The sequence below is a fragment of the Lagenorhynchus albirostris genome, unplaced genomic scaffold, assembly GCF_949774975.1.
Source record: "Lagenorhynchus albirostris unplaced genomic scaffold, mLagAlb1.1 scaffold_257, whole genome shotgun sequence".
Taxonomy (NCBI): domain Eukaryota; kingdom Metazoa; phylum Chordata; class Mammalia; order Artiodactyla; family Delphinidae; genus Lagenorhynchus; species Lagenorhynchus albirostris.
The window spans coordinates 62,667-206,845 of NW_026783405.1; the positions used below are offsets into that span (position 1 = coordinate 62,667).

General features: G+C 41.0%; 4 protein-coding genes, 1 long non-coding RNA gene and 1 pseudogene across 10 annotated transcripts; 2 read left to right on the forward strand and 4 right to left on the reverse strand.

Annotated features, from left to right (window-relative positions):
• The first annotated feature begins 380 nt into the window (after window positions 1–380).
• Window positions 381–32,270, forward strand: LOC132514329 (gamma-aminobutyric acid receptor subunit rho-1). The gene is made up of 9 exons (XM_060138942.1): window positions 381–502; window positions 16,631–16,737; window positions 18,205–18,272; window positions 19,336–19,559; window positions 23,525–23,607; window positions 25,839–25,979; window positions 27,956–28,108; window positions 30,641–30,837; window positions 31,977–32,270. The coding sequence occupies exons 1-9, from the start codon at window positions 381–383 to the stop codon at window positions 32,268–32,270; spliced, it is 1,389 nt and encodes a 462-aa protein (XP_059994925.1).
• A 12,671-nt stretch (window positions 32,271–44,941) lies between these two features.
• Window positions 44,942–65,831, reverse strand: PM20D2 (peptidase M20 domain containing 2). The gene is made up of 7 exons (XM_060138935.1): window positions 65,299–65,831; window positions 63,061–63,209; window positions 59,350–59,492; window positions 57,849–58,003; window positions 48,037–48,172; window positions 46,887–46,994; window positions 44,942–46,652 (listed from the first exon to the last, which is right to left on the reverse strand). The coding sequence occupies exons 1-7, from the start codon at window positions 65,752–65,754 to the stop codon at window positions 46,498–46,500; spliced, it is 1,302 nt and encodes a 433-aa protein (XP_059994918.1). The 5' UTR covers window positions 65,755–65,831; the 3' UTR covers window positions 44,942–46,497.
• A 1,546-nt stretch (window positions 65,832–67,377) lies between these two features.
• On the forward strand, window positions 67,378–104,986 carry SRSF12 (serine and arginine rich splicing factor 12). 5 transcript variants are annotated; one of them, XM_060138939.1, is made up of 5 exons: window positions 67,378–67,483; window positions 96,928–97,274; window positions 98,092–98,215; window positions 98,391–98,532; window positions 104,528–104,986. In XM_060138939.1, exons 4-5 carry the CDS (start codon window positions 98,402–98,404, stop codon window positions 104,895–104,897), a joined length of 501 nt encoding a protein of 166 aa, XP_059994922.1. In that variant the 5' UTR covers window positions 67,378–67,483; window positions 96,928–97,274; window positions 98,092–98,215; window positions 98,391–98,401; the 3' UTR covers window positions 104,898–104,986. The 5 variants fall into 5 exon arrangements, with proteins under 5 accessions (XP_059994922.1, XP_059994923.1, XP_059994924.1 ...); XM_060138940.1 differs by having other exon boundaries at window positions 98,104–98,215; XM_060138937.1 differs by lacking the exons at window positions 67,378–67,483; window positions 96,928–97,274 and adding exons at window positions 88,233–88,409; window positions 96,697–96,801 and having other exon boundaries at window positions 98,112–98,215.
• Window positions 68,591–75,860, reverse strand: LOC132514332 (uncharacterized). Of its 2 annotated transcripts, none has more exons than XR_009538750.1 (4): window positions 75,706–75,860; window positions 73,560–73,622; window positions 72,552–72,670; window positions 68,591–68,766 (listed from the first exon to the last, which is right to left on the reverse strand). It is a non-coding gene; the product is annotated as an uncharacterized LOC132514332 (long non-coding RNA). The 2 variants fall into 2 exon arrangements; XR_009538751.1 differs by lacking the exon at window positions 68,591–68,766 and adding an exon at window positions 72,324–72,411.
• Window positions 84,805–87,904, reverse strand: LOC132514331 (high mobility group protein B3-like; annotated as a pseudogene).
• A 13,208-nt stretch (window positions 104,987–118,194) lies between the features above and the next one.
• On the reverse strand, window positions 118,195–122,313 carry PNRC1 (proline rich nuclear receptor coactivator 1). The gene is made up of 2 exons (XM_060138934.1): window positions 121,616–122,313; window positions 118,195–119,506 (listed from the first exon to the last, which is right to left on the reverse strand). Exons 1-2 carry the CDS (start codon window positions 122,159–122,161, stop codon window positions 119,063–119,065), a joined length of 990 nt encoding a protein of 329 aa, XP_059994917.1. The 5' UTR covers window positions 122,162–122,313; the 3' UTR covers window positions 118,195–119,062.
• Between the last annotated feature and the right edge of the window lie 21,866 nt (window positions 122,314–144,179).

The window sequence follows — 144,179 nt, forward strand, 5'->3', positions numbered from 1 at the left end:
GTTTCAGAAATTGCTTTGGTTTGTTTTTACTTCCTTCTATTCTGTTGGAACAGAAGATACAGACCTTTTACGAACGTATTCACCACGTCTGACGATGAACTCATTTAGACCAGCCAAAATAATTGTCCGACAGGGACACAGGACTTCAACCTCAGTTCAGAAAATCCCTGACATCTGACGTAGGAGGATTTATAGGTTTAGTGGAAATTGCTTTTTCTCCTGCGCTCCAGATTACAGACTGTGGGTTGATTTTTTTTTTTTTTTTGCATGAGTAAACATCTTTCTAATAATGAACAGAACAATAATGTGTTAAGAGAGAAAAAGAACATCCTTTTCCTTTTTTGCTGTTTCTTGAGAGAACTGTTTGGATTTGGAAACGCATGCTGGCTGTCCAGAACATGAAAGTTGGCCTTTTCCTTTTGTGGTGGCCATGGGCTTTGGCTACTGAAAGCAGAGTGCACTGGCGAAAAAGAGACGTACAGGAGATGTCGAAGAAAGGCAGGTGAGTGGACTTCCCCTGATGGAGAATTTAGGGGAAGAGGGTATGTAAAGCAAGCTTCTGGTTTTGTTGTGGAATCGTTTACAATATATGGTGTTTCCCGTGGATGCCTTTTGCCTTTTTACTCCTTTTCCCTTTGTTTTCCTGCTTCCGCCTACTCCCCCTTTTAGGAAGTTAGAATTATGTTTTCTTTTTAAATGATGCTAGATTTGATACAGTGCTATCATTGCATATTCTTCAATCTCTTAGGAATTGTCCTGGGTAAAAGTAGATACTGGATAAAAGAATATATGCACATTAAAAGAAAATAAGGGCAATTATTTGATGTGTGCATCCTAGGTTGGAGCAAATCTGGGAATTCTCAAATAACCCATGGGACCTCTAATTAGTGAGAATGATTCTGTGAGTTCTAATTATTGCTGCTAGATGTGTAAGTCCCTTTTAACATCTTTTAAAAGAGAAGAAAGCAGCTGTCTTCAAGCTGTGTGGCTAGGAGGATCGTTAGGTTGTCCCCACCAGTAGTGAATCGGGAGGAGGCAGGGATGGACCTGCCTGAGGACCAGCCGCTGCTGGTTACCAGTGCGGTACGCGTCACCCTGGCCATACCAGCCTGCGGAGGGAGCTTAGACAGAGCCAGACTGATCCTTCAGCATCGGTCTCACCTGGGCAGCTCTGTGACAGAGCTGGTAATGGAATACCTGCATACCTTCTTGTCCGATATGCATCAATAAAATAGTACATTTGGAGATCCCCCAATCCAACTCTCTCTCTCTCACTGAGGAAGAGATGGAGGCAGGAAGGGCACTGATTCTTGGTTCTTTATCAGCCTGAGTCCAAATTGAGCTTCAGCTTTCTTCATCTCTGAACGTAACGTGAATAGAGGTCATAAAAAAGCAATTAGTATGGAAGGAAGTCCAGCTTTCTGGAGTTTGGGGCTAGTGGTTGGGCTGGGTGTCTTGTTCCTCAGCGCCCAGCTCTGTGTTTGAGAGAGCCCTCCACACATGGGATCCGGAACAGCCAGCTCTGGCTCACAGCGCTTGTTTCAAGCTGTTTTAGCAACATCACAAAGCTAGGAGCTGAAATATCCAGTGGTCATGGTGAGCCCGGGACGCAGACAGAGACCGCTGTGCACAAGCCATATGTCCTGTTACAGTCAAGAGTCAGAAGCTGCTGGGCAAACGGTGGAATCAGTGGAGCGGTGCTGCCATAGAGATGCTCTGAACCAAATGTGCCCTCGAGGATTAAAAACAACGACAGCAACAAATCCTATGGGTTGTCGTCAAAAACTTCTCAGCCTCTCTCCCAAGCCAGAGCTAGAGGGGGAGCTATTAGTAAATACCACTGAGGAAGAGAAGTCTAGAGAGTGAAATAGATTTTCTTTTAAAAATTACTTAAAAGAACTTTCACTTTTTTTAAATTATGAAAGCCATATATGACCATTATTTTAAAAAGCATAGGAACAAAAATTTTTTCAACACACAGAAATCACCCATAATCCCCAAACCTAGAAGTAAGCTTGTTAACATTTTGTGTATTTTCTTCCAGTCTTTTTTTTCTCTAAGCATATATTGAGTATTTACTAGCCTGGGATTATTCTATGCATATAATTTTGTAACCTCATTGTACTTAATACAATGATTTTGTTTACTTATTTGAAGTCTATAGAATTATCATTTGAATGCGCACACTATAATGCATAATAGTGTATAATTACCACCATTTAAGCATCTTCCTCTATTTGTGGACATTTAATTGCTTCCTCTTTGTTATTATAAATATTCTGTATGAATATCTTTGTACATAGGGTAGTTGCCTACATACACGATTATTTAATTAGGATAGACTCCTGGAAGTGTACTGGGTCAAATGGCAGAAGAACATTTAAAGCTCCAATATAACTGGCAGAATTGCTTTCCAGAATGGTGAACCCAGCCAGGTTTTTGTTTTTATGTAGCCTCAACTTTTAAAGGCTCACTTAATTTCAGCCAGACTCTAAACTCATAAGCTGCTGGTAATTTGTATCCAGGCTTCGTTTCATGGGTCATAATAATAACATAGGAAGCAAGGTGAACTCATGCACACAATGGGGGTGAGGCAAGTAAGGTGGCTACGATGCAAACTTAAAGGAGGCCCTTGCACGACCTGAGAGGGAGTGCCTCCTTACATTTTGTGCCTTACTTGACTCTCGGTAAAGATCAGAATGCCAGGGCGATGTTTCTAGAATGAATCAATACTTATGGTCTCTCCCTCCTCCCTGGAAGAATGAAGATCTAGGGACTTCCCTGGGGGTCCAGTGGTTAAGACTCCGTGCTCCCAATGTTGGCGGGCACGGGTTTGATCCCTGGTTGGGGAACTAAGATCCTGCAGGCCACACTGTGTGGCCAGAAAAAGAAAAAGAATAAAGATCTAGCCTGTCTATACCACAGGCCCCTGGACAAATGCTGGCTCAAGCTCTAGGAGGGTAAACTGATAACATCAGAAACAAAGTACCATTATCATATTGCTTTGTCTTGCTAAAGAATTCAAATTTACTCTGAAGGTAGAGAGGATCTAATAGTTTCAGCTGATTTCCATTTTGGAGAGATGACACTGGTGGCAGGATGGCAGGTGGATGGGAAAAGTGCTACAGGGGGGACAGAGAAAGTCATCCAGTGTGTCTGCTTTAGACCAGATGAGAGATGGTGAGAGCCGGAACCAGGATATGAGTAGGATGAAATGAACAGGGATGGGGAAGATGGATGAGAGCTTTAAGGAGGTAGAATTGTCAGAATTAGACTGGGTGAAAGTCTAGCAGGTATTTGGATGGTATAACTGGGTAGAGGGTGGTACCAGAGAAGGGAGAGCAGGAAGAGAAGCATGTTTGGGGGAAAAGATGATGATTTTAGTATGAGCATGTGGACCTGGATGTGCCTGCAAGATACCAGGAGATGGTTGTCCAGTTGACAGGAAGGCCTACAGGTCCGCAGCTCGGGAGGGAATTCGGGCCTGGAGATGTAGTTGTAAAGAGAGTCCTCCTAGGGCTTCCCTGGTGGCGCAGTGGTTGAGAGTCCGCCTTCCAATGCAGGGGACACGGGTTCGTGCCCCGGTCCGGGAGGATCCCACATGCCGCGGAGCGGCTGGGCCCGTGAGCCATGGCCACTGAGCCTGCGTGTCCGGAGCCTGTGCTCCGCAACGGGAGAGGCCACAACAGTGGCCCACGTACCGCAAAAAAAAAAAAAAGTCCTCCTAGGTGGTGGTGGATGAGGTGACCCAAAGACAGTGTGTAGCATAAAATAAGAGCAGGACAAAGGACAGAGCCTTGGGGACGGACAACATTTAAGGAGAGGTTGGAGGAAGAGGACTCGGTGAAGGAAGCTGAAAACGAGGGACCAGAGAAGTAGATGTAGCACTGGAATCGAGAGGTATCAAGGAGGCGAAGGGAGCACCTTTGGGACAGTTATCAGTTGCTTGTTACAGGGCAGGCACTGCCCTGGGCAACGGGTGCCTCGCCAATGACTGAATCAGATACAGTCTCTGCCTGCAAGAGGCTGACAGACCAGAGAAGTGTTCCAGTGCTGTGTCAAGGGTTTCCAGAAGGAGGGAGCGATCAACAGGGTCAGATCCCACCAGAGTAAAAATCAGTTAGGCAGAGGGCCAAGATGTGAGTGGGCCAAGAGATACGGTATGAAGAGCCATTAACAACCTCAGCAAGAAGAGACAGGTGGTGGTGTGTTAAGAAGAGAAAACGGAGTGAATGTGGTTCACTCTTAACAAGACACCTGGCTGTGAACTGGGAGACTGAGACTAGAGAAGGTGAGAGGGAGAGACAGGCAAGAGCTTCCAGGCAAGGGGAGACGAGCGGGTTCAGGTGATGAAGGGCAGAGGCCGGGAGGGAGGCAGTGATCACGCACGAGGCACTGCTGTCACATCCTGTCCTGCCAAAGCGCAAGCCTCTGGCTTATGGACAGCACCTCTCTGATTGCCCTAAACACCATGGAATGTGATTTCCTCTTAAGTTACTAGTGTTCTCTCTGCATCTCATCCCTTCATTCTCCAGAGAGTTTGCTGGAACTTTGAGAGTCCACTTTGTGCTTCTCTCTCATCTGGTATGAGCTGCCCCTCATACTGATGGCTTCCTGAGCCTCTGCTGGGCTGCTCCCATGCTTATGACACCCGTCTCTTCCCACTTCCTCTGGCTCAAGTCTTTTCCTCCTCTAATATTTAGCACAGATGTCACCTTCTCTGAGGAGCCTTCCTTGGCCCTCCCCTACCCCTGCCTCTCACGTCTCAGGTAACTTTCTTCGGAAATTCCACGGCCCCTGATCGGTCCTATCTCAGAGGAATAATCATTCAGCATTATCACTTTTCTTCATCTGTCTCAGCTTCTAGACTGTGAGCCCCTTGCGGGCTGTCTGCTCAGGCAGCCATAACCAAACACCACAGCCTGGGTGGCTTAAACAACAGACATTTATTTTCTCATAGTCCTGGAGGCTAGAAGGCCATGACCAAGGTGCTGGCAAATTCGATTTCTGGTAGGGATTCTCTTCCTGCCTTGTAGATGCCACCTTCTCACATGGCCTTTCCTTTGTGCTCGTCAATGCGGAGTGGGGTAGTGGGGGAGGATCCAGGTGTCTTTTCCTCTCCTTATGAGGACACCAGTCCTACTGGGTCTGGGGCCCTCCCTCATGATCTCATTTAACCTTAAGTACCTCCCTAAAGGCCCTATCTCCAAATACAGTCACACAAAGAGTTAGGGGACTATATGAATTGGGGAGGGGCACAATTCAGTTCAGAACAAGGGCTCAACCAGCACATTTATTCTTGTCTCCCCAGGTTCAAGTACAATATCTGGTAGATAGTAGATGCTCAAGAAATGTTGGGCATGAATAAATGAGTGACTCCTAACCCTTGCTATTCCTGTACTTCACTCACTCATTCCTTCAGTCATTCATTCATTCAACAAATATGTGTTGACCACACTGCCCCAGGCACTGGAGGCAACGGAGAGGAACGTGGACCTCACTCCTTCCCGTGTCGTGCTGACAGTTTAGTGGGGGTGACAGACCTTAATCCAATAATTTTTACAGAATGTCAGAATATCAAAGACTTTAGAAAGCCCCTCCTTTCAAAGATGAGGAGAGAAAGGCCCAGAAAGGTATGGAACTCATGCCACCCCGCGTACCCTCAGAGTTCCGCGTCCCGTTTCTCTACTTCCTGTGCCCTACTATGACCACCATAAAATGAGAACAGGAAGTTCTATTCATGGATGTGAAAGTCAGGTTGAACCATATGAGAATGTTTTGATACTTCAAAAACAGTGGAATATCAGCCATTTCCCGTGGTTCTAGCTAACATTTTCTTGTTTAATTCTTACAGTGACCCCCTAAGGTTAGTATTATTCCCCCATTTTATGGGAAACTGGGAAACAGAAAGATCAAGGAACCCACCCAAGGTTAACAGCTAGTTGGTGGCCACCCTAGGATTCAAACTGAAGTCTGAATGGTGCCAAATCAGTGACCCTTCCAATACCACGAGCAGCCTCGTTAAAGAAATCTAACTTCCAACAAGTGATTGTAACTTGTGATTTCTGTGACATTGGGATCTGTGACCCCCTGTTCTAGGCCTGGTCTCCTCCCCATTCCTTGGGTGAGAGGGCGGGAGGTCACTAGGCTGAGAAGTCACCCAGCAACTTCTCATTCCCAAACGCATCACAGGCTCCTTGATGTACATACGCTTTGTTTTGTTTTGTTTAACAGCTGGTGTATTTAATTAGTGATGGGAATTCCACTCATAAGACATTTATTGCAAGTCTAAAATGTTCAAAGCCATATAGGTACATTGTGAATAGGATATGATCACTAAACAAAGGTTGCTCATAAAGCAGGTGGTGTTGGTATTAGGGACAGATATTGATCTACAAGTTAGAAAGTAGAATGTTCTATAACGTAGGGGAAAAATACAACCTGAGAATTCTGATAAAGAGAATAGGTGGGGAAAATTCAGAGCTTTAAACTAAAAAAAAAAAAGTAATGCAGTGTCTTCGAATGGGAAGGCATAGAGAATTTATGTTCAGACATACGAACAAGGAAAAAGGGATGATCTAGGTCGAGATTTTACCTGAAAAGCAGGTGGACAAACATGCTCCTACTGTGCCCTCTTGTCTCCCTGGGAGGGCCACAGCAGGCCAGGTCTGCGAGTTGAGGACCCATCAGCTTGGTGGGAACCTGGGTCTGTCATGGTGGCGAGAAGAAGGCTTGATCAGAGGAACCCAAGATAACACAGAAGCCACATCCAAGCTGGGCTGGTCCCACCCACACCAGACACAGCCTTCTGGGTCCAGGTGACTCGGGTCTGCCACGGGTATGCAGACTTCAGGTGTCAAGGAGTATTCACACTCTGGATTAGTCAGGGTTCTCCAGAGAAGTAGAACCAATAGGATATATATAATACCTATTTCTCTCTCTCTCTCTATCTTACCCACACATATGTGTATTGTGTAACATATATGTAGTGTAATATGTGTGTGTGTGTGTGTGTGTGTGTGTGTGTGTGTGTGTGGTGTGTGTATAGAGAGATAGGGGGAGGAGGATTTATTTAAAGAATTGGTTCACATGATTGTGTGGGCCACCAAGTCTGAAATTTATGGGGCAGGCAGGCTGGAAATTCCAGAGGGAATTGATGTTACAGCTCTAATCTGAAGGTAGTCTGGGCTTCCCTGGTGGCGCAGTGGTTGAGAGTCCGCCTGCCACTGCAGGGGACATGGGTTCGTGCCCCGGTCTGGGAAAATCCCACATGCCGCGGAGCGGCTGGGCCTGTGAGCCATGGCCGCTGAGCCTGCGCGTCCGGAGCCTGTGCTCCGCAACAGGAGAGGCCACAGCAGTGAGAGGCCCGCGTACCACCAAAAAAAAAAAAAAAAAAAAAAAAAAAAAAAAATTAAGGTAGTCTGCAGGGAGAATTCCCTCTTCCTCAGAGGACCTTAGGAGAAAAGACTGAGTTGATTAGGTGAGACCTACCCACATTACGAAGGGTAGTCTGCTTTATTAAAGGCTACTGATTTAAATGTTAATTACATCTTAAGAATAGCTTCACAGCTACATCTTAAGAATAGCTTCACAGCAACATCTAGGCTGGCATTTAACTAAAAACTGGTACCATAGCCTAACCAAGTTGACACCGAAAATTACCTATCACACCTTCTTAGAGGCAGTGGTTTGAAAAAGAGATTGTTGGTTACCCCAAAATCCGCTTAGTGAGGAATCAAAGGAAATAAACTATTTATACTTGAGGGAAAATACACAATACTGACTCATGATGTGGACGAATGCACAGCCTCTATAGCAATTCAAGAAGTGCAATGTAAATAACATTATGATAACATAAATAAATACAATAAATACAAATTAAATGCACACACACACACCCCATGCTGGCGGGTCCAGGGGAACACAAAACCGTCTTTGTGGGGCCCTGACAGTGGACTGACCCTTTCCACATCACCATCTGCCAACAGGACTAGAGCTGTAAAGTACGTCTGAGGGATGATGCTTCTGGAACAGACTTGAAAGGTCTCAAAGCTGCCCTGTGGCCCAATCCCTTATTTCATGGCAGAGGAAACAGACTTGGAGAGAGGAGGAACGTGCCGTGTTCCCTCATCAGTCAGAAAAGCCGGGGCTCCCGGCAGTGTGCCAACCCCCTAACTGCCCAGTGCCCTCCGTGCCACGACAGGTCACTGCCTCAAAGACCTGTGCAGAAGAGCAGGGTGTGCAAACGTCACAGCAGCGTCACTTGGGTGGAAAACCAAGACACTAGCCCATGTTCAACCCTAGCTCAGTGGCAGAGGGAGCGCAGCTGGTCTGGCATGGGTCTCCTCTCCCTTCTGCTGTCCAACCAGCTTGGCCACACCGAGCAAGTCCCATCTCATGGCCTTTGTCCCTGCTGTGCCTCTGCCTGGACCACTCTTTTCCAGAATCGGCAGGTCGTTCACTCACCTCCCTCAGGCCTCTGCTAGGTTGTCACCCTCTCAGGGATGTGTTCCCTGGCCACCGATATAAAACACCCCCCCCAGCGGCCCATTCCCTAACCCCTAACCCTGCTTACCATCACAGCCCCGAATTTTGTTCCCATAAGGTAAGATGGAGCCCTGGATGTGTGTCCGTGAGGATTTCCTTCGAAGTTTTGGCTTGGGCACGAACAGTTACGGGCAACCCCAAGAATCCGTCACCAAAGCTCCCAAGCCAGAGGGACCAAGTCAGGCTCAAACTGAAAGAGTGCCTGGCTTTGGGACCTGCCACTGCCACGTTCTCACACCGTGACTTTGGACAAATTGCTGGATATCTTCAAGTCTGCCCCTTCCATAGAGCGGAGTCAATTATGTCTGTCACCTCAGGGTTACTGTAAGGATCGTGTGGGCCAATGCATGTCAAAGAACTTTGACTGTAAAGCTCGAAAACCCATAAAGATGCTGGGCCTCATTTATGCAGTCCTATGGCGGACACAGATCAGAAAGGCCAGTGCAGACCCTCATCCACCAGGAGTCCCGTAGAGGTGCCTTTGCTTTGAGGACAGTTATACTCCACACATCACCCAGTGATACTCCCTGATTTGCCAACATGGGGGTCCTGCCCAGGGGAAGGAGACCACTTCAGGGTGTCCTGCCCTGTCTGAACTCACACTGAACTCACATGCTATTGACATGATGGGACCCAATAAAGTTCCTAAGTCGTCTGTGTAATCAAAGTTCTAGGACATGGCCAGGAATCAACCTGGAGCTTAACCTCAGCAGTTGCCACGATACTCTTTTCTTCTTCTTTGTGAATCTCAAGAAAGCGGCTTTCCATCTCCAGTTTTCTGGCTTCTCTCCTAGTTTCCAGGTTTTCTCTGCTGCAGGATCCTTAAGTTTCTTGAGCTTAAGAAACTTAACGTAAACTTAAACGTAATTCATCTGGGTCTGCAGGCTTGAGTTCCATTTAAAAAGCTAGAGCAGTTGTTCTCTCTGTTGGCTGAGGAGGTCTGAAAGCTGTTGATAGCTGGGTCCCACCCTTGGTCTGGGGTGTGGCCTGGGAGTTTTTAAGTCTCTCAAGTGAACCCAATGTGTGATCAAGGCTGAGAAACACTGAGTGAGATTATGTCAGGTTATCATTTTCACCACGCTGTTCAGCCGCTAATTCTTTTCACTCTTCCCTTCCCGATTTGAAGACCATTCTCTTTGATGGAGAGTAGCAAAGTAAAATTGGATTCTGTTAGCAGAATTACTGTCTTATTGTAATTGTTCACATTGCTCCATCTTTTCCAAGCAGTACTTCCTTCTACTGACTGTCCTGGTTCAGAATCCAACTTTAAAGAATTCTGCTTGTCTTTAGCACCTTTTTTGAGCCTTGCCTCGTTTACACCTTGGTCTTCTTGCCATATTGCTTATGGACCCATTCATCTCTTTGGAATACACCTGTGGGTTTGTGTTTCTCCTTCCATATTTTGTATATATCTTAGTAAAGTCTGAGCTCTGCAAACCGTTAGGAGCTGGGGCCACAGAGATGTATGAGATAGAGTCCCTCCGACATAGAGTGCACAGGGAAGTGGGTGGGCTGATCAGAAAGCCCCCGCTGTGCAGGATGGAGCACGTTCTGATGAAGGTATTGACTTCAGTGGGAAGGAGGGAAACCCAGGAATTCTTCCCGGAGGAGGTGATATTGATCTGGGTGTGCAAGGCATCGTCTGGGTAAGAAAGTGTACAAAGACTAGTGGAAAGGACCTTCCAGATAGATGGGACAGCAGGAGCAAAGGCATGGGGCATGGGGGGTATAACTGGCAGCTGCAAGAAGAGGGGGGCAGAGAGGGAGCTGCGGCTGGGGAGGTGGGCAGGAGGCTTAGTATAGGCCTTGTATGCCTAAGTTGTATAGATTTCACTTTGAGGGTGAAGGGTTTTAAGAGGGGAAGTGGCATGACTGTGATTCCCATACCATGCTGTTGGTGTGATGGTTGGATTAGAGTAGGGTGAGACCAGAGGCGAGGAAGTCTTCTGCCTCCCATGGGAGAGATGATGGGCAGAGGGGGTGGGAAAGGAGAGGCCAGGATATGGAGAGAGGCCATGAGGGGGAAGCTCATCCAGGACTGGCTGAGCGCCTGGGGTGGGCAAGGCTGGCCGAGCCAGGAGGGCAGCCCTATGAACAGATACACCTCCAAGCAGTGCAGCTAGGGCTGCACATGCCCCACTGCTCTCCACGGCCCTGGATGGGGGTGTGAAGGAGGATGACATCCAGGTGGTTTGGACCCCACATTCAGGGTTTCTCTCCTTGGCTATTCATATGCCAAGAAAGCAAGAACATTTCAGTAGCAGGTTCTTTCTTTCTTCTTTTTTTTTGTTTGGATTTTTAAAAAAATTGAAGTGTAGTTGAGGTACAATATTACATAAGTTACAGGTGTACAGTATAGTGGTTCACAATTTTTAAAGGTTATACCCAATTTATAGTTATTATAAAATATTGGCTATAGTCCCTGTGTTATACAATATATCCTTGTAGCTTATTTATTTTATACGTAGTAGTTTGTACATCTTAATCCCCTACCCCTATCTTTCCCCTCCTCCCTTCCCTCTCCCCTCTGGTAACCACTAGTTTGTTCTCTATATCTGTGAGTCTGTTTCTTTTTTGTTATATTTAGTAGTTTTATTTTTTAGATTCCACATATAAGTGATATACAGTATTTTTCTTTCTCTGTCTGACTTATTTTACTAAGTATAATGCCCTCCAAGTCCATCTATGTCACTGCAAATGGCCTTATTTCATTCTTTCTTTATGGCTGAGTAATACTCTGTTGTATATATAGACCACATCTTCTTTATCCATTCATCTGTTGATAGACACTTAGGTTGCTTCCATATCTTGGCAACTGTAAATAATGCTGCTATGAACAATGGGGTGCCCGTATCTTTTTGAATTAATGTTTTTTGTTTTTTTGGATCTATGCCCAGGGGTGGAATTGCTGGGTCATATGGTTCATTAGCTAGTTCTTGCTTTCTTGTCAAAATTAAGTTCTCTACCTTCAGAGGTGAAATAATCAGCAAAGTGAAGTATAACTTATCAAGTGCTCTGCTATTGGCTGAATGAGACTTCCGGCAGATCCCTTGTTTCTCACACTCCCCCATCCCTGTTTTATCTAACCTCTGGGAGATGTTCTGAGAAAACATCATCCACTTACAAACTGATGAGGACAGCACAGCAAGGAAACATCAAGAAGAAGAACCATAGGTCAGAACTTTTCCTTTCCTCCAAGAGGATAGAAAAAAGATATCAATAGATGTTCAAAAAACGTACACCCGCTGTTCATTCTAAAAAGCTGTCTCAAATGTCATCCTGTATCATCATAACTTGGGACATGTCAGTTCCTTCTTCATAACTTTCCAGGGACTCATTCAATAAATGCACTCGTTTAATCACTGAGTGGCCACCAGTTTTCTGCAAGGTCCATGCTGGCTTCTCTGTGAGGGGAAAGGTAAGGTTGGATGTTCCGCATGTAACCCACATTCCAGGCAATGGGAGCCAGGTCTTCCATCGAGACACTGTGGCCAACCTAGCCTCTCACCCTTGGAACCAGAGCCTCTGGATTTGCCTCCTGGCTCCTTCACTTTTACAAGTTATTCAAACCCTCTGTGTCTTAGTTTCCTCGTGTATAAAATGGGGACAGTGGCAAAGCATACCTCACAGGGTTGTTCTGAACACTAACCCAAGTTAATACATGTAATATAGGTAGCATGACAACTGGCAGAGCGCTCAGGCAGTGTTAGTTATTCCTATTATCTGATGTGTGTCACACTTCATTTCAAGGTTAATAATCATACCTCGGCTGGTAAAAAGATGCTGATGACAGGAAAAATATTTGAAGATGTATTGTAACTTGAGTTAAAAGCAATATTTGAAGATATATTATAACTTGAGTTAAAAGCACGTTACAGTATTTCTCTCTCAGGAGTGTAAGGATATACTCAGGATGGCACAGGTTATTTCTTAGTGGTTTTCAGCCTCTCCTTTATGTTTAAATCTATTTTTCAAAAAGTTTTAACATGGGCATGTAAACAGAAAAAAAGTTATTTTAAAACATTAAACGACAACAATTAAAAAAAAGACTTTAAGGGAGTTCCCTGGAGGTCAAGTGGTTAGGACTTGGGACTTTCACTGCTGTGGCCCGGGGTTCAATCCCTGGTCCGGGAACTAAGATCCTGCAAGCCGTGTGGTGAGGCCAAAAAAAAAAAAAGACTTTAAGTATCCTATTTATCAGTTTTTTCTAGGCTAGAATCTAAGCTTCATGACGGCAAAGGCAGTGACATCTCAGAATTTGACAAACCTCCCTTTAGTCAGTGCCCAGTTCTGTTTCAGCCTGGCCCAAAGCCACAGTAAGACCAGGGCCAAACCTGATTTTCATTCCCGCCCCCTCTTTTGGTCCCTCCTGGCTCTCTTTCCTGGTGCCTGTCCAAGGCGCTGATCCCTTCCTTCATTCACGAACATGTGCTGGGAGTCCACAGGGGCCCAGCACTGTGCAAAGTGCTGACGATGAAGAGGACTCTGCCCTTGGTGGCCTGTGATCTCATCCTGCCCCTCCTGACCACCTGCCTGTTGCCCAACAGGCCGCCCTCCCTGTAATCTTAGCCCTTCCCACCCCCTGGGACCTGCCCCCACACACCTGTCCCTGCTCCACTTTGCCACGGATGACATAATCCCTATGCATCAGCCCTGACGTGTCCCTGGGCATCAGTCTGGTCCTGACCGAAAACAGCGCCGCACTCAAAAGGGCTTAAGCAATAATTGAACAAAGGGACTGCTCGCAGAGCTGTGCAGAGGGTTCAGGGAAGCACCCAGGCAGGTGGATGCCCCCCAAGCACTAGGAACAGAAGGAAGCCATGATGACCCACAGGCCTGAAGGGTAAATTGTGTTATTGGAGCTTATCGACGATACTGATTACCTGTAATCACAGAGCAACACAGACATTGCTAGTCCCTGGCATCAAAGCAGAGAGAGAAGGAGGAATAAACACTCTGTGTTTCATCTCCTGCCAGTGCCCATTTGGCCGAATCCGTAAGCCCGGGGGCAAGGACGCCCAAGTGAACAGTCCACCTGGCAGTGTGTTCCTCTCCGTACTGACAGCTTCATGGTAGATCCAGGTTAAGAATGCCATCGATTTCAGTGGGGGAGATAGTTTAGGTCAGACCTTTTCAAATGAGGCCTACTGAGTAATTAATCCTCCAATTCCTCTTCCTGTGGGTCCTGCGAAAATGCTCATCAAAAAGCTAAATTAGGGCTTCCCTGGTGGCGCAGTCGTTGAGAGTCCGCCTGCCGATGCAGGGGACACGGGTTTGTGCCCCGGTCCGGGAGGATCCCACATGCCGTGGAGTGGCTGGGCCCGTGAGCCATGGCCGCTGAGCCTGCGCGTCCGGAGCCTGTGCTCCGCAACGGGAGAGGCCACAACAGTGAGAGGCCCGCGTACCACAAAAAAAAAAAAAAAAAAAGCTAAATTAATGCATTGCAGCTTCATAGTTGTTTTTTTTTTTTTCTTTCACATTTTATTCTGGTTAGATTTGAACCAAATCTGGAGGATGAGGGATGCTTTGTTGATTTGAGTACCTAGACTCTCTAGAACACTTTTATTTTTAATTTTCATGGTAAGCCTCAAAGACAGAGACCAGGAGCACACAAAGATGCCCTCACTGGCCAGAGGTACACACACACCATCCTAAGGGGGTCTCTTCCCCACACCTCGGCTGCAGTGATTTTCAGCAGCACCCCAACCCCTGGCCAAGGGGCGGGAAGCAGAGGGTGGGACAAGAGGAAGGGGGAGCTGGAAAGGAGGAGAAGGGAGGTGGCTCCCGGCTCCAGTGGGAGAGAGAGAGGAGGTGGGCGGCCATGGGGACCCCAGCTTCCTCCATTCCATCCACCAGCAGTGTAGCTCTGCCTGATTCCCTAGTCCCAGTTCTTCCCCTGGGCCGCTGCCTTTGCTGCCAGCACAATGATTTCCTTCCTTTAGGAGGAATCTTCCTTATTGGCTCAGAAACGACAATGGCTCCTCCCATTTGCGTTTCCACCTTAGAGTTTGAAAAGCACACGCACGATCTCATTGGCCCCTCACACCCCTGGTCAGGTCACAGAGCTTCACCTTTAATCAGGCGAGAAAACCCAGTCTCAGGGAAATAAGATGCCCATAGGCACAGAGTAGGCAGGTCAGTGGAGGGCAGAGCTCTGTTTCTCTGTCTCCCAGACATATATTCCCCCCCACCCCAAAGGATAAAGAATTTCTTCAGGAAAGCAGATAGCAAAGGACTTTAAAGGTGGACGGAGCCAGTTATAAGGAAGGAAACTGTGTGTTGAGGATGAAGGCATCAGGGCCGTGGTTCTCAAAGTACTGTCTGCTGACCACCGGTAGAAGCAGCAACTGGGAACTCATTAGAGATGCAGATTCTTAGACCTCAGCACAGACCTACTAAATCAGAAGCTATGGGGCAAAGAGAGGTTCAGGAACCTAGGTTTGAACCAGCCCTCTAGGAGATGCTGATGCAGGCCAAAGTGTGGGAAATGTGCATTGAAAGGAAGAAGTGTGTGTGTGTGTTACCCGGGAGAGCACACACACTGGTGTTGGAACAAGGAGGAACTAGGAGAGCAGTTCATTGTTTCTGTGGGTTTTAGAGATGGTGATGATGGGTAAATGAAGGCCGTGCACTGATTGAAACAGCAAAAGACTGGCAGCAACTCACATGTCCACCAATAGAGGACTGAGTGTGTGAGCGACGGTGCATCCGTGCAATGGAACACTGTGCAGTGTGAAACAGAATATGAGGCTTAGGACATTTTGCTATGGGAAAAAAATCCAAGTCATATATAAAGAAAGAAAGAAAGAAAAAGTATAAGAGTTTATATAATATGTAAACTTTGTGTATAAAAATAGGAGACCCTTTGTGACAACGTGGATGAAAAATACTGTGTGATCTCACTTCTATGTGGGGTCTGAAAAAACGAACTTGTAGACACAAGAGAACAGACAGGTGGTTGCCACAGGTGGGGATAGGGTGTGGGTGAAATGGGTGAAGGGGATCAAAAGGTACGAGCTTCCAGTTATAAGATAAATAAGTCCTGAGGAGGTAATGTACAGCATGGTGACATAGTCAGCAATACTGTATTGTATATTTGAAAGCTGCTAAGAGAGTAGCTCAAAGTTTCTCATCACAAGGAAAAAACAAATCTGTGACTATGTAAGGTGATGATGTTAACTAGATTTATTGCAGTGATAATTTTACCGCAAAATATGCATGTATCAAATCATCATGTTGTACACCTAAAACTAAGACAATGTTATGTGTTAATTATATTTCAGTGAAACTGGAAAAAAGTAGGAGATCTAAGAATATATATTTGTATTTACTTGTACCTACAAGATACTCTGGACAGATAGACCAGAAACCAATAAGAGAGGTACCAGAGGATGGGGGAATGGGATGGGTGGAGGCACAGGTAAGAGGCCAACTTTTCACTGTATTTCTGTTTTAAAAAATTGTCAAACCCTGCAAATATAATGCCTATTTAGAAAAAGTGAAAATAAATTAAAATGGCCCTAGATGCTATTCAGAAGCAGAAGCACAAGAAACTGCCTCCCAGGGAGCCAGGATGATTGGCATTTGACCCAAGGGCAAGTCCATGCTCCCTCCACAGGATGGGCCAGCAGAGGCCAAGGGAGCTGGGCTCAGCCCACACCCGCCGCCTCTCTCCTCTAGCTCCAACCTGCCCAAAATGGCCGAGGAACTTCGGGTGAGTTAGACTTATTAGTAAGCCCAGGACCAGCAGTTCTCAGCCTTGGTTACACATTAAAATCATCTGGGAAGCTTTTAAAAACACCAATGTCCAGGCCCCATTCCCAGACCACCCAAATCAGCACCTCTAAGATGGGGCCTGGATGTTGGTATTTTTAAAGTCCCTCATTCACACTCCTAAACCCCTGTTTTGGACCTTCTGGGTCAGTTCATTTATCCAGAAAGCTGGAGGAAGAGAGGATTTCCATCAGCTTTAAAGAAGAAATAACACATCCCATCAAACTTGTCAAGATCAAGTCTGAATGCAAATGGGTTTTATCTGGCTTAATTAGGTTATGTGATCAACCTGTTTTCTCCCCCTCTGCAGCCCAGTTCTTAAACGCAGCCCTGATATTACCAAATCGCCACTGACAAAGTCAGAACAGCTCCTGAGGATAGATGACCACGATTTCAGCATGAGGCCTGGCTTTGGAGGTATGAAACACGCATGTGGGGGCTTGTCTTCTTTCTACAGGTCCTTCTGTCTGTCTGTGGGCAGAAATCAAGCCAAGGGTCCACTCAATGTCGCTCCCTGCATTCAAGTCTGCCTTGGTTGTGCTTGGTGAACAAGGCCCCTGAGCCCCCAGCATCATCTGAGTACCTCCCCGGCCGGCCTGCCCTGGGCTCTGCTGAACGCATTCTTGGGAGGTGGCTGCTGGTTGGTGGCCAGGCCAGCCCAGCCGAGCTGTGCTCGGGCCACTGCTGACAGGGATGGCTCAGCATCGGGGAGCCCAGCAGCTGGCTGTGAGGACGGCAATGGGAAGACAGGGCAGCTGCATCCCAAAGCTGCCTCTTGAAAATGCTCGGAAAGAACGATCTTGGACTAAATTTGTTCTCGTCTGGGAGCTGGCAGACGGAACTCTGGGTCGACATCCAAGGGCAGAGTGTGGTCTGCTGGGTTTAATTAAATGAAAATAGTTGGAGAAAATAATGATTTAGTGCTGAGGGATGCCAAAGCCCTCTGAAGCTTAGCCTGCAACTGCCAGGTTTCAGCTTTCTCAGTGTCAAATAGGGTTTTCATCCTTATGGGTTTTTTCCCTGGAAAAAAAAAATATTTATTTCAGAAATCATTCTCATGCCTTTTATTTCTTCCAGTCACCTTTGCCTAAAGAATAAACAGGTTCTGGAAGGGAGTCTCTGTCCAGTCCATAATCAGCTGCTGTTGGATCCAAACCCACCTTTTTACTCTGTGATGATCTAAGTGTGTTCCATGCCTGCCCTACACGCCTGAAAGCAGGGAGGAAAAGAGGCAACAATTTACTTCCCTTATAATACTTTCTTTCTCTTTATGAATATTGTGTTTATGGCCTAGAAACACCCCCCCCCCAAAATCTAATGTTTTCATATCCATCCCAGTGTATCACATCCCCCACGGAAGCTACTCCATCATGTAGCAAAGAAGCAGATCTGTGGGCTTGGCTAATGTTTTGAATATGACTTTGGGCACTGATTTACCAAGCAATGCCTTTCTTATGGCCAGAGACATTGGCTTCCAAGATGAAAGAGGGTACAAAACCAGGAGGTAAATATAAAAATATAAAATGTGTGACCTCATGCTGAGGAGTAACTCCTTAGATGGGACCTGACTTTGATCTAGGTCTTCATCGTCCCCTTAGATGAGCATGTGTAACCAAAGACAGATGCTTTATATTAATCTAATTGTTTCAGAATCACCTGGATGATTCAGACCAAAAACATTTCTTTTCACCTTAGTTGGAATATTCTAGGGAGCCAGCCCATGACTCCACCCTTTTATCTCTGGTTATCCTGGCATGTGGGACACCAAACCTTCAAATCTGACAAGACATGGAGGTTCCAGGGGAAATGCTCCTTACGCCTGTCTCATTCACAGTCAGAGTTCAAGTGAAAAGAATAAATGCTCTTGCTGTGCCCTGTCCCCAGGCCCGGCCATTCCTGTTGGCGTGGATGTGCAGGTGGAGAGCTTGGACAGCATCTCAGAGGTCGACATGGTAAGTGCTGCTCTAACCAGAGCTGCAGACAGGGAGATTCCCACAGGGCCTATGCCGGGCCAGGAGCTCCACACACCAGAATTCACCAGGCTCATAACTCCCCAGGTGGTGGGAATTCCCACACTCGTTTTACAGTTCAGGGAGGTTGAGACACTTGCTCAAAGCTACACAATTGGTATGAAACAGAGCCAGATGACAAACATGATCTTCCCTGCCCCAGTGTCCAGGGTCTTGCCACTGGGATTGTTCTCCGGGCAAAGGCTCTCCAACACAAACAGCAGGGTCCAAGGATCCAGATATATGCTACTGCTGTGGATTCTGTGTCTGGCTGTGAAAATGCAGACAAAGCAAAAGTTTGCTTTGTTTTTCCTTTTTAGTGGGCTTAGATAAAAGATAGAACATTCCACAGCTCCTTGACTTACAGGACTTTGTAGGGCCTTATCTTAGTTTCGGTTCCCCAAGAAGCAGACCTGAGACAAGCATTCCAGCACAAGCAGTTTATTGCAGGCGATCCCGGGAAACACAAGAAGAGGCTGGGGACAGGGGAAGGGAAGGAAGCAGAAAGGGCCATGCCATCCAACCAGATCTACGTGAGACTCGGTCCCTCGGGGGTACTCCGAGTCAGCAAAGAACTCACCTCAGCGTTGTCGCAGCTGAGAGGCCGGGAGCTGGGTTACTTATCCATCTCCCAGCCCTTCCCCCAGCTCCACTCCCTGGCTGAGGGCTGCTTCCAGAGGCTTGAACTGTCTGGCATTTTGGGCTGGTCCTGTGCGTGGGCTGGGAGCCCTCAGGCTGCGGGTCTCATTGCCGGCGGTAGCAGCCTTTGCCCAGCAGAGGCGAGTGTCAGAGGATGGAGTGGGGCTCAGGTCCCCCCTCTGTAGAGCCTCTTGCTGAGTCCCCCCGCCCCAAGCAGGGTTCGAGAGCCTCCTGAGGCAGCAAACCCCAGGGACTAGAAGCAAGGCCTTCCCGGGCTCAGTTCCCTCCCCAGCCTGGGGTACAGAGGGTCCTGCCATCACCCAGCTGTTCAGTGGGTGGGGTCTCCCTCTCTGCCCTCGCCCCCCAGGACTTCACGATGACCCTCTACCTGCGGCACTACTGGAAGGACGAGAGGCTGTCCTTCCCGAGCACCAAAAACCTCAGCATGACGTTTGACGGCCGGCTGGTGAAGAAGATCTGGGTCCCCGACATGTTTTTCGTGCACTCCAAGCGCTCCTTCATCCACGACACCACCACGGACAACGTGATGCTGCGGGTCCAGCCCGACGGCAAAGTGCTCTACAGCCTCAGGTGAGCCCTTTCTGGCCTCCCTCTTTCCCTCGGAGTCCTCTTACTCCTGAAGCTGGGAGGAAGGGAAAACTTTTGTCAACCAAGAACATCACTGGTCCCACCACAGCAGTTTTGCTTTTACCTTTTTTTCTGGCCACGCCGCGTGGCTTGTGGGATTTTAGTTCCCGAGCAGGGATGGAACTGGTGCCCCCTGCAGTCGAAGCGGAGTCCTAACCATGGACCGCCAGGGAATTCTGCTTTTTGGCTTTGAACAGCTTAGCTTCTAACTTTCCAGGAGCTGCCGACTTTTCAACATCAAGAAAACCTAACTCTACACACGAGTAAACATTTATTTATTTATTTATTTATTTATTTATCTATCTTTGGCTGCGTTGGGTCTTCGTTGCTGCACGTGGGCTCTCTCTAGCAGTGGCGAAGGGGGGCTACTCTTCATTGGGCTCAGTAGTTGTAGCACGCAGGCTCAGTAATCGTGGCGCATGGGCTTAGTTGCTCCGCAGCATGTGGGATCTTCCTGGACCAGGGCGCGAACCCGTGTCCCCTGCATTGGCAGGCGGATTCTTAACCACTGTGCCACCAGGGAAGCCCCAGAGTAAACATTTTAAAGAATTATTTCGTCTTGCAAATACACTTGGGGAAATTTCGCAGGCTGGTGCTTATGATTTATGCCCTATTCAAGTTCAATTTCAAACGTTTAATGAAAGTTTTATTTCTCTAGTAGGGGTCAGAGAAGTAGCTAACGTATTCTTCTCAAAGACCTGCCTCCTTCAACTCCTCCGATTCCCAATTTCCGATTTGAAATTTTGGTTTAGAAAAAAATTGTTTACCTCGCCTGGCCAGCTCAGGCTTGTTTTTTGTCCCTTCTCCCTGGTGTTCTCCTTGAGAAACTACGGGGACCCTGGGCCGCTTGATGATTTTAAATGCTATTTTGAGCATCACTTTGAAAACATAAAGAATAAGATCTTCTCACAAGCTTAGATACCTTGGAAATGTTTCTTTCTTTCATTTATTTATTAAAGTATAGCTGATTTACAATATTACATTAGTTTCAGGTGTACAACATAGTGGTTCAATATTTTTATAGTCTATACTCCATTTACAGTTATTAGAAAATATGGGCTCTATTCCCTGTGCTGTGCAGTAGCCTTAGAAATGTTTAATTGCTCATCAAGCACTGACGTGGGGAAGCTTTCCTTAAGCACAGGCATGCAGTGGGGCTTTCCCTGTGCGCCCAATTTAGAAACTTGTGGTGCTCGCCTCCCCCTGGGAGGGCGTGTGGAGATGAGCTCAGGCCTTCACAGAGAAGCGACTCAGCTGCTGCCTGAGATTGACTCCTTCTGTGCTGTGCTGATGGTACATTTCAGTTTTACAGACTTGGTTTCGGTAAAGCTGCATCCGCACACCAGTGTCTACGTAGGGGGTGTCTGCGTGGATGCAGTGTATCTTTAGAGTCAGAGATGGCAGTGTCGAAGCTGAATTTCCGCCCCCATCTCCCAAAGGAATATTTATAATAATCCTTCATTCCTCATGCTGGCTTGGAATCTAAGCAGTTAGATACCAGACTCAGAGCAGGGTCATGGGGTATTCCTCTGCAGGGCCTGAAATACCTCCTCTCACAGGAGTACCCAGGTGGCTCAAGGGGGTGCAACCCCTTCCCCAAGCCATGTTGGGTTGATTCTCCCAGGAGTCCTCACATCTGAGGCAGCTGCCAAGACATCTTCAGCTCAACAACCACCAACAAAATAACCCGATCGAATAACACCAGGGATTCAGAGGACTAGACCAAAACACGAGGTAGCTTGAAAAACCAATCCCATGGCTCTTGAGTTCCCAGTCAGCTTCAAGATATGAGAGTCAGTGATTGTGGGAGGAAGAGATGTTTTGGGGGAGAGCTGGGGGCACTGCATGAGCGGGCCTGCAGTGGGACCACGGGGACCACTTGGAGAGCTTGGAGCATGTGTGCCTACAGTTGGGAGACACTGCAGTTAGTGGGCGAGAGAAGAGCTACCTAACCATCTAGGGGCAGAGCCAGGTGGGCTCGGTCTGCACTACCAGGGTTGTTGGGAGTAGTTCAGTGTGTGTGGGATGGACAGTGGGTGAGCCAAGAGCTGGCATGGGAGATGCGGCTGAAGGATGCAGGTGTCCAGCGGTGGGAATGAAGGACACAGGAAAGAAAGTCTCCGCTTCAACTGCATAGCAGGCCCAGAGAGCTTGAAGCCACCCTCACCAGAGAACTGTCCTGCCCCCCCCCACCGCCCTCACTTCCGCCCACGTAGGTAGGAGGCGACCAGAGATGGGCAGACACTGACTACTCAAATGTCAGCTCTGCTTAGCTGGGGACGGGGAGAAGAAGTCTCAATGTGAATGAAATTTGAAGTGTTGATTAATATCTCGGACCAAAATTCTTTTAATTTCGGAAGCGAGATGTGTTTTGTTACTTCTGAGGGTTTTGACTGCCTGTCACATGAGAGTAAGCAGGAAAATCCCAGGACCTGGCAAGTTTTCATCCAAGACAGGGGACGATCCTCCCACTGGAACAGTTTAAAGGGACTTGTGGGAAGCATAATAATAAACACGGGTGAGATCACACCACACACTGTGCTTGTTCAGTGTGTGGGCTACAAGTGGAAAAGCATCAAGTCAGGGTGCCAAGAACCAGTCTGATGATGTCTGTGGTTCTAAAAACATCTGTTCCTGTACCTACTGATACAGAGAGTAGAGCTATTTAATCCTTTTGTTCACATCAAAAACTGCCTGCATTTGACATTCCATGTCCCCAAAGTGTGCCACAAGTGTCTCCAAGCTTAGTTCCTAGTTTCTTTCTTGCTGGTGATGCTATCAGGTGTGGTTATCTGGTGATGTGCCCGGAGAAATGGGAGGCTGGCTACCCACTAGGTGTTCAAGTCAGGGGCCAGCCTGACAACCCCCCAAAAACATCCTGTATATCAGTATTTCTAGGGGAGATGAGATGACCCAGCTGTTAACAATACAGAAACCCTCCCAGAACACGACCATTCCAACACTCAAATGGAACGAGGAAAATAAGGTGAATATATGGATAATTAATTTCTTCAAGAAAGCTCTTTTCCTTGAAATTTCCATTTACAAGTGAATTTTTTTCCTTTTTGGCCGTGAATTATCCAGATAATTTTTACAACTTACACATAACCAATTTTCTGTGGTTGAAGGAAAAATAGTATGTTCACTAGCCAATGACTGTTAATCATAACCCGCCATGGGATTCCACACTGGGCGGGAGGTCTTTCTTCCATGACTGACAATCTGTATTTGCTTCTTCTCTGATGCAGAATCTTACTTTCCCGTGTAAACTCTGAAGCAAAACCGTTAGATGCCAACAAGTGCTTGCATGTTGATACCGTAAGATCTTTCAGTGTTTTTCCATTACTGTGATCTCCATGGAATTACCCATTAAAAACACCTGCGTCCACTAGTAGACGTTATTATCAATATAGAAATATCAACACTGTAAAAAAAAAAAGTGCCGATTTGGCAACTGGCGTAAGTACTTCATGAATATTATCTCTAAGACACTGGACACAAATATTGAATATCAATAAAATCAGTAAAAGAAGAATTTGAATGATCTGAAACAGGAGGGCCATAAATGCTCCTATGGTTTAAGGAACCATATCAGATGAGTTGTGATTTCACATTGTTTTGTCGAATGAGACCATTGCTTTACTACAGTGCTTGCATGTGATAGGAGTTTAGTGCAATCATTGTTTTCCCCACACTGGCCCTGGGGTTAAACATAAACACCCAAGAGTACTCCAATGTGGGTATCACACATAAGATGCTTGCTTCTCTAAATCCTGGCACACTGCTTATGAATTACAAGAAGGAGGCAGTTGTACTGGGAGGAAGCAGAGGGCTTTCTGCTTGTTTTATCATTTTGCACTTGTACTTTGCCGCCTCTGCACACTTGGATTTTGTCTTTTTGTTTCTAGGGTTACAGTGACCGCCATGTGCAACATGGACTTCAGCCGGTTTCCCCTGGACACACAAACGTGCTCGCTCGAAATTGAGAGCTGTGAGTAGACTTGTGCCCGGATATCCACACACACATCTGAAGTTACTCTAAACACCTCTGACCCTCAACAGGAGCAGGACGTGTTCCTAATCGTGCCTATGCTTTTAAAATGACTTTTTAGATAGAAGCGAAGTCTGGGGTAAGTTTGAAAATCGGAAACAAATTTGGGACTCAAACCTTCTATTCCCATAACTGACCCTTTTAATGCCCATGGCAATGGCTTTGAACTTTGGTGCACACATACACACACACATACACACACACACACATACACACACATACACATACACACACATGCACACACACACACGCTCTGGAAAGTTAAACACCAGCCCCAGGAAGAGCAAGGCTGCGGCAGCATCCAGGACTAGCCGCTGGCATCTCTAGCTCTCTGCGAACCTGCCCCCGTGCTCCAATCTCTGCCAAAACGTTTCCTCTTATGGGCACAGTCTGGACCCTCCCATGACTCCCATTCCTATACTTCTCCCGAACCAACACACACCCACTGCCACGTCTCAGCCTGTGTCAAAGTCCCATAAGGAGTCATGTTGGCCCAGGGCACCTTGGTAAGCCTCCCCGGGCGGTGGTGGTGCAGCAGGGGTCCCCTGGCTCCAGTCAACCAGGGCCAAGGAGCGCAGGGACGTGGACCCCCATGTAGCAGGGGCCGCATGGACAGCTCTGCAGGACGCTTAGTGTGGGACCAGGGGGAATAAACCCCAGGACCAAGGGGGTGACTGCTTCCTGCACCACGGCTTTCCACCTGCTCTGTCCTTTAATCCTCCCAAGCTCCCTGTGATCTCCATTACACAGAGGAGGGGCGTAACACAGTGAAGGACTAATTGTTGGCTCCAGACCTTGCTTTCCCCACAATACCCAGGCAGCAGCATCTGTCAGGGTTCCACCAGAGAAGCAGAACCATAGGAGGTACACAGGGAGAGAGTTAGTACAGGGGACCGGAGCGTAGGGCTCGGTGATCACCTGCAAGGCAGGCCGTGGGGAAGGGCAGGCTGGGGACTCTCGGGCAGGAGCCCACCCTGTTGCCCACAGGTGGAATGTCTTCTTCTCTGGGAAACCTCAGGTCCGCTCTTAAGGCCTTTCAACTGATTGGATCAGGCCCACCCAGATTAATCTGGGTCATCGCCTTTACTTCACATGAACTGGTTGTGGATGTCACAACTACAAAGCATCTTCCCAGCAGCACCTGGAGTAGTGTCGAATTGAATCACTGGGTTCTTACTATAGCCTGGCCAAGGGGACACGTGAAAGCAGCCGTCACACAGGTCAAGGGTTAGAGGCAGAATAAAAGAGGAATAAAATAGAGCCTCAGGGAGCCCCAGAGAGAACTGTTTACACATGAGCAGACTGGACCGGCAACCCCTTAGGGTGTTATCCCAGTTCTGCCCACGCAGCAGGTAGGTCTGCTTGGCTGGGGTAGGTGGTGTGCTCAGCCAGGTGGGCAGGGCAGGGAAGTGTAGCGCCAGAGGGAAGTGGGCAGGGTGGGGAAGTGTAGCGCCAGAGGGAAGTGGGCAGGGTGGGGAAGTGTAGCGCCAGAGGGGAAGCAATCCTCAGGGGAATCGCTCTGATTCTACCCTGGGCAGGAGCAACCGGAAGCCTGCAGAGAAGGGACTTGTTCTGCTGCATCTCTTTATGGGTCCTTTCTTGCTGGAATGCAGCCCTTATTACCTGAGAGAGTGTTTAAAGGTATTTGCCGGGCTTCCCTGGTGGCGCAGTGGCTGAGAGTCCGCCTGCCGATGCAGGGGATGCGGGTTCGTGCCCTGGTCCGGGCAGATCCCACATGCCGCTAAAAACAAGAAAAGAACAACAAAGGTATTTGCCATCAATAATGCATCGTCACCCTTTGAAAGAAGAAAGGTGTAAATCACCCATGGTTTAGAAAGCTGAACCATATGAAATGTTGCCGCTATTTAACCTGCAAACAAATTTTTTAAAAGAGCAAATTGTAGTTTCTGGTCTACAAGTATAGCAATTTCATCTGGTTTGAGGCTGAATTGAGGGGTGAGCGCTTTTGCAGCGATGATGATCATTTAGGCCTGAGGCCTTTGCCCTGATGACTTTTGGAAGGCCGAGGAGAATTAGATTTGTCTTTTTGGATTTACTTTTGCTTCATTTAGACTGCGGTTTGTTTATTCAGACCATCTTATCCCAGTCCCCACAGAGCCTCACAGGCTCGTCGTCTTTCCTGGCGTCTGACGCTGTCTCTGTCTTTCCAGATGCCTACACGGAAGACGACCTCATGCTATACTGGAAGAAAGGCAATGACTCTTTAAAGACAGATGAGCGGATCTCACTCTCCCAGTTCCTCATCCAGGAGTTCCACACCACCACCAAACTGGCCTTCTACAGCAGCACAGGTGGGGGCGGGGCTAAGAGAGGGGCGGGGCTAAGAGAGGGGCGGGGCATCCTCCATCTCAGAAAGCCTGTGAATTTGTGGTCAAGTGAGCAGAGCCTGTGCCACTTGGATTTGAAACCAAGGATCTGGACTTCTAGATCAGGTCTAGAGGGTGGTGAGCATTGGGTGGGGGTGATTTTTTGATACTTCCAAAACATCAGAAGTGATAACCTAGAAAATGCTGGTAAGGGCTCCAACATAAACCCCATGGGGAGGTCTGTTTGAGACGACAGCATCGCCAGTTTAGCAGCAGGAATCTCACCCTGATATAACTCCCAGAGCGCCCTCTCCTATGGGCAAGAAATAGTCCAATTTCAGGTTTATTGTTTTCCGTTCACGTTCTCTTGGCTTCAGCCCCTTTGAGTGCTTCTCTCTTAACCAATCCCCTCCTACCATACGACTTGCACGACCCTCTTGGTGAGCCACGGTGCAGGAACTACTCGTCATTGGTCATTCTCTGTGGGCAATGTTGTTGCTTTCTGAACCAAGGGCCTGGGCAAGCTTGCCAACCCTCCCCCCCATCCCACCCCCCACCGCCCGACGTTGCCTGAGGGCAGGCGCTGTGGTATTCCTCTTGGCCGCTGAGGTTACAGCTGAGCTTCACTCTCTCCAACCCTTGCCTCTTTCTTGACCAATTACCTTTCAGGCTGATTTTGCTCTAATCTTTATGCAGTTTCTGTTGCTAAAACATCGCATGGTTGACTACCCAGAGAAGTACCACCGTTTGAGTCTCTCTGATCTGTAACAGAGGGCACTGCTCCCTTCCAACACGTGGCGATCCCGCGTCTCTTAGCTTTTGCATACATCACCCACCAGTCTTGGTCCTTTGGGGGATCCCCCATTCCTTTGACTCTTAGCATTTTGACCTTCCTCCTTGCGTGAGTCCATTTCAGGCTGCTATAACAAAGTACCATAGACTGGGAAGCTTCCAAACAACAGAAATTTATTTCGCACAGTTCTGGAGGCTAGGAAGTCCAAAATCAAGGTCCTGGCAGATTCAGTGTCTATGAGAGCCCGCTCCCTAGTTCAGAGACTCACTGTGTCCTCACATGGGGGAAGAGGCGACGGAGCTCTCCGAGACACATGTTATAAGGGCAGCAATCCCGTTCATGATGTAATCACCTCCCAAAGGCCCCACCTCCAAATACCATCACATAGAGGATTAGGTTTCAACACACGAATTTGAGAAGGACACAGGCAGTCCGGAAGCACCTCCACAGTCACTTTTTGGAGCTGTTATAATTATAACCGTTGCACTAAAATTGTCCTGGATGCGAAGTTTTCTAGTTAATGTTGCCAAGTCCCCATTTTATTTTCAGCCCTCATCATGTCAAATTTATCCTGCCTTTTCCTCTCCTTCCACCATTCTCCTGTTCCTTTCGACTCCTCCCTGTAAGTTTTCCTTGTAAAGAACAACAGGGTGGAGCTAAAGCATAGCCTAAATGCATTGTTGTAGTTAGCTTGGTATTTTAACTTCAAACATATTTTCCCCCCCGTAAGAAATCCAACGGGCGTTGTTAAATCCATACATCTCAAGCTTTAACGTGTACAGGAATCATGTGGAGAGGAGTGTTAAAAGGAGGTTCTGAGTCAGTAGGATCTGGGGCGGGGCCCGAGAGTCTGCAGTTCCAACAAGCAACCAAGTGATGGCGGTACTGCTGGGCCCTGTGCTGTAGTTTGAGTAACAAGAGTCTTCAATGGCCTGGTTCCCTTTACGTACAGAACGAGGGCCAAAATTCCTTGAGATGGACTCACCCATGCGGTATGAGTTATCGTATAATCACTCTGTTCCATGTTTTTTCTCACTTCCCCTTTATAAAGGTAGGGTAAGTTTCCAGGGAAGCATCTAAGGCATTTATGATTCTCTGAATAAAGTTTGTCCTATGAAGGAGCTGAGTGGCTCTGCTGTGTGTTCTCTTTTCTTCCTGTGTCCCCCAGGCTGGTACAACCGTCTCTACATTAACTTCACGTTGCGTCGCCACATCTTCTTCTTCTTGCTGCAAACCTACTTTCCCGCCACCCTGATGGTCATGCTGTCCTGGGTGTCCTTCTGGATCGACCGCAGAGCTGTGCCCGCCAGAGTCCCTTTAGGTAAGAAACCTCTCAAGTGCACATTCCAGATATCTGAAAATACAAGTAATTCCTTCCAGATAAAACCATTCTTTCCAAATTGGCCCTGAACCCCTGTTGGTATTATAACTTGGAAAAACTTTGTTATTCATTCACAGGTAAAATGCCACTATTAAGAATCTATGTAGCAGGAATTCCCTGGTGGTCCAATGGCTAGGACTCTGTGCTTTCATGGCTGAGGGCCCGGCTTCCATCCCTGGTCTGGGCACTAAGATCCCAAAAGCATAGAGGCCAAAAAAGAAAAAAAGAAAAAAAAATCTGTGCAGCAAAGCTGTTTCTAGGTCCCCATAGGTTCCCATGTAAACAACTCATCTTTAATCTTGTTAGAGCTGAGTTCTGGGGTGGGTGGTCCTGGTCTGTGGTGCTTTCTCTGCCCACCTGCCTAAGAAAGTCACATTCTGTAATGGGGTTTCTCCAAAGGTGGCCCAAGGGATCTTTGTGACAGTCTTTGGGGGAAATTGTTTAAAATGAAGAATCCGGGGTCCCATCTACATGTACAGGATCAGACGCTCTGAGAGAGGACCAGGAATTTGCATTTGGAACAAGCTCCCCCAGTAATTTTTTTTTCTGTAAATGTTTTATATTTTGATTTGTATGGTAGTTATAGAAATATATAAATTCATTGAGCTCAATATTTAGGATTTATGCACTTTATTGTAAGCAAATTATTCTTCAATTTATCTCTCCGTTTTTAAAAATTTATTTATTTTCTTTTGGCTGCATTGAGTCTTCACTGCTGCGCACGGCTTTCTCTAGTTGCGGCGAGTGGGGGCTACTCTTCGTTGTGGTGCGCGGGCTTCCCATCGCGGTGGCTTCTCTTGTTGCGGAGCTTGGGCTCTAGGCGCGTGGGCTCAGTAGTTGTGGCTCGCAGGCTCCAGAGCGCAGGCTCAGTAGTTGTGGCGCACGGGCCTAGTTGCTCCGCGACATGTGGGATCTTCCCGGACCAGGGCTCGAACCCATGTCCCCTGCATTGGCAGGCAGTTTCTTAACCACTGCGCCACCAGGGAAGTCCCACATTCTTCAAGTTAAAGTAAGAAAACTAACCAGGTTTTAGGAAGTCTCGCTTTTTTAAATTGCTTGTCCAAATTTTTTTTTATTGTTATTTTTCCACTTTCTTGCGCATCTATTACCTTTTCCTGTCTTGACTGGTTTCCTCTTCTTACTCATTGATCTGTTGATCAAGTCTTTGTGATCTTTTGCCTTAGTTCACAAAGATAAAAACACCTTATCATTGGTGTCTGTCACTGCTTTCAATCCATAAGGTAACATAGTAACAGCTAATACTAATTGTGAAGTATTGGGCTGTTTTACATATATTTTCCCACTTAATTCGCATAAAAAAAGCTCACGAACTAGCTATTATTATCATTGTTTTACTGACCACCCCCCCTACCCCGCCCCCATAATTCCTATACATACTCAAGTCTGAGAATCCCTACTCTACAAGCCTTCCATCAACAGCTATTTGCTATCAACTCTCTTCCCCGCTTTAAATATCGCACCCACTCCGCACACGGCACCATTGCTAATACGTCCAGGAGCTTCAAGGGAGAGATGACCCACCAGGTTTTAGTGGAATAGGATTGGCGCTGGCCCTTAAGATGACCCCAATCCGCTGTGATTTGGTGTTTGCCAAGCAAATGTTCTGAGCTTAATTTGAAATCTTGGGGAAATTTCCACTGACAGATGCCCTGGCCTTTAACGGTTGTTCTGTAGCTTGAACAGTTACTGTGCTCAATAAATAAACATTCTAGTTTAAAAAATCTGTTTCCCATAAATGAGGTTAACATCATTCTTGGTAAAATTGACTGAGTCCTCAAGTCAACATGGCAGAATGCGCAGCCAGGTGCAGCATAGTGGGATGGGGCTCTGCCAGAAGTGCCCTGACAGCTGGTAATATAGGCCCAGGACTGCTACACCAGCAACAAGGGCACAAAGATTAAAATAAAACTTGTGTACCTTTTTTCCCTTTTTTGGAGAAGGAGTTATAAGAAATATACATACCTGCTCATATATGCAATCTTTGTTTTTTTATTCATTTATTTTTATTTTATTTATTTATTTTTTGGCCGTGCCCCGCGACTTGCGGGATCTCAGTTCCCCGACCAGGGATTGAATCCGGGTCAGGGCAGTGATAGCCCAGAATCCTTACCGTTAGGCCACCAGGGAAGTCCCCGGCAATCTTTGTTTTGAGCAATTGAATGGGAAGACCCTGCCAACCTGTCAGGGGCTCTCTGCCAAAGAACAGAGTGATGCAAAGGCTGTGATGAAGATGCAGGGACACAGCTGGGAGAGGGTGAGCACGGGGGATGGAGAAACAGGAGAAGCTTCATAAAAGCTAAAACTGGAAAGGTGAGCAGGTGTTTGCTAGACAGAGGGGGCAGGGATGGAGACATTCTAGGCTAGAGGAGCAGCTGGGAGAAAGAACAGAGGCACGAAGCCATCCAGTGGGTTTGGTGAAAGACAAACCCATGCTTCTTTCTGTATCTGCAGGGATCACCACGGTGCTGACCATGTCCACCATCATCACGGGTGTGAACGCCTCCATGCCCCGCGTGTCCTACATCAAGGCCGTGGACATCTACCTCTGGGTCAGCTTCGTGTTCGTGTTCCTCTCGGTGCTGGAGTACGCGGCCGTCAACTACCTGACCACCGTGCAGGAGAGGAAAGAGCGGAAGCCGCAGGAGAAGGTGACTTTACCATGAGCTGGAGTGTCTGCCCTGGAATGGGCGCCTGGACTAGCTCTGGACCCTGGCCAGGTCCAACCTCCTCTGTAAAATGGGACAATGACACCCTCTCCTCCACCTACTTCATGGGTTGGTGTGAAGAGCAAACAAAAACGGTGTGAAATTTACTCTGGGCAACTTCTTTCATTCATTCAAATATTTATTTGGCACCTACCATATACCAGGAGCTGGTAAGCCAAGTTAACTAAGACGTGGTCCCTTTAATCTTGGTGGTGTTGGTAGTTTAGTGATAGAAATAAATGGCAGTTCAACACAGTGGAACAAATGATTTATGAACATAGAGGTATCATAAAAGAAGCTTCCAGGAATTTCTTTTTCCAAGACATTCTTTTTAATAGTGGTATAATAATAAGTGCCTTGGATGTAACATGATTTATTCCCCTATTAATGGGCAGTATATTGTTTCCATTTTTTGCCACTATAATAAATGCTTCAATAAACATTAATATATAAATATATATACATATATATTTATATATATACACATATATATTATACATATTTATATATATATAAAAGCTTCCAGGGAAACATATCCTCCATTCTAGGAAATTTTCCTCCACATGTGACCTCATACATCTCCCATCACTTCCCAGATCATCTTCCCTCCTACCTGGTTTCCCTTTCATCCTCCTGTCTGCAATTCAATGGTTATCTCCTCCAGAAAACTCTAGCTACATAGGAGGAACTATCCCCACAATGCCACACCTTTCAAATTCCCCCCCATCCCTCCCCCCCCAACCCCGCCACGCTCTCTCTCTCTCTCTCTCACTCTCACACACACACACGCAATAATTGTAAACATTTTTATGAGGGCTCATATCAGTTTATGATCTCATGGAGAACATGCCGATTATCTGATCATGAACCTTCTTGTGCGTCTCTGATATGACGTGATGTTTCCTAACAGTTGACGGGTTACCTGCTGTTTTAGAATGTTTACTGTGCCACCACCGTTATTCCCCCAACCCCATAATAAAAACTAGAAAAAGGCAATGCTCTCCACTAGGCAGCTTCTTTGGAAGGGCTTCTGAGAGAGGATGCTGAGCTCACATCCCAACGTGCGTTTGCTGTGTCCGCAGCTTCCCTGCACCTGCGGGTTGCCTCAGCCACACGCGGTCCTGCTGGACGGCAGCTACAGTGATGGGGAGGTGAATGACCTGGGCAACTACACGCCCGAGAACGGAGACAAGCCAGACAGGATGATGGTGCAGCTGACGCTGGCCTCGGACAGGAGCTCCCCACAGAGGAAAAGCCAGAGGAGCAGCTACGTGAGCATGAAGATTGACACTCATGCCATTGATAAATACTCCAGAATCATTTTTCCAGCTGCATACATCTTATTCAATTTAATATACTGGTCGATTTTCTCATAAATGCCTGTAATTCTATAAATTTCACATTTTTCTATCTGTACTACAGAAATACCTGAATGATGAAAAATAACTTAAGGTTATGATGAAAAGAAAGTTCACAGCACCCACCCTTCTCCATCTTTCCAAAACTACTGACAAGACACTTACTGGTTTAATTTGCACTTACTGACCACCTATTGTGTACACAGCATTATACTCAGTGCTGCAGGTATAAACACCCATAGCAACTGATGATAGTTGTTACCGAGATCCCCTAGAAAAGCACGCTGCTAGTGAGGTGGGCACACTGTGGTTCAACCTCTTTTAGACCCTAAATGCTTATTCATACGAACCATGTCCCTTACGTGAGTGTCATTCTATTCTCTGGACCAGGTGGAACTGGGAAGCACCTAAAGTTCATTTACATAGAACATACATGCACCTAAACCCCACTTCGATCAAAATTCATACTTCAGTTTATAGCCTCTTACCTATTTTATATGCATCTCCTCATGTTGATTTCAATACAAGGCAATAATAATATTCCTCCTTTTATTTACCTCTTGTGGTTCCTGAGGTTTTACCTCTTCACCAGAAAAGCTCTTTTGACTGGGTGCAATGGCTTGGGTAGGAAATTTCCCTGGTAGGGAAACTTTGAAGAAGAGGGTATATGCATGCATTTTGTCCGTTTTGACATAGAGGTAACTAGCCTAGAAAACGTGTGTGTAAGTGTTCCCTGTTTAATAGTTGCTGCTTCATGGATCTCCACCTTGGAGCATGTCCAAGTTCAAAGTGAAGTCAGTAATGTGATATCTTCACTGAGGAACTTGGGAATAGACTGATTTTTTTTTCTGCATAAACTTTTCAAGGAAATGCATAATTTGGGACTACCTGTAACTCTTTAGGATGAGAAATACACGGTTTCTGAATTTTGAAAAAAGAAACGGGAGCACATCACTGGTCATCTCCATTTATACTCAGTGAATACCAGCATTTTCTGTGAACCAGAAAACAATGGCCACTGATGTAAGAGCATAAAGGAGAGTGTTCTATTATTTAAAAAACAAATAGCTATTCATACCATATATCTACAGGATCAACCCCTATCAAACTTATCCCAACAGCATTTGTTTGAAACTCAACTAAATTCTGTACACAGTAATGCCATTTTTATTCCAAAGTTAATTTGATCCCTATACTAAATAATATCATGCTATTTCTTAATGAGGGCTATACTTTAATCTTTAAAAAGACCCAAATTAAAAAAAAAAAAAAAAGACCCAAATTTGCAGAAATCCTAATTACAAGGCAATCTCCCATTTCTTCCAATAAAAGCTCATCAAAAAAAAAAAAAAGATTTTTTAGCAAACTCTAGTAGAAAAATGTAAAAGAATATAGATGAAATAGTTGAACGTCAACTTTTAGTATTAAAAAATATTTTTAGAACATTACCTTTTTCATGCTTATTTTATGAAACAATTTCAATCAAACTTCACAAACATCTTTGCCACTTGCTTTGTCCTCATGAGCAAGGCCACTTTAAACCATCTGGCAGGTTTCTGGGGCACATAATCTGAACTTCCATCTACCCCATTTGGGAAACTCCACCATTTGAATCAACATATAGGATGCTGTATTAGTCTGCTCAGGCCGCCAGAGCAAAGTACCGTTGACTGGGCAGCTTAAACAACAGAAATTTATTTTCTTTCAGTTCTGGAGGCTGGAAGTCCGAGATCAAGGTGTTAGCAGGTTTGGTTTCTCCTGAGGCCTCTTACCTTGGCTGGCAGACGGCCGCCTTCTTGCTGTGTCTTCACATGGCTTTTTTCTCTGAATACATGCATCCCTGGTGTCGCTTCCTTTTCTTTTAGGGACAGTAGTCATGCTGGATTAGAGCCCAGCCCTTATGATCTCATTTAACCTAAATTACCTCTTTAAAGGCCCTATCTTTTAATAAGTTGCACTGTGGGGTGAGGGCTTCAACATACGAATTTGGGGAGGACACAATTCAGCCCATAACAGATGCCCATGGGAATTATTCAGCTGCATAATAGTGATATCCAGTGCATCTTATAGGTATTTACACTTGATCTTTGCAACATAATCATATACAGTATTGTTTTTTAAACTTATCTTTAAAAGGCTTGTTTACATTGATATCTATACTAGTGATTATGAAGAATAAGTTATTAAATTCATGTTGTTTCTTTGCTATCTTTTCTAGCAATTCTCTCAGGTGACCTCTACAAGCATTTAAAAGTAGCATCGACTGAGGTGATTTCCATGGTAATGTTTTCCCAAGACAGTACTTTGCTCTCAAAGCTATGTAACTCAGAGAGAACTCTGTAATTTGACTTTGTAAAGACCCAAATACAAAGCAACTCTCTTTTCTGATAATTTTGGAGAAAACCTCACCTTATATGTGGGCATCTATAGTACTTAATCAACTTTTGCTGGCATGACTGGAGAATAGGAAGATTTGGTTAATAATATTGTCTGGTTAATATGCAGGTACCATATGGCCATATTGAATAATTAATTTTTAAAGAGTTAAAATACTGTAAAGTACACTTGACTAAAACTATATCAAAAATAATTTATTCTCTGTTGGATAGTTCAAAAGGCACTCCAGGAGTCTGAGGGATTCTTATTATTGTTGTGATACAATGTGGACATCACAAAGATGTGCAGAGTGTTAGCCAAGAGAGCACTGGGGCTAGTCAGACCAGCTTTTATTTCACGGCAACATTCTCTTCCTGAGTTTTATGTTCCTAACCAATATTCTTTAGTTTTTTCATAATTCATATTTCATAGAGAAGTGTAGTGATGCTAGGTTTTAGAGAGAATAAAAAAATGGAAACAGCCTAAGTGTCCATTGACAGATGAATGGATAAAGATGTGGTATATGTATTACACAATGGAATACTACTCAGCCATAAAAAATAACAAAGTCTTGCCATTTGCAACAACATGGGTGGGCCTAGAGGGAATTATGCTAATCAAAATAAGTCAGACAGGGAAAGACAAATACCATATGATCTCACATATATGTGGAATCTAAAAACAAGACAAGACAAAAACACACAAAAAAATGAACAAGCAAAATAAAACAGAACCAAACTGATAGATACAGAGATCAGATTAGTGGTTACCAGAGGGGAAGGGGTTGGGAGGGTGGGAGAAATGGGTGAAGGGGTTCAACCATACGGTGATGGGTGGTAACTAGACTTGTGGCAGTGATCACTTTACAGTGTATACTGATGTTGAAGTATAATGCTGTACACCTGAAACTTATACTTAAAGAAAAAAAAAAAGGTTTGTTAATAACAATGAAACCTCACATTTGTAAAACCCAGTTTTATAAAAAAGGAAAAAGTACTTTCACATTCGCTGTTTCATTTGAAGCTGAATGAGGAAATTTTAAAGGCAGAGAAGGACTGACTGGCATGTATTGATAACATGGCTAACAGGTAGAAGACTCCTAACTCAGTTCTCATTCACCTTATTACAGATAATGGATGAATACTGAACAAGTAAACAAACTGTCACACACAATACATAAACATTAGTATGAGGGGGCTTCCCTGGTGGTGCAGTGGTTGAGAATCTGCCTGCTAATGCAGGGGACACGGGTTCGAGCCCTGGTCTGGGAGGATCCCACATGCCGCGGAGCAACTAGGCCCGTGAGCCACAACTACTGAGCCTGCGTGTCTGGAGCCTGTGCTCTGCAACAAGAGAGGCTGCGATAGTGAGAGGCCCTCACACCGCGATGAAGAGTGGCCCCCGCGCACCACAACTAGAGAAAGCCCTCACACAGAAATGAAGACCCAACACAGCCATAAATAAATAAATAAATAAAAAGCCAAGCATTTGAAGCCCTTTTTAAAACAACAGAAACAAAACATTAGTATGAGGAAATTTTTTTTACCAGTGGCACCTTTTTATCTATTCCTTCATTCAGCAAGTAATTCTGAGCACCTACTATGTAGCACGCAATGTTCAAGACCAGTACTTCTCAAACCATCTGTGGTGAAGGACCAGTTTAATTATTTTATATTTCCAATCCAGTGGAGAATTCCTCACAATCCCAGGTCTGAGCCTGCATTCCACCCTTTAGGAACACGGACTTGTGGGTTTGACCATGGTGCTCAAAACCGTGTGTGGATGTGAGTCACAACGATCACAATAAAGTATGTGGAGAAAGAACAATTTCATTTTGATGTTATTAAGAACAACTGTTACAACTGAGTTTCTGTGTATGGGAAATTCCCATATCTGCAGTAATAAGGAAGCACATTATCCAGTGAGCACACCAGTAACGTTAGAATAACACCATTTAGTTAGGTTCAGTATTATCACAATTCTCAAAATAATGGGACGTTTTAACTTTTCAATTTCATATTCTGAATTTAATTTTAATCTATTTTCTTTCAATCATTTTTTAGTATTAGTTCCTTTGTGTGGAAGGAGACATCTTTGATTTTTCTTGACATCAGAGTATTTTATAAACTGTTTATTTCAAAAACAATTTACCTATTGGTGAGTTTAGTGGGTTTCAAGTAGCTCTTTTTTAAAAAAATAAATTTATTTACTTACTCATTTATTTTTGGTTGCATTGGGTCTTTGCTGCTGCACGAGGGCTTTCTCTAGTTGCGGTGAGCAGGGTCTAACTCTTCATTGCGGTGCGTGGGCTTCTCATTATGGTGGCTTCTCTTGTGGCAGAGCACGGGCTTCAGCAGCTGCAGCAAGTGGGCTCAGTAGTTGCAGCATGCAGGCCCCAGGGTGCGTGGGTTTCAGTAGTTGCGATGCATGGGCTCAGTAGTTGCAGCACACAGGCTCTAGAGTGCAGGCTCAGTAGTTGTGGTGCATGGGCTTAGTTGCTCCACGGCATGTGGGATCTTCCCGGACCAGGGCTTGAACCCGTGTCCCCTGCATTGGCAGGCGGATTCTTAACCACTGCGCCACCAGGGAAGTCTCCAAGTGAGGGTTAAACACAACCCTAGTGACTGTGAGATAAAATTCAATGCCTTTTGGGTCTATACAATGTCTGACAGTTTGACTAGTCTGATCAATTGAACAGTAGCTTTGGCATTTTGTAGACTGAACCCTCCTTACTTATCTGAATTTTGATTCTCCAATTTATAAACATTGTGATTCCCCGGTGGCTGGGGAAAAGACATTGGAGCAAGAAAACTGGTGTTGGCAACAAATAAAATGTGAATTTTTTGTTGTTGTTGCAATGTAGAACCTAGATAAATGTAATTCCAGAACGTTGTCCCTAAAAATGATGGATTCCAAGGAAAAAGAAATTTTTGCAGAGGTCAACGTAATTGTTTGATAAGGATTAAATAAAGAGTCACGGAAGTTGCTTTAGGAAAATTTCCTGGCTACTACAGCAAGATTTCCTTTGAGCAAAGGCCAAGTTTTAAATCTCACTCAGGCATGTTTTAACAGGATTCCACTTGTAATTTTCCAGTAGGTTTCTTTCTCTTAGAGCTATTGGAAAGCAACCAACTTTAGTATTGCCCAACTTAATGATACACCCAGAAAAATAGTTCAAGTATGAAAAAATGATAACTTAAAAAATTATCTGAAAATGATAATCTGAAAATTTCTCAGTCTTCACCCCAAATTGGCACCGTTTTCTCATGTTGTGCATCTGAATATAACTATCCTTATTTAAAAATCAATTTTAATGTTCTGGCTTTTCCCAAATATACCATGACTACAACTTAATATGAACTTAGTTAACATAGTTACTGGCTTTGCCGTTACAAATAGTTAACAATCTTTGCACAATGGTATTTAGTTATGAAATACGGCATGACTGTACTCCAATATATCTGGGAGCTAAAATCCAAGGATTTAAGCTACAGTATTACAACTATTTTCCCATTTTGTAATACTGTTCCATAATAAGATTTAATTACCATGGAATTCCTCAAGTTGGAGTTCCATTTTGGGGTAATCACTGCACCTCTTTTTAACTGGGACAAATGCAATTCCCAGAACAGTGCTGGCATTACCTAGGAACACGTTAGGAAAGCAGAATCTCAAGCTCCACCCCACACCCAGTTAGAACTTTTATTTTAACAAGTTCCCTAGGTGAGTCTTATGTGCATTCAAGTGAGCAAAGCACTGAACTAGCGTTCGCCTAACCATATGCCTTTGCGTATCATTCACAAAAAGTGATATGAGAGCTGCATTTATACATTAATCAACTCAATATTGCGGGCTTACTGTATGTGATAAGCACTGTGTTCCGAGCTGTAGCTGCTTTGTTGATCTCATTCAGGTTGGTAAAGAACCCTCCTAAAGTCTACAGCCCTCAAGCACCAAACCCACATTAAAGAAACACAAATGCCTCTACAAAATAGGAAGAAATGTTTTTCCAGGAATATGTTAAAAATATTCCTCTACCACAAAGCTCAATTGAGTTAAAAAATTTTTTTAATTCTAAGGGAGTATGAATCTGAGTTACCAGAAATTTAAGTACAGATTTGGGAGGTGTATTTCCTTTCTTTTCCACCTTTATTTTGGTGGAGCAGGGGTAATTTGTAAAGTTCAAGTTATAAAAAGCAGGAAAAAACCCATTCATAATCCTATCAGCCATGGGCAAGTATTACTTCTCATCTTTTTTTCTATATAGTTTTATATAGTTGCCATCATATTTTAGATACAAATTGATATAGGTTCTTTTCCATGACATAGTATGACCATTTTTCCTACTAAAAAACTCCCTGTATTTTGCAGCCAATAAAATCACTCCATACTATGGATGTACAAGGCAATCTTTTCTTTAACACGGGATAAAAAATAATGTGATGAATATTCTTAAGCATATATTCTTGTCACACTCTAGACTACTTCCTCATATTAACAACGAATGTATAGAATGCATGCTGATTTGAGACCAATACTCTGTTACGTTGAACAAACTGTGTGTAGTATAGTTTCAGGTCCTTAGCTTTTTAAGACTTTAAAAATCACAAAAGGTATTACACTATACCTTAGTGGTATCTGATTCTGTGGAATAGTAACCCACTCAAACTAGCTTAAGAAGAAGAACACAGGAATTGCACAGACATGAAGTAAATAGAGAGAGGCAGAGCTGTGCCTGATGAGAACTGCAAAGATTTCAGACAGCTTCTCTTTCTCGGCAGTTACCTTTACATTTTTCTGGTTGATTGCTTTATTTGCTATGAAGAATGTCCTCTGCCCACACATGACATTCAGCCTCCAGATTTGTTGACCTTAAAATTCCAGGGCTCATCATCATCTAAATGGCCGCACTTCAACTCTAAATTTCCAGGAGAGCTAATTCAAGAGTCTCTCCACCCTTATCAGAATTCCATTTCAGTTTGTACAGGCCTTCTAGAGAGCTGAAAGAGGGTGAGCTGGCCCTTCAGGAGATGTGAAAGGAATTAGTAACCAGAGCTGGAATTAGATTTTTTTCTACTCAAACTACCCTGAGCTCAATGATGGCTGTCTGCAAATGAGGCCAGAATAAGGATCCTTCACACTGTTAAAAACAAATAAACAAACCCTCCAAATAACCAAAACATCAACAACTGGTTCAACATGAAGAACATGCTTCTGAATATGCAGAAAATATATTTCTTTGGCAGTGGGAATGGATAGATCAGGCCATATATTAATAGGTAATAAATGTGGTTATGACATATTGGAGGACAGAAAACAAGTTTTATTAGTCAAATTATCTGTTATCATCTTAGAATAAGAAATTTGTGCTTTGTGCGTTAATTTCTAAGCCTTTGTAGCTTCTTCCCCTTGATTTTCTAAATTCACTTTTGTCCAACCTTGGATCAACGGAATAAATATTTAGGCCAGAACTTAAAAAGTGGCAGAGAGTGGGTGGGGTAATAGCAACATCAGAAGCTGGAGAACACGGGCTAAAATCTGATTGGAGACACCTACTTTATCTATTGGAGAGATAAAAATCCAAAATAACCATGGTTGCAATCTCTCTCTGGCTGGGATTTTCTATCACAAACTCTTCTTATATACATATTGTTTTACAAGGAAGTTTCTCTTAAGAAACACACAACCCACCTAAGTGGGTTTTGTGACTTGGGATAAATGGGCAGAAGCTAAAAGCTTTCTAAAGACAATGGGAGGACTTCCCTGGTGGCGCAGTGGTTAAGAATCCGCCTGCCAACACAGGGTACACAGGTTCAAGCCCCGGTCCGGGAGGATCCCACATGCCGTGGAGCAACTAAGCCCGTGTGCCACAACTACTGAGCCTGCACTCTAGAGCCCGTGAGCCCCAACTACTGAGCCCACATGCTGCAACTACTGAAGCCCGTGCGCCTAGAGCCCATGCTCCACAACAAGAGAAGCCACCGCAACGAGAAGCCGGTGCACCACAACGAAGAGTAGCCCCCACTCGCCACAACCAGAGAAAGCCTATGCGCAGCAACAAAGACCTAACACAGCCAAAATAAATAAATAAATTTATAAAAAAATAAAAATAAAGACAATGGGAGGTATACCAAACAGTTACTATGGGTAACCGCTCCATCTCTAAAGAAACATTAGGCTGAACGATAACTTAGTACCCATTACCACTTTCAGCGATTAATGGGGCTTGGACAATAGTTTAAAACTTTAGGCTTCAACTGCATCTAAGTCTACTTCTTCAAAGGTGGCATCCTACCCCTCTATCAAGCTATAAGCAAACTTGAACTCTTTACTCACAATCAAGGGGTACTTAGGTTCACATCAAACTCTTTAAGGTCCTCATACACAACACATGATCCTCCTACAGGGAATGACTCAGATCAGATGACAAGGCATGAAGTGGTTGTGAATCCTGAATCCGTATCATTTACAGGCAGCAACAATGCTTGGACCTAGAAGGTTTGGTATTCTTTGAATAAATTAAGCTCAAGTGGGAAAACATGAAGTTTTTGAACTGCTTTCCATTGTCTTGAGCCAAACAAAATATGGTCAGGCATTAGTGACACAACAAATAGATAAAAGTTCAAACTCTCTCAAATGCAATTTATTGTTTACCCAGTGGGGCAATGTCTACTTAGTCTTTGACCTAAATGAGATTCTTGTCTATTTAAGACCTTGACCTGATATTCTTTTGTATTTCTGAGGTTTATATTTTAAGGTGATTGGACGCTTTTATCCACTAAACCAACCAAAGCTAATCTTACATTTTAATCACTGGAAAAAAAGAACAGACTTGAACTCTATTTTGAAAGCAAGTTTCAACCAAAAAACACAGACACCTGTAATTTGTCTTACGTGAGGCACTTATTCTTTAACCATTGTTAAGAATCTAAAAACCTGCTCTACTGCATTTGAGTTATTACATGAAATTACTTTGTATTGAAGTTGAAAAATAATTTTTAAAGAAAATTCAATACTGTAATTATGTACCTACCTCTTACCATGTAAAACTTGCATTGGCATTTTTCAGCATCCGAGACTAGTAAAACATTTATTTTTACACAAAGAACTTAATTGTTCTTTTAAAATTCTCATATAAATAATACGACATTTAAAGTTTAAAAGCAAATCAACATCTGTAATACTGATGCATAAGAGAATATATCACATTGTATTTGGGTAACTGTGCTTTATCTTCATATATTTTTAAAACTCCTTAATTATGTTGAAAAAAACCCCAAGACCATTGCTATTTGATAAACATATTTATTAACATTTTAGATTTTTTCATACATACTTTAATATGTATGTATTAAAATATTTTAAAAATGACTATGATCTGATGGTAGTAGAGACTGATTGCTTACTTGAAAAAATTATTTTATACATGTCAAAATGCACTATCCTCAACTATTTAATTGGTTTGTAAAATGCTTGAAGTATGTAAAAAAAATAAAGATGTAATTTTTCATACCTTACAGACTTATAAAGAGTTGCTAGCTGGCATAAAGACAATTAATTTATTTTACAATGAAAATTTACTTTGATAGTTTGAAGGCTAGCACTATGTAGGACATTTTCCAGAAGACTAGAGATGCTTCAGATAAAAAGAAATGTATAAAACACAGCTATCGGAAATGTTTTTTTAAAAAGAATATACTATAAAATAAGACAATCATTTTTTAAGAAAAGACTTTTCATATCGATTTCTTTTATTCAAACAGACTGACATGACTCAGGTATTTTTAAGTGTTTTAGAAACACTTCCTCAAAAATTTCCAAGACAGCAGCCTTCAGATGTTCCCTCAATCCCAGTGTGCTCAGATGAAGCAAATCTTATGAGAACTTACCACCAACCACAAGTTTTTTTGGGGCATGGACCATATCTTACTCTTTGTCTTCCCCCCAGTGCTTAGAAGTAGGCTCTCCTCGACAAACGTTCACTGAACTCCATTGCTGAAATTGTAACAGCAAAAATATCAACACAACTCATCAACAAATAAACAGTCCTTTGGAGGATTGTGGGAAATCAAAACACTTTCAGTTTATACAAGTATTCATAAAACACATGAAAATGTTCTAGTTTATCCTAAATGCCCCAGCCCTTATGAGTACTACACGAAGAAGCAATTAAAAGGGAAAATCTTCCTGAGTAGTTCATAAACTATGGGTAGTTTTTAAAACTGAATAGCAGTCTGATAATTTTAAGAGGCAAGCTAAATATTAGCTATACTCAGTCTAATATAATTGTTCAGTATAATTGTTTTATACAGGTCCCATATTAAGTCAGGCCTGCTTTTAAAATTAAGTCACAAAAGAGAAAACATTTTCAATCTGTAATTAAATTTAAACCATTAATTTGAATTATACCTTTAAAGTCTATTAATTTAACAAAGATAGCCAAAAGTTGCTATTTGAGGAAAAGGCCTTTCGTTCGGCCTGTGAACAGTGAAAGTTAAAAAAAAAAAAAAAAAAAAAAAAAAGGCATGTAATAAAAGCATTTTCCATAAAAACAAAGATACCTCAAGCAGGTCCACCTATATCTCTAGTTGAGGTCAGAAACTAATTCCATATTTAAAAAATTATATTATTTTAAACTTTACATGAACTCAGCTTGGCCTGTTTTTTTCCAGATGAGTCAGGTTTTAGTGTACTTGAAGGAAATTAAGCATATTGAGAAGACAATGGCTTCAAAGAACATACAATCTAGTGGAGGAATAACACACAATCACCGAATCCAAGTGACAGTAAAGTGTCATCCTTCAAATTAATTCTGGGAGAAAAACTTAGTTGCCCCCTTCCTCAAAATCAAGACACAAAATTTTGAAAAAGTCCTATTCATGTGTCAAAGAGCTATATATAACCCTTTTTATCTAGAAGTGACACTGTTCTCCTGTAATCGAGTGCTTCCCCATTTATCTTCCAAAATCTTTGGAGACTTAATCCAAAGTATGAGGACAAATCAATAATGATAATTTAAGCTAAGTATTAATGTTTATGAAAATTTAGCACATTCCAAACATGCCATTGAAGTATGAGGATAAAGAAAGAACTTAGTTCCAAAAGGAAAAACTACCATTACAAATGAAGTAGTCTCCCAAATTCAAATGGCAGAGTGAAGATTAGCTACAATTGTTCCTCTGGACAGATTTTTTGACTCAGCATTTATTTATGTTATTTATTTACACTTTTCAGTGTAATATGGCTCAGTTATTTCACTGATATATAAAAAGGGATTTAAAAAGTCTGAATTATATTAAATAACTTAAAGTAAAATAATGTAAAATGTCAAGGTGAGATCTGGGGAAAAAAATATATACTTCTAGATAGACTCTGGAGCATTTCAACCTCTTTTCTGACATGATAAATCCAGGACATATTTCAATGGGTAATCCCATATTTTGACCAAGTTTTTTAAATGTTGAAAGGAAAAAAAAATCTTACAGAAACTCCGAAGGGACAGAAATCTTAGCAGTATTGTCAACATTACCTCCTCTGACTGGGCTGTGGCAGATAGCACTGGTACAGACTGTACCTCTCCCCTGCACATCAGCAGCAACTCGACACCTTGCTCTCTCATGCAGGATGCTTATCAGAACACAAGTGAATCGGCAACAACAAAATGCTAACCTGACATTTTCTCTAATTCGTTTTTAAAAAGTAAATTCATCACAAATACTTTGTATGAGTAACAATAAACTTGTGACAGTTCACAAGAGACAGGAGAATATCAGTGTGTCAGGACACCAGTTAACAATCACTGTTCTAGAATTTTAGGGAGGCTTTAGAAAATAAAACCACATTCCTTAGAGTGCAGGATTTATATAAGGAATTTGAAGCTTGTAGTTGAGAAATGTATTAAATTGATAATTAGGAAACTAATTCTGTTTTTATAAACCAGAGGTCTTGGACATATCCTATTCTCAGCGTGAAGCCTTTGTTGATCCCTCTTCTGTTTGTAAAATACATACCAACCATGCCTGTTTGAGGTTATAAATAATCAGAGTGTCATGGAGGATCATGTTCTAAAAGCTGATGTGAAGGGTTAGAAGAGCAGCTTGCATAGAGGACAGCCTTAAGGCAGCAGGGTAGCTGTATCCCAGAACAAAGTAAATGCTAAAAAAAAGCGAACTTCGAAAGAGCCAGAACCCTCAATGAGGAGAAACCACTGATGCATTATAATGGTCAACACAGAGCACTGCTGTCTAAATCCCTTTCTTAATGTTTTCAATTCAGAGGCTTCAAGTTTTCTTCTAGGAGATCTGATTATAAGATGTAGTCAAAGAGAAACAGTTTTTATTTTACTGTTACATAGGATGGGCTGGCAAACTTTATCTTACAAAGGGCCAGATTGTAAATATTTTAGGTTTCGCAGGTCACACGATCTGGTCTCTGACACTTTATTTTTTTCTACAACCCTTTAAAAATGTACAGGCCATTTCCAGCATGCTAGCCATACAGAATCAGGCTGCTTGCCAAATCAGGCCGCAGTCTGCAGACCTCTGATACAGAAGAAAAGCAATTCTCAACTACTAACTCTCCACCCAAATTCCCTTCTCCTTGTTTCAACTTTAAATAATTTCAGGTAGAATAGGAATTAGAGGTTTAAAGGACTGTAAGGATGAGGGATCTAATCTAACTTTCCAAATGAGGAGCTGAAGGCACAGAGCACCCAAGTGACTTGCTTACAGCAGAGGCCAAATGCTCACTTTTCCCTCCTTCCCCTTCCATTTCTGGAATGCTTACACTCAAACTTGAGGACTCCCTTTAAAATAAAGTCTACTGGACCTTTACTATATTCACAGTGTAAAATATTCGTTTTACCGGATACTTGTTTCACATTCTCTTATCGTGTTCAAGAAAGTCACATCAGGAAAAACTTACAATACTTTTTAGTTTATATTGAACTGGCATGGGGCTTAAGGAGGCTTAGAATTCTGTCCCCTAAATTTAATAAACTGCTGAGTTTACTCAAGCTGGACAGGCTAGCTTCTGAGAAGAAACCTGAATAGGCCTGCTAGGTGGAGGGGATCAGTTATATGGCATTAACATTCAAGATAAGCAGACATCACTCCTCTAATTAAATTCCTCTGGAACACATGGGGCTACCAAGCAAACACCTTACAGGAAGAGTCTAATCCTATCCATTTACCATTTTTTCTATTACTGAAATATGGAATGAGGAATAGCACTTTAATGCCACCTCTCAGAGTAAAGTATATATAAAAAAGAACATTTTCATTTTCCTTCAACTGGTAAAACAAAAGCTTATTCTTTGTACCTGAGTTTCTAGTTGTTTCCCCACAGCATTTCTGATAAAAAGCATACTTTTATTGTCAATGAAGAAATTCTCTAAACCAAAACAGATATAGTCAGATATTCCAAATGAACCTTCCCTAAATTTAGAACTTGAATTTTAAAGCAACTTTATAGAACAATGTTACCACCCTATATCAAAAAAAAATCTTTCATGTGGCAATTCTGGATATAAGGCTTGAAATCTCTTGGATCTTTCAAAATACACTCACACAACATATGGATTGATAAAATGTTATCACTGATAAACCATGTGTCATCCAGGTTCTTTATGAAATGCCATTACATACCAGCCCTGAAATGTCACAATTCCATCATATACAGATTTGTGAAATTTTCACTCTAGATATGAGGTAATGTGTTTTCTCCACATCGTGTCCTCACTTTTCAGGTAAGGGGAATATGACTCCCTTAAGACTGAAAAACAAGCCATGCCCTCCTCCCTCATTAAAAAAGATTAAAGAAGAAAATCATCACTTCTTCATGATCCGTGAGTGGCTCCTAAATCTTCCTTTTATTCTACTGTATTTAAAAACTCTTCTTCTTGAAGTTTCAATTTAAAATCCTCTCTGATTCTTTCTAGCAGCTCTGGTTTAAAAATAACATCCAATGCAGTCATTGCCAGAGCTTTGGCCGTTCTCAAAGTGTAGAACTGAGCTTCTTGTGATCCTAAAAGGTAGATAAAATGAATAAAGATAACCTCATACGTATTACAATTACTTTATTAGTTTTCTGGTTAGCTTTCAATATCTAAATTGCCTCTCCAACTGCCCACCACAATATAGTATTTCCTGAGGTGTTGTTAGGTAAAGAAGTAATAACAGGCTAACCTAAACAGTTAGAGAGGCAACTACTACTACGAAAAGAGTATATGCCAAAACATTCACTTGTAATAACACTTACCTGCAGCTTCAGTATATTGTTCTGTATGATTCAAGGCATTAGAGCCAATGTAAAAATATGGATGAATCCCAGGAACCACAAAAGTAACATTTCCAAAATCAGTAGATCCTTGGAAAGGTAAGACAAACCATGAATTTCTAATTGCTAGTCCAATGGACGCTAAAGCACACTTATCTTAATCTCTATAGCACCTGACATGATTTACTGCTCCTTCCTTTCTAGAAACTCTCTACTCTTTTGGTTTCCATGACTCCACTCTCCTGACTGTCTGGCTTCCTCTGTCTCCCTCTCTGGTCACTTTCCTTCACCTGTCACCTGAGTACTGGTGATCCCTAGGGTTTCATCTCTGGGCTACTCCTCCTCCTGTGTACTTGGGCAACCTCATCCACATTGAAACTTATGTTTTCAATCACCTCTCGTGTATTGACAACCCCTCAAGTCTCCACCCAAACAACTTTTGGAACAGGCTACTGGACAGCTTTCCTTAGAAGTCCTGTGAACACCTCAAATTTAACAAACTAATAATTAATACCAACCCACCATACTCCAGCCTGCTCTTTCTCTTGAACTCTTTATCTCACTGAATGACATCAACACCCTGTTTTTATCTCCAAGCCCCTCTGAGTCTATTTCATCAACATTTATTATTATATTTTAAGAGAGGTTTTCTAACATGCAAACGTAATAATGCTCTTAAAAGGAAAAAAACCTAAAATAACCTGATATGCTTATGATTATTTAAATTCTAATAACTGTTTGTTACTCCTCAGAAACTGAAAATGCCCCCATATAACTAAGTCCTTAGTAACCTGTGTACTGATGACTGGAGATGAATTAAAATTCTATTTCCCCTTTAAGTAGCTTACTTAAAAATTAGAACTAAGCAAATTTAAACACTAGAAATATTTAGAATATAAAGCAAAGAGTATGTTGGCTATTTCTAAAAACAAATCTGTTCACTTGACATTCTACATTCACTGAGGGGTGCATTAGTGTCTTTCCCCTACCCATTAAGTTTGTGAAAAAACTCATTAAAAATCAGGAGCAATACCTCCCCCAACCTCGAAAGCTGTTAAACAAAACCATTTAACCATGGGTGGTACTTCCCTTCCTCAAATAGCATATGATATGTTTGAAAGAACTTAATCACCTGAAGGGCCATTCAACATTGCATCTTCTGAAATGAAGTCTATTCCCAGCTTTTTTCCATTTTCAATATAAGCTTTCCACAGGCTCTTATTGGGAAGAACATTGTAATAATCATGTGCTCCACCTTCAATTTCTACCTAATAAAAAAATTATAAAACAAATTTTGAATTAAGAAACTCAAATTCACTATCTAATTTTCAAACCAGCAATAGTTCTCTAACAGAAAGAGGTTTAAGAGGAGGCACCTCCCCTTCAGGATATAAACTCAAATCTTTTACCTTAAAAAAGTATGCTTTTCTATAATGGGAGTTCCTAGGACCCTCTCTCCTTTACATTATATATGCACCAAAGCACATGAGGTCACCTAGTCAGTGAGTATCAACTGCAGTCCCTAAACAGGGTGTGGGAGAGGCCAGGAGTCTCCATTTTAGCCAGCACCCCCAAGTAATTTTGATGCATGTGGTCCCAAAATCACATACTTAAGAAATACTGCCATAGGCTATAGCCTCTAAAAGAAAGAAATCAAGATTTACCAATTTTCAATATACAAACTGACACTGACACCACTGCCAGGTCTGAAAGGTATAACATATCCTGAGCAAGACAGAAGATTCACAATGCAGAAGGGTTGACTATGGTCCTCATTTATTAATTTCGGTGCATGAAAATACAGAAGCAGTTTATATGTGCCCAGTTAAGAGGATTTACAGATTTAGATTTGACTAAATCAAAAATGGGCAATACTCCCACAAACTAAAGATAATCCCAATAGCATTAGCAGAAACCAATTATAAAATGGCAGAGATAATATTCTACTTTTAGCAACATCTAAGTTAGAAACAATGACAACCTAAGTAGATACTACAAGTCAGCCAAAACATAAAAAATTATTAAAAGACTATTTAAAATATAGGAAAAGAGGAGATAAGCAATCGATCTGATAAGATGTTTAAGGTAACAATCATAAAGATGCTCAAAAAACTCAGAAGAATGGATGAACAGAGTGAGGAGTCAGAAGTTTTTCACAAAGAGTTAGAAAACATAAAAAAGAATCAGAGCTAAAGAATACAATAACTGAAATATGAAATACACTAGAAGGAATCAATAGTAGATTAGACGATATAGACGAATGGACCAGCAAACTGGAAGACAGAGTAGTGAAAATCACTCAAGCTGAAGAGAAAAAAGAAAAATCAATTTTTAAAAATGAAGACAGTTTAAGAGTCCTCTGGGACAACATCAAGAGTACTAACATTCATATTATCAGGGTCCCAGAAGGAGAAGAGAGAGAAAAAGGAGCAGAGAACATATTTGAAGACATAATAACTGAAAACTTCCCTAACCTGGGAAAGGAAACAGACATCTAGTCCAGGAAACACAGAGAATCCCAAATAGGATCAACCCAAAGAGGATCATGCTGTCCTTAAACGGCAAAAATTAAAGATAAAGAGAGAGGGGCTTCCCTGGTGGCAGTGGTTAAGAATCCACCTGCCAAGGCAGAGGACATGGGTTCGAACCCTTGTCTGGGAAGATCCCACATTCCACAGAGCAACTAAGCCCATGCGCCACAACTACTGAGCCTGCGCTCTAGAGCCTGCAAGCCACAACTACTGAGCCTTTGCACCACAACTACTGAAGACCACATGCCTAGAGCCAGTGCTCCGCAACAAGAGAAACCACCGCAATGAGAAGCCTGCACACCTCAATGAAGAGTAGCCCCCGCTCGCTACAACTAGAGAAAGCCCGTGCACAGCAACGAAGACCCAACACAGCCAAAAATAAATAAATAAAATAAATAAATTTTAAAAAAATTTAAAAGATGAAGAGAGAATATAAAAAGCAGAAAGAAGAAAGCAACAAGTTCCGTACAAAGGAGTTCCCATAAGGTTATCAGCTGACTTTTCAGCAGAAGCTCTGCAGGCCAGAAGGGAATAGCACAATATATCAATCCTTAAAGTGATGGAAGGGAAAAACCTACAACCAAGAATACTCCACCTGACAACACTTTCATTCATTTGAAGGAGAGATCAAAAGTTTTACAGACAAGCAAAAGTTAAGAGTTCAGCATCACAAAATCAGTTTTACGAGAAACGTTAAAAGGACTTCTCGCCACACAGCATCTATATCCGCCACACAGCATCTATATCAGCATCTATATCTGATAATACTATAATAAGGAGTTTAGGGATACACAGAAGAAAAGGGTGTGTAAAATATGATATCAAAAACAGTAAAGGTGAGGTGAAGGAATAAAAACACAGGGTTGTTAAAATGCATTCAAACTTAAGAGATCAGTAACTTAAAATAACCACAAATGTATATAGATTGCTATTTATAAACCTCATGGAAACCACAAACCAAAAGTCCATAATAGATACATATACAAAAAAAAGAGAGAAGAATCCAAATATGGGGAATTCCCTGGTGGTCCAGTGGTTAGGACTCATTGCTTTCACTGCTGGGACCCAGGGTCAATCCCTGGTCAGGGAACTAAGATCCTGCAAGCCACATGGCGTGGCTGAAAAAAAAAAAAGGACACAGAGTGGTTGAATGGATACAAAAACAAGACCCATATATATGCTGCCTACAAGAGACTCATTTCAGATCTAAAGACACAGACAGACTGAAAGTGAAGGGATGGAAAAAGGCATTTCCATGCAAATGGAAATGAAAAGAAAGCCAGGATAGCAATACTGGCAATACAGGATAGCAATACTGAGCAATACTCAGACTAAACAGACTTTAAAACAAGACTGTAACAAGAGACAAAGAAGGACATTACACAATGATCAAGAGGTCAATCCAACAAGAAGATATAATATTTATAAATATACATGCACCCAACATGTGGAACACCAAAATACATAAAGCAAATATTAGCTAACATATAGGGAGAAACTGACTGTAACACACTAACACCCTACTTACATCAAGGAATAGATCATCCAAACAGAAAACCAATAAGGAAACAGTAGGCTTAGATGACACATTAAGGCCAGATGGACTTAACAGATATATATAGAACATTCCATCCAAAAGCAGCAGAATACACATTCTTTTCAAGGATACATACAACATTCTCCAGGACAGGTAACATGCTAGACCACATAACAAGTCTCAGTAAATTTAAGAAGACTGAAATCATATGAAGCATCTTTTCTGACCACACATATGAGACTAGAAATCAACTACAAGAAAAAAACTGCAAAAATCACAAATGTGTGGAAGCTAAACAATGCTCCTAAACAACCAATGGGTCACTAAATAAGTCAAAGAGGAAATAAAAATACCTGGAGACAAATGAAAATGGAAACACAACAATGCAAAATCCATGAGATGCAGCAAAAGCTGTTCTGAGAGAGAAGTTTATAGCAATACAAGCTTAGCTCAGGAAACAAGAAAAATCTCAAATAAACAATCTAACCTTACACCTAAAGGAACTAGAAAAGAACAAACAAAACCTGAAGTTAGTAGAAGGAAAGAAATCATAAAGATCAGAGAAGAAATAAATGAAATAGAGCCTAAAAAACAACAGAAAATATAGAAACTAAGAGCTGGTTCTTTGAAAAGATAAATAAAATTGACAAATCTTTAGCCAGACTCATCAAGGAAAAAAGAGAGGGCCCAAATCACTAAAATCAGAAATGAAAAAGGAAAAGTTACAAATGACACCACAGAAAAACAAAAGGATCCCAAGAGATTACTATGAACAATTATATGCCAGTAAAGTGGACAACCCAGAAGAAATAATCAGATTCCTAGAAATGTACCATCTCCCAAGACTGAAACAGGAAGAAACAGAAAATACGAACAGTCCAATTACCAGTAATGAAATTCATGAAATGAATCACTAATGAAAAGAACTTCTAATAAACAGAAGTCCAGGATCATGTGACTTCACAAGTGAATTCTACCAAACAATTTAGAAAAGAGTCAATACCTATCCTCAAACTATTCCAAAAAGTTGCAGGGAAGGTACACTTCCAAACTCATTCTATAAAGCCAGTATCGCTTTGACACCAAAACAAGACAAAGATGTCACAAAAAATGAAATTATGGGACAGTATCACTGATAACATAGATGCAAAAATCCTCAGCAAAATATCAGCAAACTGAATTCAACAGTACATTAAAAGGATTATATACTACAATCAAGTGCAATTTATCCCAGGGATGCAACAAGAATGGTTCAATATCCACAAATTAATCAATGTGATACACCACATTAATAAATTGAAGAATAAAAATCATATGATCATTTCAGTAGATGCAGAAAAAGCTTTTGACAAAATTCAACATCCCTTTATGATAAAAACTCTCAGGGACTTTCCTGGTGGCGCAGTGGTTAGGAATCCACCTGCCAATGCAGGGGACATGGGTTCAAGCCCTGGTCCGGGAAGATCCCACCTGCCACGGAGCAACTAAGCCCGTGCACCACAACTACTGAGCCTGTGCTCTAGAGCCTGCGAGCCACAACTACTGAGCCCATGTGCCACAAATACTGAGCCCGCGTACCTAGAGCCCGTGCTCCGCAATGACAGAAGCCACTGCAATGAGAAGCCCACACACCATGGCAAAGAGTGGCTCCCGCTCACCGCAACTGGAGAAAGCCTGCACGCAGTAATGAAGAATCAACACAGCCAAGAATAAAATAAATAAATTAATTAAAACAAACAAACAAAAACCTCTCCATAAAGGAGGTGTAGAGGGAACGTACCTCAATAACAAAAGTCAAACAGAAATATAGATCAATGAACAGGATAGAGAGCCCAGAGATAAACCCACACACCTAATTATGGTCACCTAATCTATGAGAGAGGAAGCAAAAATATACAATGGAGAAAAGACAGTCTTTCAATAAATGGTGCTGGGAAACTGAACAGCTACACATAAAAGAATAAACAAACTCAAAATGGATTAAAGACCTAAATGTAAGGCCAGACACTCTTAGAGGAAAACATAGGCAGAACACTCTTTGACATAAATTGCAGCAAAGTCTTTTTTGACCTAACTCCTACAGTAACAAAAATAAAACCAAAAATAAACAAATGGGACCTAATTAAACTTAAAAGCTTTTGCAAAGCAAAGGAAACCATAAACAAAACGAAAAGACAACACTCAGACTGGGAGAAAATATTTGCAAATGAAACAACCGACAAGAGATTAATCTCCAAAATATACAAACAGTTCATGCAGCTCAATATCAAAAAAAAAAAAATCAAAACATGGGTGGAAGACCTAAATAGACATTTCTCCAAAGAAGACATATAGATGGCCAACAAATATATGAAAACATGCTCAACATCACTAATTATTAGAGAAATGCATATCAAAACTACAATGAGGTATCACCTCACACCAGTCAGAATGGCCATCATCAAAATATCTACAAACAATAAATGCTGGAGAGAGTGTGGAGAGAAGGGAACCCTCCTACACTGTTGGTGGGAATGTAAACTGGTACAGCCACTGTGGAGAACAGTATGGAGGTCCCTCAAAATGCTAAAAACAGAACTACCATATGACCCAGTAACCCCACTCCTGGGCATATACCTAGAGAAAACTGTAACTCAAAAATACACCTGCACCCCAATGTTCACTGAAGCACAATTTACAGCAGCCAGGATGTGAAAGCCACCTAAATGTCCATCAACAGAGGAATGGATAAAGAAGATGTGGCACATATATAAAATGGAATATTACTCAGCCATAAAAAGAAATGAAATTGTGCCATTTGCAGAGACATAGATGGACCTAAAGACTGTCATACAGAGTGAAGTAAGTCAGAAAGAGAAAAACAAATATCGTGTAATATTGTTTATATGTGGAATCTAGAAAAATGATACAGATGAACTTATTTGCCAAGCAGAAATAGAGACACACAAGTAGAGAACAAACGTATGGATACCAAGGGGGGAAGTGGGGGGTGGGATGAACTGGGAGATTGGGATTGACTTACATACACTACTATATATAAAATAGGTAACTAATGAGAACCTACTGTATAGCACAAGGAACTCTACTCAATGCTCTGTCGTGACCTAAATGGGAAGGAACTCTAAAAAAGAGGAGATATATGTATACGTATAACTGATTCACTTTGCTGTACAGCAGAAACTAACATAACATTGTAAAGCAACTATACTCCAATAAAAATTAATAATTAAAAAAAAGTCATATACGACAAGCCCACAGCCAACATCTTAATCAACAGTAAAAAGCTGAAAGCATTTCCTCTAAGATCAGGAACAAGACAGGGATGCCCACTCTGCCCACTTCTATTCAACTTAGTATTGGAAGTCCTAGCCACAGCAATCAGATAAAAAATAGAAATAAAAGGCATCCAAATTGGAAAGGAAGAAGTAAAACTGTCAACTGTTTGCAGATGACATGATGCTATACATAGAAAACCCTAAAGATACCACCAAAAAACTACTAGAACTCATCAGCGAATATCGTAAAGTTGCAGGATACAAAATTAATATAGAGAAATCTGTTGCATTTCTATACACTAGCAATAAACTATCAGAAAGAGAAATTAAGAAAACAATCCCATTCATGATCTCATCAAAAAGAATAAGATACCTAGGAATAAATCTAACTAATGAAGTAAAAGACCTGTACTTGGAAAACTATAAGACACTGATGAAACCAAATGAAGATGAGACAAACAGATGAAAAGATATACCATGTTCAAGGTTTGGAAGAATTAATATTGTTAAAATGACCATACTACCCAAGGAAATCTACAGATTCACTGCAATCCCTATAAAAATACCAACGGCATTTTTCACAGAACTAGAACAAATAATTCTAAAACTTGTAAAGAAACACAAAAGACCCTGAATAGCCAAAACAATCTTAAGAAAGAAAAACAAAAGGAGGTATCATGCTCCCTGATTTCAAACTATACTACAAAGCTATGGTAATCAAAACAGTATGGTACTGGCACAAAAACAGATACATAGAGCAATGGAACAGAACAGACAGCCCAGAAATAAACCCATGCACCTCTGCTCAATTAATCTACAAAAAAGGAAGCAAGAATATACAATGAAGAAAAGACAGTCTTTCCATAAGTGGCGTTTGGAAAACTGAACAGCCACATGCAAAAGAGTTAAACTGGACTACTTTCTCACACCATATACAAAAATAAACTCAAAATGGATTAAAGATTTAAATGTAAGACCCAAAACCATAAAACTCCTAGAAGAAAACATAGGCAGTTCGCTCTTTGACATCAGACTTAGCAATTTTTTTTTTGAATATGTCTCTTCAGGCAAGGGAAAAAAAAGTAAAAATAAATGAATGGGACTACATCAAACTAAAAGGCTTTTGAACAGTGAAGGTTACCATCAATAAAATAAGAAGGCCACAACTGAATGGGAGAAGATGTTTGCAAACAATAGATCCAACAAGGGGTTAATATCCAATCTATACAAAGAACTCATACAACTCAATAGCAGAAAACCAAACAGCTTCATTAAAAAATGGGCAGAGAACCTGAATAGACATTTTTCTACAGAAGACATACAGACAGGAACAGGCACATGAAAAGATGCTCGACATCACTAATCATTAGGGAAATGCAAGTCAAAACCACAATGAAATAGCACCTCACATCTGTCAGAATGGCTATTATCAAAAAAGACAACAAATATGTGTTGGTGAGGATGTGGAGAGAAGGGAACCCTTGTGCACTACTGGTGGGAATCTACATTGGTACAACCACTATGGAAAACACTATGGAGATTCCTCAAAAAATTAAAAATAGAACTACCATACTCTCTAGCTATTCCACTTCTGGGTGTGTGAAGAAAATAAAAACGCTAATTCTAAAAGATATATGCACCCCTATGTTCACTACAGCGTTATCTACAATAGCCAAGATATGGAAGCAGTCTACGTGTCCATCAACAGATGGAACGTAAAAACAATAGCTAAAGGTATACATATATACAATGGAATATTAACCAGCTGTATAAAAAGAATGAAACATTGCCGTTTGCAACAACATGGATGGACCTACAGGGTATTATGTTAAGTGAAATAAGTCAGACAAAGAAAGACAAATACTGTATGATTTCACTTACATGTGGAATCTAAAAAACAAAACAAATGGACAACTATAACTAAACAGAAAACAGGGTCATAAGGAGAACAAACAAGTTGTTGCCAGAGGGAAGGGGGTTTGGGAAAAAAGAGTAGTAGGTGAGGGAGATTACAAACATTCAGTACAAAATAAATGAGTCACAGGTATGAAATGTACAGTGTGGAGAATACAGTCAATAATTCTGTAATATCTTTGTATGGTGACAGATGACAACTAGACTTATCATGGTGGTCATTTTGAAATGAATAGAACTATGAAATCATTATGTTGTATAACAGGAGCTAACATAGTGTTGTAGGTCAATTATACTTCAAAAACAAGCAAACTCACAGAAAAATAGATCAGATTTACGGCTTCCAGAGTCAGGTGCTGGCGGGAGGGGGAATTAGGCAAAAGGTACAAGCTGCCAGTTATAAGGTAAGTAAGTACTAGGGATGTAAGTACAACATGATAAAGATAATTAACACTGCTGTGCATTATCCATGAAAGTTAGGGTAAGTTCTAAGAGTTCTCATCATAAAGGAAAAAAATTTCTTTTCCATTTCTTTAATGTTGTACCTATGTGACATGGTGGATGTTCACTAAACTTATTGTGATAATCTATTTCATGATGTATGTAAGTCAGAGCATTATGTTGTATACCTTAAACCTATACAGTGCTGTATGTCAATTTTATCTCAGTTCTATATAGACTCAAATCTAATAACAATGAACATTATTATAAGGCAATATTATACCTTGGGGTATTAGCTAGTAATAATAGTTCATGTTTTATGTTATAAATATTTTAAATATCTATAATTATAAATGAATAAGGGATGAATGCTTAAATTATTACTCTTTGGACACTTAACATATACTGTCTTAGAATCACTCTTACTATCTGAATAAATCATATATCTCCAGTCTACTGAGGGCAGAAAAAAATAAGGTATGAGGTGTTGGCCCTAACTCTTCACAAACATTATGCCATTTAATTCTCATAAGAACCCTAAGATAGATTATATCATTATCTCCATTTTTCAAGAAAAAATGGAGGCCCAGAGATATTAAATAACATTTCCAAAAGTTACAGAATCAGTGAGGCTGAGAGGCACAAATCCAGATCTTATCTCTCTCCAACCAGACTACAGGCTTGCCCCAGGGCAAGATTTATGCAGTGCTGGAGCTTCTCATCCCACTGTAGGCCCTATATGATTAGTACATAAACGTTGCCGACTTTATGAGTCAAATAAACAAAACCTCTTGACTACTGTGTCTATTTTAACTTTCATTCCAGCAAGCCATAAGTATTTATATCACTATTACACACACCTGTGACTTCACCAAAAATAGGTTTGGCTGATTTTGCCATAAAGTTCCCTTTACAGGAACTATATACAGCATTTCCAAAAGCATAACTGCCAGTAAGGAAAAATATAACTTGCAAAAAGGCAGGGAGCCTAGCTCAGCAATATCAGTTATTCTAAGTCCTGTGTAATAAGACGACTGCAGTCTTCCCTATGCAGACACTGAGTAAAATAAATAAGAATGAAAGATTTTCACATCAACTATTCAGTCAACTGGTTTTGCATATTCAAGGCACTGATTGCCAAATAAAAGGGAGACAAATTAGGTTCTAAATGTAACTTAATATAAACAACCCCAGCCCACATATATACTTCTGATTATAACTTAGATTAACTCTTAAAAGTTCTTACTGTGCACCCAGTAGCCAAAGCTGCAGCTCTGAAGCAATCTTCTGCCTTTTTGGTCAAAACTGGAAGTTCTTTCATTGAGGGTGCACGGAAGTAATAGATTAGTTCAGAATAAGAGGGAATGATATTGGGTTTTACACCACCATTTTTTATTATACCTATAAAAAGAACCAAATTACTGGAATTGAGCTTGGAGCTTGGAGATCATTTCTTTAAGCTTAAATACACCCATAAAGTTTTTCAGCCAATATATACATAAAGAAAAATAATTTAAACTTATTAGCGTCACATATATGCCAACCAAAGATTTTGATGTTATACAACAAGTTTCTATGCACAGTGTGACACTTTCTTGCTAATAGGAAAAAAAATAACTGTCTATATGTACTTTAGTCTGAGGAATTTATACGATGTTAAGAAATTATGATTCCTGACTATAAAGAAACTGCTACAAATTTTTACAACTATCTTAAGCCTTCTGGGAGAGACTTTTATTTCAGTGTGTTTTGTTACAGTTGTACATTTTGATAAACTTTTGACATAAGGAAAAAAACCAATGGTATGAGCCTCTGTAATTACCCTCATACCTCAGGAATCCCATTTTAAATAGCATTTGGCTCTGGGAGAATAATTTTCATGCCAACAAGAAACCAATGCAAGTCAAAGATGACAAAATATACTACCACTGTCAAAACAAGTGCATTTATTTGGAACTAGACTGAGAAGGAAGATGTATCCATTCAAAATAATAATGAAAATAAGTATGCAAAACCTATTTTATATGACCTGTTTTAAAAAATATATTTTTTACATATTCCTGTTTATTCTTTTTAAAGAAACTAACGTAGAAAATTGGTAAAAGTGCAGTTACAAACTAATTTCAGACTATAGCAAAATCAGGCAAAGAACAGACCTTAAAGTATAATAATTTCTTAAATCATAAGGAAATAAACTAAAAAATAAATCTGTACCTTCAAGACAATACTTATTACTGTATATATATTAAGGTGATACACATAATTTAAAAAGATGTTACTTAGGATTAATAGCACTTGGGTACATAAAACCAGTAACCACCACTTTTTTTAAATGAGAAAATGATGAAATTTTGTTATTAAGAGACAGTGAAGATAACTGAAAAAATCACGTTCTAACTTTCAAATACCCACAGAATATTAAGAGACAGTGAGGATAACTGAAAAATCAAGTTCTAACTTTCAAATATCCACAGAAAGAACATAGATCCTTACATAAAAACATTATTTCTAATATTCAAAATGACCATTCTATTTATGTACAAATAATCTTAACTATCTTCTTACCCACACATAAATGAACATCTAGTATCCTGTCCCAGGAATTTCTGAAAATGTTAAAAATTTTTGGAATATTCATAAAGTACATAAAATGTTCCCAAATGTTTTTTTAATCAAATATTAAGGAATAATATTGCACTGAAATATATTAAGCGCCATCTATTACCCAAAGTATTTGACATTCGTACCATGAACTCTCCAGGTAGGTTTCATTTGTTGTCTTAACACAGACAGATTGCTGTAGGCAAGGACAGCAGCATCTAATGCATTTAGTCCTTCCCAGGGATAAGCAGCAGCATGAGATGCTTTTCCATAGTACTTCACAGTCACACTAGGAAATAAAACATCATTCGGAATTACTTTTTTCAATATCACCAAAGTAAGAAAATCCAAGTAATTAGAACTACCCAACTATTATTCAAAATTAATTCACACTGCTGAATTAATTTGTAGCAATAATATAGCAATTTACATACCTTAGTTTTAGTTTATTATTATGTAATACAGTGACTAACACAAAGAAGGCATTCCAAAAAAACAGAGAAAAAGAACTTTGCTCAATCGAGCTCCTGTACAAATTAAATCTGTACACAATTCAATTTAAACGAACAATGCAATACTGTATTAAGTGCTGGAATTACAAAAGAGATGGCTCCTGTCTCCTTCTACACTGTACTGTGATAGCTCTATATCAAAGGTCTACAAAAACTCAAATAATTCTTTCTGTCTTAAAGGTGGGGAAAGGTCAAGGAAAGACGGAAAGAAGGTGACATTTGAAATGGGTTAAGACAACCTCTAAAAATCAGATTATATTCACAGTATTATAAAATATTCTAGCGTTAAGTCAGTTGTTCCTGGCCAATATTTTATTAATGTTCCAGAATACCTGTATCACTAATACCTTAAAAGTTTTTTAAAAATTAATTAATTAATTATATTTCTGTTTGGGTTGGGTCTTCGTTGCTGCACGTGTGCTTCTCTAGTTGCGGTGAGTGGGCGCTACTCTTTGTTGCGGTGCGCGGGCTTCTCATTGTGGTGGTTTCTCTTATTGCGGAGCATGGGCTCTAGGCGTGCGGGCTTCAGTAGTTGTGGCACTCAGGTTCAGTAGTTGTGGCTCATGGGCTCTAGAGTGCAGGCTCAGTAGTTGTGGCACACGGGCTTAGTTGCTCCGTGGCATGTGGGATCTTCCCAGACCAGGGCTCGAACCCATGTCCCCTGCACTGGCAGGAGGATTCTTAACCACTGCGCCACCAGGGACATCTCCCTTAAAATTTTATAAATTGTTTTTCTACTTCCCAATAGTTCTCATACCAGTCTACTCAGATACAATAAAAAACAATAAGGTTTAGAGAAAGGATTGTATATTAAATAGTTATTTATAAAGATGACTTGCCTCCATTTGTTTTTTTAACTCTTTGAACACATGACTCATGGCCTTGTCTGATAACTCCAAAAGAAAAAAAATTAATAATGGTGACTTGTTTCGATAACACTTTTTAAGCCTGATTAATAGTACCCACATTTAAATTATTAAAGTCACTCTAGGGCTTCCCTGATGGCGCAGTGGTTGAGAGTCCGCCTGCCGATGCAGGGGGACACAGGTTCGTGCCCCGGTCCGGGAAGATCCCACGTGCCGTGGAGCGGCTAGGCCCGTGAGCCATGGACGCTGAGCCTGCGCGTCTGGAGCCTGTGCTCCGCAACGGGAGAGGCCACAACAGTGAGAGGCCCAAGTACCGCAAAAAAAAAAAAAAAAAAAAAAAAAAAGTCACTCTAGACTTTTTTTTTTTTTAATGAGCTAGATTCAGGAGGCTCATGGCATTTCTTTACTGATTCCAAACATTCTATTTAAAAAACAAAATCCAAATATATATTTTAAATTTTAAGATACTTGTTATTTCCTCAATCTATATCTATCACCATCACTCAGAAACTGGAATTTTAACAAAACTGGTGATAAATATTATAAAATGGAAAAAGATGTCCTTTATGAAAATGGCTCTAGCACCATTTCTTCTAGGGTTCAAATCTATGTACAATTAAAGCACAATAAACTACAGGAAAAGAAATGTTAATGCCTGTTTTATATCAGCATTAGTATTTTAGGCTTAAAAAGCACATTTAAGGGCTTCCCTGGTGGTGCAGTGGTTGAGAATCAGGCTGCCAATGCAGGGGACACAGGTTCGAGCCCTGGTCTGGGAAGATCCCACATGCCGCGGAGCAACTGGGCCCGTGAGCCACAACTGCGGAGCCTGCGCATCTGGACCCTGTGCTCCACAACAAGAGAGGCCGCGATAGTGAGAGGCCTGCGATGAAGAGGGGCCCCCGCTCGCTGCAACTAGAGAAAGCCCTCGCACAGAAACGAAGACCCAACACAGCCAAAAATAAATAAATAAATTTATTTTTTAAAAAAAGAACATTTAAAAAAAACTGATATGGAATGATATTCAAGACACATTGTTTAATTTTAAAAAGCAAGAGCCAGATCAACAATATATTTAGCAGACTATTTCAGAGGGGGGAAAATCCTCCTTTAAGATTTAATTTATACATGTACCTATTTTATGTCTATAAATATACCCCCAAAGTCCTGGGAGAATATATATCTCTAGAAAAGGGACTGGATGTGAAAAAAGGTGATTAATAGGGACATAGTGCTTTATCTTATTTATTGTTACAGATTTTTAACATGAATAGATGAGTAATTTTTTAAATTAAATTTTTGTTCTTGCTCTCTTTTCCATCTTAAAAGTTGGCAAATGAAAAATCTAAGAAGCCAGATATTAAGAAAAGGCCTGAGGCCCAATGGACTGACTTCAGAATCAAGGCCAAGAAGCCTACCTAAACCTAAATCCTAGAAGGCTAATGGACTGGGAAGCCTGCCTGCAGCCACTGGTCCCTTCTAGCCAGAGGCATTGGCAGAGGTTTCTAACCTCTAAGGTTTTCCAGAGGTGTACTACTGTACAGCATCCCTGAAACGGAAGTTGAAAGATTCTTCCTACTGTCACAATACCAATTCCTGGTGATAAGACCAAAAATACCAGAACAGTTAAAATAGTCACCCTCTGAAAACAAGGCATGCAGAGAAATGCAGGATAACTGAACACACAATCTAGAAGCACTGCTGGAGTGGTTCTGCGATTACTCCCAGGCTACTGTAGAGGAGAACATGGGGTTTTCCTCAAGCAGCTGAGCCATGGCTCCTTGGGACCAGACCCCTAACTGGACCATTAAATATTATGGTTGAAATTTCTGATGTAAAAAATTTAAACCACTTAAATGATGCATGCTCCTAGGTACCAAAAAAAGTGAGCTTTTCAACATAGAGAAAGATAAAAAAGAAAAAAAAAGTTTCAGCACCAGACGAATCAGAAGAGGATATATTGGCAAATTCCAATCAAATCCACAGCTAGTCAGTTTCTGTATTTTTTCGTCAGGAACATAATTTATCCTTTTTGCAAAGAGCTCAAAATAAGTAAACTAGAGAAGTGTGTTTTCTTCCCAAGACTAACAAAGCTGTCTCTTGCAGATCTATTCAGCTGCAAATGCAACTCCATATCAAAGGACAGACATTGTCCAGAAACCAGATTCCTCTCAATTCAAAATAGAACATACATGTCAACATATTGTTTGCTATTCTTACGCTTTTTAGGCAGTATTTTAACAGTTCAATTATGAACACCATATTAAATCTCAATTAGAAGGGGCCTACCAAATGTCGTTCAATGGAAATCAAATATCACATCATTATCTTTCAATTTACTGTTTTTTTTCAATTTACTGTTTTTTTTCAATTTACTTTTTAAATGCAGAAGTACGGAGTTTTAGCCTCCAGTTAAGTCACTAAAGTATTCTAATAGCCTGTTTTCCACTACGAAGTTTATTTCAACTTGATTACTCACTCATGTTCAGCCACATCAGGTAGATAAGCAGCATTCTCTTGAGATGGATGGGCCATAAAAACAACATCAAGATTTTTAAAAGCCCCTGCTTCGATTAAATCAATTTTGCCACCACCATCTTCTTCTGCAGGGGTTCCCAGAACAATTACCTAGAAAGAAATACCTGTGTCAGAGCAACAAAAAATCCTAGCAGGCAATATCAGTCAGGTTCCCTTGCATATGTATTCACAATCTAAATCAAACTATGAAGAGAGGTTTTGTTCTCTGACTCAAATAAGGCAGTGGGCATAAGTCTACCGAGCTAAATTCACCACAACTTGCAATTGACATTATTATACCAATTTGGCTCAAAGTATGTACTAAAGCCTCTATAGGAAACTTTTCCCAATCTTATAACACAATTTTATAGAACTAATGTCAAAGATGAAAAGAGATAAGTACTATATACTAAGTTCCTCAAAATTATTTAGGACTTACTTCTTAAAGCTTATTTTTGACTGTCTTTTAGTATATGTGTATATAATTATTCATAAGCCTTTTACTGGTAAGGAACTTTCTAGTTACTTATTAGTTATCCTCACAACAACCCTGTGAGGTAGGTGAGCGATCTGTATCATCATTTTAGGAAGGGTGGTTTTGAGGCATGGAGTGAAATGTCTTGCCCCAGATCACAGAGCAAGGCTTAAAGCAGAGCTGGGATTAGATACCCTGACCTTCAGGCCTGAACTCTGTTTCCTTACCAAACTACCTCTTTAGAAGGTCTTAACGCATTCATCCTTTATGAAAAGCATTGAATAAATCTTAATACCACGGTTAGAAACGGCCAACTATTACACAAACTTACTAATTCGATTCCACCAGCTCAACCAGGCAGATTTATTGGTCACCAAACACCTAATTAAACAAAAGAGAACTTTACAGAATAAACATTTTACTTTGATATTTAAACTTAACTTCTTCAAACAATTTTTAAAAGCAAAGAAAAATTATAAACAACTAATATACTTTCAAGGTCACGTATAAGAACACAATGAAACAAGTTGGAAAAGTTCTTGGCTTGCAAAGAGAATCAACATAAATTCCATTTTCAGATAAGACAGATAACCTTACTAAAACTGAGTATTACCATTCAAAATCAGAAGTGTGTGTATTTCCCAAAGTCTTGCTTTAGTCAGAAGTTATAAAGCACCCAAACTCTTAAACTGCTTTTTACTCTTAACCCTTGACTCATGAAATCTGATGACTTTTCAGGTTAAATCTTGTTGACTTCTCTGAACCTTTCATAAACCTGGTTAAAGCTAAATCTCTCCAGTGCTTCATGCAATGGCAAAGGACATCTCCTCCCCCAAACAAAACAAAAACCTAGCCAGATGAAAAACAAGGCCCAGAGGCAGAAAAGAGAAGGCAGCTAAAGAGAAAAAGCCACAAAAGATGGAACTGTAAGGATAAAAGAGAAAGGTTACTGACACTGGAAAAAATGGGCTAAAGAATATTAAAATATAACATTAGTCTTCCCCTTAACCTGAGCAGTGGTGATTCAATCTTAGCCCACAGAAAGAATATACCACTTGGAAAAACAGAGTAACACAAGGTTAAACTTGCCCTGTGGCTAACATAAACACTTCCCCGTTTAAAGGATCGAGCTGTATCTTAAAATCGCGAAATAAACCTTAAGACTTAAGGATCATGTAGTTAATGTTCACTCTCTTCCCATTTTTTGTATACTTCTAGAGGTTTTGTAGTTCTAACGACTGAACATTTCCTATCCAAATTCCAATGATTCTAATCACAACAGCTCCTAGGACTGCCACAAACAAAAGATTTTTTGGAGGCTAACGAAGAGGGTCTACAGGTATCCCTATAATAACTACCTCCCAGAGATTGCACAACCTTGTCAGCAAATTGCGATTGCCCGTTACCAAAAACAAGCCATCACGAAAACCAGGCTTGGTTCTAAGTTCTTTCCTAAGGGAGAGAGTTCACTCAATTGTTTACAACTACGCAGGAGAGAAAAAGCAAAAATCTGCAAAATGTCGCTAGGTCGGCAACTTATGCACTACTGACTTTGATCCAGGGGTTCTGCCTACTAGAAAAAGCCAGGACGTCGACTGCTGTCCCCTACACCTGCCCCGGGGTGGGAAGAGACGGAGGCGCACGGGAAGCGCCGGCTCCCGCCCTTCTCGGGTCGGTCCCGGCCTGGGCTGGCGATGGGAATCCCAAGCCCGGGCCCCACCTCACCTTCACTGGCAGAGGCGGCCCAGGGAGGCTCTCCAGGGCCCCCTTGACGCCCAGCGCGGCCGCCGCCCCGACCTCGGCGATCAGGTTGTGGCCGCAGGCGTGCCCGATGCCTGGCAGCGCGTCGTACTCGCAGAGGAAGCCCAGGTGCAGCGGGCTCGGCGCCGCCCAGCCCCGCGGCGGCCCCCACTCGGCACGGAAGGCCGTGACCAGCTGGTAGTGCGGCTGCACCACCCACGACGCGGCCGGGCGCTCGCTCTGGAAGAAGCGCGTCAGCACGTCGTGGGCATGGTGCTCCTCGTAGGCCAGCTCGGGCTCGCTCCAGATCGCGCGGCTCAGGGCCCCCAGGCGCTCGGCCGCCTCGTCGATGCACTCCGCCGCGCGCAGCTTCAGCAGCTCCACCTCGAAGACGGCGGCGCAGGCGCCCCCCTCCACCGGCCTCTCCTCTCCGGGTCTCATCGTGCTCACAGCCGGTGACCGGTCAGCGCTCTTCCCGACCGCCCGCTAGGTCGCTCCCTCCCGGCGGCCGACTGAGTCTGCGCACATGCCCGGCGTTCCCTGCGCAGGTTGTCTCCGCAGCTCCCGGGAGACCCACCCCCGAGCCCCCGCGCCCCGCCTCCAGCGCCTCGCCGGAAACGTGCTCCGCCCCTTCTGCCGCCGGTCGCTGGGAGGAACCCGAGTCTTGGCGCTAATCGTCTCTCCTTCGTCCCCTTGGCTGTCCTGACAACTTATTTATGGTCTAAGGTCATTACTCCTTTTCGTTGTTGCTTATGTCCCAGAGCAGCAGAATAGAACGGTTTTATTGGTTAATAGGCCTCAGAGACAGACCAAGTGGAATACAGTCCCCTGAAAAACGGCACTCTCCTTTCTAGAATAGTAATACAATTTTCTTTTTTTTAGAATAGTAATACAAATTTATACAAGGGTTTTAGTTCCTAAAACTGGGTGTCGATATAAATGTTTTACAAAGAACACTGGTCTATAGACTACGTAGTTAAGTTTTCGGAACGCCCTCACTTTCTTCTCCCTGAGGTTACTGTGTTACATAAAAGCTGGAACTGCTGTATATGGCTTTCTTATTAGAATCAGAACTTACTAGTAACTCGAACAGCAGCTGGAATGTAAATAGTAAGCACTAGATATGTATTCGCTATTATAGTCTACTTGAGTAGAGTAGAATTAGAATTAAGTATTTAAAATGAGGTTTTTTAAAAAGCCCAAAACAGTTAATAAAAACATTTATGGTCATATATATTCATACTGTTTTGTTGATTTGAATATGTTTTGTTAAATAGTAACAGCTTTGAGAGAGAGCATATTTACTATTTTCGTTTACAACTTTGATGCTGAACTCAAGTAACATGTGTGCAGTTGGTGTCCACATTATAACTCGGTTTTAAATTACCCAGTGAAGAAATTCAAGATGCCGTACTCTTTTCTCCAGAGTGAAGCACAAAGTCTGAAAAAATGTTGTTGATGACATAACTATTAATAGCACTGTAGAAATTTATATTCTAAGGTGTTCCACATAGTAAAAGCTTCCATCAACATTTCATACTCTATCACCTCTTTCCTTCATTTGTTACAATTTGGTTAAATGGGACACAATATATTCATATAATAAGACAAATGTATTTTTTCAAAATAAGTCTAAAGGAAGCTAACATACATGAACACTATCTACTACTATTTTTAACTACTACACGTATTAACAATATCAGAGTAAATGTCACATTCTAAATCAGAAAATACTGTCATTCTCAGGCAACACCCTAACTGAAACGCAGCTCTAAAGACAACAAATGTATTAAATTCCTGACCCCCTTGTCTATGCTTAATAAACCTTACTGAGATACACTTCCGCAAAAATCCCCTCTGCGACTATGAGATTCAGTATTATTGTGTTCAGATAGTTGGCTAAAAAATGGCCTTGTTTGAGCAAATACAGTAGGTGACATTTGTAGAGCACTTACTCTGTGGCAGGAGCTTAACATGTGCTAAGTGCTTTACGAGCATTAACTCATTTAATTCTCATAATAACCAATGAGGTTGTTAATGTGATTATTTATCTTCACTTTACAGATGCACTGTCTGAGATTACACAGCTATTAAGTAGTGGATCCAGTATGGAACAGAGGCCAGTCTGGCTCCAGTGGGCTACTTTCAGCCACCGTGCTCTATTGTTTATGTAAGTAGACATCCAAATTCTTAAATGCATCTACAGCTTGTCTATTTGCATGAGAACCCATAAATATCACTCAGTTTGAATAAATTTACTGCAGCAACCCTGCCTGTTGCCATCAGTAGTACCCGTGTTTGCTTGCTCTTATCAGGCAGCTATAAACAACAGAAAAGGGGTACATATAAATTCTATATAGAAGCTGCTATTTATATTGTGTGTTATGAATTAATAAAGCTGTCACTTGAGGTAGAGAAAAGATAGATTCATTTCAAACTCTGTTCTGTGTGTATGCACATGCATGCATGTATGTGTTGGTTTTCCATTGTTGGCAGCCTATATTTCTTACTTATTGTATCCTTAAATTAATTTATTTAATAAATTGTGATAATTTGTTCAATATGTATCTTCCCCTCCAGTCTTTAAACTCCTTTGCTTTCTCACTGTATTCCCCAACACCTAACATGGTGTGGTGGTGATACAGCCCTTCCTCGTCAATAAATGTTTGTTGATTGATTATTCTTGAATCTAATAAGCTAATTGAGTAATGGTAGCAGTTAACCACTCAACTATGCCGACTGCCTGCAGATACTGTGTGTATCGATGTGATGCTTCTCCCCAGACTTCTCAGTCCTTTACCTCTGGGAGTTGAGAGGCAGGAAGAATGGCTTCTGGAAGTTGATAGAGTAGGACATATGGCCTTCTCGAATCTGATCAACTCAGTAATTCTTACTATCACTTTCATTTATATCCATAATGTTCATACAACTGTCTACCTCTATGTGCTGCTACTAAGGAGCCTGTAATTCTTTTTACCAGAAACATTAAAAAAATGGAGAATACTTCTCTTCCTTTAGTAGGTGCTATATCTGAAAAAAAGAATACAATACCCAGAGTTCAGTATTAAGGTGTTAATTTTGACCTTTGCTTTGGAGGGAAGGTGGGTAGAAAGAGTTCTCATCAAAGAACTGGTTTTTAAAGTAGAAAGATACCTCCTCTCTCACTGCTCAGAAAACTAGCCGCCATGACACGCAACTCCATAACTTTAAGGACAGCAAATTCATGACAAATGAGTGCTTTGGTGGGGATAGTAGATCAAATATTTCCTTTACCTTGGGAAAGCAACGTTGTCCATGGCTGAAATACTAGCCAAATTGTACAAGACTAGACTGGATATTATTCTGGACTTCAGATTCAGAACGCTTTTTGGCAAGACAACAGACTTGGATATGGTTGATATTATTTTAATTAGAATAAAATAAAATCCTCAACATAGTCTTGCAAAGCATGACCTAAATGAGAAGACAAAAATATGTTGAGAACCCAGAAAAAGAAATGGAATGAAAAACTAGATAGCACATTAAGAAACCACTTCTGGGACTTCCTTGGTGGCGCAGTGCTAAGAATCTGCCTGCCAGTGCAGGGGACACAGGTTCGGGCCCTGGTCCGGGAAGATCCCACATGCTGCGGAGCAGCGAAGCCCATGTGCCACAACTACAGAGCCTACTCTGTAGAGTCCGCGAGCCACAACTACTGAAGCCCACATGCCTAGAGCCCGTGTTCTGCAACAGGAGAAGCCACCGCAATGAGAAGCCCTCGCACCACAACGAAGAGTAGCCCCTGCTCGCCGCAACTAGAGAAAGCCCACGCGCAGCAATGAAGACCCAATGCAGCCATAAATAAATAAATAAAATTTATTTAAAAAAAGAAAAAAAAAGAAACCACTTCTGGGGACTTTCCTGGTGGTCCAGTGGTTAAGACTCCATGTTCCCAATGCAGGGTACCCAGGTTTAATCCCTGGTCAGGGAACTAGATCCCGCATGCCACAACTAAAAGATCCCACATGCCGCAAGGAAGATCCCACGTGTTGCAACTGAGATCCGATGCAGCCAAATAAATAAATATTTAAAAAAGAAAAAAAAATAAACCACTTCTGGGCTAAGGTGTTGGGAAAGCTGGCTGTCATTTGGCAGAAAGCAGTGAACCAAGAGAACAGGTAGGGAGAAAGGTGAATTTTGATGGGGTGGGGAAGGGACATAGAGGAATTCTGTATACATTGTTAAAGAGATAAAACTCTATCCAGACAGTGGATAACTATCGAATGTTATTAAGCAGGAGAAAAGTAAAACCAGATTTTTGTTCCAGAAGAGTAATTGATGACAATGTGGAAGATAAATGGAAACAGAGAGACTTTGAGCTGAGACAAGCTAAAAGCTTCCTGCAAAGTCCCTGGAATCCAGAAACATTCCACAGACAGAAGTGGCCAAACCTGATGTCTGATGGAATGTGTTTGGAGGAAGGGGACATGATGGAGAAAAGGAGGCAGGATGACTGAGTTTTCTAGTGTGAACGGCTGGGTGGATGGTAAAATCATTCAACCACATAGGGGCAATGGGAGTGTAGGGGGCCAGTGGATGGATGTGTGTTAGAGGAGGTGGATGCCACCATCCACCTTTCCTTAGCAGTGGCGCTAAGGAAAGTGGAGGAGCTAAGGAAAAGTGCATGTCCATGTATCTACTATGCATAATGGTTATACCCAGAAGAGAATTAAACCATCCAGGGAGTGAGTGAGTAGGCAGGAAATAACTTAAGGTGAGGAAGAAACTCTGGAAAATAAAAGCAAAGGAAATGAGCAAAAATGTCTGGCGGGACCTTGCTTCTGTTGGGTAAGGTTCTATTACAGCTTGTTTTCAAATTCTATATAGATTTCTTCAAATGGCCCATGAGGTAAAGGCAGCTATTTTAAAGCCTGGAATGTCCTGGTACTAAGTTACTTGAGGCTCTCTTTGACTTCCCTCCCTCTTGGCAATGAGATTAGCTGCTCTGCTGAACATAACCGTTACTGAAATGAGGACAGTGAGGTTCTCTCAGAGGAATGGCTTCTCCTCTGCCTGATTCCCTGAGGCTGGTAGACTACAACACTGTGAAGACACAGCCCGGCTTGCTGGATGAGAACATTTCTCTCCTAAGGTTATGGTTTGGGAAAATGGAGAGAACTTTTTTGGCTCCCCTGCCCTTCTTGATACAACATTTAGAACTTGGACCCAATGCAGTGCTTGAGGGTCCTTCAAGAGAGTCCTCTCTTAAGCAATGTGTACACTTTCACCATGTGCGTATCTACTAAGGATTCATCTCTCAAACTTCTCAGTTATTTTGGTGTTACTTATTTTACATTGCTAGCAGGAATGGATTACGTGGATGGTCACAGGGTACTTAAAATACTCAAGATGTTTTATAAAAGATGTGGTAATGAAGAGCCATAAGTAAAGTTTAAAATGTGTGGTCTAAAAATTAGGAAACATCTAACAATTAGAGGTATGATGGAACATGAAATAGGAAGCAAACTGGAAATATCCAATAAAACTGATTAGGAAAAATGCAATTACAGTGTTCCCAAAGGTCTTCTACATAAAGTGCTTCCTCTTCTGTTTTGCTACAAAGTGTGAGACCAAAATAAGGAAAGAGGAGACACTGGTGGAAACTTGTAGCAGACCAGAAAAGATACAAAAGCCAAGTTAAGTCTTTTTACTAGATAACATTTAAAATATTTACTGTTTGTTAATATGACACAAAATAAGCTTCTGGCACTTGGTTAAATTGAAACGGGAGCAAAGCTAGAGGGTTCAGTGGCTGGAGAGAAGTGGTCAAAGGGTACAAAGTTTCAGTTATGCAAGATGAAAAAGTCCTTTTCTATTGAACAGCATAGTGCCTGTGTTGACAATATTAAGAATTGGCTAAGAGAGTAGATCTTATGTTAAGTGTCATTATCACAAAAATTAATAATAATAAAGAAGGCAGGAGGAAACTTTTGAAGGTGACGGATATGTTTATGGCATAGATTGTGGTGATGGTTTCACTGGTATATACTTATATCCAAAATCATCAAGTCATATACATGAAATATGTATAGCTCTTTGTATGTCATTCATACCCCAGTAAAGTGGCTTATTGAAAAAGAAGTGCCTGCGAGAACCTCAAAGCCTTTCCAAGTGCTGTAGGTATTTCTCCCATAGCATGGTGATTTCCAAGTTAAAAGGTTTCAGGGGACTCTGCTCAACTCTAGGGATAGGTCCTAGCTTAGCTTAAGAAGTAGCTGAGAACATTTGAATATCAGTGGTTATGGTAACATTATAGTTGAGTTCGCATTTTTAAATTTATTTCTTTTTTGGCTGTGTTGGGTCTTCGTTTCTGTGCGAGGACTTTCTCCAGTTGTGGCGAGCGGGGCCCACTCTTCATCGCGGTGCTCAGGCCCTCACTGTCGCGGCCTCTCCTGTTGCGGAGCACGGGCTCCAGATGCGCAGGCTTAGTAGTTGTGGCTCACGGGCTTAGTTGCTCCGCGGCATGTGGGATCTTCCCAGACCAGGGCTCGAACCCGTGTCCCCTGCATTGGCAGGCAGATTCTTTACCACTGCACCACTAGGGAAGTCCCTCTGATCTTTAAATGTAATACATCGTAAACATTTCCTCATCTGTAAAATGGAAGTAATGGTCCCTATATAGCAATCTCACAGGTAGGTTGTTATCTGAATTAAACAAAGTCAGTTTATGTAACAGGGCCTGCCATGTATAATCATGTAAGCACTCAAAAATGTTAATTATAAGAGTATCAAGCCCTTGCCTTGCATCTCTCCATTTGCAAAAGTCCAGGCATCCAAAGTGCTTTGAAAGAAAATAATAGAATTTCTACAGTAATCGAAATATCAACAACAATAGAAATTGCAAGTCCCCAGTCTCTTCTGCAGTTCTTGAAATACTGTTAGCATCTGTAATTTAGTGGCCAGCTGAATGAAGTCGATGCATCACCACCATCAAATTACTTATGTTGTAATGTTTTAACTGGAAATATCGCCTCTGTTCGAAAGTGGTATTTTGATGCTTTCCAGGGTGCATCTGGTGCTGCCATCTCCACACTGTGCATCACATCAGACCTTGCCAATCTGCAGATTCAGAATTTTATAAAATGTACAGCCCTTTTATGTCTGTACTGTGCCTTTATCTACTATATTAGTCTGCCCAGGCTGCCATAACAAAATACCAGAGCCTAGGTAGCTTGAACAACAGAAATTTATTTACTCACCGCTCTGGAGGCTAGAAGTCCAAGATCAAGTTGCTGTCAGGATTGGTATTTGGTGAGGCCTCTCTTCCTGGCTTGCAGACAGCCATTTTCTCACTTTGTCCTCAAATGACCTTCCATCTCTGCTGGGGAGGAAGACAGGGAGTAGGGTGGAGAAAGAGAAAAAGAGATGTATCTGGTGTCTTTTCCTCTACTTGTAAGGACACCAATCCTATTAGATAAGAAGTCCATCCTTATGACCTCATTTAACCTTTATTACTTCCCTAAAGGTCCTATCTCCAAAGACAATCACACTGGGGGTCAGGGCTTAAACCTATGAATTTGGGGGAACACAGTTCAGTCCATAACACATACCAAACACCAGCAGTCCAAGCTAACTACATATCAGTAAAGCAGATGATTTATTCTGATATTTCATTATAGGCTATAATAATAAGTATTTCTAAAAAGAGACACGTATGGTAAACACCTAACAGAATTAGATAAATTTTTCATAAGGGCTTCCCGAGTATTTTTCTTGAGAAATTAAAAATTCTTAATATACATTTATGATAACATTAGAATTGAAAATGTTCATTTCCTTTCAAGAGATCATTCCTTGAAATTTCATGTTTTTTCATAGTGATAAATATGAATCAGATTAAAGTGTTCCTCAAAAGCTGCATTTCACAGTCCTATTTGCTCTAATACATTTTATGTCAACTAACAAAATTTAATTATTGTTATTATTATAAGCTACTCAGCTTCACTAAAACTAGCTTCATTTGTTATAAATTAATATGGCTTAGGAGAAAAATTTAGTCAAGCTGAATTATGAGAGAAGAGATATTTCATTCAATATTTTAATTTTTTCAGGCAAATATGATAGCTGGCCAATTTTTAAAAATCTAGAATGTCACTTCTATTTTCATTTCACAAAAACAAATATTTTATCATTGCCTAATTCATAACAAATGGCAGCAATTGATGCTCTTGTTTTTTTTCTTGTCCAAAATTAGTTTATAATTTTACCGAAGAGTTGTTGTTGCCAAGAGGTCAGTTTCTTTCTCCAGGAACACTTGACCATGCCGAGATCTGCAATCATGAGGACATGTAATATGGATCTATCATGTTGCTTTGAAAGCTTTGAAGCCCAGATTTGAACGTAACATTTAGTACCAGAGTTTAGCACAGAACAAAGTTAATCGTGGAACAGTGTATACCACTGAATGGAAGTGAACCAAAATTATATTTGAAGTGGGAATAAAAGGCCTGAAGTCAAAGTTACTACACTGAAATGTCCAAGGTTTATATTCATCATTAAAAGAGACAGATCTTATACCACATAATTTTAGAATACTAAAGAAACTATTAAGAGAAACAATGCAATGTGTATGAAGGGGAGACAGAGAAAAAGAGGGGGAATAAGGAGACATTTTGCAGCTGTGAAATGTTACTACTGCTGTAGTCTTATTTAAATAGCTTTATTTTTTAAATTAAAATTTATTGCATTTAAAATTAAATGCAATAAATACAATGAAACACACAAACAAATATGCATGTTTTTAACCCAGGAATGCACAATGAAGGTGAAGTTGAAGAAAACAAACTAGGCTAAATTAAATAAATAAAAGGCCAAAATTGCCAATCCGTGACCAGCCTATTTGTCTATTTTCAATTAATGGCTAAATGAGTTTTATGTGAGATCATATTGAACCTGAGTGTCTACATTGCACAATAGGATGATGCATCGTAGCTGCTAAGCCAAGCACTGTGCAATAAACAAACTCCTCAAACCATAACCTAGAATCTAGTTTCAAATTCCTAAATTCTCTCTATAAAGTGCTTCTTATGTCCCTTTTGGACAGTACTAATATTTCCGTTAGCTTTATTGTATATTTTTAAATCAATATAGAATCTCAGCAAGTGTTTGTTAACTTTGGTTGACTTGTTTTCTGAAACAGCAATTATTAGCAGTTATTCTCTACAGAGAATCAGCTAAACCAACCCACGATTCTGATAGTACAGCAAGCCTGTGGAGGTTGAAAAACCTAAAAAGCTGGCAGAACAATCCGGAGGAAAAATCTTATGAAAAATATCGACCGCTCTGTAAGGTGAAAGTACTGTAGTAATGGTTCTACTTTTAGCCTCTGCTACTCATACCAGAGAAATTATCCACCGTCCCATTGCTACACTGCCATTTTCTTTAACTTATAATGAAGTGTAGAATTGATCAAAAGAAGAATATATTCTGAGGAAATTTATAAAATTAATAAGTATATAAAACATGGAACTTTTCTGAGTATAAAATTTTGCATGATATATCTGGATAGAAGTTATATAAAGGATTAAAGCATCATGTGGATATATGTGTTTGAAAACTACTTTGTGTATTAAGAAGTTAGAAATAAATTGTACTGAATTAGCAGGTTTAGGTAAACATGATTCATTTGCTAAGAATGTGTCTTGGTCAGCAAGATACTTGGAAATAGGTCCAACAAAGAGGATGAGACCTCACAGTTTGAAGTTCCTGCAACCACAAAAAAAAAAGAAGGAAAACAGAAGTGAAATATGGGAGGAATTTATGCAGAAGCCAGTGATTAAGACCACAGAGAAGTGTGGGGTCTGTGAATAAAAGAATGTCCCCAAGTCCCATTCAACACAAGAAATTTTGGGCATAGTGACTGTTGTTTCTCCTGATACTGTGGTTGCCACAGCATAAATAAACTAAGTGTTCCTGTTTGTTAAATGTTATTCCACCTGTCCTACCCAAGGCAAATATACTGTGAAGCTAATGGAGCTTAAGCTTCAGGGTCCCTCACTTACACAGACTCCTTCCAAGCCCATTAAGGGCCTAGAAATGATCTCATGTGGTTATATGTTTGAGTAAAATTCGCCGAAGATATTTCCATCACGATCAGTTAAGACCTCTATTTCCTTCCATTCTGATGTTCCTTCTGATAGACTTCCCTTAGTCATGTCACATTGGAATGGCCACAGTGTGGCCAGTTAATGGGATCCAGTTAATGGGAAGTTGAACTGAGCATACATTGGTTTGGGTTTCGTGGAATGTGATTATGTGTGGTGCAGTATTTCTGTGTAGAGGTAAGTATTGCTAGCCATCCAGGAATAGAAATGGCTCCCAGGAATATTCCTACTGCCCTCTGTGCCAACTCACCTGGGATCCTGTCATGTAAAGGTGCAGGGCCAGAGGTTACACTGCAATGTGACTTCATCCTGCAGTGGATGGCACCATATATACAAAGACTAAAAGGAAAGGAGGTATGAGTCAGTCTATTGGAAATTCTTCCAATCACTAGATATGTAAAATTGTTAGGGAGAGAGAAGTCTATTTTTATCCTCCTGGTCAGAAAGGAAGTTCTGTTCTGTCGGCAACATACTCAGTAATGCAATGTACACAATTATCAATGTATCATAGTCTTTCCCCCTCTTTTGAAGGAAATTGTACATGATAGAATTTATCAGAATTACTGTTAGTATAAAAGAAGTCCGCCGTTAGTCTGGGGTAACTCCACAGCCACCAGGTACCAAGGCTCCTATATTTCTGCTCTGTCATCCTCAGTATGTGGCTTCCTTCCTCAAGGTTCCCTCATGAGTTCAGGATAATTGCTGGCGTTCTAGCTATCATGTCCACATTCCAGGCAGTAGGAGGAAGGGAGAAGAGAAGGATAAAAGGATGTGCTCCACAGCCGAATCAAATCCCGTTAAGGGGCCATTCCTGATGTTTCTCATAGCATTTCCCCTTTGGCCAGAACTATATGCAAAGGAGGCTGAGATAGGTAGTCTTTTCAGATAAGTGATTTGCTACTAGAATACAACTTGGAAAATGGCAAGCAGGTGGACAAGTGGAAACTTAAAAAAGCAGAGAAAGCTGAAATTTAAGCATCTGCACTCGGAAAAGCCATAAAGCAAGACAAGAACGGCTGCAGAATTGGAGGCACCTGTCACTTTGAATGGGGTGTGGATTAAAAACAAGATTAGTTGAAAGTCTAATAAAAAGCAGCTAGCTCTCTAGATGCCAGCCCTAACATTGCATAGCCAGGCACCTAAACCTTTCCCACCCCAACAGAGGAAGACATTCCAGGTATTCTCACTGGAAAAATCGAAACAGAGCTCTATCCTCAGGAATATTTCAGGGAATAAGACAAAAGGTAAAATAGGGAGGTAAAGTTAAATTTTACATACTGAGTTGTGAGAACTTTAGTCCCCTGCCCTTACTCAGCCCCTAGAATAATAGCAGCCAGGCTTACACCCTCTCCTGAAATACAGAACAATAACAACAGTACAAACAAACAGAAGACTAGCCCAAGAGAAAAAAACCCTACAGACGCTAACATTTGGGCATCTACAAAGTAAGGCCTGAGTACAGATCTACAGTAAACTGTACAGTGAAGCCACTAGTTAACATCCTGGCCAAGTTTCCAAGCCATTTTTGGTGTTTCTCTCTTAAATAAGAACAGAGAGCCAAAAATCACTAGACTTTTAAGAATGTCTCTACAAGATCGCCTTTATTGGCAATCTAAAGGCCTGTGAGCATAAGTCCCAGAGATGCTTGCAACTAACATTTATGCTACTTCCGAAGCTCTCAGTTCAGAGAAGCATAAGTTGGCCTGAAAGGCTACAGGTGATTAAAAAGAAAAAAAAAAGACAGTGTTCATGCTTGGTATTCTATGCTGTACTCTGCTCGGTCTTGTTTATCGCACCACAAGATTGATGGGGTGCAATAAATGCTCTAATGAGATGGTCTCTGACGTATATCAGGATTGGCTTAAGGATTGAGGCTCTTGGCCCCTAAAATTACCCAATGTAGCTGCTTGCTACTTCTCTACTGAAAACGAATTACTAGCCTGGCAGACACTGGTTGAGACGGCACCACAGTTGAGGGACAGCTAAGACCAAAGGTTCCAGTAATTTCCTGGGTGATGTCAGAGAAACAGTGGAATAAGGAAGGAGCAGCTCAGTTAGTCTCATTGATTTAATGTGACCGATACATTCAGGAATGTGTGGAAGGGGGCAGGATGGGAGGGGTCTAGAGAATTCATGGACCGGAGGCATCCACTGCCTGGAGATGACACTGTCCCCATTACATGCTGTCTTTCTAACAACGGGGACTGCAGTTCAGAAAGATGTGACCAAGCTTCATTTATTGATGACAGTGTCCACACCCCTCATAGTAGAAGGCAAGGGAAAGTCAGCCCGAAGGGCCTAGTTATATATTGTGTGGCTGGCTGTACATTCCAATGTCTGTCTTAGCTTAGTTTCCCCTGAAAGCAGAGCCGGATACATACTCTCAGGTGCATGTAACTTATTTGGAAGGTAATCCCAGAAAATGGAGAGTGATACAGGCAAGGAGAGAAAGCCAATAAAATGTGTGTCATTGAATGGTTATCACCCTGTACAGCTCAGGCTCAATCCTGCTTGGGACCCTCTAAAGAACTATAGAATCTTCTTGGAATTGTATGCTATTGATAAACTGCACGTATAATTAAAGAAAACATCATATTTATATTATATATAGAGAAAAATTAAGTAAAAATAATTTAATTATAACATTTATATAAAAATAATTTTACAAACCCTATTCTGAGAACTAAAGTTCTATTGATTGTTATTATGAGCACAAGTATGGCCCTTTAAGTTTTTGTTTTTGTTTTTTATTTTTGCGGTACGGGGGCCTCTCACTGTTGTGGCCCCTCCCTTGTGGAGCACAGGCTCAGCGGCCATGGCTCACGGGCCCAGCTGCTCCGCAGCATGTGGGATCTTCCCGGACCGGAGCACGAACCCGTGTCCCCTGCATCAGCAGGTGGACTCTCAACCACTGAGCCACCAGGGAAGCCTCCCCCTTTAAGTTTTTTAAATGCTAACAAATGAGATTAAAATTCATTTTGAAGAGACCCGATTTTAAATCTCTAGTTTCTTGATGTTGGTTCCAATGGTTCATTTGAAGTTTGGACTAACTTCAAAGGAACTCACTTTTGTTTTTAGGATTTGAGGGTAGAGGAGAAACTCCAGCCCAAGAAGGGGGCTCTATAAGCTCTTCCCAGAGGAGGATGAGAAGGAAAAGGAGGTCTCTACAGGAACTGCTTGCATCTGGAGTGACGATAACATATGAGAGGGAGGTGGGTGAATGTGGCCTGGCAGCACAGGAGGCCTCTGCTTTCAGACCAAGGCCACCATCTGGAGGGACAACAGGGAGTTATTGTTTGGAAAATTTATTGTGATGTGGTGACTCCTAGTTCAGTGACCAGATCATTCTTGCAACTTCAGCCATCAGCTCCTTTTTTCTTGAGTGTCTGGATCTTTCATCTATTTCTTTTATTAGGGAAGTATTATTTTATTATTTCCTCCTTCAGGATAGAGTTGGTACTCGTCAGCATTCCATAGGTGTCCGCCAGGCTCTGAATTTTTGTTGACTCTTTCTCTAGGCTAATATCCTCCAAAGATGACTCAGTTGCTACAGTCCCCCTTTGAACAGTGCCATCCTTGCCAAGGAGTTGACACTTCTCTTGAATTTGTTATGCCAATGTTTGTGAAATTTCAGCCAGCATTGTGAAAGCAGCATTTCCCATTTCACATGACGCCAGCTTCCAGACAACTAGACAAGTCTAAACAAATATGAGACCCACTAAAAAGCCGATGACGGGCGCACACACCATGGACTTGGCTGGAGGCTGCAGAGGGCAGGGCCCGGATTCCCATCATCCAGCCATGGCTCTACCACCACTGCTTGTGGCTTTCCAAGGATGCCTGAAGCCAAGCTCTGTGGTGGCTTGAAGCCCTTCCGTGGCACTGAAGCCCACCACAGAGCTCTATGGAGTAACCACACCTCTCCCAGCTCACGAAAACTTCTGAGATCCCTCTACTTAACCCCCGCAACATCCCACACTGGCAGCCTAAGCAGGCCACCAGTGGAGCTGGCCCAGAGAATGGAGAGATCAACTTTAAAAAGTTTCTCAAAATTACTGCCCACTACCCCTCTTCTCTTCTTAATTAAGAAAAAATTATGAAACTTTTTATTTCTCAGCTGCATTGCACAGCATGCGAGATCTTAATTCCCTGACGAGGGATGGAACCCATGCCCCCTGCAGTGGAAGCTCAGATTCTTAACCACTGGACCACCAGGGAAGTCCTGAAACATTTTTATTAAGGTAAAATAGAGGGGACTTCCCTGGTGGCACAGTGGTTGAGAATCTGCCTGCCAAGCCAGGGGACATGGGTTGGATCCCTGGTCCGGGAGGATTCCACATGCCGCAGAGTGGCTAAGTCCGAGCGCCACAACTACTGAGCCTGTGCTCTAGAGCCCGCGAGCCACAACTACTGAAGCCCACGTGCCTAGAGCCTGTGCTCCGCAACAAGAGAAGCCACCGCAATGAGAAGCCTGTGCACCGCAATGAAGAGTAGCTCCCGCTCGCCGCAACTAGAGAAAGCCTGCGCGCAGCAATGAAGACCCAATGCAGCCAAAAAATAAATTAAAATTAAAAAAAAAAAAGTATATATATATATATACATACACACACACACTCTGTGATGTATTCATATCGTAAATGTATACGCTTTGATGACTTTTGACAACTATATACACCTGTATAACCAATATGCCAATGTAGATATAGAACACTTTCATCACCTTCAGAAAGTTCCCTCATTCCCCCTTCCAGGAGACCCTACTCCCTAAAGGCAATCATCTCTTTGATTTTTATCGACATATATTAATTTGGACTCTTTCTGAACTTCATACAAATGGCATCATGCAGAATGTATTCTTTTGTATCTGGATTCTTTTGCTCAACGTCATGTGTTTGGGGTTCACCCATGGTGGTCACCCCTTCTTTCGTTCTGAGTCGAATGCCATTGTACAGGCACACATGATTGGACATCAGCCCACCCCTCTTGCTCCCCATTCACTCCACCTCCTCCCAGCCCCCTCCTTTATTTTACTGACTGAAATACTTTGGGAAAGAAAACTTCCCTCATCAACCAGTTGGGTTTCCCTGAGGTATAAATTTGTACAGAAAAGTTAGGCTTAAAAGGTGATCAATTAGACTTGCTTTTTAGTGTACATATGACCCTGCACTCTTACAGATATTTGATATGTTTTAATTCGTTGCAGTTACTATTATTATCAATACTCAAATTATCCCTTCTTTAGCTAGTATTGTCTCTTGAATCCTTTTGACAGGACCCCAGAAGCCTTTGATGGCTTCTTTCCTTCTGATGTGACAAGTTATTCCGGGTTTATCTTGTACATTTCCTGCCCCAGACCTGACATTAGCCACTCATTCAAAGTCATGGCTCCTTTGAGGAGAAAATGATATTTAGAGACCATAGTCTGTGCTCGGGGTGCTGAGTGCTACTGACTGGTCATTGTTTCTAAGCCTTTTCAGTGAACAAAGCTAAGAAATATTATTTAAGTTGAGATATATTTGATATATAACACTATTAGTTTTAGGCATATAACACAATGATTTGATATATGTATATATTGTGAAATGATTACCACTAAAAGTATAGTTAACATGCATTACCACACATAGATACAAATTTTTGTTTTCTTATAATGAGAACTTTTAAGATCTACTCTTCTAGCAACTTTCAAATATATAATACAGTATTGTGAACTATAGTCACCATGCTGCACATTACATCCCCAGGATTTATTTTCTTATAACCGGAGATTTGTACCTTTTGATCACCTTCACTCATTTTGTTGAGTGAAAATGGTAACCACCAATCTGTTCTCCGAATCTGTGAGCTCCATTTTTTAAGAACCCATATGTAAGTGAGATCATATACTATTTGTCTTTCTCTATCTGACTTAAGAAATATATATTTTTTTAAAGAGAAAACATATCAGGGACTTCCCTGGTGGTGCAGTGGTTAAGAATCCGCCTGCCAATGCAGAGGACATGGGTTTGATCCCTGGTCCAGGAAGATCCCACATGCCACGGAGCAACTAAGCCCATGCGCCACAACTACTGAGCCTGCGCTCTAGAGCCCATGAGCCACAACTACTGAGCCCATGTGCCACAACCACTGAAGACCACATGCCTAAAGCCCAAGCTCTTCAACAAGAGAAACCACTGCAATGAGAAGCCCACGCACCACAACAAAGAGTAGCCCCCCTCGATGCAACTAGAGAAAGACTGTGTGCAGCAACAAAGACCCAACACAAATAAATAAAGAAAGAAAGAAAAGAATGTACTCCCAGACATATGAAAAAAAGAAAAGAGAGAGAGAAAACTTATCACATGCAAGAACCTTTTAACTGATCTGCTTATACCAGTTTCTACTTCACTACTCCTTCCAACTCATGCTCTGCATTTCTGTCAGAATCATCCTTATGAAACACAGATCTGATCTTCATAATCCCCTGCTTAAAAACTTGTGATGGAGTCCCATTGCCAAAAGGATTAAGCCAAAGCTCCTTGGCATGGTATACATACAGATCCTCTAAAAATTTGTCTCCTGGTTTCCATTCCAACCTCTTTAACATTCATTCTTCCCTCTCCCATAGTTCAGCACACCATACTGCTCCCGCCACACTGTGCCTTTTCTCATCTGGTTCACTTTCTCTGAAACGCCCTGATTTTTCTATTTCTTGGTAAATTTGTATTCATCCTTCAATAAATATCTCAAACATCAATTTTCTCTAAAATAAATTGCAGTCTCCTTTCCCTACAGAGGACTAATCTGTTTCCATCATATCCTACACAGTATTCCAAATGTCTTTACATAGCACTAATGAAACTATATAATAATGATTTGTTTACATGCATCTCTCTCTAGCTAGAGTGTCCCCCAAAATGTTGGACACTTACCATTAGTGGTACTGTAGATGGTTTTACGTGTTACACTGATATGACGTTAAATATTGAATTGCATAGTGTGAGAGTTATCCCCTTTTTAATACTTTAGGGAGAAAGTTTTAGTTTTGTGCTTATGGCTTTAACATCTCTCTATTATTGTGTGATTAATTTCCCTTTTTTAAGAGAGAGCAGGCCTCAGGCTTAAAACTTTGTAGATAACAATAATTGGCTAGAATTTATATATTTCTTCATGATATTTTCTGATGATTATTTTCTGTCTATGAAACTTTAAAAATGAATATTGATGAGTGACTTCCCTGGTGGTCCAGTGGGTAAGACTCTGTGCTCCCAATGCAGGGGGCCTGGGTTCATTCCCTGGTTGGGGAACTAGATCCCACATGCATGCTGCAACTAAGAAGTCCACATGCCACAACTAAGAAGCCTGCATGCCGCAACTAAAAGATCCCGCGTGCCACAACGAAGACCTGGCGCAGCCAAAATAAATAAATAAAATATTTTTTAAAAGATAACATGGTCAACACATAAAATCAATTGTATTTCTAGGAAAAATTAATATTGATGATAGATTTTTCTTTTAAAATGAAAGTGAGATAAAGAAAAATAGTAAGCATATAATGGTAACAAAGTGCATCATTATGGCAAAATTCTCGTAGGATATGTGAAAATGACTTAACTCTGGGAAACATTGGGCTAGGTCCTTCAGAAGCAGGAGGCATAACTTCTATTTTTATCCCCAGTTCCTAGTACTATGTTTAATATACAGTAGATCGTCACTAAATATTTGTCAAATTAAGTTAGGAAGAAACACTCACCTCCAACATTTTCAAGATTCAATGTCATTTGGGGGGATATATACCTAAAGTGAAAGGCCTTCTGTAACTGACTTTTCTGAAAAAGTTAAATAATATCCATTGTTATCATATAAATGACCTTTAAAATGATTTCCTATAGCTACCATGGAAGAAATCAAATTCACAAGAGGATACGACCATAGATTCTCCAACTGGGTTGTGTGGAATGAGGTCTTAAAAGCCAAAGTTCAGGGGCAATAGAAGAAGGTTAACAATACATTCTATTACAATCATCACATCAGTTTTCACCATCAAGGTCACGGTACATTTTAAGGGAGGGTAGACCAGAAGAGCTCTCACTAGAGGTGAGCTAGCACCATCTGTTGGGGAGTGAGTTCACAGCATAAGATGATATTAGCTGACTTCGTTACTCCGGAATTTATTTCTCCAAAGTACTTTCTTTCCATCATACAAATTTCAAGACACTCATGCATACCCAAGTACAATTTAATTTTCAGTCAGGTCTACTATGATAGTCAAAAACAAAACTCTTTAATTAATCTGATTATAGTGTACTAGTTTTTCATGATTTGACTCTTTAATTACAGACCTGATAATTAGACTACTTTGACCCATTTAAGAAATGGAAAAAAGGTTAGTAACATTATACAGCCACGTGGATTATAGGTTTGCTGTAGAATAACAAATATGTGTTGCACAAAACAAAAACAAACTCATAGATACAGAGAACAAGTGGGTGGCTGCCATAGGGTGGTAGAGGGGTGGGCAAAATAGGTGAAGGAGGTTAAGAGGTACAGACCTCCAGTTATAAAATAAATAAACAACGGGGATGTAATATACAGCATAAGGATATGGTCAATAATACTGTAATAACTTTGTGTGGGGACAGATGATTATTAGACTTATTGTGGTGATCATTTCATAATGTATGTAAATGTGAAATCACTATGTAGTACACCTGAAACTAACATAATGTTGTACATCGACAAAACTTTAAATAAATATAAAGCAAAAAACAAAAGTACATTGTTTGTTCTTATAAACCAGCCTTGATTATCTGTGGTTATTAGAAATAGAGGTAGCCTTAAATTTTAAACTTTACAAATAAGCTAGAGACAGTCATTTTCTCCTTTCATACTCCTTCCCAAAAAATCTATAGGTGAAATTGAGAGGGTAGTGTTTCTCTTGTTTACCATTTGGAATAGATGCTCCAGAGTGACAAAAAGGGAAGAGATAGCCAGCTGAGTGTGTGAAGGTAGGTGGAAAATGAGGGGGAAATCATAAGCGCTTGGATTCTAAATGACAACAAGTGTGTTACCAGCAGTTTCCCCAGAGACAGGGCTTAGGAGTAAAGTTTCAAACATTAGAAATAAATTCGTATGTGCCTCTATTTTAATTTTTTTATTTTTTTATTTTTTGCGGTACGCGGGCCTCTCACTGTTGTGGCCTCTCCCGTTGCGGAGCACAGGCTCCGGACGCGCAGGCTCAGCGGCCACAGCTCACGGGCCCAGCCGCTCCGCGGCATGTGGGATCCTTCCCGGACCGGGGCACGAACCCGCGTCCCCTGCATCGGCAGGCGGACTCTCAACCACTGCGCCACCAGGGAAGCCCCTTTTTTTATTCATCTTCCTCCTCCTCCTCTTCGTCCTCGTCTTCCACCATTTTTCCGGGCAACTTTAGCAGGACCCTTGGCGCCATCAAACTTCCCTTTAGACTTATAGTCTGAGACATCCTTCTCGTATTTCTCCTTCAGCTTCGCTGCCTTTTTGATATATGGCTGCTTCTCGCTGTCACTTAAGTTATTCCATATCTCGCCCAGCTTCTTTGCCACATCTCCAATAGAGATGCCAAGGTTTGTAGATTTGACCTTGGGGCGGAATTCGGAACAGAACAGGAAAAATCCAGACGGTGGCCTCTTGGGGGCATTCGAGTCCTTCTTCTTCTTGCCTCCCTTAGCTAGTCCGTAATCCTTCATTTCCCGATCATAGAGCACTTTATCTGCCTTTGCCATTTCATTAAATTTAGACTTCTCTTTCCAGGACATTGTCTTCTACCACTCAGAGCACTTCTTGGAAAATTCTGCAAAATTGTCAGGGACCTCGGGGTTTTTCTTCTTATGTTCCTCTCTGCACATCTGCACAAAGAAGGCATAAGCAGACATCTTGCCCTTTGGTTTCTTGGGTCACCTTTAGCCATCTTGACTGTATTGTTCGCTAGTCTGGGCAGCGCAGGGCATGACGCGTGGCTCAGCGCTCCACAGCTGTGTGCTCCATAACTTATTTTAAATCAATTCCAGCTACCTTTAAAGTTCAAGTTTCTAATTGAACCTCCTTCCACAGTTTGTTCCTTTCCTCAAATACTTCTATCAATAGGAACAGGAAAAAAACCTCCTACCTAGTCACTAAGTCTTTTCAGATATCCCAATAAAAGCTTTTTTCAAACTGTAAAGAGCTTTGTAGGGTTTTTCCAATTATAAAAAGTATTTAAAAATAATATGACAGGGGCTTCCCTGGTGGCACAGTGGTTAAGAATCCGCCTGCCAATGCAGGGGTTCGATCCCTGGTCAGGGAAGATCCCACATGCCATGGAGCAACTAAGCCCACACGCCACAACTACTGAACCTGCTCTCTAGAGCCTGTGAGCCACAGCTACTGAGCCCTCGCACCTAGAGCCCGTGCTCCACAACAAGAGAAACCACTGCAATGAGAAGCCCGCGCACCGCAACGAAGAGTAAACCCTGCTCACCGCAACTAGAGAAAGCCCGAATGCAGCAATGAAAACCCAATGCAGCCAAAAATAAATAATTAAAATAAATTAATCTGACAGTACCAAAGGTAAGAAGTGAAAACCAGAGTGTAATGCCTCCACCTAGAAACAATTCTATTTATAAATGAACATACCAATACACATATTTTTAACTAAATAGGTTCATGGTTTACACAGAGTCTACTGAACTTTTACTCCACTTAATATGTCAGGGGGGAGGTTTATTAATAACTCTCACCTCCTCCCAAGTCTCTTTTCTCTGCAAGGTCAGTGTAGTGGGTTGAATGGTGGCCCCAGAAAAGACATAACCAAGTCCTGATCTTATTTAGAAAAAGGGTCTTTTCAGATACAATTAAGGATCTTGAGATGAGATCATCTTGGATTACCTGGGTGGGCCCTAAATCCAATGATAAGTGTCCTGGGACTTCCCTGGCAGTCCAGTGGTTAAGACTCCACACTACCACTTCAGGGGGCTCGGGTTTGAGCCGTGGTGGGGGAACTAAGATCCCGCATGCCACGTGGCACAGCCAAAAAAAACCAAAAAAATTACAAGTGTCCTCATAAGACAAAGAGGAGAAAGCCGCATGAAGACAGAAGCAAGAGATCGGAGGCACCAGGGACCAGAAGAAGCAAGGAAGGATCCCCCCGAGTGCCTTTGGAGAGAGTGTGACCCTGCCAACACCTGGACTTCAGACTTCTGGCCCCCTGAACTGTGAGAGAATACGTTTCTATCAGCTTAAACTACTGAGTTTGTGGTAATTTGTTCCAAGAGCCCTAGCAAACCCATATGGTCAGCATTCCAAACGTCCCTATCATACACTCAGCCTGCTCCCCAGCCTCATTTTCCTGTTCTTCTCCAGCCTGACGCTCCTGTTTGCCTCCTTTCATTTCCTGTATTGCCTCAAAGCCTTTGCACATGCTATTCCAGTGCATGGATTGCTCCTCTTCATTCTTCAAATATTTCTCCAACACTCCTCAGGGAAAAGTTCAGTGACCCTCTAGGCCTGCTCACCAAGCCCCATAAGGTACCCTTCTAGCAGCATGTAGCTCTTTTCATAGCCCTTAGCCTAGTTTGTGTGTTTATTAGTACCATAATTCGAGTCTGCCTCCTCTGCCAAACTGTAAGCTTCCTGAGAATGGGGGGCCCTCACCCACCCCTTATATTCATTCCCAGGCCAGGCCTGAGCTTGCTTTGCCATAGCAATCACTTTTTGAATGAATGGCCACTATTCCAGAAGCATTTGCCGACTTTGGTAAACTCTCACAGCCTTTGAGACCGCTGTGGGCTAGGTAGGGTGACCATATTATTTACCCTCCAAAAGCGACCACTTCTGAAAAGGGGTGCTACTAACAATTACAAGTCACCTGGCTACAGTCCTGGTAACAGGCTGTACTGACCACAGGAGCAAATGTGAAGGCAGGAGGATAACCAGAAGAGGATGGATATGACATTTTGGAGAGACGTGAAGAGGATAATTTAAATTTGCTTAATTGCCTCTGCATTTTCATTGATTCCCTCTACACCATGTATGCATTTGTTCATTCTTTTATTGTCTGGTCTTCACTCATCGATGTGATGTAAGCTCTCTGAGGACTGGGACTTGGCCTCTTTTGTTCGTTGCTCTAAAACGCACCTAAAATAGTTCCTGGTGCATAGCAGGTGCTCAATAAACACTTGAATGAACGTACTCAGAGCTGAACGGCGTACCCTCAATGAATAATGGATGAAGAATCAAAACACAGAGAAAAAAATCCTCCCAGTTTGAAAGCCTAAAGAGTCTCAACACTAAAGGGGACAGGAGGCGGAACAATTGCCCCGCCTTGGGCTGAGGATGCAAGAATGAAGGCCCCAGCGTCCAAGCGGCAGTTGCGCGGTGGAACTCAGCCTTCACCCCGCCCACTCCCCCCTCGTGACACCCTCTCTCCGGAAGCTCTCTAGCCCCCGGCTCATCCGCTTCGGCCCCTACAACCGCTCTGGTTCCTGCCCTCCTGTTACACCCTGACCCCAGTCGTCTCCTCCCCGAATCCCATTTGACTCCGGGACCCCTGCGCGACCCCCTCTCCTGATCCCCTCAACCCCTGGCCTCCTGCACCGCCCCCTTTTCAGACGCCCTGGAATCCTGGCACGCCGCGTCGCCCCCTCCCCGCACCCCGCTGGGCGTCGGCGTCGGCGCCGCCCCCGCCCCCGCCCCCGCGAGGTCCGCACAGACTGACTCGCGCCGCACAGCGCTTCCCCCGCGCCCGCCTCTGCGGCTGCGCGCTGGCGGGGCCGAGGCGGAGGGGAGGGGGTCGCGCCGGGGGCCGGCGGAGCTGCTTTGGCTGCGGCGGCAGCAGGAGACGGAGCGAGCCCGGCGGCCACGGGCAGACCCGGAGGGAACGGAGGAAGCGGTCATGTCTCGCTACACGAGGCCCCCCAACACCTCCCTGTTCGTCAGGAACGTCGCGGACGCCACCAGGTGAGCGGCGGTGCCGCCTCAGGTTGGGGCGCGGGGGAGGGGCGGGTAACGGCCGCGGGGCGGAGCCCGGCGGCGGCCCGCGGGTCTGCCTAGCACCTCCCCGCCGGCTGGGCCGGGGCGCTTCGCGAGGAGCCCTTCCCGGGACCGGCGGGAGCCCTCGGGCTACTCGGGGCCTGGGCGGGACTCGCGCCTCCGCCCTCCCGGCCGGCGTTCCGCCCCGCTGCGGCCCCGCTTCCGGGCCCCGTAGCGCTTGACCGCCCCCGGCACCTGGGCGGCGGGCCGGTACCCATCCCCACCGCGAGAACCGGCCGAGCGCCGGCTGACTCTTGCCCGGGAGCCGGTCCCTCCCCGCCTCTGGCCCTCAGTGTTCCTCGGGTGGGTGCCTGGGTCTCGCCCCTTTGTCGCTGTACCGGGATAAAGCCGCGCATCTTGCCTCCTAAATGGGAAGGAATTGGGGATGGTGAGAACGCGTTACGGAATAATGCGTACCTTGGGCCTTACGATTCCCTTTGCTTGTAGTCGGTAGTCTGGTCTACTTACAGGTGGTGCTGGTTAAATTTTATTCGTTGCACAGTTTTATACTATATACAAAGGATAACTTCAGTGGATGAGATTTCTGTGTTTTTCTTTAAAGTTCTGAGTGCAATATAAACACCCATCATAACGGTTTGGATAGACTTCCCTGGTCGGTTCTGATGCACTCAAACCACCCGCCCCTCTTTGGAGAATTCTGTCTACATAGTACCTGAACATAGATGTTAAGGAATGACTTCTTATAACAGTGTCTTTCTCTCTTAATAGGGGCCAGAAGGAATGCCGGGGCGGGTGGACATTTTGATAAATGTCTAAAATAATAGACATTTTCGTATCACTGGGCTTGCTTAATTTACTCTCCAGCACCATCCCAAACTTTATAGGTATGCAGGATTATCTTATTGTACATAAGGGAAAGCTGCAAGTCAGCGTGTTAATGACTTACCTGGGGCTTCACAGCTGGAAACATATTGGAGCGCTTGACTCCAGAGCCATCAGGAGTAATCATCATAATTTACCTTTGAGAAGTAAATGTTATGTCTTTTTAAAAAATTTGATCCCTGCTATTATATATATATGTCAGAACTGTAAACTGTGAGTTAATATACTTTAACATCCTAAAGATGCCTGTGTTTACATTTCTTCTCTCAACCTGTTTAATCAATATATTACATAGAAAACAAGCAAAATTTATAACTTGGGTAAGATTAAAACAATTCCCACAGTTAAACAGACCACTTGAATACTGAATAAGATCAAGCCTCTCCAGTGTGCCTACAAAAAAATGAAACGTTTCCAATTCTAATGGCCACAGGGGCCAGCCAGGGTAATATGAATGAGTGAAGATGTCACGTTAAGGGACAGTAGGATGGTATGGACCCTGGCAAATGAAAAAGAACATGTGCCATCTCAGCGGGACAGTGACTGCTACCAAGCTTCAGCTGATAACTGCTGTATAGACATTTGGACTTGTTTTAAATGTTTAAACATTGTGTAGGCCAAACAAAACATATACACATGTGACACATGACCTCTGATCTAGATAATCAAGACTGATAATTGAGATTTATTGATTTCCTTTTCCATTTTTTTCACAACTTTCTATCACTGCCACTGGGGGACAGTCAAAATCTAGGAGGTTTGTATTAATGAAATTATAATAATCGCTAACATTTGTTGAGTACTCACTGTATACCAGGCACTGTACTAAAAACTGTACTATGTTATCTTATTAAATTTTCAGTAACCTTATATAACAGATAAGAATCTGAGATTTAGAGACATTAAGTATCTTTCCTAAAACTGCACAGCTGTTGAGTAATGTTATGAAAGTAGAATAATCACATGTAACCTTAATTAATAGTTTTTTTTGTACAAGGTGGCATATAGTCTAAGTTAACTAGCAATATGACACCTAGACACATTTTATTTATTTATTTATAATTGATTAATTTTATTTTTGGCTGTGTTGGGTCTTTGTTGCTGCGCGTGGGCTTTCTCTAGTTGAGGCGAACAGGAGCTACTCTTTGTTGCGGTGCGTGGGCCTCACTCATTGCAGTGGCTTCTCTTGTTGCAGAGCACAGGCTCTAGGCACATGGGCTTCAGTAGTTGTGGCACGTGCTCACAGGCTCTAGAGCGCAGGATCAGTAGTTGTGGTGCACGGGCTTAGTTGCTCCGTGGCATGTGGGATCTTCCCGGACCAGGGTTCGAACCCGTGTCCCCTGTATTGTCAGGCGGATTCTTAACCACTGCGCCACCAGGGAAGCCCCCTAGACACGTTTTAAATTAGCTTTAGCATTTGGTATGCTTATAAAGAAAATCATTGGGATATATGTTAAAACAAACAGGGTATAAAATTATAAATACAGTTTGAATTCAATTACATAAAAAAAATGAAGGGAAAATCTATATATATATTATAGAAAATGATCCTGGAAAGAAATCCCTTTGAGTGGTTTTCTTTATCTTTTTTTTTGTTTGTTTTTTTTTGCGGTACGCGGGCCTCTCACTGCTGTGGCCTCTCCCTTGCGGAGCACAGGCTCCGGACGCGCAGGCTCAGTGGCCATGGCTCACGGGCCCAGCCGCTCTGCGGCATGTGGGATCTTCCTGGACCGGGGCACAAACCCGCGTCCCCTGCATCGGCAGGCGGACTCCCAACCACTGCGCCACCAGGGAAGCCTGAGTGGTTTTCTTTATCTTGTTTTCATATTTTATTTAATGTTAGTTTTATAACAAAGCCAAATTTTATTTTAAATGTTTCTTTGAAGTGGCCATTTTAATACATATGATAAAGCACAAGACATTAAAACACATTATAGGTTAGCATTAAATTTGTTAGGAATGAAATTGAGCACAGGAACTAAAGAAAGATTTTAAAATTTTATAATTTGTGTTATGTTTCTCTTCACTGGTGAAGTAAGATGTGGACCAGGAAGAATATTAATTTTAAATCTTGGCATTTTGTGTACAGTAATCTTTTTAATGTCAGATATAGTTTTCTGTTGGAACAAAGTAATGTCGAAATCTCAAAACATTCCCACTTTGATGCTTACCATTATGTTAGGTTGGGGAGTACCCATTAAGTACTTCTCTTGGATATACTTAATAGCATTCTTTGGTTACAGTGTGTATGAGGCTACATTAATATTGATATCAGTGGTCATGTAGAAAAAGCATTAAACAAAATCCAGCGAGATTCATGATAAGAAGTCTCAGCAAACTAGGAAGAGAAGGGAACTTCCTCAGCTTAATAAAGGACATCTGTGAAAAACCTATAGCCAATAACATACTTAATGATGAAACTGAATGCTTTCCTCTTATAAGACAAGGATGTCCACTCTCACAACCTCTATTTAGCATTTTATTGCAAGTCCTAACCAATGCAACAAGGCAAGAAAAAAAAGACATAAAAATTATAAAGGTAAAAGTAAAACCTGTCCCTATTCTTAGGTGACATGTTTGTTTACATAAAGCTATAGTAACTAGTAATGAGTTTCAGTGAGTTACTAGGATATGAGGTAAACTTAGTGAAAATTCTATTTCTGTATACTAACAGCAAACAAATAATGAAAAAAAAATTTAATTCCATTTATCTTAGTATTAAAAACATACTTAGGTGGGACTTCCCTGGTGGCGCAGTGGTTGGGAGTCTGCCTGCCAGTGCAGGGGACACGGGTTTGATCCCACGTCTGGGGGGATCCCACATGCCGCGGAGCAACTGGGCCCCTGCACCACAACTGCTGAGCCTGCGCTCTAGAGCCCACGAGCTCTGGTTGCTGAGCCCACGTGCCACAACTACTGAAGCCCGTGCGCCTAGAGCAATGACAAGCCACTGCGATGAGAGGCCCGCGCACCGCAGCGAGGAGTGGCCCCCACTTGCCGCAACTAGAGGGCCTGCACGCAGCAACGAAGACCCAATGATGAAGACCCAATGCAGCTATAAATAAATAAATTTATTTAAAAAAAACAAACATAAAAACATAGGAATAAGTTTCACAAAAAAACACGTAAAAACCTTTGCATTGAAGGAGACTATAACACGTTGCCAAGAGAGATCAAAGACCAACATAAATTGATAGATATACTTTGTTCTTAGATTGAAAGATGAAATTTTATTAAGTTATCAATTCAGTCCCAATTGATTATAGATTCAAGGCACTCCTGATCAAATGCTTTTTAAAAAATAGAGACTAACAAGTTAATTCTAAAATATATTAATATACAAAGGATCTAGAATAGCCAAAATAATTTTGAAAAAGGTCATTGAAGTTGGAAGATTTATACTATCTGACTTAAAGATTTACTAAAAAGTTACAGTACTCAAAACAGTTTGATATTGGCCTAAGGATAGACAAATATATCAGTAGAACAGAATAGAGGGTCCATAAATAATCCATACATATAGAGTCATTTGATTTTTGACAAAGGCACTAAAGCCATTAGAGAAAGGAAAGTCTTTTCAACAAATGGTGTTGTAACAACTGGATGTATGTACTAATTTTATGAAAAAAATGTGCTGCAGCCTCTACTTCACGTAATTTGAACTGGATCATCAATTGAAATGGAAAAGATGAAACTGTAAAGCTTGTAGAAGAAAGCATGGGAGAATATCTTCATGACTTGGGGATAGGCAGAGATTTCTTATAGAACAAACACAGTAATTACCATAAAAGAAAAAGGAATATTGATAGATTTCTCCAAAATGAAAATTTCCGTTCATTAAAAAATAGCATTAAGAAAGTAAATAGGCAAGCCAAAGACTGGGAGAAAATATTCACAAAACATGTATCTCACAAAGGACTTTTTCTCAGAATAATAATGCACTTTTACAACTCAATAATAAAAAGACAGATGTTATTATTAAAAATGGGCCAAAAACTCACACTTTCAAGAGAAAAATATCCGAATGTCCATTTAGCACATGAAAAAGTGCTCAGCATCATTTGTTGTTGCAGAAATGCAAATTAAAACCACAGTGAGATTCCACTTAACACCCACTTGAATGGCTAAAATTAAAAAGACTGACAATACCAAGTGCTGACAAAGATTGGCACAACTGAAACTTACATGTTGGTGGTGGCAGTATAAAATGGTGCAACCACTTTGCAGAACTGTTTGGCTCTTTCATAGAAATTAAATATATACATCCTCTCTAAAAACCCAGAAATTCTGCCCCTGGAATAAATGACCCATAAGCATGTAAAGATGTTGCACCTCACTGGTGTTTAGGTAAATTAAAATTCAAATAATGAGATACACATTCACTTTATATCCTTCAGAATGGCAAGGAGTAAAAGATGTTAGTGAGGAGTTGGATCCTTAGAAATTCTGATGCATGTCTTGAGGAGTTTAAGTGGATTTGGCTACTTTGGAGAGCATGTAATGAAGCTGAAGATATTTGTACTCTCCAACCCATCAGTTGCATAGCTAGTGGTACATCCCAGAGAACTCTGAAGAGCTCTAGGAAGCACACACATCATAATGTGCGCTCTAGCACAGTTTGCAGTTTAAAAAAGAAGCATTTTAAAATGTTCATCCACAGAAAGATGTATGAATAAATTGTGGTTTATTCATAACCATACCAATACAGAGTTAAAATGAGTGAACTAGAGCTACATGGAGAAATCTCAAGGGAGGAGAAGGAAAGGTAGAGAATTTTACAGATAGTTTGATACCATTTATGTGCATTTGCAGTAGAAATACAAAGTTATGCAGAGGAATGAGGAACACCAACGGTTGTTTCTAAGGTAGGAGGATGTAATACTTCTTAAAAAATACTAAAAATTACAGCAAATAGGGCAAGTATTAAGATATAATAAATCTTGTTGGTAGATACATGGGTGTTTATTATCTCTATACATTTCTGAATGTCAAAATAGATCACACCAAAAATGCAAAAATAAATGAAAACAAAACAACAGCTCACAGGTGAGGGAGTGGAGACAATGAAAGAGAACCAGCTCTTTTGAGATTTGTTCCTTCAGACTTCTGGGATTCTAAGCCTCTGTGACACACACACTGCTCCAGCCTCTTTTATATTATCTAGGATCCTCTTCTGTCAGCCACTCACATTTGGTTAATGGAATTGGTTGCCTCCTAAGACATTTATTTGAATACTAGCTTTGCTACTGGCTGTGTGTACCTCTGGGCAAGGTGACTGCTCTCACTCTGTCTCCTTGACTATTAAATGGTAACAATGTGTTCTTTGCTCATTAATACAGCAGATGCATACTGAGCGCCTACTGTGTGCCAAGCAACTATGCTAGGTACTGAGATACCCTAGTGAAGACACCTGCTTTAGAAGCGATTCTCAATCCTGAGCCTCAGAATTGCCTATGAAACCTTTAAAACTTTAAACATAACTGGGGCTCACCATGGGAAGCACGAATTAGGTCAAAGATTAATGCATCAGGCTGGAATGCCTGTTTCTATAATATCTCCTTCACAGATGATTGCAATATTCAGGAATGGTTGAGAATCTTTACCCTGTAGTGTATGTTTTATGGGAGCAGGAATTGTGTTTTTCTTGTTCTCTATCATATTCCTAGAGCCTGGCCCATAGTACATATTCAATAAGTATTTGTTGAATGAATAAACAGAAGAAAAAAGACATTATCACTGTCCTCTAAATCTAAAGTTAATAGTCTCTCAGGGAAGGCAGACAATTAAACATGTTATATTGAGTATTAAATGAAATAAATATAATAAATAGTAAAAATATAATAAAGTTTGTCATAATATTGCCGGCACTGCCTCGTATATAGTGGCTACTTAGTCAGTGTTAGTTGAATCTTTATGTAATAACTCCTAAATCCAATCTCTAGCATTAATCACTGACTTCTAGTCTTGAAAAGAAAATAACTAATATAACTAATATAATTCGTATAGTCACCGTTTTCAGTTGCTTACAGAATTCTTACAGATATTCCACCATCACCTCAGATTTGGCATTTCTAACCCTGAAAGTTTCTTCTTTTGCCTCTCCTCCCTCTTATATTGAACTGTCTTTTCCAGCTATCTAATTTTTATCATGGACACCATCTTTCTTCCATTTGCCCAAGGTAGAAGCTTTGCAGTCATCTTAGGGTCTTTTTTCTACACAATATGTTTTGAAATACTCTTATATCTTCTGAGCCGTGTTTTGTGCTCATAGCTTGATTTTGAATCTCTAAGATCTCCACGAGGCAGCAGGGTAGAGTGGTTACAAACCCAGATTAGTGTCAGACTGTGGGAGTTTGCTTCCAGCTCTGTTGCTTGCTGGCTTCATGACCTTAGGTGAGTTCACTTGTCTGTGGCCTCATCTGTAAACATCTGTTGTTATGGGAATTTATAAATGCATTATAACTGTCAGCTATTAATGCTAAGTATTTTATCTCTTCAGTTAAATTGTAGCTCCATGAAGACAAATATTATGCCATGTATTTCTTTGGTGTCCCCTCTTTAGTACCTATCACAGTAGAAAGCATATAAGTGACTCAAAAATACTTGTCAAATTTGAGATTATGGTAGTTATTTTTGCTTTATGTTTACTAGTAAAGCAACCATTTTTCTTTAAAGCCTGAGAAATAATTTTAGGACTTCTTTAGAATCTAATTCTTGCTATCTGAAAACAATGAACATAAAATGTGAAATTATAGTGAGATGAATGTGTTCTTAATGAGTTAATAGAACTCTCTGTATATTGACAATTGAAAAGTCTTGTAATAGGAGTAACTTTCAGAAGTGGATATGCTATATATAAAATAGGTAACCAACAAGGACCTATATTGTATAGTACAGGGAACTGTACTCAATATTTTGTAATAACCTATAAGGGAAAAGAATCTGAAAAGGAATGTATATATATACACGCACACACATACATATATACACACTCTGCATCACTGTGCTATACACCTGAAACTAACACAGTATTGTAAATCAACTATACTTCAATTAAAAAAAGCAAAAAAAAAGTGGATGTCCTCGGTTAGTGTTTCCTCAACCTGACTAAGCATAAAAGCCCACTGCTTGTAAAAGTACAGATTTCCAGATGTCATGAATCAGAATCTCCAAAAATGAGACCTGAGAATTTGTTGTTTTCTTTATTTTTTCCTTCTTTGCTAAATCCTGGGTGATTCCTGTGAGAGACAATTTTAGATAATGCTAGTCCAGATAATATACTTTCTTTTGAAGGTTTCAACTGGATTTCTGTAGGCAAAATATTTTAATCCAGCTATTCATATTTCTTTACCTTATTTCTAAAACACTTCAGGCCTGAGGACTTGCGCCGTGAGTTTGGTCGATATGGCCCTATAGTAGACGTTTACATTCCACTTGACTTCTACACTCGCCGCCCGAGAGGATTTGCTTATGTTCAATATCCTTTATTTTACTGTGTGCATGTGAATAGACTACATACATTTGCATATACATATATGTACTCAGGAGTATATTTTATGAGATTAATACTGCCTAATTAAATGTGTTTATTTCTTTATCTCAGAAAATCTAAAGCAGTCCACAGTAGCTGGCAAGCGCCCCTCAGTTTGAACCAACCTGTTAGCTAGAATCCAAGCATAAACCGAGCAGGCGAGACAAAAGGCACCTAAAGTTCAAGCATCAAGGAGTAAAGAGGGAGGGTGGACACAGATATAAAGACCTGGAAGAGGGGAAGTCTTTATCAAGCAAAAGACAAAGCCAACACCAGGTTGAGACTTCGGCTTTCCTACATTTACTCAGAGTTCCAGAATCAAAGCCAAGTCTGATGTTGTTGGTTCTGCGTCTCTTATAAAGTCCATCTTGCAAGCCCTAAAGAATAAAGGTCAAGGTTCAAGATCAAGTGACATTGAGGTAATTGCCAAAGTCTCATTTTGTATTGCATTACTTGAGCTTTTTCTGTTTTCTATTTTTAAAAAAGTTAATCCAGCAACAACCTCCTGAAATACAACTATTTAGTCGTTTTATATAATTTGTTTCCATTTATTTAGGTTTAATATATAATTTATATATATAAGGGAGTTTAGTGGGGTATTAGGAATCAATATATGTAATTCCAGATGTTTGCAGATTGTTTATATCTTTTATAATCATATCCCAAATAATAAAAACATAAAGGTATTTTAAAGCAGTAGGTTCAAAGTTAAATATCATTTTTAAAGAACCAAATCAGTTTTGAATATATGTTTTAGCTCACTTATATGTGTGCACTTTTGTTCATAAGTAATTTCTCCTAAATTAATTTAAAAAGCCTTTTAATGAAAGTAATTTTAATTTCAGAATAAAGATTTCTGCATGCTGATTTTTTTTCAGTGACAAACCTGATAAATCTTTTACCTAACAGAAGGGAGTGAGTCCTAAACAGTTTATTTGATAATACTAGCCAATGTTGGACTTATCTTTTTCTCATAACATGTTTCTAATTATACATGCATACTACAGCTACACTGATGTATACATTAAAAATATAGAGATTTGTTTCTGTTTTTAGATTCACTCTTCTGAATCATAATGGGGCATTTGTTTTGATAATAAGTGACTTTTTTCTGATTATTCATATTATATTAGAGATGTGAGCTTAATAACTTGAGCTTGTTTTCCTAATAATTTCATGTCACATGTAAATAATTCTTTAAAAATAATATTTTTATTTGATATCTGATGTTCAAAGTGTCCTTAACAGCTAGTCATATTTGAAGATGTTCGTGATGCAGAAGATGCTCTTTATAACCTCAATAGAAAGTGGGTATGTGGCCGTCAGATTGAAATACAGTTTGCACAAGGTGATCGCAAAAGTAAGTGTGACTAAATAGTGGATCTTGTTTATTTAGCAGAATGAATTTCAGCAATGACAGATTTTTTTAATTTAAAATTCTTTCCGAAAATACTATTCGAGTAGTTTATTTATTGAGTGGTTATTTATTGAGGTTTTCAGGTAATGAATTATAAATCTTGAACTTCATATTCTAGCACCAGGCCAAATGAAATCAAAAGAACGTCACCCTTGTTCTCCAAGTGATCACAGGAGATCAAGAAGCCCCAGCCAAAGGAGAACTCGAAGTAGGAGTTCTTCATGGGGAAGAAATAGGCGGCGGTCTGATAGCCTTAAAGAGTGAGTACAAAATTAAAGAGTTTTCAAAAACAGGCCACCAGAATCATTTTATTTAATATACATAAAAGAAACAACTTTTGTAGAAGGATATGCTCTTCTCTGTTTGTCATGTATTGTTATTTTAACTTGGGTTTATTAGATACCTTCCAGTGTTTTCATTTCATGACAGACTTAACTTTAACCTTTTTAGTAGAAAGATAACATATACTGAGGAAAAAACGAAAAATTAAAAAGTGTATACTTGGGCTTCCCTGGTGGCGCAGTGGTTGGGAGTCCGCCTGCCGATGCAGCGGACACGGGTTCATGTCCCGGTCCGGGAAGATCCCACATGCCACGGAGCGGCTGGGCCCGTGAGCCATGGCTGCTGGGCCTGCGCGTCCGGAGCCTGTGCTCCGCGGCGGGAGAGGCCACAACAGTGAAAGGCCCGCGTACCGCAAAAAAAAAAAAAAAAAAAAAAAAGTATACTTGACAAATAAAATGAGGATTTAAAAAAAATAAAATTTTCCTAAATGAACCCCCAGATTAAGAATCTTGAAGTCTTATGATTAAAAACTCATAAGAAATACAGTGTAATCACTGTGAAAGGAAGTTGACTAAAGTTAATGTAAATCAATATATTTATAAAAGGCAAATTATTTTCAAGAATATATTCCAAGTATGGTAGTATTGTAGGAAGAAGACATAAAAGTGGTAGATTTTTCCGAAAAAGATATTTGCAAGTTATCTATTTTGCCTGCTAGGAGTTTGTTTCTGTTAGAATAATAGTAAATCACAATGGAAATTAATTACTTGGTGAAGCTATTTAAGTAATAACTGAAATTGTACTAGCATGCCTAAATTCCTAAACACTTAGGCACTATTTATCTTGAGTTTTAATGCTGTGATTTTTTTCATAGGCATGTAGAATTTTAAGGTGAATTCTGTCCTTGAAGAATGATCAGCGTTTACACTAGTATCCTCTTTCTATGAGTAATAAGAGTTGGCTTTCCTGGGGACTTCCCTGGTGGTCCAGTGGTTAAGACTCTGTGCTTCCACTGCAGGGGGCGAGGATTTGATCCCTGGTTGGGGAACTAAGATCCCACATGCTGAGCTGTGCAGCCAAAAAAAAAAAAAGAAAGAAAGAAAAAGAGTTGGCTTTCCTGGGCCATATGTTGTACCCCTACGCTGTCCCCTGACGACATAGCCTCAAATAAAAAATGATCTGCAGAACTGCTCACTTTCACTCCAGTCCTTCCATTCCTCAACTCCAAGAGCCTAGACAAGGAAAAACCCAACATAGGATATATGTACCAGAGCTAGACAGAGAGTCCTTGCCCCAAGTCCCTAGTTCTAAAAACAAGACTGTGAAGTGGCCTGGCTCCAGTCCCTCCAGCCAAGTGGAAAGAAAAGATAGGAACAGAGAAATATCCAAGAATCTTGATTACTAGAAGATGTGGCCTCTTCAGAGCCCTAGAATCTTACGTGTCAGCTCGGTCCCTCTCCTTGGGTATTGAATCAAATGCTTTGATTTTGGCTTATTCTGAGGGAGGCATGCAAGTAGAAGGAAGCCTTAAGCTCCTTTTTTTTTTTTTTTGTGGTACGCGGGCCTCTCACCGCTGCGGCCTCTCCCGCCGCGGAGCAACAGGCTCCGGAGGCCCAGCGGCCACGGCCCACGGGCACAGCCACTCCGCGGCACGTGGGATCCCCCCGGACCGGGGCATGAACCCGCGTCCCCTGCATCAGCAGGCGGACTCCCAACCATTGCACCACCAGGGAAGCCCAAGCTCCTTTTATAAGCCAGAAGAACCCAGGTCAGGATTGAGCCATCACCAAGATTGGTAAAGAAATATTTAGGAACAGTCATACTGTGTTCTGGAATTTGATTCTTTTTATCATACTTTGATAGTATAAGAATATAAACCTCCCTTGTGTCTGTGGAGAATAATCCATTTTGTTCCATGGCTAAGGGATAACCATTTTCCTACTGATTATTTGAGATTTTGACACTGATACACTCAAATACAAGTTACATTTATAGAACGTAAAATGTGGGAACAAATTAAGAAATTTTACATGCCATGTGTATAGGAAAGTCACACCAGTACCAATGGTACTGCTTCTGGCTTCATGAAGGACATGAGTAGTAAGAAAGTGATGTTCAACAGTTCACATTACTATAACTTAATGAATGGTTAATAAACCAAAAATCAAAGTAGATGTAATATTGTATCTAAAGCAGCACTGCCCTAATTTATTGAATAATATCTACTGGCCTTGGTGAAAAAGACTTAGTTTTAAAAGAAAAGGAAAAAATTGCCCATCTGATTCATTAAGAATATAAGCAGTTTCCAAATGTGTTAGAGCCTTGATTAACCAGAACATTCACAGCATTTTCTGCCTTCTAGTGGCAGTATACTACTTGGCTGGAGAAAAAACAAAAAAGAAGTCTGTCAGTTATCCCAGTCATCATGGCGTATCAGGAATAGAAAGAACGGGGACTCCCTGGTGGTACAGTGGTTAAGACTCCGCACTTCCCCTGCAGGGGGCCTTGGGTTTGATCCTTGGTCGGGGAACTAAGATCCTGCATGCAGAGCGTCCAAAAAAAGAAAAAAGAAAAAACCACATTTTCTTGTAAGACAATGTTGTTCTGCTCTGTTCTAGTTATAAGACCGTTGCTTAACCTCTCTGACCTCAGTGTTTTTTATTTGTAAAGTTGTATTATAGAGAATGCAAATCTTACCCAGCTTTTAAGTTTCATAAGGATCAGATTGTATGTATGTGTATGGGTCAGCATATAGATAAGTCTAACATGTACTATAAATATATTCAATGTATGTGTTGTATTACCTTAGATAAAAAGAGGTCACTGCTTTTGCCTTTAGTGGATGTGGGAAAAAACTAGTTTGCTGCTATCATTAGACTGTGAACTCTTTGTGGAGCAAGGACTTTTGTCTTAACGCTTAATATCCCTAGCATTTATCAGTAGTCCCTTACTCAGATATTCCATAAATCTTTGTTAAATTTGTGTCAGTGAATGTGTATATACTCCTAAATATTCCTGAAGAATGTTAAAATGGCCCCTAGTCCAAATATAGCATCCTTTTTTTTTTAAGTTCTATTGAAGTGTAGTTGATTTACAGTGTTCTGTTAGTTTCAGATGTACAGCACAGTGATTCATTTATATATATATATTCTTTTTCAGATTCTTTTCCCTTATAGGTTATTACAAAATATTGAGTGTAGTTCCCTGTGCTATACAGTAGGTCCTTGTTGGTTATCTGTTTTATACGTAGTAGTGTTTATATGCATCCTTTTTCTTTCTTACGTTAGAATTTTTTTTCCCCAAGGACAATTTTCCCATTTTGTTTTCTACAACTATCTACAATAGGAATGAAACAATTTCTAAAAAACTGTGCTTTTAAAAAAATTAAAATAAAAGACTGTGCTTTTATTCTAAAATATATTCTACATCAATATGTTTATACTTTCCAGTGTTCTTTGTTCCTTCCTGTAGTTCCATGCTTCTACCTGGGATTATTTTCCTTCATTTTGAAGCATTTTTACCATTTCTTAGAGTATAAGTCTAATGGCAGTGAATTCACTCAGTTTGTCTGAAAACATCTTTATATTCATTTTTGAAAGATATTTTTGCTGAAGATAGTGTTATAAGTTGGCAGGAAGTTTTTTTCTTTCTTTAATAATGTCATTCCATTGTTCTGATATCCACAGTCAGTCTTAATGTTGCTCCTTTGAAGGTAATGTGTCTACTGTTCTCTAGCAGATTTTCAGATTTTTCTCTGACTTTGGTTTTCAGCAATTTCACTGTGACATGCCCAGCATAGGTTTCTTTGTATTTATTCTACCTGAGGTTTACTGAGTTCCTTGAAATTGTGAGTTATTATGCCTTTCATTAGTTTTGGAAAATTCTAGGCCATCATCTCTTCAAACATTGCTTGTACCTTATTCAATTTTTCCCTTAGGCCACGTGAGTATGTACCAAATAACTCTTATGCTCTGTTCTGGATTTCTTAAAACTTCTTTTCTCATTGTGTTTCACTATAATATTTTTCTAATAACCAGTTTGCTATTTCTTACTTCTGCTGTATCTAGACTGCTATTAAATCCATCTAATGACTTTTTTAAGTTCGAATATCATGTTGTTGGTTCTAAAATGTCCATTTGATTCTTTTTATAGATTCCAGTATTGTTTAAATTCCCCATCTTTTTTATTTATTTGTCTTTTCCTCTTCTTTTCTTTTTTTTTGTATTTTTTGGGCTGTGCCGTGTGGCTTGTGGGATCTTAGTTCCTTGACCAGGGATCAAACCTGGGCCCCCTGAAGTGGAAGCTCAGGGTACTACCACTGGAATGCCAGGGAATTCCCTTATTTTCTTGAACATATTAATCATAGTAATTTAAAAAATTATTTTCTGAATAATGCCAATATCCAAATTATTTTGGGTCTCTTTCGTTTTATTTTCCTTAGCTTTTAGTCATTTTTTTCTGTTTTTCACATACCTCATAATTTATTTATTTATTTTTTTTGTGGTACGCGGGCCCCTTTCACTGTTGTGGCCTCTCCCGTTGTACACGCTCCGTTCGTGCAGGCTCAGCGGCCATGGCTCACGGGCCCAGCCACTCCGCGGCATGTGGGATCCTCCCGGACCAGGGCACAAACCAGTGTCCCCTGCATCGGCAGGCAGACTCTCAACCACTGCGCCACCAGGGAAGCCCTACCTCATAATTTTTTATTGGATGTTGGACATTACTGTTGAAAGATTATAGAGGTTTTGGATGATATGATTCTCCAAAGAAAGCTGTTTTCTTCTAGCAGGCAGAGCATTGGCAGATCACCTTGATCCTGTCAAGGCTTGGTTTGAGGCACTGTTAAGGCTGATCCATTTCAGCTTTACACTTACTCCTAGGGCATGACCCTTAACCTGGAGGATGAGGCCCTTCTGACTTCTTAACTGAAAGCCTGCGTTGTCACTCAAGGCTCCTTGACCTTTTGGGGGGCTTGAATTCCAGCCCTCTCACCAGCAACTCTGTATCTGAGAAAATTTCAGCTAAGTTCTTTTTTTTTTTTTAACATCTTTATTGGAGTATAATTGCTTTACAATGGTGTGTTTCTGCTTTATAACAAAGTGAATCAGCTATACATATATCCCCATATCCCCTCCCTCTTGCTCAGCTAAGTTCTTAAATCTTCCAGCTGCTGTTTTCTGCTGACCTCTTAGAGTCTCATCCTGTGCATGTGCAACTTGGAAGATGGCCAGCAACCTGAGGAGAACTTGTAGGCAGATCTTAGGGGATGGGGCTTGCATGCGGTGTCCTCACCTCTGGGATTTTCGTGTCTCCAGTCCTAGCCATTTTCGTGGCCCTGAATTCTAACTTCTGTCTCTGCAGCTTAGTCCAATAGATGTTTTCTAGTTGGGCTCAAGTCTGCCATGCTGGCATTTGGAAAATGGTCTTAGGAAAAGAGCCATGGCTTATAACCCCTCGAGTTCTGCTTGTGTGGGTAATTCTCCAGTGCCTTTTAACAGTTGTTTTATAAATGTTGTCTACCTTTTTTATATAGCTCTTTTCTATGGGAAGATTAGTCTAGAACAAGCTGCTCTGTCATGGCAAGATTCAGAAGTCCTCCATCTAGGTTTATGTCTTTATAAACATTTGATAAGCTTTAAATATTTTCTTTCTTTCTTTTTTTTCCCTTCAGATTTTCTAACCTCTTAGGATTATGTAACCCAGACTAAATATGCAAAATAAATATATTTTTCAGAACTGGCTCATAAGATACATTGATATCTAGCAAAGTCAAAATCTTTTGGTCAGATATTACAAACTTGTACTTATGTTTGAACCAGAAGCATGCATGATAAAATTAGAGTTTCTTTTAGCTTATCCAATAAAAACATAACTAATGTTATGTAAAGTATATAAGTTCCTGAAAGTGTTGTTTCCTAACCTATTATGTATTTTTGTGTGAAATATATACTCTGATATTATGGATGTTTGCAGGTCCCGACACAGGCGATTTTCTTACAGCCAGTCTAAATCTCGCTCCAAATCACTACCAAGGCGATCTACCTCAGCAAGGCAGTCAAGAACCCCAAGAAGGAATTCTGGTTCTAGAGGACGGTCACGGTCCAAGTCCTTGCAAAAAAGGTCCAAGTCGATAGGAAAATCACAATCAAGCTCACCTCAAAAGCAGACTAGCTCAGGAACAAAATCAAGATCACATGGAAGACATTCTGACTCCATAGCAAGATCCCCATGTAAATCTCCCAAAGGGTATACCAATTCTGAAACTAAAGCACAAACAGCAAAACACTCTCATTTTCGATCGCATTCCAGATCTCGGAGTTACCGTCATAAAAACAGTTGGTGAACAGCGACAGAAGAGTGCTACGTAGTATTTAATATGTTATTAAACCTCTCGTTATGTTAAATAAAAATTCTTCAAGGCTTACAGAAAAAGTGAGTTGATATTAGTTATTTTGGGCATGTGCAAGAGATAAAATCTCTCTATCTTGGGTTAAGATTTGGTCTCGATTTAAGGGCCCATACCACAAATTATGATGTGAGTAATGTCCCATTTTATGGACCATTTTTTGTTTACATTGTGGCAGAAGGGTACTTTTCAAAGGAAATGGAACTAATTTGGAAAATTAGACTTGGATGTTAAGAATAATACTAATAACTTTTACGAAAGTATTTTTTACTTTAAAGCACTTTTCTTTCATGTAAAAAGTAATTATGACTGTATAATCGCATAGGGCAAACTTAAGACTATTTGACATCTTACGTCTCCTTTTTGTTTTCTCTTTAAACTTGGGCCAATTCCTGATGGATATTAGTTCATATTACAAAATTCTGACATTTCTAAAAGTAGAGTTTATAGAGAGATCAAGTGTTCAAAAGATACATTCTTTCCTGAGCTCAAAAAAGGTTTTATTTTTACTGGGTGGAACAGTATAGATAAGTTGACATTAAATTGCATTCTATACCGTATTTATTCACTTCAGAAATTTCAAAACGTTATAAAAATTCTGAATTTTGAATGGTTTGAGACTAAAAATGATGTGCAACACTCATAGTCCAAAAATTCATATCAAGCCTTACACATTTGAAGAGTGGTACATTTTGTATAAAAATCATACTTTATACTGTTAATTCTGCATACCTACTTTTCATCTACTGCTTAATTTTTCTTTTTAGAGCTCTAGCTGATGACTTTAAACTGTATAGAATAACTCTTATTTATTTTTGGAAATGTTTAGTACCTTGTATTAAGAAACTCAAGACTGCCTCCTCAAAAAACAACTTTGCAGTATTGGGATTTACATTACACTGCCCTTCATTTTTTTAAGCCAAATAGCTTTATTGATATTCATTGCTTTTGTAGTTGTTAAAACTAAGAATTTCTTTAAAAATGTGTTTGTAGATTATGTTTTTCAGAGGGTTTTGGTAGTATTTGTGATAAAATGGTTTTGCATATGGTTATTATAGGGGATATATTTATAGAGCTCTACTTGTGTACCTTGTTGAATTACATTGAAATTAAAAGTTCTCAGCCCATACAGTTAATATTTGTATCTAGAGTGCTTTAGAAAAAAAATATGTCTTATATTTTTAGCATATAGGAGCCAATATTGCTTCTATTTGTTCTGAATACAAATTCCATCTTTTTTTTGCATTTTACATCCTGTGTGTAAGAAATAACTTTACAAAATAATTTATATGCTGGTAATATTTGGACAGGTACCGTAAATTCATGTATATTGTACTTTCTGAGTAGATTTTCTCTAATCATAGCAAAATTTATTTCAAAATTATAGCTCTTTGAAGTGTTCAAATGTAATAAAAATTTAGTTATAAAATTATGTGGCAGTATTGAAAATTGAGAGAACAGTCTGAAGAAAGAGCAAGACAAATACTGATTTTTTTGTATCTTCTAAGTAAATGTTTGGGTTTACATACACATATATGTAGTTATTCCAAATACTAATTAGGAGTTGATTATAGTGTCTTTACATTTAATCATTATATCTTAGTAAAAAGTTAATAAGGCAGTGTTTCTGAACATGCTTAATCCTTCGATTTATCTCTGATTTGGTTTTCCACTGTAATCCCTGGGCTGCTTAGGGAGGGTACTGTTTGGTTTGATGGAAAAACTGGAATGATAATAGTTTAAACTTTCTGATCATTTACTATGTGCTTGGCACTGCTCTGTAAGTTTTACATTACTCGCTCATCACAACAGCTTTATGAGGTCAGTACCACTGCAGATAAGGTAAGTGAGACGCAGAGAGGTTAAATGACATGCACAAGGTCACACAACCATTACACTTTGGAGCTGGGTGGTGGCTGGGCTCCATACAGCCCTCCCTGATCACCATGCTTGTCTTTTTGGAAGAAAAAAGTCTTTGGCAGATATATGCTAAACTAAGATAATATTGAGAGGAAAAGGAGAGAATAGAATTTGGAAAGGAAATGATTATAGGGTTCAGTGAAAATGGGTTCTGTGACTGAGTGGAAATTGATTGGCAGTTGTGCTGATACCCTGGAAAATTGTCCTCTGGGTACATCTATTCTAGGGTTCACTTCTGCTGTAGAATTGTTTCTTGGACCTTTTAAGAGAGGATACTTAGAGTAAGATTGTTAAATAAAGCAAATGTATCACACATCTGTGATCATTTCCTGTAAAGATAATATATTTACTCAGGTACTTCCTATGTTTGGTGTAGGGGCACTACCTACCTCCATTTGTTCAAGATTCATAGAGGATAAGTTAATGTCAAAGAAGATAAAGGTGGCCACCATGACTGCTTGGTTTCTTTCTCCCCATGAATAATTCACATTTCTGTGTAGCAGCTGGTATTTTGTAGCTGCAAACGTAATGGGGGAATATGCCAAATTTTTTATCTGTAGTCTGCGGTTTAATCTTGTGCCTCTGGGCTGTTTATTTTTAAATGTAAAATATTAACTAATTTCAGGACTTTATATGTTATCTGAGATAACGACTATTCTAAGACATGCTGTTGTATTACAAATAAATAAGAATTTCTGCCTTTATTCCAATTCCATTGCATGAAGCAAAATTAGTCGAAGTTTAAAGGAAGAAGCGTTTAGAAATACTTTTATAATTCTTCTATACTACATTAAAATTGTAATTTCTTATTTAGAGTTAAAAATTAAATTTGTTTTCCAGACAGGATGGTAGAATATTTGGGGTATCTGTATAAATAAATACATGCTACTTACGCAGGAGATCTTAATCTGGTATCATGAAACCGAAGCTTCAGATCTAGGTCCTCTAGATATTCAAACAAGTCCGTGACTCTTGGTATTTTAAGGACCAGTGGTTCAGTGAGACATACGGATATTACTCTCAAAACTCATATATTTGATTAGAAAAATTTAAGTATTAAATGAAGATTATGAACTTAGCATCTAAATTACTCCCTTGATGAAACTAGGGTATTTAGGATCATAACATTAGCTCTGGCATTGATCGAACCATGTCAGTTTAGGCCCTCTGGAAATTTTATATCATGTACCTTTAAAAAGATGCTCTTAAAATTAAGCAAATTAACCACAGCTTTGTGCATCCCAGACAAGGCCCCATTGCCTCACACAGACAGCCTTGGGGGAGTAAGCACTTCATTCCTGACTGGGCTAGGGCCTGGCCCCCACTGCTTAGAGAATGCCCCTAATGCACTGATCCCATCCCAGGAACACAATAGAGCTGGGACAGCCCACAGAGAAGGTGAATGGACTGTAATTGATGGATTGACTGATTATAGAATTAAATTGGGTACATCTTTTGAAAAGAAGCAAATTAAGTGTAGAGATACTATAGTCAAAAACCTATTTAGAAATATAATATTCCCTTATAGAAGTGTTAGATATTCCAGGTTGATTGAACTTCATTCAAGTTAAAACAGTACTTCACAATAATGACAAATACCATTTTTTATTTAAAGGAATCATGTGAGGAAAGACTGAATTTAAAAATATACATAGGATACTATACCACATCAGTAGTATTTTCAAAAAAAAAGGTATAATGTTTTTATTTTGGGGAAAGGGTTATATGATTAGTCTTTCTTGAATCTTATGTTCTAGGAATGTACCACAATTTTGAATTTATGAAAAGAAATAGTATCAACTTGTGGAGATAGATGGATGCTCAGTGGGTTAATGGTTACTGTTTTTTAAATGTATTATGTGATTTAAAGCATATGTTTGGTTCACATGTTTCAAAACACCATATTCAACCTACCTGTAAGTTTATGAACTAGTAACGTTACAAATTAAAATCAGGAATATCTTAGGGTATGTCAGGTTTCAGGTTCTTTCAGAATGCAGATAGAAAATTTAAAGGGTCAGTCTCTCCAGATGAGACTATCTAGCCAGTAATCAGTGCTTTGTGCTAGAAATGGATTGATTGCATGTTTATTACTGTTTGATCTTATGTATTGCAGCTTGTGTAGGATGAGCAGTTTCTCAGAAAAAGTGTAATTGAAACAAGAAGCAAAATTACCACTTTTCTAATTTAGGAGTATAATTCTGTGAACTAAATGCCTAAGAACTATATGCTTTTTAGAAATGGGTCCATAGAAATTGAGGAAAACCACATTCTAGTTTTCTTGGCTTACTCCTTATAGTATAGACTTAAAATGCTGTTAAATTGACTAATTTCAACAAAAATCTCAATATAAAATAGTCTTCCAGGCTCAAGTGATAGCCTTTTTTTTTTTTTTTCAATACTAAGAAAAATTCAGTGGATTTCTTTGTGGGGGAAGTTAAGAGCCATTCCTATGACATTTGTGAGGTGGTGTCTGCTTTGTGGGAATACTACTTTACACCTTGAGAAAAAGTACTCTGTTGAAGACCTTTTTTCAAAATCGACATAAGCTGTATAACTGGTCTGACTCTTCAGGGCATTCTTACATTTTAAAAATGAGATGGAATGTTACTTAAACTTATTTTAACAGTAAAATATTTATATAATTTCATAAGAACCTTAAGGAAAAGCATTAACATTCACATTGTCGGTAAACCTTAAGATTTGGGCCTTAAAATGTTAAATGTAACTGAATTAGCAAAACTAATGCTCTAGTTTTGTTAGAATATTCATTATAATTTTTAATGTGTATACAGAGTCTAACCATTTTTGGTGTTATTTTATACTTTATAATTCCCTACTCTTGCCATATAATCTATGTGGGATTTTTTTAAAAATACCACTTAAAAACATGGATAAAAAATTTTGTAGTGAGGTGTCATATAGAGTCTGTCATACAGAGTGAAGTATATCAGAAAGAAAAACAAATACTGTATTCTAACGCATATATATGGAATCAAAAAAAAATGGTACTGATGAACCTAGTTGCAGGGCAGGAATAAAGATGTAGACATGGAGAATGGACTTGAGGACACGGGGTGGGAGTGGGAAGCTGGGGCGAAGTGAGAGTAGCATTGACACGTATACACTACCAAGTGTAAAACAGATAGCTAGTGGGAAGCAGCCACACAGCACAGGGAGATCAGCTCGGTGCTCTGTGACCACCTAGAGGGGTGGGATAGGGAGGGTGGGAGGGAGGGAGACGCAAGAGGGAGGGGATATGGGGACATATGTATGCATATGGCTGATTCACTTCGGTGTACAACAGAAACTAACACAGTACTGTGAAGCAATTATAGTCAAAGATCTATTAAAATATACATGAAAAGCACTTGTATGAGGTGCTCTTAGCTGCCTGTCCGTAGTCAAATATAACTGATACTGTAAGAGGTTTTGGTGACTGCACTTTTGTCCACCTTTTATCTACCTTGACTAGAAGGTGGTGTTTTTACATGAATATCTATCATGGAAAGTGGAACTACACTTAAGGAATAATTTTAAATGCTTTTAACTTTCCATTAACTCCACTGATATTAATTCAACATTAAAGGCTTTAAAGAGTAGGCGCCAACCAAGTGTTAAGAGTTGCACCCTGCTTTGCCCTTCTACCTCCTGGTCACTCAGTGCTCACCAGCCCTTCGGCCATCCCCTTTCTTCTTTGGGAATCTCAGACAGACACACTTCCTTACGCTACTTGAAGTTCAAGTTATTCCATGTTAGATAATTCTTTAACTTTCCCCTCAAACCATGGGCAGTTATTATAAATGCCCTTCAGAATCTTTATAGTCTCCACCTACCTCTTTATCCTCTCCTAATTAAAGTTTCTTCAAGCTTTAACATTTATTTCAACATTAACATTAAATGTCAACTGTCACATTTCCCAAATAAGACAATGCTTAAATACAGTATCCTTTCTCTAATCTTTCAGTTCTTATTTACAATGGCTTTGGTATTTCAGTCATTGACTAGAATTGTTCCATTATTTTAGAAGTGTTATAACCAACTAACCAGCCTAGTTGAAAGAGCAAAGAAAAAACATTTAGGATATTCAAAGTTTACATCAAAAGATTGACTTATTTGTGCTTAATGTTACATGTAAGTGAGCTTTTGGAATTATTGGCAAATACTCAACTTCTGTGTAATGTTGGAGCGAACTAGTAAAGCAGCGTTAACTTTCCCGAATTCTGTTAACATTTTGTTGTAAAATTCTTTAATAAGAAAGTAATCTTACGATGAACACCCATATACCCACTACGTAGATTCTACAGTTAAAAGTTATGCTTGTTTTATCACATATATTTCCATCAATCTTTTCCTCAATTATTTTGAATTTAACATATAGTAAATTTTTGAAAATTGGAATATTCATAAGTGGGCTATTCCAATTAAAGAGTGATCAAAAATCTTGGTTGAATATCTTTTGTAAACATAATTCTATTTTCTTAGTTTTGAAATTCAGGGTCTGGCTTCAAACATCAGATGATTTACAGTAACCTAAGAAACACAAATGGTTAAGGAGACTGGACTGAATGCACAGTGACTAGGACCCTTGGAAGGCTGATGGAAAAGGGTAATCCAATCTTCGATGTTAATCCTTTTGTTTTAAAATTTGAGAGCCCTTAGTGTCTGATCAGTTGAAAAGAGTAAGGGCAATTTCAACATTGGAAGGGACGGTTGAGAGCCCTTATAGCAAGAAGATCCCCCAAATTGTAGATCTCTCTAAGGGTTTGGTAGGAAGAACCAAAGCCCTCTGATTCCATGTTGCCAAATAGAGTGAAATAATAAAGATCTTCCTTTTTAAAGACCTTAACTGTTAGAAGGCAGTTTTGAGTTCAGTTAAATCAAACATTTCCATGTTGGAAATAAAAGTCATCAAAATGTCTTCTACTTGCCATCCCCTCCTCAAGATTCTAGACTCTTAAGAACACATTTGTAATTCTGTTTTGACAACTAATCAGGTTAATCTCTAATCTTAGAACAATGGAACTATCTGTAATAATTTAGGAGTAGCTATATATATATGACCAGTTTTGGAGGAGTCTGATTAGTATCTATTATCTTTACAATCATATATAAAATACCACATTTTCCTGCCACTTTATGTAGTAGACTGGGAAAAATTACTTAACTTTCCTGGATCCTTTCTTACACATGCATAAAAGTTATCGTATGAATGACTAGAGAAATGAAGTTTTCAACGTTATTGCTTAAGAATGTCATTTTGTCTTTTAAGCTATTATACATTCAAGATATATGATCTCTCCTAATTAAATAGAGCTTGAATAGAACCTGTAGCCTCCTTTGACAAATGTGCATCTGATTTTCCATGATTATCCATGTAGGCTGCTTTCTGCCAATTCCCCCGTTTTTCCCCTTCCTACCATTACTTAATTCAGAGACCGTAATTAATGCCACATCATCTATGATAAACTATTCCTCTAACAGAGGGAACTTTAAATTTGTGTCACCAGTTCTACACTAAGGAAACATTACTCTAAACTCTGCTTTAGAAAATGAATTCTGAGATCTTGACAGTGAACCCACAGTAAATGTAACACCTTCTGTAAGTCTTAAATTGTAATTCACAAGTTTAAGTTTGGCAAATACAATTCCTGGGTGTTAGGAATATTACTCATTTTAGCATATTTAACTTAGAACTCCAAGAGAATTGCAAAGGATATGAAAAGTAACTTAATCCGAAAACTGTCAGATTAATTCAAGACAATCTAATCCAAGAGATATAAAGAAAAAGGGTTTAGTTCAACCATAAAATAGATCATCCCTATTCTTAGAACATTATCCACCCCACAGCTTCAGAGAATCCTATCTAAAATTTTCAAGAAAGTTTCTTTCAAAGATTAATTTTATGAGTTTTTATAAATAGCACTGTATAAAATGTACTCTCAAATTTCCTTTCAGATACAAAAACAAGTAGCTCCTGAACTACACGATTTGTGCCTACAACAATCCTGCTTCCTACACCATCTCATCTCAGCACAGACACACTCTTTCCCATTTGGAGACTTGTATTTGGGAGTCTTTGAAAGATTTATGGATAGCTCAGGGCTGAAAGAGCAGGCTTGTGATTTTTAAGTGTTTTCATTCTGCAATGTCCTTCAAAGTTTTAAGTATATACAGGAAGATAATGAGACTCTCAGCCTTTCATACCCAAGTATAAGTACATATGTTTGATTCCCTCAACGTGAAGCAGGTATCAACTGCGTAGAGTGCATGGGATTTGGGGGCCTTCCATTCTCTAAATAAAGGATAATTATTCAGCAGTATGATGGGATGGTCATTAGAAGGGGGGAGATTTACAAAAAGATATAGAATGTTAAAAGATCAGTTTCACCCAGCATCAAAACTTGGACTAAGGGAAGGAAACTTTGTTCCTCTTCAGCAGCTGGGCCCCTGCTGTCTGAATCCAGAACTTAACATTAGAACCGTCCACTAACATAGACTTTTACAGGTCAGTAATAACTAACCACCATTTAACACTTTCAGAGGAAATACTTTCAGTTCAGCAACTAATTTACTATCATAGATGAAGTTGAGAGTCCACAGGAGGCAGAAAAGATGAGGTCAAGAGTACTGGTAAAGGTGTTAAACCCAGTGAGGGAAAAAAGAATATAGGAAGACAAAATATTTCAGTTCCATATTCATGTTGTAATTAGTGCTTCTGTGCACTATTACCAAAGCTGTACCTCTCAGCCTGACCTATCTTCTACTTGCTGTGTGTTTCCACGTGGATATCCTACATGCATCTCGAAGTTCAACATGCAAATCAAAATTACCTTCCTCTATAATTTCAACCCCCTCCAGAGTTCCCTAATTGCTGGTTTTAAATTCCTGATTGCTCAATTTAAAAATTCTTTTCTTACCCTTCATTCAGTTGCTGAATTCTGAATTCTACCTCCAAAGTATCTCCCAAGTAAGGCCATGCCCCTGTATACCCTCTGATAATATCCTTTAAGGCTCTTTTTTAAACCACTGAAATATCAAGTGGCTTTCATGTCTCAAGCTTTCCCTTTCCAAACTGTTCTCTGTATTTTCACCAGTTTTCTTTTTGAAGCAGATATCTCACTACCTTGCTCATAAGCCTTTGGTGACTCTGCCATGCTTATAGAATAAAGTTGAAACTCTTCAGCATGACATTCAAAGCCCTTCATGTTACTACCCCAATACACCATTCAAGACAGTGAATCTTCTTCCCTGCACTTCTCTTAAGCTACTGGGTATTCCACATCTTTTCATAACACTGCTAAAACTTTTATCTCTGACAATATATTCAACTCTTCTTTGCATGGCAGATACAACTGAATATTTTAAGGCCCCACTCAATGCTACTTCTAATAGATGTCCCGATTCCCAACTAGACAATCCCTACTCACCAGCATTAGTCACCACCTGCTGCAAGAGACAATGCCTTTTGTTTTTACCTCCTCTAAAAACGTTTCTTGTAGGGTAAGCTTGTATTTCAGTTATGGCCATCATTTCTTCCTCACCCACCTACGCTGCTAACTTTTAGCTCTGCCAATTATCCTTGTACAGCTGACCCCTGAACAACTCAGGGGTTGGGTGTGCACCAACCCCTTGCGGTTGAAAATATGCATATAAATTATAGTCTGACCTCTATGTCCCTGATTCCTCCATATCCAAGGTTCCACATCCTCGGATTCAACCAACTGTGGATCATGTAGTAGTGTAGTATTTACTATTTTTAAAAAATCTGTGTGTAAGCGGACCTGCTCAGTTTGAACCTGTGTTGTTCAAGGGTCAACCATCTCCTGAACATACTTCACACTTAATCCCCCGCCACACTAAATTGTAGACATGCTACTCAAAAATGACACGAAAGAACATATTTCAAACAAGGAGGGGAGGGGTGGTTGAGGCAGTTTTATCCAAGACAGGGACTCTATATTAGTTTCATTGTTAGGATTTTTATAATATGCAGAAATGTGTTATCAAACATGTGCATAAATGAGCCGTTTGCTGGAGTCATAAGACTGATTTGGGAGATGTCAGAACTCACCTAGGCCAACCCATTAGTAATGTTTACAACACGTTATGTAAAAAAGCTAAAACTGGGCTTCCCTGGTGGCGCAGTGGTTAAGAATCCGCCTGCCAATGCAGGGGACACGGGTTTGAGCCCTGGTCCGGGAGGATCCCACATGCCACGGAGCAACTAAGCCCGTGCCCCACAACTATGGAGCCTGCGCTCTAAAGCCTGTGAGTCACAACTACTGAGCCCGCATGCCACAACTACTGAAGCCCACGTGCCTAGAGCTCGTGCTCCGCAACAAGAGAAGCCACTGCAATGAGAAGCCCGTGCACCGCAACGAAGAGTAGCCTCCACTCACAACTAGAGAAAGCCCGCGTGCAGCAACGAAGACCCAACACAGCAAAAAAAAAATAAATTTATTTTTTTAAAAAAAGGTAAAATTGGTGACTACCAACTGGGGAATTTTGAACTATGGCCTTAACTCCTAAAATGAGATTTCCCATCTATTTGTAAGGAAGATACTTGCATTTACGTGAGCCGGAATGAAGACTCATACAAAATGCCAGTATCAAATAAAAGTTCCTTTGCATCCTCAAACGCTTTCCCTTCTTTTCTATAACTGATTGCTTAATATCCCCACTCAAAATTTAGCTGCCTTTCTTTATACTACCTCTTGAAGTCCTTAATCACAAAACCAGTCTCCCACACACAAACACATGCCCTGCGTTTTTTGGTAATCTCAAACCATTTAATAATTATGGTTCTCTCCCCAAGCACCGTTTCTGGAAGAAACCAGGAATAGGGCAGAGGTCGGTGGCTTTGAGCTAAGACAGCCCTAACCTTCCCCAGACATCGAAATGCTTTTACTTGAGGACATGCTGGGAGGTGAGGGACAAGGCCTTGGAGGAGTCTAGCTTATCCACCACCCCACAGCCCCCCATAATCCTAACTTCTTTGGCTTGGGCGGGTGCCCACCATGCCCTCCTTCCCAGGTCCATCCTGGGCCCTAGTGCTGAGGGGCAGAAGCATGCGCCTGGGGCCTGGGGCCTGGGTTTTGTTCCTTCTCAACACCGAAAGTTGAGTCAGGGCTTTTAAAGAAGACAGATAAAGACAAAAGCAAATACTGTGGGAGTTTTGAGCTAGTTTAAAATCATGTACTACGCAAAAGAAATGCAAACGGTTTTCCCCAAGTGTAGCATGACTGGATCCCATTCAAGTCCCACATTCATACTAGCTTTGTATTAAAATCTGTGAAGGAAAGGGGTAATTACATAGTACTGCCTAAAAACCTAAATGCTTGTCCTGATAAAATGTAGATTACTTGCCTAACACATTCTAGTCTTTAAATTTATAAACCACCCTAAAATTTGTATTTTAACTTACAAACCACCTTTAAGTTTGAAAAGAATGGCTCCTGTCAATCTGTTAATATTGTAATTTGGTCTTTTATTACCTTCTTTTCCCTTTATCTTCCTAACAAGGACACTAATTACTTAGCACCAAGATTAATGCAAATAAAAGCAGCTTTCTATAGTCTCACTACGTCAGTGGTATGAGCTGAATAAACTCAGTATCAAATTGTACAAATTCACCTAAAAGCAACTTCAGTACAAAATACTAAACCACATACTGGTATCTGTTTTATAGGGAAGTGCCACTGCATGGAACAATTTTTTCCGCTCACATACTACAGTTACAAACCTTTTACCCCTTTGCAATGGTAATTTTTTAATCAGACCATTAGTTAAAGTTTAGGCCTGGAGCTGGTAACTGCAAACACCAAGTGTGCTCTATACACCCACAAAACACAAATTACAGGAGCATTGTAGGAGATGTTTCAAGACACTCCAATAGGAGAAAAATAATGGCTGAATAATTGGGCTGCAGTATGATCTGAATTCCTATGTTGAAACCCAACCCCCGAGGTAACATACAGGAGGTAGAGACTTGGGGAAGTGATTAGGACATGAGAGCAGGAACCCTCATGAATGGGATTTGTGCCCTTATAAAAGGAGCCCCAGAAAGCTCCCTCACCCCTTCTGCCAAGTGCATACACAGCAAAAGGACACCATCTATGAACGTTTAAAACTGGGATCTCACTAGACACCAAATCCACTGATGCCTTGATCTTGGACTTCCCAGCCTACAGAACTGAGAAAGAAATTTGTTTATAAGCTACTTAGTGTCTAGTATTTTGTTATAGCAGCCCAGAGAGACTAAGACATGCTGCTAAATGTTTTACTTTAACACCAAAACTATTCAACTTTTAAATTTAACACCTTCTCACTAAATATATCTGTAGTCTATTTCACCCACTCTTCAAACTATAAAATCTGTTACTTTATAATACAACCTATTTCCTTACATCATCCTTTAAAAAATTTAACCATCCTCTTTACCAGTGTGTTAACACTTCTCTTAGCTAAAAAAGTGTCTTATCTTCTATAAGGTCGAAAGTGCACTTGTATCTTAAGTTTCTCTAAGTGCTTTTTTAAAATCCATCTACATATACCTATATGTAAATGAAGTTAACTTTCTCTAAATTCATTTAAGAACAAAGCATGTTACAGTCAATGCCAAGAAAAATGGTTGGTTGGGGTGTTGACAAGCTGTATAGTGACCACATCTATTAGAAATTCTCTGATTTTGAGGTGGCTATAACAAGTCATCATGCCATCCTGGCACTGCTTATTAAGTCAATAGTGATTCTAAGTTAAGGTTAGGTAAGCGTCCTCCCTTCTTGTGTGAACCAAAATGATACAAGAAGTTGAGACTTAAGGCTCATTTATTTCTTCCTCAGGATGGTGGCACCTTTCTCATCTATACTACCTTATAGGATCACATATAGCCTCTGAACACCTTTACTTTTTCACATGTCTAAATACTGACCAATTACTCATTACCAATTACTTTTTCCTTTGTATCATTTGGCATAAACTTTGGCCTTGTATAACATAATGAAAAACTATATGCGGAAAACTGTGTTCTAGAATTTCTTACTGGAATAGACTTTATAGATACACTACTGAGTAGAAGTTTGAATTTTAAAGTAAAAATACATATGCTGCCATAACTTAAAGCAAGCTTGAGATTCCAAAGTCTCCATCTAATATTTTAACATCAATTATATTTGCTTTGATTCAAGTATCCCATTCAGTATCAGCATAAATTTTGCAAATCAAACAAGTGCCGTTTTCTTTCATTGTAAATATGTGGTAAGTCAAATGGTGTTTTATGAAACAGCTCAAAAAATAAACCCATATTCTAAGCTATAAGCTAATCAGCTTTACTTTTGCCCACAACCATTTCCATTCATGAGATGGGGAATTCCTCCCCTTAGAGGTAGTAGTGTTAAATTATTGGACTCTCCAGCTTTTAGAGGGAGGATGTACAATTAGTATAGACATTTAGCCAGTAAAATGGAAAGTTAAAATCCATCTCCTAGTTACACATTCAAACATGAAAAAACAATCACACACAAAGAGTCAAGACTAGTTGAAAAGGGGGGGGCCAAATTATTATTATTTTAAAATTTGATTACAACCGATTTTGTTGGCATTAAAATTTTAAATTTGAATGGATATAAACCAAAACCCAGAAATTAAGTCTGGTAAAAATGGGAATAGGAGTTTTCCGGTAATTACAGATTAGAAGGCAGAAATCAATTTAGAGAAACATAGACAAACCCCATGTTTACAATGATTGTGCCACAGATTTAAACTTCAGTAGTGCATTAGTAAACTGTTCACATTGAGATCTTCACCTTGAGATTCGACAGCTGTTTCTTGAAAAAAATCTCAGTACCTTGTGCAAATAAATCGGTCTTTCAGGTGCCTTAGCACACTTAAAATTTCTCCATTGTATATATACAAAACACCTACCATTTGGGCAGGGCAAAATACATACTTTCATAACAAAACTATAATGTACCTCTCAAGTATGAACAATATACACATAATACATGGTATACAGTATTTACAAAATATAAAATATAATACAAGCTGTTTGTAATTTTTTAAACTCATCTTTTGCCCTTGTAAATTGCAACAAGGTAATTTTCCATTTCTGTACCACTGCTTTTCAAGAGTCCAGGGATTTTGGAAAAGCTATGTTTTACATACATACTGAAATCTGAGATCTAAGTTTGAACTTTTAGGAGAGTTTTTAAGTGTACTGCCATCAACTCCCTATTTTGGTTGGAATTTTCAATGGTGCTTCCCATCCAGTGACTAGGAGGCTTTGGAAGAACACTAGGAGAAGGTGGGTCACTAAACTTTGCCCCAGCATAATTCTCCTTTTGGCTCACTTCAGTTAGAAATGATGATTTCTTCAAATGCTTATTTTTAATATTCTCAGTATTTTTAAAAGGCTTTTTCTCCTGCTTCTGAATTATATCAGATGAAACAGAATTCTGCCAAAAGTTATTTTCATTTCTTTTTGCAGAGGTGATCTTGGTTAGTGGTAAGTTATATTTGCTTTTCTGTCTGTTTATCTTTGGTTGTTCACACAAGTGTATACCATGAACAAGCTGGCCGTGGGGAATGGCAATTTTCTCCGATTTTCCCATCTTTGATTTTAAAACCTACAAAGACAAGGAACATAAAAGTGAATACAGTCTCATGATAAAAATCAGTCATGAACCTCACCATATATCTAACATATTTTCTTTTAAAAAGTTCCCGTGGACTTTAGTTCACTGTCTTGATTAAATGCTTGCTGCACTTATCCCTGGAAGTCCAAATATGCACACATCTAATTTTATCACTAAAAATAGTTAGTAATCACTGTTACCAGTGCTGATTCTAAAATGTCAAAGAACCCAAGGTAACCAAGTCCACCTTTCTATAAAGAGTAATGAGCTATATTCCAAACATGTATGACAACCTCTTCCTAACTAACAAAGGTCAGCGTTTTTACAGCAGGGTATTTCCAAGAGAAATTTTCAAATGCTTTGGTTGATTAGAAAGAAAAACTATGTTAATAGATACACTATTTACCTTTTAAGACAGGTTCTTTAAAAATTATGTCAGAATAGAAATTTGATTAGGAGATTGATTTTAAGTGAGGACGTGTTTTGATAATGGTTACTAAGTACACACATTAAAAATTATCCCCCCAGCTTGTGAAAACAAAATTTCAGAAATTTAAATACTAAAATACTTACCACTTTCTATCATCTCGTCCAGTTACACATATAATACATGGAAGAAAATGCTTTCTGCCTGCCCCCTACTTTCTGTTGTAAAAACTACTTCAAGAACTTTACTGCCTAAATTCCAGTCTCTTTCCTAACTCAAGTGATCCTTACAGGAAGCCATGATAATGGAAAGACAGGGTAATCTATTCGATCACTGCCCTTTCAACACTTGTAATACGGTAGGTAAGCCAGGACACAAATAGAAAGCCGGAGCACAAGGTAACATAATCCATGTCAAAAAGGGTAACTGACAAGAGAGCTCCCGGTTTCAATACCGTTCTAGAAAATAAAGGAATCTTACTAGGAAACAAGTACAAAAACTCGCTTTTACAGTAATTAATATTACAGAAGAGCCGTGGAACTGAAAGGAACGTATACAAAATTTAAGTAATCACGGTGGACAAATTTAAGTTTTTGCAAGGGCACAGCTAGATGAGCTGCAAATCTCTCAAACCAATATTCTTTCAACAAATGTCAGTAACTTATTTTCATTATTATTATGAAGGTTTTTGAAATTCAAGTCAAAATGTTTTTATTTTGATACAAAGGTTACTTTAAGTAATATAGCCACTTAATACCGTTTAAGTTTTAATCAATTTTATCCTAGTCCAATAGCAACTGGGCAGCATATCGTCAATTCAATTGGGAACTCTTCTTTCGGAAACTTCATCATTCTGGACACAAGCAATAAAACTACCTTCCGCTAAGAAAGCCTGGCACAGTACACCGTGGGGATGCGTAGTAAATTCCGTTCATCTGATAGACTAGCCCAGAGAACTTATCGCTTCAAAGAGGCAACAGTTCTGCCGTCGCTCCTGCCGACTTTCGAAGTTGAAAAGCACAGCTAAGTAGGTCGGCCCCGCGAGGAGCAGCGCCCCAGGTGGCCCGGCGCCCCACACCGCGCACCTCACAACTCAGCAAAAAGCCAACCGGAAGCGGGCGGCTGCCGCCCCGTGACAAACCCCACACCGGGTACCGAGAGACCGTACGCGCGTCCCGACGAGTCTTGGCGCTGCCAACGGTCGGAAAGCCGCCAGCGGGCCCGCGCCCTCGCGCTCCCAACCCCCGCCCGGCTCGCCTCCTTCATGGGCGCCGAAGCGCTCCGCACGTAGCGCGCGCTGACGTCAGCCTCCCGCGGGTCTCTTCCTTCTCCCGCCCCCCCACCCCCCACCCCGCGCCCAGAACGCCGAAACCCCCTGGAACGTCGCCAGCCTTCTAAATCCGGACTGTTGCTGGGGCGCAGCCGCTCCTCTCATTGGTCGGCTCCCCGGAGCCAATCAGCAGCGCCAGCGCTGGCCTCCCCTCCCCCCCACCAGCAAGAACAGAGCGGGCGTCACGGAAACTTCCCTCCCGAGTAAACAACCGTCCCTCAACCCTCAACCCGGCCCCTCCCTTCCCGACCCCAGAGCGCAGGGCCCCAAACCTCGCGTCCGGGCTGTGGCCGACTAGGGGCCGGTACGCCAGTGGTACCCCCGTCCCACTCGCGGCCCTTACCTCTCTATTGAACGAGGGTTGGCCGAGCGCCGCGGGCGGCAGCAAGCCAGGGAAAGGGCTCGTTTCCTCAGTTCGAGCTGCGGTCGCAGGAGCCGGGGCCCAGGCGGCGGCCTGGGCCTGGTCCGGGACTTGCTGCGCTCCGCCGTGGCCCGTCGCGGGGCTCCGCCCGCCCTCGAGGCTCGGCCGGTGCTGCTGGTACTGGTGGAAGCGGCTGGGAAGCTGCCCCGACGGGCTGGCCCGCACCTTCTTCTTTCGCCGCTTCTTTGGTGCTGCCCGAGGGGTGCCCCCCGCCGTGGCGAGGCTGCAGTTGGGCAGAGGTGCCGGGGCGCGAGGATGAGGGGTCAGACAGGGACCATCTTCCCCTAAGAAGTGAGGGAGGAAGAGAGTGGGGGGCAACCCCCGTGGGTCCGGGATCCGGGGCAAAGGCGGCGGAGCAGTGGTAACCATCGGGAGGGCCCCGAAGTAACCGCGGGCGGAAAAACCCATGGGCGCAAGGCGGCCGCCCAGAACAAGCGGCTCCCGCTGTGGGACAGAAACGACGGTCATAGCACTACGAGGAAAAGTGGCTCAGCAAGAGTAGAAGGAGGAGATAAGGCCAGAAATCACAGGGCGGCGGCGGCGGCGGCTGCTGCTAACAGAGCCCGAGAAAAGAACATACCATGGGTCGGGCGGTGGCGGCGCAGCAACAAATAGCCTGAGCCTCCGCTCCGAGTGTTGTTATCGGAAGCTCCGCCCTACCCCGCCCACCTCTCTGAGAAAGCCCAATCAGAATGCGACAGGGAGGCCACGCCTCTCCTGCTCCGCCTCCACCGCCTTGAAGAGGCACACACAAACAACCCGCTTGCTGCAGCCCGGCACAAAGAGCGCGCACTGCGCAGGCGCTGTTATCGGGCTATTTCGGGAAGAGTCAGTCCCGCGAACAATGAAGTTCAGTTTCAGTTCCACCTGCCCCACCCCCTACCCACTCTTCTTCCTCACCCCCGGACCTCATCCTGAAGGCGGTGGTCTGATGGCTAGATCTAGGCTGAATCTTGGGGATGGGGATGGGGGCGGGAACCAGGGAGAAAGAATCGGGAAGCATCAAGGCCACTGACACCTACTCCCTCGGCCACTGACCTTGGGGAAGTACTTATTTGAAGCCCAACATAATAGCATTATTATTGTTTTTTTTTAATTTTAAGATTTCAGAGTGCGTGGTAGGGGTTACATTCGTCGCAGTCGGAAAGAAAACCAGTCCACATTTAAATTACATTTGATGAAGTGTTGATTACGTTTTTTTTCATTAACTCGGGTGAGAAACGCTGGTCATTAGCCATGATAATCGGAGTAAAAATTAAGGGAGCGACTTACTGAAATTGGCCTCTTAACGTATAAAAAGTTGTCCATAAATCCGTAATTGCACATTGGAAATGTTACTGATTTCATACTGTGGGACTTTGGGATCACGAAACAGTGCCTGATACCGAGAAGAAAGCAAAGGAGGCTTGCGTCTCAAAGGGAGAAACTGAAACAGCTCTGCAACATACAGTGTATTTTGCTAGGTCTGTGTTGATAGAAATTCCTCATCTCCCCGCACTGCGCTCACACACAGAAAGAATTGTGGCTATTTTTCAAGCACATATGTGCCACGAACTGTTCTTTACATGAATTATCTCATTTGAACCTCGGAACAACTCTAAGGAATCGGTACTATATTTTATCCCCAGTTTACAGGAGAGAAAACAGGCTTAGGCAAAAAGTACTTGTCAAATGTCATACAGTAAGCTAGTAGCAGAATTTGAACTCCAGGTCTGGTAAGACTGAAATTTTAACACCATCCGTACTACCTGCCACACTAGATTATAGGTTTTTAGAACACCACAATAAACTTCTTTGTATCCTACCAGCCTTTAACCAATATTCTTCAGCTTTGTGGTGCTTGATAAGTGTTTTGTGATAACAGAGTTGGACAGAGGCAATATCCAGAATAATGCTTCCCAATAACTTTATATAAACTGTTAATACTACCTTCCATCATTATTGATTGCTGGACTTTATCATTTTTGCTGGATTTTACTCATTTTTGTGTTTCCAACACTTAATACATAGTAAGTGCTCATGATCATTGGATGAATGGGAATCATATACTTCCAACCCTGTAAAAGCTCCTCAGGCTGTAATTGAAATTGTCAGGTCTGTAAGTTGGGTTTAAGATCCATCTGAAGAGAATAGCCTGGCAAGAGTTGGTGGATGGACTTCCCTGGTGGTGCAGTAGTTAAGAATCCGCCTGCCAATGCAGGGGACACAAGTTCAAGCCCTGGTCTGGGAAGATCCCACATGCCTTGGAGCAACTAAGCCCGTGCGCTACAACTACTGAGCCTGAGCTCTAGAGCCTGAGAGCCACAACTACTGAGCCTGCGTGCCACAACTGAAGCCTACATGCCTAGAGCCCGTGCTCCGCAGTAAGCGAAGCCACTGCAGTGAGAAGCCCGCTCGCCACAACTAGAGAAAAGCCTGTGCGCAGCAACGAAGACCCAATGCAGCCAAAAAAAAAAAAGTTGGTGGAGAAGAGCAGGCGAAGATTATGGAACCTCTGGAATGAGGTAATTTGTTCTTTTGTTTTTGTAAGAGTTTCTGCTTTTTCAAAGGACTTTTTCATCTGTTATCTCATTTTATTCTTACTCCAATCCTTTAAAGTAAATAGCAACATGTAAATAATATAAATAAAGCCTCTAAAGGTAAAGTAACTTGCCTAAGGGTCACAGTCCCTTAGGTCCGAGTTAGGGACTAAATCACTTGAACTCCTAATGCAGTGCTCTTTTCACCAGATCCCAAGGCCTAAGATCTGACTTTACTAGGGTGTACTATCAAACTGTCCTGAAGAATAATTTACCCTTCAGGGGGCTGCTAATTTGTAGTCAGTTCAATGGGGCCCTTGATCAAGAACACCTGTTGTTGTCTTTGTATGTGTCTTGGGTGGGTGTTGGGATTATTATGTGGTATGTAGTTTATCCTTTTGAGACCTGAAGTGTAGGCCTTGCATAAAACCCTGGATTCTGTACTTTAAGAAAGGTAGCCTTGCAGCTGTGGCCACCTGGGTGGTAGGTGCTAAGATGGTGCCCACCGCCAAGGGACTGGGAGCTGGAATGGACCACTGGAAGAGAGTAATTTGGGATTTATAAACCATATTATTGGATTTCATTTTTACCCTTTGTGTATAGTTCCCATAGACTGCTAGTCTTTAGTAAAGTCTGGTTTTAATATTCAAACCTGGTTTCATCTGTGCTATACGATATAAAGGAAAAGATCAGATACGCTTGTCTGGGCCAATATGGAGGTAGCAAGACATTGCAAGGGTAAAGTTAATCTTGAGAGGACTTTAGGGTTCTTGAAGGTTTTTGTTCCATTGCATGTCTTGGTTTTATTTTTGTTAAGTCAACAGTTTATTTACAGGAGGTGTTTTGTTTGTTTGTTTGTTTAAATAAACAATTGAAAAGTAGTCAGGTATTAAAGCCCACCTGTGTTTCTTTTTCTTTTATTTTTGGCTGCTCCAGAGGCATGCAGGATCTTAGTTCCCTGACCGGGGATGGAACCTGTCCCACCTGCAGTGGAAGTGCAGAGTCTGAACCACTGGGCCGCCAGGGAAGTCCCCCCATTTGTGAAATAAGCAGTTTACCTGCATTGACATTCCAGAGCCCTCTGAATTCCTCTGCCCTCTCTTCTGTCTACCTTTGTCTCTCTCACATTTCACTTCTGCCCTCATCCTCTCCCTCTCTCTACCTTGAATATCATCTTTCTCTCCTGCTCTGAATGTCCTTCTTCCCCCTTCACCGTTACTTTGTTTCCATTTCCTCTGCCTATTGTTGCTTAGATCTTGAACATCTAAGCTCTGAAGGACACGTGTATGAAAAGAGGAACACTTACTCCAATTTATACTTTGCTTAATTCTCAAATTATTACTCTTTCAAATCTATGAAATAATATTCCTCTAAACATTGAACATAACCATGAAATCACAATGTTTACACTTAATGAATAAAAATTTCCCTGACATTTAAGCCTTGATCACAAACCTTATTTTATCAACATACCCTGAAAAGTTTGTTTGAAATTTAAGGTTTACTTTTTAAAATATTTATTTATTTGGCAGCGCCAGGTCTTCGTTGCTGCATGCAGCCTCTTAGTTGCGGCATGTGGGATCTAGTTCCCTGACCAGGAACTAGAACCTGGGCCCCCTGCATTGGGAGCAAGGAGTCTTAACCACTGGACCACCAGGGAAGTCCCAAGGTTTATATTTAATAGCAAACAAAATATGCACAAATTTTCACAAAATTTATACTGACACTTAAATTGCTTGTGAAGTATTATTACTGTAGGTCGAAATTGTTGTCCTCATTATCCCTATCCTCCTTCATTATACCTTTCTGGGGTTGCAGTAATTTTACCACGTGTTTATTTCTTAAACCTTCCTAAGAAGGACAGCAAGCCTTTGCAGGCTGTGCTTTGCACAAGGGTGCCTGGCTGAAGGGATGAGGGGGTGCTGAAATACAACTCTAAGTCTGCTCTTGAAAGCTGTTGTCCCAGGGGCTGGGGCCACCTGGAGGAAGGGATCTCTTTTTCTTATTGCTACAAAGGTTTCAGAAGAACTAGTGGCAGCCCTGGGGTACAATCATATTATGGATACTTGATACTATTTCATCCTAGATATGAAACCAAAGGAAAAAGCATGTTATTTAGACCAGCTGAGGTTTCAACCAATTGAATCTTAGTTGGAGGTCACAGGCCTGGTTGTGCCTTCTGCCTGGCTCTCCTTTTATACACTGATAGAACTTTAAAAATCCTTACCACTCATAGAATGCAACCTATTGCCTCTCCTGAAATGTTTTTTGTTTCACTTGGCCACCTTACAGAACCCAGTTTCTTAACATTATATATTGATTGATCTAGACTGTTCATTTTTGGAAACTGATTTTGTCTCATTCATTAATTATGATAAATATGACCATTAAAAGGTTTCATCTTTCATGAGACAGGGATGGAATCTACATTATTAACTGTCTTCTGTTTTCCTCAGGACATTTGGCAAATCATCTTTTTTTTTGAAAACTTTGGAAGACATTTCTTTTTAAAGTCACAAGTCAGGAATTCCCTGGTGGTCCAGTGGTTAGGACTCCACGTTTTCACTGCTGTGAAACACACCACTGAATTCTCCATTTGGTCATTTTGCAACCAAAATGTTGGATCTCCTTTCTACCTGGTTGTTTTGTGTGGCAAATAATGTGAAGCAGTTCTTTCTGTTGTTGGTATAGTTAATAATTTTCTCCAGGGCTGCTTGGCGGATTCCCAATTCCTCCATTCATCCCTCTCTACTTTCACAATTAGAGAAAAGGCGTGTTTGTACTTTATAAGCTAATATATGGTTTCGATTTTTATAAAACCCCATGCATACAATTCTCTGTCCTTTAAAAAAATTAACATATCTATATTATCACATTCACTATCTTTTATGGCCAAACTACATATTACTAAATTGCAAACTTTTTCCTTTGGAGAATCATTATGAACTTTCATACATTAACATAGTTTTGATGATCGATAATTATTTTCCCTTTTTTGCTCAAATCTTTAGAGCTTGGCCAGTAAAACGCCTTTTAGGATGGTTCTATTGTCTCTTCAGCACTTCTCCCAAACATTTTTGAAAACATTCTTGCTTTGTATACACAAGATGTTCCAGATTATCCTCATCTTTCTCTGACCCAAAGCGTGGAATGAGCTATTTTATAAGGAATCTTAGTTCCTTTAAATGAAGAAAAATATTAGAGGCAAAATCTGGGCATCAGGAATGGATATCAGATTGTTCTGCATGAGTACAGATTGGGATTATGATAGTATCACTGTTAGACCTTTTTTTTTTTTTTGACAACTTTGGAAGACATTTCTTTTCAAAGTCACAAGTTGGGAATTCCCTGGCTGCCCAGTGGTTAGGACTGTGCGTTTTTCTCTGCCTGGGTTCAATCCTGGTCAGGGAACAAAGATCCTGCAAGCCATGCGACTCGGCCAAAAAAAAAATTAAAGTCACGAGTCTGTTTTTTTTTTTTAATTCTAATTTAATTCAAACACTACAGAATCATTTAACACGTTTATTCCATTGTAAAAAAATTTAGTTTTCTACCCAACATAATCTTAAATTTTTAATCCCTCACCCAAACTGCAGTTGTGCCCTCATGTGTAATCCTTAGGTGTCTCATCAGTCATCATTTCTGTAAACACCTCATTAACTTTGATGTCTTAGTCTGTCTGCTTTGTCTCATGACTTACTCCCCTTTTAATCTTTCTGGTTTTTTCTACTGTTCTCATCATCATCCTTATTTCATCTCCTTTCCCTTAAATACTCAAAGCATGGAAATAAAGCATAATTCCTGCTCTACAATTTTTTTTCTTTTTTTTTTGCTACTCGGGCCTCTCACTCCTGTGGCCTCTCCCATTGCAGAGCACAGGCTCCGGATGCGCAGGCTCAGCGGTCATGGCTCACGGGCCCAGCCGCTCCGCAGCATGTGGGATCTTCCCAGACCGTGGCACAAACCCGTGTCCCCTGCATCGGCAGGCGGACTCTCAACCACTGCACCACCAGGGAAGCCCTACAATGTTTTGTAACTCTGGAGAGTTATTGCTGTGTCATGATTTAAGCTACTTGTAAAACTTGGGACATCCAGGCCCAGCCCTACTTGCAACTACTCCAGATCAAGTCATCAAAAATTTCATGCCATTTGTGTGTGTGTGACAGAATGCATTCTAGAATATTGGCACATTTTTATTGACTTATTGATATACTTCTACTTTATAAGCACAAAGAAAATAGCATATCTCATTTCTACAAAATAGTGCAATGCCCTAATTTTTATGGTATTTGAATTTAGGGTGATATGATAAAGTAGAATTTCAGACTCTAGGGCTCTTTCAACTATGTGATGGTAAAAGGTTCCAAAATGAATCTTTTTGTTTTAGAGAAATGCTTATGATTTTCAAGTCTAAGTGGAACTATATAGAGTTTTTTTGTGTAGTTTGTAACCCCAGAACACAAAAAGAAAAATGAGGTTTGGCCAATTATTTTTCTATTAATTCTTAAGAAAGAAGATTTTCCATGTCCTTATAATATCCATAAAGATTTAGGATTTGTCCAAAACAACCAAATCAACATTGCCTGAGTTATCTTTACTGTGTCCTATTTTATCCTTGGAAATTTAAGATTAGTATAAGAAGATGAAATTGACATTCCCTGAGTTATATCATTTTTTTTAACATTCCTGAACACACAGAGAAAGACCAAAACAATGTTTGGATTGCAGAGCCAAAGAAGAGCACAAAGAAGCTCAGAATGAAGCTGTGATGTTGATATTTTGCCAGGTTTTCTCTGAGATATTGATTATGACTCGCAGTCAGATATGACTCATTGCTATAATCTAACATGATGTCATTAGCTTTTTGAGTTGCAGGAGAGGTGCGAGTGATATTTTGGCCTAATTAGTAAGTTAGCATGTTACAGTCATTCTACGTGTACCACAAGTGCATATCATGTGATTAGCTTAAATATTGACATCAGGGATTCTTTAAGATATAGCCCAGCCAGATCATCCCATAGTGATGCCCAGTAGCCAATAATACATGCCATGCACACAGAGTTTACCATCCGCTTCTTATTTCTGTACCCTAAAGTGTAAGCCATCAGGCAAGGATCACCAGACAAACAAACAGGAATAAAAGGAACTTGCAGGACACAGAGAGAGTAGGAGAAAGTTTTAAAAAGCCCCTCTAATTAATAGCCTCAGAGTGTTAAGAGTATAGTACACCCATGAAACAAAAACAAGATGCTATAAAAAGGAAATAGAATTTTTAAAAAATAAATTTATTTATTTTTGGCTGCGTTGGGTCTTCGTTGCTCCGAGTGGGCTTTCTCTATTTGCGTCGAGCAGGGGCTACTCTTTGTTGCGGTGCACGTGCTTCTCATTGCTGTTGCTTCTCTTTGTTGTGGAGCACGGGCTCTAGGCACACGGGCTTCAGTAGTTGTGGCACGTGGCCTCAGTAGTTATGGCGCACGGGCTCTAGAGTGCAGGTTCAGTAGTTGTGGTGCACGAGCTTAGCTGCTCCACTGCATGTGGGATCTTCCCAGACGAGGGCTCGAACCCGTGTCCTCTGCATTGGCAGGCAGATTCTTAACCACTGCACCACACCACCAGGGAAGTCCCAAGGAAATAGAATTTTAAAAGAGCTATTGAAAGTGTAAAATACCATGGCAAAAATAAAAATTCCAGTTGAAAAAAATAAAAGGTAAATTTAAGGCAATCTCCCAGAAAGTAAAATCTAAATTTGAAGAGTCTGAAAAATAGAAAATAAAAGAGAGTTAGAGGCCAGTATTCCAGGAGGCCCAGTATTCCAAATAAGAATTCCAGAAAGATAAAACAAGGCAAATGGAGAGAAGGAAATTAACAAATAAACCACACAAATTTCTGAGAACTAGAGAACATGAGTGTGCAGGTTGAAATGGCCCACTGAGTGCTCAGTATAATGGATGAAAATAGGCCTACATGAAGAAAAAAAAAGGCATGATTTTTAAATTCTAAGGGAAAAACAGGTCACATACAAAGCAACAAGATTAGAATAGTATCTGAAATATCAGCTTGAAGCTAGAAGACAATGGAACAATGACTTCAATTCCAAGGGTAAATGAATTACAACTCAGAAGTCTGTTTCCTCCTGTTTGTGTCCCTCCAAAATTCATATGTTAACACCCTACTTCCCTGATGATATTAAGAATTGGGGCCTTTGGGGGGTGATTCTCTCAGGAATGGGATTAGTGCCCTTGTAACTGTTCTGAGAGAGCTTGCTTCCTTCTCTTTGCTCTCTACCAGGTGAGGATACAATGAAAAGTCTGCAGTCTGTAACTCAGAAGAGGGCTTTCCCTAGAACCCAGCCAGGCTGGCACCCTGATATTGATTGGACTTCCAGCCTCCAGAACTGTTAGAAATAAACTTCTGTTATTTATTTATAAGCCACCCGGTCTATGGTACTTGGTTATAGCAACCTGAACTAAGATACCTCTCAAACTATCAATCAAACCTAAGATCACAATAAAAATCTTTCAAATACAAAACAACTCATGAAATTTCTCCCATGCATTTTTTTCCCCTCAGGAAGCTACTAGAAGAGGCACTTCATTAAAGAGAGTAAACCAAGAAAGAGGAAGACATGGGAACTAGGAAACATGAGAGCCCACAGGAGAGGAGTAGGAGGAATTTTCAGGATATGGGTGAAAGGTGAGCTCAGGACAATAGCTGTACTGTGGCCTAGAAGGCAACCAGCTCAGCCTGCAGCAGGAAGCTGGATGACTCTGGGGGGAGGGGAGGAGTTCCAAGAAAAAGATGAAATTGATAGAATCCTCAATATGTCTGAAGGAACTGAGAAGAGATGTACACCTTTGGCAGAGAGCTTGGGGGCCAATGAATGCTGGGTAAATGGAAAATGAAGCAAGGAAAATAAAGTCTAGGAAAGAGCAAGGCAATTATTGATTCCAAAGAAGAGGAAGAAGCCCAAGAAAGAGAATATATTTATAGTAAAACTGGTTACATGTCAACGCCTGTTAAAAAGAAACAACAGGCCCCAAACAGCAGTCACTGTGCTAAGTCACACCAAGACTTAATACCTAACCTATTCGATAATTGCTGTTTTAGCCTCTCCTGGAAGGTTTCAAAACCACTAAGTCTGAAATTTCCTGGTTGGCACTAGTGAGGTAATCTGCCTAAAACCCCCTGCCTTCCCCTTAGGGAAGGTGACCTTCCCTGAAATAATCTGCTCTTGTAATTTCCTTGTCCAACCCTCTTTCTGCTATAGAAACCTTCCATTTTGCACAACTCCTCTCTGCTTGCCAGAAGAGACGCTGCCCGACTCATGAGTCATTTAATAAAGCCAATTAGACCTTCAGACTTATTCAGTTGACTTTTGTTTTTTAACACACCAAATAGCAACAGAATCCATACTTATAGCTATATTGGGAGGATGGGGAAGGAGAGTATATGTATATATGTATATGTGTAAGTATAGTTGGGATCTGGGTGATAACAGAGCGAAAACCTCTTCTTTGTAGTAGAAAGTCATCAGTTTATATTCAACCAAAAAAACAAATATATCATTATTGGCATTTTATTTTAAAATATGAAGGTTAATACTAAAAGAACGGATAAGAGTGTTAGAAGGTTGGGGGGAGGTGCCCGGAGGAAGCGTGGACAGGAAGCAAAGGGTGGGTAGAGTAAGGCTGATTTCATTTCAGGCCTTATACTTATTTTAAAGAAATAGCATTTTGTTTTTAAAGTAAACCTGCAGGATTTCGATATTAAAGCAAAGGCACAGAGGCATGAGTATGCAGGGCAAGCATGGGTAGGAAACAAAATAATCCAGAGAAATTGGAAATTTGGATGGAGGTCAACTGAAAGGGGCACTCAGGGCTCTGCTGAAGAATTTTGAATTCATTGTCTGTGCTGTGGGTACCCCTAGAAGGTGGGGGAGTAGAGATGCCACATGTGGGAGAGTATATTTTGGAGGGGTTTGAGAGGGCCGAAAAAAAAAAAAGAGAGAGCCAAGACACCCAAAACTGAAAGGCAAGAAGACTACTTAGAAAATATTTTAATTGATAAGTATTTTAATTGTATTCTATTGCTATTTGGTGTTTTCTTTTTAAATTTTAAAATTTTATTTACTTTTTTATATAGCAGGTTCTTATTAGTTATCCATTTTATACATATTAGTGTATATATGTCAAGCCCAATCTCCTGCTATTTGGTGTTTTAAAAACCAAAAATCAACTGAATAAATTTGAAGGTCTAATTGGCTTTATTAAATGACCCATGAGTCGGCAGCATCTCATCTGGCTATTAAAATATCAGTTAAAGTATTTCCTTTAGTCTGAGGGAACTAAGGCACCTTGGGTGGGAGTAGAAGGGATTGGATATATGAGAAATACTCCAGGTGGAGCTGACAGGATTTGCGTTACTGATATGATGTGGAGCAAGGAGAAAAGAAAGTTTAGAAGGACTTGGGTTTTTCCAAAATTTAGTTTGTCCAATGTCAATTGTCATTCTCATTCCTGCGTTTGCTCCAAAGTTTGATCTTTAAGAAAATAAGGCACTGAGTTTTGCCAGAAGCAAACAAAATGCTTCCACTGGTTGGATCTACCTACATTATTACAGGGTCATTATGAGGTCCCAAGGATGTGAAAGTGCTTGTTACACTGTACAAATATTGGTGATTCTATCATAGCCATTATTATTTTCTAAAGAATCTGACTCAATTTCTAAGGGCAATGTCAAATGAAAAGTTCCAAAAAACATTTTGAGCAATGTCAGGAATATTAAACACTGATACATATTGCCAACATGTATCAGCAGGCTTCAAAATGGGCATATCTTTCACTGTGACGTTATTTTATTATATATTACATTATATACGGGTGTAGTGGGTTGGATGATGCCCTCCAAAGATATGTCCATATCCTATTCCCTAGAACCTGTAAATCTTACCTTATATGGAATAAGGGTCTTTACAGATGTTATTGTTACAGATCTAGAGAGCAGACATCATCCTGGACTATCTGGGTGGGTCCTAAATGCAATGACAAATGTCCAAAGGGAGCCTGACCCTGTCTTTTGGACTTCTGGCCTCCAGAACTCTGAGAGAATAAATTTCTGTTGATTTAAGCCACTAAATTTGTGATAATTTATTAGGGCAGAAATAGGAACCTAGTATAATTGGTAGTATTACATAACCTAAATGTCCTAAAATAGCTAATTACTAAATGTCTTATATATAGGATTAGATGTTTGGTTTCTTTCTTTCTTTTTTTTTAAAATAAATAACTAAATTAATTAATTTATTTATTTTTGGCTGCGTTGGGTCTTCGTTGCTGCGTGGGCTTTCTCTAGTTGTGGTGAGCGGGGGCTATTCTTCTTTGTGGTTCTTGGGCTTCTCATTGCGGTGGCTTCTCATGGCAGAGCACAGGCTCTAGGTGAGCAGGCTTCAGTAGTTGTGGCACACGGGCTCAGTAGTTGTGGCTCTCGGGCTCTAGAGCGCAGGCTCCGTAGTTGTAGCACACGGGCTTAGTTGCTCCACGGCATGTGGGATCTTCCTGGACGAGGGATTGAACACGTGTCCCCTGCATTGGCAGGGGGATTCCCAGCACTGCGCAGCCAGGGAAGTCCCAGATGTTTGGTTTCAAGGAAAAGAAACCATACAAGCTAACTCAAGCAAAACAGGATTACTCTAAGAATGCCAAGCTCAAGGAATCTATGGAAAACTAACCAAGCATCAACACAACCTAGTAACTCACAGAGTACTGCTTTCCTGTCCAGTGGCCAAGTCAGCCATGGGAATTCCTCTTCCAAATTCCCAAGAAAGGGCTTGGAGTGACCCAGCCTGCTGTACTTGCTATTCACTCTTGGCCCAATCAATTTTCTGGGGGTCTTCAAGCAATTTGTAATTTGTCCTTTCTACTAAATAGATTTCTGCTGTGGCTTTTAAGTCTCAAAAAAATTAATATGGGGCTTCCCTGGTGGCGCAGTGGTTGAGAGTCCGCCTGCCGACGCAGGGGACACGGGTTCATGCCCCGGTCTGGGAAGATCCCACATGCCGCGGAGCGGCTGGGCCCGTGAGCCATGGCCACTGAGCCTGCGCGTCTGGAGCCTATGCTCCGCAACGGGAGAAGCCACAACAGTGAGAGGCCCGCGTACCACAAAAAAAAAAAAAAAAAAAATTTATGTTTTTCCTTGAAAGTTTGCATTATTTTTTAAATTGTGGTAAAATATATATAACATAACATTTACCACTTTAACCATTTTAAAGTATACAATTCAGTGACATTAAGTACAGTCACAGTGTTGTGCAACCATCACCATTGTCTAGGTCCAGAACATTTTTATCACCTTGGAAGAAAACTACTCCCCCATTAAGCAGCCACTCTTCATTTCCCCTCCCGTCACCTCTGGTAATCACCGATCTGCTTTCTGCTTCTATGGACTTGCTTTTTCTGAACGTTTCATATAAATGTGGCCTTTTGTTTCTGCCTTTTTTTTCACTGAACACAGTATTTTCAAGGTTTATCCATGTTGTAGCATCTATAAGTATTTTATTCCCTTTTAAAGCCAAATACTATTCCATTGTATGGATATACCACATCTTGTTCATCGAGCCATCAGTTGATGGACATCTGGGTTGTTTCCATCTTTTGGCTATTGTGAATAGTTCTGCTATGAACATTTGTGTACAAGTTTTTGTTTGAGCACCTGTTTTCAGTTCTTTGGGGTATATACCCAGGAGTGGGTTTGCTGAGTTACATGGTAATCATACGTTTATTGGAGAACCACCAAACTGTTTGCCACAGGGGATGAACCATTTTACATTCCCACTAGCGATGAAAGAGTCTTCCAATTTCTGTTTTCCATTTCCCAATTTCCGTTTTCACCAGCACTTGTTTTCTGGGTTTTTGTTTGTTTATTTGTTTGTTTTTGTGATTATATCCATCCTAGTGGGTGTGGTTTTGATTTGCATTTCCAAAGGACTGATGATGTTGAGCATCTTTTCATGTGCTTATTAGTCATTTACATGTCTTCTTTGGATGTCTATTTAAGTCCTTTGCCCATTTTTAAATAAGACTTTTTGTTGTTGAGTTGTAAGTATTCTTTATATACTCAGATACTAGGCCCTTATCAGATATACATTATTGTTGTTGGTTTTTTTTGGCGGTATGCAGGCCTCTCACTGTTGCGGCCTCTCCCGCTGCGGAGCACAGGCTCCGGACTGTGCAGGCTCAGCAGCCATGGCTCACGGGCCCAGCCGCTCCGCGGCATGTGGGATCTTCCCGGACCGGGGCACGAATCTGTGTCCCCTGCATCGGCAGGCGGACTCTCAACCACTGCACCACCAGGGAAGCCCCATTATTGGTTTTTAAATATGACTGCAGAAGCAAAATCTCTTGCCATTTTTTGGTCAGGGTATTCTCAAACAGAAAAAAATCAAGGTCCTTGTTTGTGCACACTCACTGCAGGTTAAACCCATATTTTAATGAGCATCTAAGAATAGCCTATGTTCCTTCCTAATGATTCAGTAGTTATAGCTGTACAAGTGCTGTTTGTCATCTACTTTCCTATCAAATTCATCTCGGGGTGCCCCAGGGACAAGAAATGACATGTCTATTTCAACCTTTTGTGATTTTAGGTTATTCTGATTCCCCCTGCTCCCCCCTTTTCTTTTTTGCCTTTTCTTCTTTTACCTGTTTTGAGATTATACTTCAAACTTTCTGTTTTTAACCACCTATCCATGTTTGGTTTAGAAAATTTAGTTTTTCAAAATTATTACACTATAAATAGGTAAGTCAAAAAATGACACCAGCAATCAAGAAAACCAGGATCTTTGATAGTTTTGTGTTTTCAGGGAACTGTCCACAGTGAGAAGTGGAGCTAAATACAATCTAGTAAATAAAATAAAAGTAAATTTAAAAATGAAATAATGATAGCAGGACAATGACCTGATTTGTGTGAGTTAATGATTTTTAAGTGATCAAAAGTTAAAAGTCAGGGGCTTCCCTGGTGGCGCAGTGGTTGAGAGCCAGCCTGCCAGCCAGGCCCAGGAGGATACTACAGAGGTAGAAAGACAATTATGTTATAACACCAGTTCCTTCCCTTCTGAGAACCGGCTCCTTCCACATATGCCCAGCAGGTTGGGCTTCATTTTGTTTCCTTCTTTCAGCCCAGGCACTGAGTCATCTTTGTTCATAAATGTGCCTGAACTTCCTTTCTCGCTGAAGAAGGATGGTATGTTTTCTTTCCCTCACCCCCTTTCTAGGATGTCTAGTCCACGCCCTTCTTCCAAGACCAGAACCCTCCCTCAGGAACTTACATCTTAGCTAACTTTCCTGCTCCAGGCTGCCAGCTGTCTTACACATGACTGAAGAATTGTGCAATCCTAAGTCAAGAAACGGGAGGCAGGGAAGGTGAGAAAGGGGGATTCTGTTTTTACAGCAGGATCTAGAGTTTCTGGAGGGCTGGGGCTCTGTGACAGAGACGGTCATTATGGCTGCAGCAACTGTCCCTTTAGGACAGCAGTTTTCAGAATGAGGTCAGAAACCCCTGAAGTCCCCAAGATCTTCCCTTTCCTAGCTACATGTCAGTGTGAGGCCAGATTTCAACCAAAACATATCGCAACAGATTGAACAGAGGAGCAGATTTGAGAATCCAGCTGCCTTCTATTAAGCCAGACACAAGAGACTTGCAAAAAAAGTAAATGCCACTCTTCTCGGTAACTTTTCTTTTGGAAATATAGCTGTGCTTTATACATACTACTGTATATAAAATAATCAACAAGGACCTACCGTATAACACAGGGAACTATGCTATGTGTGTATATATATATATATGAATCACTGTGCTGTACACCTGAAAGTAACACAATATTGTAAATCAACTATACTTCAACAAAAAAAGGAAAAAAAGAAAAAATAGCTGTTTTAAATGAAAATATTATTTATGCTAACATGGAGTATTTTCATTTTAAATAAATTAATAAATATTTCAAATTTTTTGTGTTAATTTTAATACAAGTAATATTGACATAACCCATGTAAGGAGAGCTGCGTGGAGTCCTCAACAATTTTTAGAAGTGTAGAGGGGTTCTGAGATTTAAAAGTTTGAGAACTGCTGCTCTAGGGCCAATCTCAGCCCCCATGTGCGTTCTTTTTTGCTCTTCCTGAGGAACCTCACCAAGACCCACTGCTTCAACTACCACCTCCAAGCTGGTGACTGCCCTGGGCAGCACGCAAGCTCCTGGGTGCCACTCTGCAAAGACCCGGAGAGAAGGGAAGTAAGATTGCCCTGAGAGTTGGACTGAATAAATCCACACAGAGAAGATGTGATGGACCATTCAGTCATTCAACAAATATTTATTGAGCACCTATCCTGTGCCATGTGCTATTTTATTTTATTTTATTATTATTATTTTTTTAATTTAAAAAATTTTTGCGGTATGTGGGCCTCTCACTGCTGTGGCCTCTCCCATTGCGGAGCACAGGCTCCGGATGCACAGGCTCCGCGGCCATGGCTCACGGGCCCAGCCGCTCCACGGCATGTGGGATGTTCCCGGACCGGGGCACGAACCCGTGTCCCCTGCATTGGCAGGTGGACTCTCAACCACTGCGACACCAGGGAAGCCCCATGTGCTATTTTAGATGCTGCAGTTACAGTAGCAAGCAAAACAGAAAATCCCTGAATGTTCTACTGGGGGTATATAGGGAGAACATAAAAAAGAGTATAATGGGAAATCGAGCCATATGTAGAAATAATACTAGAAATTATTTGTAAGAGCTTGATTTCATGAAGTTTGGGGAATAATCCCAAATTCCAGGTTTCTTTCCCTACAAGATTCCCAAAGGTCATATTCAGACAACAGACAATGATAAAGGAAAGCAATGTGACAAAGATTATGTATGTGCGGTGTATGTATGTGTTTTCTTCTATCCCATAAATTATGTTTCCCCAGGAGCCATTCTGCTAGTACAGTTCTGGGAAGTAGGTGTTTATAGATTTCTTCTTGGTGAGGAGGCAGATATGATGCAAGAAAAGTTCCTGCCAGCCAGGGGAGTGGGGGAAGGAGCAGAGCCAGGAGAGCAGACCTTAGGATTGGCAGCTTGAGGGCAAGACCAGACTAGCATCCTTGCAACACAGGTTGGTGACAATCCAGAGGGGAAGAGCCATCATGGGGTGCCTGAACTTTGTAACATCTTCCCTCTAGACACCGTCTCCAGGAGGAACGGAAAAAAGGGAGAGAAACAGCTCTGATAGAGAGTTGTTACCTGGGATAATACTATCTTTCATTAGAAGAGTGAGACACTTTCATTGGTGATTTTAAGCTCCATCTCCAACATTTTCTTTGCACGTCTGAGATATGTGTGATCAAATTTCGATCTGGCTGTGTTAACCTTTTATTGTTGCTGGGCTCGTAAGTGAAATCCTGGGGCAGGGAACTCCGGCAATAGTGACCCCATTAGACTCTGCCTTCTCCTTAAGCCTTAACCCAGATGTAACGACCAGTTGGTCACATGGGAGACAGGAAGTTGAAGCGAAGAGATGCTAGAAGGAAAAGAGAACAGGTTGGACAGGTCTTTTCTCCAGAAGGAAATGGGAACCATTTTCTCTGCCACTTAGGCCACCTGGAATGAAGAATTAGAGAGAGATCTGACCACTTACCACTTACAGCATGCACACAAGAAAGAGAAGAGAGGAGACTTCCCTGGTGGTCCAGCGGTTAAGAATCCACCTTCCAATGCAAGGGACATGGGTTCGCTCCCTGGTCGAGCAACTAAGCTCGCGTGCTGCAACTACTGAGCCCACACATGCCACAACTAGAGAGAAGCCAGCGCGCCACAACGGAAGATCCTGTGTGCCTCAACTAAGACATAACACAGCCAAATAAATAAATATTTCTTACAAAATTTTTTTAAAAAAAGGAAGAGAAGAGAGGGCTAAGAGAAAAACAATGTGTGTGTGTGTGTGTGTGTGTGTGTGTGTGTGTGTGTCAGGGGTGGGGTGGTAGGTCTCCTTCCATGCTGACCTTCAGACAAGATAAAGAAGAAAGGGAGAGAGCCCCTCTCTCCTGTGGCGCAATCCCTAACCCATCAGATTGCGGTCCCCTCTTTGGAGGGGGAATGAAAGCAAGGACCAAGAAAGAGCCTGAGTAGACTCCCTTCTCATGCCCAAACTGTAGCATCCCTGAAAGTCAGGCATTTTAAATAGGCCTATCGAATGAGACTCAAGAAAAGAAATTGAAGTCCTACGCTAAGCAAGGAGCAAAGTCAGGGTTTGAATCCAGGTTTGCCTATTTGCAGTTGCCAGTGATCCATGCTGCTGCCCCCCTAAGCTCCACCCCACCCCACCACAATCAGAACATGATTGGTTAGTGTAGGTAGTCTTTCTTGTATCTTGCTGTCCTGTGTCCTTCCCCACCCTGGGATATTAGGTGAAATTACTGATTCAGAAGGACCACACCTATAGGCATTATTTATTCATCCAGCTAATGTTTATTGAACTTGAGGCCTTTCCTCAGTTCTGAGGCCTGAAACCGCTTCTGTGATCCAGTTCCCTGAAAGGTGATATGCAGTGGAATGGATCCAGCCACAGGAGGACAGCAGGCTGAAACGTCAGGAGGTGGAGGATGAGAGGAGAAAGAAGACCCACATTCGCCAGCCCTAAAGGAGCTGCCATTCCTGGCTGTGAGCAGGACACAGGGACCGCGTTGTTTACAGGAAATGAGATTGTGGTGATGAGGCCTTCCTCTGCTGTGTGGTTTCTCCTTGACAGCTTTGCTGACTGTTTCTCCTTGACTGTCAGCTGTGCTGATGGAATCTTGTCCCATGGATAGATTGTGCCTTTTTTAAAATTTATTTTTTGGGAGTTCCCCAGTGGCCTAGTGGTTAGGATTCCGGGCTTTCACAGCTGAGGCCTGGGTGCAATCCATGGTTGGGGAACTCTGTCTGGCACAGCCAAAAAAAGAAAAGAAAAAGAAAAGAAAAAAAGTATTTTAAAAAGCTGAGAGGCAGCTCCTTGTTCCCAAACATTCCCCAAGCCATTTGAATCACCTTCTTTCAACTCTCTTTGAGGTGCCTACACAAAATGACCCGGATGTCAGCTGTTAAAAGACAAACGGAGGCATAGAAAACATTTTAAGAGTTTATTTGAGCAGAAATCAGTTGGAATCAGGCAATGCCAAACTGGAAGTCGTTAGGAGCGCTCCACCAATAGGAGCTAGGGGAAAGACTTACGAGAGAAGGTGGATGCAAAGCAAGGAAATTATTTGATTGGCTATAGCTTAAGTGCTTGCCTTATATGGGAAAACCTGCTTGACTGTTTGTGATTGGCAGTCCTGAGTTTCGGCTTTCTTCACCGTGAGGTATTTATAGGCTCGGGTTTGGGTCTGTTTACGCCTCTAAGGCATTAGGACCCTCTCAGTGTAACAGCCTCCCTGTTCAGTTGAACACTGCATAGACCAGTGCTTGTCTGTACAACTAACCCTAGCACAGAACTGGTTATCCACAGCAAAATTTATTTATTTATGTATTTATTATTTAAAGTTTATTTTAGAATATTTAGGAGGCAGTACAGCAGGGTGATAAAATGGCAAGAGGCCCTGATGTTGGACCATCTAGGTGAAGTGAGTCCCAGTGACTGCATTTACCAACTCTGTGACTTTAGAAGAGTTATTTGACCCCCTCTGCTTTGTTTTTCTTGTATGTAAAATGGGGATAATAATAGCTTCTTCAGAGTTGAGAGGAAGTAAATGAGCCAGTTACTACCCAGTAGATAATAAATGACAGTAAATGTCAGTTTCATCATTATTAGTTTTTAAGGTTCTTCCCTCTTCTTTTCGTCCATTAGCACAGTTAAGCCATTTACTTCTTTTTCTTTTATAAAAAAAAACCTATTCTGATTACAGAATTAATACATATTAGTAAAAGATTCAGAGAACACATAGAAAGATAAAAGAGGAAATAGAAATTACCCACTAATCCCAGGCCTAAGAGATATAACCGCTTTGAAAATGACTCTCAAGAAATCTAATCACTAGCATTTCTGAGAAATGCCTGAAATTTCCACTATTTGGTTTTATGGAAAGAAAAATGTCATTCGTACCAAGCTGCTAGTTCTCTTCCCTAGACTGCCTTAGTGTGAATCTATACACGAGTAGGTGGACTTTTATTCACCACGTACAATTTTCTTCGCCAAAAGAAATCAATGAATTATCCTCAATATCCACTCTGTTCTCCTCTGACAGCCTCAGAGGAATCCATCGTTATACTTTTCCCATCTCCATGTGTTAGCGTTGTCATCTGAGGAATAGGGACAGCGAGAACCTGACAGGGCTCCTGACCCATGTGTTTCACTCGGGGACACCTACCCAGACACCGGAGGTCCCCTCTGGGGCTGGAATTAGAAGCTGGATCACCTGGCGTCCAGGCCGGTGCCCTTCCCACTACACTGTGCAGCTGTGCAAGGCTGGACTCAGAGAGTCTGCCCATGCGTGGGTGATTTCCCACCTCTGAAGTCACGGGGTCTGTGCGGGAGAGGCTGTTTTTAAAAAAGAAAGCACAGCCTCAGAACCCTGAAGAGGGTGGTTGGCAAGGTAGATCTCCTAGGGGCTGGGGGGCCCTCCCTCTCAGAAAAGGCAGGGAAGAGGGCCTGAGGCTGAGGAAGGACTTTAACTAGAAAACACAGTATTACAGAGTAACAGGGCAAACCCCACAGAACCACAGAAACAAGTATACAAGTTGATACTGGGTGGTACGTGTACATAGCTAGATTGGGTAATATATCTTTGAAAGAAACTCTAGTTTTTGTGTTTGTTTGTTTTTTGAGGGAAAAAACCCCACAAAGTCGTCTTATTTGAAAAATGTTATTAAGTAGGTGTTTTCTTTCTCTAAAATGAATATCAAAGGTCTAGATTTCAGTCAGACATAAATCCTTTTAGAAAGATTTTCAGCACCGATTATTTCAATAATAATAAAAGAGAAATGTTTAGGATCCCATACAGAAAATTAAATGAGTCATTTCCTCTGTGACTTCTATTTGGTCTTTTTAAGGAAAAGGCCACAACGCTTCAGTGTGTTTATATTTGAGCTAGTCAAAATTAACTAAAAGATCAAACATGCAAAGTGCTTGTCTTATAGTAAGCCTTCAATACATATTTGTTTCTTTTCCATTTTTAAAAACATATGTATCATTAAACATGATAACACTAAAATATTAGGGTTGATTTTGCATATAGTTTAAGAATTTCTGAATTCTTATTTAATCTGTACAATAGTGCTCCCTTTATCTCTGGGTCATTCCAGGACCCCCAGTGAATGCCTGAAACCATGGATAGAACCCAACCCTATATATACCAACATATACTATGTGTTTTCTTATATATTCACACCTATGATAATGTTAATTTATGAACTAGGCACAGTAAGAGATTAACAACAACTAATGATAAACCAGGACAGTTATAACACTATACATACAGCTTGAACAACTCGGGGGTTAGAAGCACTGACCCCTGTACAGTGGAAAACCCGCTGTAACTTTACCGTGGGCCCTCTGTGTCCACATCTGTGGATTCTGTACTGTAGTATGTATTTATTGAAAAAAAAACCCCACATTTAAGTGCATTTCAAACCCATGTTGTTCAAGGGTCAACTGTGATAAAAGTTATGTGAATGTGGTCTCTTTCCTTAATCAATTTCTTCAACTCTGCCGGAAATGTGGCAGTGGCTTCTTCATCAACAGACTTGATCTCTCCAGTGATTTTTTATTTTTGTGGATTCTACAATGACAGTTCCTTTTTTTTTTGCAGTTTATTTAAATTTTTATACAATTTAAAAGGTTATATTCCATTTTACAGTTATTACAAAATATTGGCTATATTCGCCGTGTTGTACAATACATCCTTGTAGCCTATCTTACACCCAGTAGTTTGTAGCTCCCTCTCGCCCTGTCCAAACCTGTTCCCAAGTGTGTTCCCTGACTTACAGGAAGTTGCTGCTGTCACTCGTTTCAGGGGGTTCCTCGCTCAAGTCTTCCTATAGGCTCGTTGCTTTCTGGCACAACACGTTGCCACCAATCAGAACACCTTTTCTGTTTATGTCTCCCACCCACAAATTTAATACCTTTCCATCTTAACTAAGCGCTTATGCACTGTGGTCGTAACCTCTGCAGTTTGAGGTGTGACTGTAAAACTAGCACAACTTTACTTTACTTTCACAGTTTCATAGACAGAAGATTCATTCCCACTGTAGATCTTAGCAAACTCAGCAAACCTTTTTCTTTCCTTATTAAAGTTGAGAACTTTCAACTTTTCACTTAAAGAAAGCACTTTATGGCTTCTCTTCGGCATATTGGAATTGCCAGCATCACTACTCTTGGACTTTGGGGCCATTATTAAATAAAATAAGGGTCACATGATTACAAGCACTGCAATACTGCGACAATGACAACCCAGACGGATACTAAGTGACTAATGGTCAGGATACACTGGACAAAAGGATGATTCACGTCCCAGGCAGGAAGGATCGAGATTTCATAACAATAATCACAATGGTGTGCAATTTGGAAACTTACAGTTTACTTCTGGAATTTTCCATCTAATATTTTTAAATATTAAACATATTCAGTCAGTGCAGGTGACTGAAACCACAGAAAACGAAAGCACGAATAAGGGAAGACTACTATAAAACATCTATGAGAAAGATAAACTGGAAGATGTGAAAACTGACAGGCAGAGAGGTTGAATTTGCCCAATTCCTGTAATCAGTACTAGTAGATTCTGAGTCTGTCAGATCCATTTCAACCCCATATAATCAGACTTTCTACCCCCCTACCACTCTACTGAAACTATGTTTTCAATGGCTTCCCCATCACCCAACCCAATGATCAGTTTTCAATCCTTATCACTATCTGATATAATGGACCACTTCCTCTTTCCTGAACACCCACCCTGCCTTGGTTTCCAGTGCCCT

Excerpts from the sequence above, each read along its gene's own strand:
- SRSF12 (XM_060138937.1), top strand. The coding sequence starts at position 88,345 with ATGTCTCGCTACACGAGGCCCCCCAACACCTCCCTGTTCGTCAGGAAC. Across the intron at positions 98,216-98,390 it reads TGCACAAGGTGATCGCAAAA|CACCAGGCCAAATGAAATCA; the intron begins GTAAGTGTGACT and ends TTCATATTCTAG. Across the intron at positions 98,533-104,527 it reads CGGTCTGATAGCCTTAAAGA|GTCCCGACACAGGCGATTTT; the intron begins GTGAGTACAAAA and ends GGATGTTTGCAG.
- PNRC1 (XM_060138934.1), bottom strand. The coding sequence starts at position 122,161 with ATGACCGTCGTTTCTGTCCCACAGCGGGAGCCGCTTGTTCTGGGCGGC. Across the intron at positions 119,507-121,615 it reads AACCCTCGTTCAATAGAGAG|GTTTTAAAATCAAAGATGGG; the intron begins GTAAGGGCCGCG and ends TTGTCTTTGTAG.
- LOC132514329 (XM_060138942.1), top strand. The coding sequence starts at position 381 with ATGCTGGCTGTCCAGAACATGAAAGTTGGCCTTTTCCTTTTGTGGTGG. Across the intron at positions 503-16,630 it reads GAGATGTCGAAGAAAGGCAG|CCCAGTTCTTAAACGCAGCC; the intron begins GTGAGTGGACTT and ends CCCCCTCTGCAG. Across the intron at positions 18,273-19,335 it reads GCATCTCAGAGGTCGACATG|GACTTCACGATGACCCTCTA; the intron begins GTAAGTGCTGCT and ends CTCGCCCCCCAG.
- PM20D2 (XM_060138935.1), bottom strand. The coding sequence starts at position 65,754 with ATGAGACCCGGAGAGGAGAGGCCGGTGGAGGGGGGCGCCTGCGCCGCC. Across the intron at positions 63,210-65,298 it reads GGCCGCCTCTGCCAGTGAAG|GTAATTGTTCTGGGAACCCC; the intron begins GTGAGGTGGGGC and ends ATTTCTTTCTAG. Across the intron at positions 46,995-48,036 it reads AATGTTGAATGGCCCTTCAG|GATCTACTGATTTTGGAAAT; the intron begins GTGATTAAGTTC and ends TACCTTTCCAAG.